This window comes from Manihot esculenta, chromosome 3, assembly GCF_001659605.2.
Source record: "Manihot esculenta cultivar AM560-2 chromosome 3, M.esculenta_v8, whole genome shotgun sequence".
In the NCBI taxonomy this organism is placed as follows: domain Eukaryota; kingdom Viridiplantae; phylum Streptophyta; class Magnoliopsida; order Malpighiales; family Euphorbiaceae; genus Manihot; species Manihot esculenta.
In genome coordinates, this window is record NC_035163.2 from 30,223,575 (window position 1) to 30,345,470 (window position 121,896).

At 33.9% G+C, this 121,896-nt stretch overlaps 14 protein-coding genes, 1 non-coding gene and 1 pseudogene across 23 annotated transcripts; 11 read left to right on the forward strand and 5 right to left on the reverse strand.

Annotated features, from left to right (window-relative positions):
• Positions 1–11,236: 11,236 nt before the first annotated feature.
• LOC110610728 (primary amine oxidase) lies at positions 11,237–13,944 on the forward strand. Its single transcript, XM_021750785.2, has 5 exons — positions 11,237–12,120; positions 12,232–12,616; positions 12,699–12,812; positions 12,907–13,445; positions 13,554–13,944. Exons 1-5 carry the CDS (start codon positions 11,342–11,344, stop codon positions 13,756–13,758), a joined length of 2,022 nt encoding a protein of 673 aa, XP_021606477.1. The 5' UTR covers positions 11,237–11,341; the 3' UTR covers positions 13,759–13,944.
• A 192-nt stretch (positions 13,945–14,136) lies between these two features.
• Positions 14,137–23,443, forward strand: LOC110610729 (annotated as a pseudogene).
• Positions 23,444–24,386: 943 nt separating this feature from the next.
• On the forward strand, positions 24,387–27,166 carry LOC110610980 (G-type lectin S-receptor-like serine/threonine-protein kinase LECRK3). Its single transcript, XM_021751065.2, has one exon. It carries the CDS (start codon positions 24,692–24,694, stop codon positions 27,056–27,058), a length of 2,367 nt encoding a protein of 788 aa, XP_021606757.1. The 5' UTR covers positions 24,387–24,691; the 3' UTR covers positions 27,059–27,166.
• A 2,354-nt stretch (positions 27,167–29,520) lies between these two features.
• LOC110611082 (G-type lectin S-receptor-like serine/threonine-protein kinase LECRK2) lies at positions 29,521–32,376 on the forward strand. Its single transcript, XM_021751194.2, has one exon. The coding sequence runs from the start codon at positions 29,621–29,623 to the stop codon at positions 31,979–31,981; it is 2,361 nt and encodes a 786-aa protein (XP_021606886.1). The 5' UTR covers positions 29,521–29,620; the 3' UTR covers positions 31,982–32,376.
• Positions 32,377–34,456: 2,080 nt separating this feature from the next.
• LOC110610844 lies at positions 34,457–36,129 on the forward strand. Its single transcript, XM_021750918.2, has 7 exons — positions 34,457–34,614; positions 34,696–34,761; positions 34,847–34,944; positions 35,057–35,094; positions 35,200–35,287; positions 35,381–35,590; positions 35,698–36,129. The coding sequence occupies exons 1-7, from the start codon at positions 34,575–34,577 to the stop codon at positions 35,941–35,943; spliced, it is 786 nt and encodes a 261-aa protein (XP_021606610.1). The 5' UTR covers positions 34,457–34,574; the 3' UTR covers positions 35,944–36,129.
• A 2,353-nt stretch (positions 36,130–38,482) lies between these two features.
• On the reverse strand, positions 38,483–38,597 carry LOC122723410. The gene has a single exon (XR_006350359.1). It is a non-coding gene; the product is annotated as a U5 spliceosomal RNA (small nuclear RNA).
• A 2,741-nt stretch (positions 38,598–41,338) lies between these two features.
• Positions 41,339–46,348, forward strand: LOC110612229 (vacuole membrane protein KMS1). 2 transcript variants are annotated; one of them, XM_021752949.2, is made up of 8 exons: positions 41,340–41,748; positions 42,820–43,031; positions 43,294–43,372; positions 43,792–44,091; positions 44,820–44,983; positions 45,221–45,337; positions 45,564–45,743; positions 45,898–46,348. In XM_021752949.2, exons 1-8 carry the CDS (start codon positions 41,688–41,690, stop codon positions 46,072–46,074), a joined length of 1,290 nt encoding a protein of 429 aa, XP_021608641.1. In that variant the 5' UTR covers positions 41,340–41,687; the 3' UTR covers positions 46,075–46,348. The 2 variants fall into 2 exon arrangements, with proteins under 2 accessions (XP_021608643.1, XP_021608641.1); XM_021752951.2 differs by lacking the exon at positions 45,221–45,337 and having other exon boundaries at positions 41,339–41,748.
• Positions 46,349–51,382: 5,034 nt separating this feature from the next.
• LOC110612420 (sugar transport protein 13) lies at positions 51,383–55,111 on the forward strand. The gene is made up of 5 exons (XM_021753202.2): positions 51,383–51,622; positions 51,960–52,282; positions 52,846–52,970; positions 53,784–54,075; positions 54,171–55,111. The coding sequence occupies exons 1-5, from the start codon at positions 51,487–51,489 to the stop codon at positions 54,882–54,884; spliced, it is 1,590 nt and encodes a 529-aa protein (XP_021608894.1). The 5' UTR covers positions 51,383–51,486; the 3' UTR covers positions 54,885–55,111.
• Positions 55,112–60,017: 4,906 nt separating this feature from the next.
• On the forward strand, positions 60,018–61,570 carry LOC110612423 (mavicyanin). The gene is made up of 2 exons (XM_021753204.1): positions 60,018–60,240; positions 61,083–61,570. The coding sequence occupies exons 1-2, from the start codon at positions 60,057–60,059 to the stop codon at positions 61,466–61,468; spliced, it is 570 nt and encodes a 189-aa protein (XP_021608896.1). The 5' UTR covers positions 60,018–60,056; the 3' UTR covers positions 61,469–61,570.
• A 67-nt stretch (positions 61,571–61,637) lies between these two features.
• Positions 61,638–63,941, reverse strand: LOC110612421 (sugar transport protein 8). The gene is made up of 3 exons (XM_021753203.2): positions 63,803–63,941; positions 62,918–63,237; positions 61,638–62,833 (listed from the first exon to the last, which is right to left on the reverse strand). Exons 1-3 carry the CDS (start codon positions 63,924–63,926, stop codon positions 61,796–61,798), a joined length of 1,482 nt encoding a protein of 493 aa, XP_021608895.1. The 5' UTR covers positions 63,927–63,941; the 3' UTR covers positions 61,638–61,795.
• Positions 63,942–66,469: 2,528 nt separating this feature from the next.
• LOC110611464 (long chain acyl-CoA synthetase 6, peroxisomal) lies at positions 66,470–77,506 on the reverse strand. 2 transcript variants are annotated; one of them, XM_021751830.2, is made up of 23 exons: positions 77,197–77,506; positions 75,565–75,625; positions 75,398–75,475; positions 75,188–75,259; positions 75,031–75,112; positions 74,762–74,867; positions 74,600–74,676; positions 73,494–73,538; positions 73,291–73,377; positions 72,352–72,441; positions 72,154–72,233; positions 71,971–72,064; positions 71,654–71,742; positions 71,477–71,565; positions 69,682–69,811; positions 69,460–69,578; positions 69,237–69,360; positions 69,068–69,154; positions 68,521–68,624; positions 68,335–68,420; positions 67,259–67,345; positions 67,074–67,160; positions 66,470–66,973 (listed from the first exon to the last, which is right to left on the reverse strand). In XM_021751830.2, exons 1-23 carry the CDS (start codon positions 77,318–77,320, stop codon positions 66,875–66,877), a joined length of 2,097 nt encoding a protein of 698 aa, XP_021607522.1. In that variant the 5' UTR covers positions 77,321–77,506; the 3' UTR covers positions 66,470–66,874. The 2 variants fall into 2 exon arrangements, with proteins under 2 accessions (XP_021607522.1, XP_021607523.1); XM_021751831.2 differs by lacking the exon at positions 77,197–77,506 and having other exon boundaries at positions 75,188–75,291; positions 75,565–75,629.
• Positions 77,507–83,155: 5,649 nt separating this feature from the next.
• On the reverse strand, positions 83,156–91,642 carry LOC110612176 (cyclin-T1-4). Of its 6 annotated transcripts, XR_006350245.1 has the most exons (8): positions 91,329–91,642; positions 90,010–90,565; positions 89,706–89,787; positions 89,133–89,312; positions 88,577–88,752; positions 84,243–84,602; positions 83,848–83,993; positions 83,156–83,446 (listed from the first exon to the last, which is right to left on the reverse strand). XR_006350245.1 is itself a non-coding variant. In XM_021752879.2 (7 exons), exons 2-7 carry the CDS (start codon positions 90,558–90,560, stop codon positions 83,415–83,417), a joined length of 1,167 nt encoding a protein of 388 aa, XP_021608571.1. In that variant the 5' UTR covers positions 90,561–90,565; positions 91,329–91,639; the 3' UTR covers positions 83,156–83,414. The 6 variants fall into 6 exon arrangements, 2 of the variants coding, with proteins under 2 accessions (XP_021608571.1, XP_021608572.1); XR_006350244.1 differs by having other exon boundaries at positions 83,848–84,602; XR_006350246.1 differs by having other exon boundaries at positions 83,848–88,099; positions 91,329–91,640.
• A 1,342-nt stretch (positions 91,643–92,984) lies between these two features.
• Positions 92,985–94,535, forward strand: LOC110612177 (probable membrane-associated kinase regulator 1). The gene has a single exon (XM_021752881.2). It carries the CDS (start codon positions 93,166–93,168, stop codon positions 94,195–94,197), a length of 1,032 nt encoding a protein of 343 aa, XP_021608573.1. The 5' UTR covers positions 92,985–93,165; the 3' UTR covers positions 94,198–94,535.
• Positions 94,536–99,678: 5,143 nt separating this feature from the next.
• Positions 99,679–100,838, forward strand: LOC110612196. Its single transcript, XM_021752902.2, has one exon. The coding sequence runs from the start codon at positions 99,921–99,923 to the stop codon at positions 100,635–100,637; it is 717 nt and encodes a 238-aa protein (XP_021608594.1). The 5' UTR covers positions 99,679–99,920; the 3' UTR covers positions 100,638–100,838.
• A 586-nt stretch (positions 100,839–101,424) lies between these two features.
• On the reverse strand, positions 101,425–104,827 carry LOC110610781 (probable LRR receptor-like serine/threonine-protein kinase At1g67720). The gene is made up of 9 exons (XM_021750855.2): positions 104,535–104,827; positions 103,912–104,458; positions 103,341–103,804; positions 103,100–103,235; positions 102,930–103,001; positions 102,782–102,850; positions 102,465–102,536; positions 102,024–102,095; positions 101,425–101,912 (listed from the first exon to the last, which is right to left on the reverse strand). Exons 1-9 carry the CDS (start codon positions 104,611–104,613, stop codon positions 101,870–101,872), a joined length of 1,554 nt encoding a protein of 517 aa, XP_021606547.1. The 5' UTR covers positions 104,614–104,827; the 3' UTR covers positions 101,425–101,869.
• Positions 104,828–109,548: 4,721 nt separating this feature from the next.
• Positions 109,549–116,062, forward strand: LOC110611798 (ARM REPEAT PROTEIN INTERACTING WITH ABF2). 2 transcript variants are annotated; one of them, XM_021752283.2, is made up of 19 exons: positions 109,555–110,100; positions 110,259–110,416; positions 110,976–111,148; positions 111,234–111,354; positions 111,437–111,511; positions 111,611–111,705; positions 111,897–111,972; positions 112,177–112,284; positions 112,629–112,757; positions 112,873–112,941; positions 113,145–113,204; positions 113,342–113,465; positions 113,600–113,739; positions 114,123–114,186; positions 114,307–114,386; positions 114,735–114,799; positions 114,879–114,996; positions 115,089–115,213; positions 115,520–116,062. In XM_021752283.2, exons 1-19 carry the CDS (start codon positions 109,848–109,850, stop codon positions 115,611–115,613), a joined length of 2,127 nt encoding a protein of 708 aa, XP_021607975.1. In that variant the 5' UTR covers positions 109,555–109,847; the 3' UTR covers positions 115,614–116,062. The 2 variants fall into 2 exon arrangements, 1 of the variants encoding a protein (XP_021607975.1); XR_006350277.1 differs by lacking the exon at positions 114,123–114,186 and having other exon boundaries at positions 109,549–110,100.
• Positions 116,063–121,896: the final 5,834 nt, after the last annotated feature.

A 121,896-nucleotide genomic window follows, 5' to 3' on the forward strand; every position in this document is an offset into this window, starting at 1 on the left:
TCTAGCCGACTTCCCGATCTATCCTGTACCTGCAACTCTGGGGATAAAGGGAGTGGGGTGAGCTACTAGAGCCCAGTGAGCAGAATAATAAAACATCAATTTAAATCATGCTTTCATGTATGCGCCATAACACAAACATTTCACAACAAGGATGAACTTGTCACCATTTAGCCCCTATCTTTCTTACTTATACATGCCGGGGGCGTAGAGCCGTAGCAGGCACACCCGGACTTCCATAATCAGTCATAGTGCCAGGGGCGTAGAGCCGTAGCAGGCACACCTGGACTCACATAGGCTATCATGACATAAAAGGGCTAATGGATCATTCAACATTCATCCACATCAACAACAAAGTATGCAATGCAACATATTCTTGAATTCTAATGCAATCAACCTGATATATCTCATGGCATTCATGATGCGTGAATCATGCTAAAACATTTCATTAATTTGCTTTAAAACTTAAAGTTTATTCCACTCACCTCTGGCTAGCTCTGAAGAGACTCTGAAGCAGCTGGCTCACTGCTGGGGGTCTCGGTTCCTCGGGTCCGAACCTACACAGGTGGACTCAAATGAGGGACCAAACATACTTGAATATGACTCTAAAATACTCCCCAAAAACCCCCTAAAACATCCTGAAAACCTCACATGAAAACATGCAAGAAATGGCTGAACAGGGCACTTTCGGCGGCAGGTTCGGCGGCCGAAAGTCCCTCTGCAGCCGAAAGTCATGCAGGTTCGGCGGCACTTTCGGCGGCCGAACCTCCCAGACAGAGACAAAACTTGAGTTTCGGGGGCAGGCTTCGGCAGCCGAAACTGCCTCCACAAGGGGGTTCGGCGGCCGAAAGTCACTTCGGCGGCCGAACCTGAGTTTCTGTCGAAGGACAGAAACTTGGCTCCCTTGTGTCCACAGCCTCCAAAACGCCTCAAAACATGCATAAACTTGTTTCTACACATGCATACACATCATACATCACACCTAGGGGTCTCAAACTATAATATACCCCAACTACAACACTTCACACAACACATTTCCAACATACATTGTTCAAAACACAACATAAACCCATAAACCTAACAACAAGCCTAAACATGCATTCTACCCCATCAACTTGTATAAAACTTTCATAAAACATAAAAGAAGCATAGATCGAAGCTTACCTCTTGAAGATCGAGAGGAAGAACGACCCTAGCTCGGAAAATGGAGGGATTTAGCTCCAAGACTTCCAAGCTCCAAACTTGCTTAAAAACACTCAAAAACCTTTGTGGAACCTTAAAACTCTAAGAAAATGGTGGGGGTTGAAGGAAGAACACAAGATTTGGGAGAGGGAGGTCGGAAGCTTGCTGCGGCTGAAAATGGGAGAAAACTCTCTCATTTCGGCTAAGTGCCCCTTTTATAGGTGGCTGGCCAGGCCACGTTCGGGGGCCGAAAGTGCCTCCGCATGCATGCAAGGTTCGGCGGCCGAACATGAGGTTCGGCGGCCGAACCTGGACTTCCCTCACTCATGCTTTCGGGCGCCTAAAGTCCCTCCGAAAGCATGCATGTTCGGCGGCCGAACTTCGAAGTTCGGCGGCCGGACCTGGGTTTTCCTCCAAAGATTTTTCATGCAAAAACTCATTTAATTTCTTACTTAAAAACATGAAATTCATGAAAACATTTCATAAAATCATAGTTTTACCCTTCTAGAGGTTTCCGACATCCGAGGTCCCACCGGACGGTAGGGATTCCGATACCGGAGTCTAGCCGGGTATTACATTCTCCCCCCCTTAAGAACATTCGTCCCCGAATGTTCCTCAACTAACATACAAAGCATGGCATCAATCATAACATACAACATAGCATACAATATATCATACATGCAACACATAGAACAACTAACACTCACCTCAAAACAGATGGGGGTATTGCTGGAGCATGGACTCCCGTGTCTCCCAGGTGCATTCTTCAATATTGTGGTGGTTCCAAAGGACTTTCACCATCGGGATTTCCTTGTTCCTCAGCTTTCTGATCTGAGTGTCTAGGATCCGCACTGGCTGTTCTACATAGGTGAGATCCTCATGGATCTCCATATCAGGCTCCCTAAGAACCTTTCCAGGATCCGACACGAACTTCCATAACAGAGAAACATGGAAAACCGGATGGATTCTCTCCATCGAAGCAGGCAAGTCTAGCTTGTACGACACATTACCGACCCTCTGAAGCACCTCAAAAGGACCGATGTACCGTGGAGCTAACTTACCCTTCTTCCCGAATCGAACCACTCCTTTCATAGGAGACACCTTGAGCAAAACCAAATCCCCCTCCTGAAACTCTAGCTGTCTTCTGCGGATATCTGCATAACTCTTCTGCCGACTTGCAGCAGTCTTGATCCTCTCTCTGATTATGGGTACCACCCTGCTGGTAAGCTCTACTAACTCCGGACCCGCAAGAGTCCTCTCCCCTACTTCCTCCCAGCAGATTGGTGATCTGCACTTCCTCCCGTACAAAGCTTCATATGGAGCCATCCCTATGCTAGCATGATAGCTGTTATTGTAGGCAAACTCCACCAAAGGTAGATGCTGCCTCCAAGAACCGCCAAAATCTAGCACACACATTCTGAGCATATCCTCTATTGTCTGGATGGTCCTCTCTGACTGTCCGTCTGTCTGTGGGTGGAAGGCAGTACTGAAGTCTAATCTGGTACCCATAGCGTTCTGCAGACTCCGCCAAAACCTGGAGGTGAACTGGGGCCCTCTATCTGACACTATAGATACCGGGACCCCATGCAGTCTGACAATCTCATCTACGTACACCTGCGCCAACTTGTCCACAGAGTAACCACTCCTGACAGGGATGAAGTGAGCAGATTTGGTGAGTCTGTCCACAATCACCCATATGGAGTCCAATCTGTTGGACGTCGCCGGTAACCCCACTACGAAGTCCATAGCTATATTCTCCCATTTCCACTCTGGAATCGGTAGTGGATTCAACATTCCAGCCGGCTTCTGATGCTCTAGTTTCACCCTCTGACACACATCGCAGGCTGACACGAACAGTGCCACGTCCTTCTTCATAGCTGGCCACCAATACACTCTCTTCAGATCCTGATACATCTTGGTGGCCCCAGGGTGAACACTATACCTGGTATTATGGGCTTCCCCCATAATATCTCCCTTCAGACCAATGTCATCTGGCACACATAATCTGTTCCCGTAGCGGAGGATCCCCTTATCATCAAACCTGAACTCATTACTCTGGCCTGACTGAACCGTTCTGGCTATCCTGACCAACTCTGGGTCCTCATGCTGTTTCTGAGCTACCTGCTCCAGAAACACGGGTGTCACTCTCATCTGAGCCACTAAGGCACCTGTGCCAGACAACTCCAACTGTAATCCCTCACTCATAAGTCTGTGGAACTCCTTCACCACCGGCCTCCTCTCTGCTGAAATGTGGGATAGACTGCCGAGTGATTTCCGGCTTAAGGCGTCTGCCACAACATTCGCCTTACCCGGATGGTACTGAATCTTGCAATCATAGTCACTCAACAGCTCTACCCATCTCCTCTGCCTCATGTTCAGTTCTCTCTGACTCAGGATGTACTGCAGGCTCTTATGATCTGTGAAGATCTCACACTTTACCCCATAAAGGTAATGCCTCCACATCTTGAGTGCAAAGATCACTGCTGCCATCTCTAGGTCATGTGTGGGGTAATTCAGCTCATGCTTCTTCAGCTGTCTAGAAGCATAAGCGATCACCCTCTCATTTTGCATTAGCACACAACCCAGTCCCACACGGGACGCATCACAATATACTGAGAAGTCATCATCACTTTTTGGCAGAGCTAACACCGGTGCTGAAGTCAACCTCCTCTTAAGCTCCTCAAAGCTTTCCTTACACTGATCGGTCCATATGAACTTCTGATTCTTCTTTGTCAATTTGGTCATAGGAGCAGCAATCTTTGAGAAGTCCTGAACGAACCTCCTGTAGTAACCTGCTAAACCCAGAAAACTCTTGATCTCGGTCACTGTGGTGGGTCTAGGCCAGTTAGCTACAGCCTCTACCTTCTTGGGGTCTACTTCAATACCCTGTTCTGACACAATGTGCCCCAAGAATGATATGCTCCTAAGCCAAAACTCACACTTGGAGAACTTGGCATACAAGCCATGCCCTCTCAAGGTCTGCAAAACTGTCCTCAGGTGATGGGCATGCTCCTCTGCATTTCTGGAATACACTAAGATATCATCTATGAAGACAATAACGAAGTGATCCAGATACTGACTGAATACTCTGTTCATGAGGTCCATGAATGCTGCAGGGGCGTTGGTCAGCCCAAACGGCATCACAAGGAACTCATAGTGCCCATACCTGGTCCTGAAAGCTGTCTTCGGTACATCTTCATTCCTTATCCTCAACTGATGGTACCCTGATCTCAGATCTATTTTGGAGAAACAACCTGCTCCTGCTAGCTGGTCGAATAGATCGTCGATCCTCGGCAAAGGGTACTTGTTCTTGGTAGTGACCTTGTTCAACTGTCTGTAGTCGATACAAAGTCTGAGGGATCCATCCTTCTTCCTCACAAACAAAACCGGAGCACCCCAAGGTGAAGTACTCGGTCGGATGAAACCCTTATCTACCAGCTCTTGCAACTGTTCCTTCAGTTCTTTCAATTCAGCTGGTGCCATCCTGTAGGGAGGGATAGAGATAGGTCTGGTACCAGGCATTAACTCAATCTCGAACTCTATCTCCCTAGCAGGTGGTAACCCTGGCAGCTCGTCTGGGAAAACATCTAAGAACTCACTCACCACAGGCACTGAGGCGGGCTCTCTGACATGACTATCTAACTCCCTCACATGAGCTAGAAACCCCTGACATCCCCTCCTAAGCAACCTACGAGCCTGAAGAGCTGAGATCAGACCTCTAGGTGTACCCCTCTTGTCTCCTCTGAAGACGACCTCTGACCCATCCTGATCTCTGAATCTGACTACCTTGTCTCTACAGTCCAAGGTAGCACCATGGGTCGATAACCAATCCATCCCTAGAATGACGTCAAAATCTGTCAAGTCTAGAACCACGAGGTCGGCGGAAAGGCATCTTCCCTCTATGAAAACTGGACTACATTGGCAGACTGCCTCTGCCACTGACGGGTCACACTTGGGTCCACTGACCCATAGGGGACACTCTAACCCAGAGACCATCAATCCTACCCTCTCCACGACTCTCGGAGCAATAAAAGAATGAGATGCACCCGGGTCCATTAAGGCATACACATCAGAACAACCAATGATGAGATTACCTGCCACCACGGTGTTGGATGTATTGGCCTCCTGCTGAGTCATAGTGAAGATCCGTGCCGGAGCTGATGGACCTTCACCTCTGTATCCTGCTGATGAAGAGGCTGACCCTCTCCCTCTGCCTCTGCCACTGGCCTGTGTTGCGGCTGGAGCTACTGGCTGCACCACACTGCCGGAGGCTGTCTGCTGAGACGGTGCTGCATAGGCTGCTCTAGGACAATCCCGAGCCAAATGACCCGCCTGTCCACATCTGAAACATGTGTTTGTCCCCGCCAGACATACTCCCTTGTGTGGTCTCCCACATCTCATACATGCTGTAACCTCTGCGCCAGAGCTTGAGCCACTGCCTAAACCCAGACCTGACTTGATCTTGTTCCAGAACTTATTCTTCTTAGATTTTCTGTGGCCTCTGTCCCACTTCTTACTGCCTGCAACTGCTGCACTCAGAGAAGAAGAGTCTAACCTTTCCCCACCTGGGGTCTTGGAACCAGAAGACTGTGCCACTGACTGTTTTACCTTCCCCTCAACGATGGCACAAGCCTCCATTCTCCTAGCCATATCCACTATGGCATGGAAACTCTCCCTCTCTGCTGACTGTATCAAAGAGGAATACCTGGAGTGCAGCCTCATAATATATCTACTTGACTTCTTTTGATCTGTGTCCAAATTCTGCCCAGCATATGGCAACAACTCCAGGAACCTGTCTGTGTACTCCTCCACACTCATCTGTTCAGTCTGCCTCAACTGTTCGAATTCTATTATCTTCTGCTCTCTAGAGCTCTCAGGGAAAGCCCATCCTGCAAACTCATTTGCAAACTCCTCCCAGGACATACTGTCCGCTCTCGGGTTCACATAGTTCTTAAACCAACCACGTGCCTTCTTGCACTCCAGTGTGAACCCAGCCATCTGAATGGCTCTACTGTCATCAGCCCCTATCTCATCTGTAATAGTCTTGACCCTGTTCAGATACTCAAATGGGTCATCACCTGCTCTGTACTGAGGAGCACCCAACTTCATGTAATCGGTCGTCTTGACCTTGCTCCCTCCAGATGAGGTAGGTTTGGGTACTTGTGTTTCCGGGACAGTAGGTACTGGTGGTGGTGGAGGTGCAACATCCCCTGGGGTAGGGTTTGCTGTACTGGTATAGGGAGGTGGAGGTGGGTACGTGGGGTACTGAGAGTATGGTGGGTAGTAAGGTGGGTATGGCATGTGTGGAGGATAAGGGCTAAAACTGGGGTAATCCGATGTACCTCCCATCGAATACCCTGGATGGTGTGAATAGGGTGGGTAGTGATGTGGCTGGACATAACTCGAGGCCTGAGGGCCTCCTTCTGATTCTCCCATGCCCTCTTCCGGCATGCTCACACCAAGACTGCCATCCCTCCTCTGATCTACTTCCATATCCTCAGACATTCCTCCCTGCACTGTTCCCCTTACTGATCTGCTTCTACCCAGATCCAAAGACCTTCTAGGGTCTCTAGCTATTCTGTCTCTGTTGGACCTACTGGACATTGCCCTAGGCAAAGCTGAAGGACGGGCATCAGCGCCCTCGTCCTGAGGTGGCACTCTAGTCAATCGTGCAGATCGACGAGTTCCTCTCATTCTATTTTCTGAAAAACAGCACATAGCATAAACAATCATTAGCATCATATGGTTCATGTGGGAACACATGAACCCTCATCACATACATAGCATCATATCATAGCATTTATGCACATGCGTATCATCATGGCATATCATATCATCATATAGACAGGACTCTACATCCTATCCTAGTGGACATGATTTTCCTAGTGTGCTTGACCTTCTAGAACATCTATGAGCCCGACACTCTAGGTCCGACCATATGAACCTAGGGCTCTGATACCACTCTGTAACGACCCGGAAATCCGACCCGTTACCGGCGCTAGGATCCAGATCGGCTTAAGGCCGCCGGGACCCGTAGCAAGCCTACATACCTCCTGTAAACCTGTGGAATCCCATACATAACAACATATACATGATCTGTAAAAATTTTTCTTTTCTCTTATCCAAGCAAACCTGTGCATGCACAAAATCATACATAAACCCCACACTGGAGTCCTCAACAAATACTCCAATGGGGTATCATCATCATACATATCAGCTTGGATAATCATGGTCATTAACATCATTACTCATTAAACACTCTGTACATAATGGGGATTCACACACCTCTAGGTCAAGCACTACTATAATCCTCAATACATCATCAAATCATTCATTACATTACATGGTCATAATTACATGGTCATAATTACTCATTACATCATATTCATGTCCACTACTATCTATTACAACATACATGACTTAACTTCACTCTAGCCGACTTCCCGATCTATCCTGTACCTGCAACTCTGGGGATAAAGGGAGTGGGGTGAGCTACTAGAGCCCAGTGAGCAGAATAATAAAACATCAATTTAAATCATGCTTTCATGTATGCGCCATAACACAAACATTTCACAACAAGGATGAACTTGTCACCATTTAGCCCCTATCTTTCTTACTTATACATGCCGGGGGCGTAGAGCCGTAGCAGGCACACCCGGACTTCCATAATCAGTCATAGTGCCAGGGGCGTAGAGCCGTAGCAGGCACACCTGGACTCACATAGGCTATCATGACATAAAAGGGCTAATGGATCATTCAACATTCATCCACATCAACAACAAAGTATGCAATGCAACATATTCGTGAATTCTAATGCAATCAACCTGATATATCTCATGGCATTCATGATGCATGAATCATGCTAAAACATTTCATTAATTTGCTTTAAAACTTAAAGTTTATTCCACTCACCTCTGGCTAGCTCTAAAGAGACTCTGAAGCAGCTGGCTCACTGCTGGGGGTCTCGGTTCCTCGGGTCCGAACCTACACAGGTGGACTCAAATGAGGGACCAAACATACCTGAATATGACTCTAAAATACTCCCCAAAAACCCCCTAAAACATCCTGAAAACCTCACATGAAAACATGCAAGAAATGGCTGAACAGGGCACTTTCGGCGGCAGGTTCGGCGGCCGAAAGTCCCTCTGCAGCCGAAAGTCATGCAGGTTCGGCGGCACTTTCGGCGGCCGAACCTCCCAGACAGAGACGAAACTTGAGTTTCGGGGGCAGGCTTCGGCAGCCGAAACTGCCTCCACAAGGGGGTTCGGCGGCCGAAAGTCACTTCGGCGGCCGAACCTGAGTTTCTGTCGAAGGACAGAAACTTGGCTCCCTTGTGTCCACAGCCTCCAAAACGCCTCAAAACATGCATAAACTTGTTTCTACACATGCATACACATCATACATCACACCTAGGGGTCTCAAACTATAATATACCCCAACTACAACACTTCACACAACATATTTCCAACATACATTGTTCAAAACACAACATAAACCCATAAACCTAACAACAAGCCTAAACATGCATTCTACCCCATCAACTTGTATAAAACTTTCATAAAACATAAAAGAAGCATAGATCGAAGCTTACCTCTTGAAGATCGAGAGGAAGAATGACCCTAGCTCGGAAAATGGAGGGATTTAGCTCCAAGACTTCCAAGCTCCAAACTTGCTTAAAAACACTCAAAAACCTTTGTGGAACCTTAAAACTCAAAGAAAATGGTGGGGGTTGAAGGAAGAACACAAGATTTGGGAGAGGGAGGTCGGAAGCTTGCTGCGGCTGAAAATGGGAGAAAACTCTCTCATTTCGGCTAAGTGCCCCTTTTATAGGTGGCTGGCCAGGCCACGTTCGGGGGCCGAAAGTGCCTCCGCATGCATGCAAGGTTCGGCGGCCGAACCTGGACTTCCCTCACTCATGCTTTCGGGCGCCTAAAGTCCCTCCGAAAGCATGCATGTTCGGCGGCCGAACTTCGAAGTTCGGCGGCCGGACCTGGGTTTTCCTCCAAAGATTTTTCATGCAAAAACTCATTTAATTTCTTACTTAAAAACATGAAATTCATGAAAACATTTCATAAAATCATAGTTTTACCCTTCTAGAGGTTTCCGACATCCGAGGTCCCACCGGACGGTAGGGATTCCGATACCGGAGTCTAGCCGGGTATTACAGATATATTAATCCCCAAAAGACGAAAGTGTAAATTCAAGATAGTCTTATGACCAAGAATCAAGAATAATTACTGGATAAAAACCTCTTATTACAAAAATGCCCAAGGCATTTTATGGTGCAAAGGCGAAAGTTCACTAGGCAACAGGCCTAAGAATTAATCCTATCTTGCAGAAATTCTATAAGGAAACTGGGCATTAAAATCTGCAAAATGAATATATTTCTGCTCCTGAATAGATATGCAAAATATGTGTTTTCATTGCAAAAGACTACAAGGGGATAAAAAGGACTTGGGCGAGTCTCTATTACATCATAATCTTCTAAAAATCTATTAGCAGAGACCCAATTGGTAGGGTTTTCTTCATCCTCTCGCTTGATCTCATCCTCCGGGAAGACATTGTTTGAAAGGTTGTATGATGGACTGTCTCCCCAACTACCTTTCTGGCCTGGCCTTCAGAATCAATTTTGCACAATCCATCCCCTCACCTTAAGGTCGTAACGCAGAAAAGGCATTATAGTCGGGCTGGTTGTAGTCCTCATATCTAAGTAGTATACTTGCACCTTCATGAAGATCCACTTTCAGCTGCCTTTCATAGACCATGATGATATCCTTCCCTTAGATCTGGTTATTCTCAAGAAAAAACAAAGTACCCCCACTCATGAATCTCGCAGACGATAGTCGCAAACATAAAGAAGAGAATGAAAGATTCTTATACAGTAGCACAGCTGGCCATGTTTTTAATATGGCTCAAAAAATGAGGCCACTATCATGACCAAAGGAAGACAAAACGACGCAAACGATAAAGGCCAATCAAATCATGCCACGAAACCAAAAAGACAAACTATTACCTTTGAATATGAAGAATCGAAGACCAACGGGGGAACCTTTAATGCTACATAACAATCACCGAAAGGAATACGCGAATTGTCACTACTAAATAGGTCTATGTGACAAGAATCTAGTAAGTGGAAAATGCGGTCCAGCCCAAAGGAAGGAAGATTCGGACATCCGAACACCCGTTGCATCGTCAAGACTCGTCATTTCCTCGATAGGGTAAGTCTTGGCATGAAATTACTATTAGCAAGCACAGCTCAACGTATCTTCATTACACCTGTAATTGCGAGATTGTCAACTTATTAGATATCGATATCCCTTATCAAGTAGTCGGTCACATCACTGCTGGATAATCAGAAATTACTGTATTTATATTCACCTTCTTACAATATAAAATAAAAAGAATTATAAAAGTAAAAATACGCTATTCTGAACACCACTTATGTTTTAATCAATTCAGTATATTTTTTTATTTTTTAATATATTGATTTGAACGTCGGAGTGATTGTCATAGACACTTATCACTACCTCATTTTCTCTCCTTTGCAGGTCTAGCCAATCAGATTATAGTTATGTTCTGCCAACGTCATTAATATAATCTCTACAACATCACTACTTCATTACTTATAGTAGGTCTATTTGTTTTTATTTTACTTTTCTAGTTGATATTGCAGAAGCCATGACTGTTAGGGAACGTTGAGTTGAGTTGGCTGAAGTAGCGAGACCTCCATTGAGTTATTGTGAAAATCTGACTCTTGACTATTGTGAATTCGGTTGCATCTACTTTCTTATTTTGGTAGTTTAATTGTGGATGTACAAAGTCATTGAGATTTCAATTACAAGTCATATCTTGGGTGAATTTACGGAATAGTAAGAACTAAACTTCCATAAGAAAGAACATCATGATTCAAGCAGGGACGATACACTTGCTGAAGAGTGTGCCGGCAAGCCAGAGACCAATCAGCTCAAACTTCATACTATTTCAATATTTTTATCATAAGAATCCAAAATGCAATCCTTTTCAACGACCATTTGGTTGCCCAACGAAATATATTATTGAATATGACTGAATACCCAGCATAAGCATGGATTAAAAACCTTCCTAATTCTTATGCCCATGGCTAAAACCTTCCTTCTTCACTGTCCTGATCCCACCCTATCCCATGTCCCCATTCTCCATAACTCTCTTCTTCCTTCTCTTCTCCACTTTATTCTTTATCCCCACACACCAACGCCAACACCCACACCCTCTGGACCCACTAACCCCAGAAGAGATCACGCAGGTCCAAGCCATTGTTCGAGATTCTTACCCCAACTCAACCCACGTGCTCACTTTTCAATACGTTGGCCTAGAGCAACTACCCAAATCCTCTGTCCTTTCATGGATTAGAAATCCTTCCATAGAAACCCTACATCGCCGGTCCTTCGTAATTGCCCGTATAGACCAAACTACTCATGAAATCATCGTCGACTTGTCACTTCATCAGGTCATTTCTGATCAAGTCTACGATGGTTATGGCTACCCTTTACTCACTTTCGAGGAGCAAAACGCAGCCAATCAATTGCCGTTTCAGTACTCGCCATTTTTGGAGTCCATTAACAAGAGAGGGCTTAAGATTGAAGAGGTCGTGTGTGGGAGTTTTACCGTCGGCTGGTTTGGGCAGAAAAAAAGGTCAAAGAGGATTGTTAAGGTGATGTGTTACTATTTAGATGGAACTGTTAATGTGTATATGAGGCCAATTGAGGGTATTTCTTTGACCGTCGATCTTGAAGACATGAAGATCACACACTTTAAAGATAGAATAACGGTTCCAATCCCAAAAGCGGATGGAACTGATTACAGAGGATCCAAGCAAACGCCGCCGTTTGGGCCGCATTTGAAGGGCATCACGGTGGTGCAACCTGATGGGCCAAGCTTCAAGATTGACGGACACAGGATACGGTAAGAGTGAGGAACCACATGCTTAATTTTTTTTTCCAAAAGGCTTTGTCTAACTTGCTATAAAGTGTAAACAAATTCTAAAATTTCCTCCTTTTTGTGACCAAAAACCAGGTGGGCCAACTGGGATTTTCATCTAAGTTTCGATACTCGAGCTGGTCCAGTTATATCTGTGGCATCTATATTTGATGTTGACAAGCAGAAGTTTCGTCAAGTCTTATATAAAGGGTTTGTATCAGAGGTGTACGTTCCATACATGGACCTAACAGAAGAATGGTATTTTAGGACTTTTTTTGATGCTGGTGAATATGGGTATGGTCTATCTGCAGTGCCACTTGAACCAATTACGGACTGCCCGGAAAATGCATATTTCATTGACGCTTACTTTGCTAGCCAAAATGGGATGCCTGTAAAGATGCCTAATATCTTTTGCATCTTTGAGAGGCTTTCTGGGGATATCATGTGGCGTCACACTGAGACTTTGATCCCAGGCAATATGGTAAATGAAGTTTTTACTGGGTCTTTTTTTTTTTTCTTGAAGTGCTGCTGCTTTGATTGAATGGATAGGAATGATTTTGCAGGTTCGGGAGGTCAGGCCAGATGTGAGCCTGGTGGTGAGGATGGTTTCAACTGTGGGCAACTATGACTATATAAATGATTGGGAATTTAAGCAGAGTGGCTCCATCAAAGTCACGGTAAATCTTTTCTATTGCTCAGCTAAATAAGAAATGAACCCAACAAAAGAAAAGAAAGTAGATATTTATACATTGTAATATGTTTTATTTATAGGTTGGGCTGACTGGTTTGCTAGAAGTAAGAGGATCAGTGTACACCCACAAAGACCAAATAGAGGAGGAAGTGTTTGGTACACTATTAGCAGAAAATACCTTGGGTCCACATCATGATCACTTCCTTACTTACCACCTCGATGTTGATGTGGATGGAGATGCAAACTCCTTTGTCAAATCTAGGATGCAAGTGACACCAGTGACTGATGACAAGTTGCATAGGAAGAGTTACTGGAGGGTTGTTAGTGAAACTGCTAAAACAGAGTCTGATGCCAGAATTAAGCTTGGCTTGGAGCAAGCTGACCTATTAGTAGTTAATCCAAATAAGAGGACTAGTATGGGGAATTTCATTGGCTATCGTTTGATCCCTGGATCATCCACAAGTCCCATCTCATCTCAGGATGACTACCCTCAGATTAGGGGTGCCTTCACTAACTATAATGTGTGGGTTACACCTTATAACAAGTCTGAAAAATGGGCAGGCGGGGTTTATGCAGATCAGAGCAGAGGGGATAATACCTTAGCTACATGGAGTCTCAGGTACTAATTCAAGTTGAATGCTCTCTGTTAATTTGAACAGTAATCATATATTTATTGAAAATAATTGTTGGGTTTGTTCTAATGGCGGAGTCTTGGTTGCTAATGCAGGAATAGGATAATAGAAAATAGGGACATTGTGCTGTGGTACACTGTGGGTTTTCATCATGTACCCTGCCAAGAAGATTTTCCAGTAATGCCAACAATAAGCAGTGGATTTGAGCTCCGGCCAACTAATTTTTTTGAAAAAAATCCGGTGCTTAAAGTCAAACCACCTCAACCTATTCAGTGGACGAACTGCTCTGCATGTAGATGATGGTTTTAATATAGCGGGGGTTTTGCTTGAAGTGCATACAAGATAATCTGCAGTGTTTCTCTTGCTAATTAATTTCTTACTCTTTCCTTCCATTTCTAATAGGACTCCATGAGTTGAAAATTTATTACCCTTTGGACTTCTGAATCTTGAGAGATGCTTGAATACATGAGATATTTTGTTTGAAACTCAAAGTCATCTGTACGCTTCATTTTTCAATTTGATTTGATAAACAAGATGCTTGATTCTACTCCAATATCTTGTTTTATTGTCGGTTCCGCAACTGATATTAAAACTTGAAGGATGTGGCTGGCTCTCAAGGAGCACAATATTTTAAGGGAAAACATGTTAGTGTCAGCAAGTTTTTCAGTTTATGCACAGTTTAAAGGCAAAGTAAATCGAATTATTCTTGCTTCCATTGCACGAAAAGGCGCTTGAAAAAGGATTGTATACGAAGTAAACCTGTCTGCTCTGGGGCATTCCCTGCTTAGCAATGAAAGTTGATCCAATAAATTAGAATATGCAATGCCTCTTTTTATATAGTGTTTTTCATAACTTATCTTTATGAGGCAGCATCCATGGCTATTCTCTCGTTCTTTCTTGTTTTTTTCCTAAAATGCTCCTTTGTAGCAAGCCTTTTTCACCCCCTAGACCCTCTTAGTCCAGATGAAATCAACCAAGTAAGGCTCGTTGTTGAAAAGTCTAATCTTGGCCAGTTTCCTAACTTAACCTTCCATCTTGTTGATGTTGAAGAACCAGACAAAGCAGAAGTTCTCAAGTATATTTCCTCATATAAACAGAATAAATCCACTCCTCCTCGTCGATCCAAGGTGGTTGTTCGAGCAGGGGGAGAGACTCATGAACTCGTTGTGGACTTGGCCACAGGCTCCCTCATGTCAAACGATGTCTATACTGGTCATGGGTACCCGCCTCTCACATTTAATGAGCTTTTCCAAGCCAGCAAACTTCCCTTGAAATACCCAAACTTCATTCACTCGATTCAGAGAAGGGGTTTAAATATATCCGAAGTTTCCTGCGTACCTTTCACCGTTGGTTGGTACGGAGAACACATTACAAAACGTGCACTTAGAGTTGCATGCTTCTATAGAGGAGGATCAGTTAATGTATTTGCAAGGCCTATAGAGGGAATCAGTATCCTAGTTGACGTCGATTCTATGCAAATCACTGCATACATCGACAGATTTAGAGCCCCTTTACCTAAAGCTGAAGGTACCGACTTTCGTTCCAGGGCAAAGCCTTATAATTCTATCATTTATAATGTATCCGACGGTGGATTCACCATTGATGGCCACAGGGTCAGATGGGCTAACTGGGATCTTCATGTAGCATTTGATGCTCGAGCAGGCATAGTTATATCAACGGCCTCCATATTTGATGCAAAAATGAAGAAATTTCGTCGAGTGCTGTATAGAGGTCATGTGTCGGAGACATTTGTTCCGTACATGGATCCTACCAGTGAATGGTATTATAGGACTTTTATGGACGTCGGAGAGTTCGGCTTTGGGCGAGCGGCTGACACCCTCCAGCCGCTGGTGGACTGCCCAGCCAATGCTGCTTATTTAGACGGGTACGAGGTCGGAGCAGATGGGCATGTACAGAAGATGTCTAATGTGATTTGCATTTTTGAGAGATATAATGGTGATGTGGCAATGAGACATACAGACATTAATGTTCCTGGAAAAGTGGTAAGGTGGCCCAGCTGTATATGAATTTTCTTATGAATTAAGTATGATTAGAGCACATTTTGCAGATACAAACTGGAGAATTAGAAATCAGTCTGGTGGTAAGAATGGTTGCTACTCTGGGAAACTATGACTATGTTCTTGATTGGGAGTTCAAGAAAAGTGGCTCCATCAAAATTGGGGTAAAGTTCTACATTTTTAATGTTGGGATTAATTTACTTAATAAAAATGTGAACCCTAATTTTTTTGTGTAAAAATATTTAAAAATTTTTAAATATGCTAAAGAAATTATGATCAAAGTAACCCTAACAGCAAAAAAAGCAGCTCAACATAGGAAGTGAATTGATAATAGCTTTTTTTACAGGTGGGCCTAACGGGCATATTGGAGATGAAAGCCACGTCATACACAAACAACAATCAAATAACTACAAATGTGTACGGTACGTTAGTAACAGAGAACGCCATCGCCGTTAACCATGATCACTACATCACATATTACCTTGATCTTGACGTTGACGGTAACAATAACTCATTCGTCAAAGCCAAACAACTAACAGAAAGAGTACCGGCGTTTCACGCCCAATCACCAAGGAGAAGTTATTGGACGGTCGTTAGAGAAACGATCAAAACTGAAGCTGAGGCGAGGATACAGCTGGGCTTGAAGCCGACTGAGCTATTGATGGTGAATCCGAATAAGAAGACTCAACTCGGAAATCAAGTGGGTTATCGGATAATTAACGGACAACCGGTGAATTCTCTTCTTTCTAGTGATGATTATCCCCAGATGAGGGCTGCTTATACTAAGTACCAATTGTGGGTAACTCCCTATAACAAGTCGGAGAGATGGGCCGGTGGGTTTTTCGCTGACCGGAGCCGTGGTGATGATGGGTTAGCAGTGTGGAGCCTCAGGTAATTTTTCAGGAATATCATTTCGGTTTCATTAATGGAAGAAAAAGACATGGAATGTTTCAACGTTGATTTGTGAAATGTGCAGGAATAGAGTAATTGAAAAGAGAGATATAGTGGTATGGTACACCGTAGGGTTCCACCATAATCCATGCCAAGAAGATTTCCCAGTGATGCCCACACTTCATGATGGATTTGAGCTTCGACCTACGAATTTTTTCGAAAGCAATCCATTACTTAATTAACAATGTATGAGATAGACAAGAACAAGCAAACTGTGTGGATTTGCTTGTCAACAAGTGATTTCAAATAACATGCTTGTGGGATAATCATCGATGCATCATTACGTTATTTGAATGGAATTGTGATGTTTTTTTTGTTTCTGAAACATTGTCTGCTGAAGTTAAGTTGATCTTCGTTTGAAAGTCAACATTGCACTTGGTAAAAATTAAATTTCATAATTTTTCATAGAAGAAGTATTTATTTTATGTCTCTGTATATACACAACGGTTGTAATTAATTATTAACTTATTTGAAATTAGATATAAGTTTAATTAAACTCTTATATTATCAATTTAAAATTTTGAATTAATTAAATTTGTGTATGATTATTTTTACTAAATAAATTCTCAATCTAATATAATATTTTTTTAATAATATAATATTATATTTTAATAATAAAAATATTTTTTATGTGATAAAATTTTATTTTTATAATTTTAAAAATTATTTATTATATTTATATATTTTTTTAAAATTTTATAATAATTAAAATACTAATAAATTTTTGATGTTTTAAATTATAAAAAATAATATTTTATTATTGAAAAAATATTATATTAAGTTAGAACCTATTTAATTTTTAATAAAAATAAAAAATTTAATTAGCCTAAAATTTTAAATTGACCTTATTACTCAACTTATTTGAACTTATTTTCATTTGAAATCTATCTTAATAGATGGTTATAGTACAATAGTTGTATATATAAAAAAAAAATTTATTTGTAAGATTAAAAAGAATAATTAATAAATATATTTTAATAATAAAATAAAAAATCATACACTTTTCAGATTTAAAAAAATTCTCTTTCTATTTTATAATTTTTTTTATTTTACTTTTATATAAATATTAAAAAAATAAATTTTTTTATTAACTTTCTAACATTTTCATCTTATTAAATTTTATTAAATATTAAGATATATTTTAAATATTTATTTTAAAAAATAATAATAATTAACGAAAAATTATTTTAATAAAATAAAATTAAATAGAATTATAATAATCAATTTATATATTAAAAAATAAGTGAATAATAATTTTAAAATAATAAAAAATAATAAAAATTATAAAATAGCGAAGTATTAAATTTTATTTATACGGTATACCCATTTAATTTTTTTATATTAAAAGCAAATCATGGATCAAGGATTAATATTGGAAGAAGGAGAGATAATTTATTTTAATTTATTACACTGCTTTTTTTTTTTTGGAATTGCATAGATATGCTAGGGTGTAATAGAATATTCTTGTTGATCTCATGTATTCTTTGACCAATATCATTACTATTTTATAGCATGTTTAAAAAAAAAATCTTATACTCCATTAATTCAGTTTTATTTATAACTTTCTAAAAATCGTCTCATTCATAATTGTGTCATTTTGAAAAAAAAATATTAATTACATTTTTCTAATTTTATATTTATCTCCATAAAACATAATAACTATTTTTATAATTTTATAAATCATGTCTTATTATATATTTTTTTTATTTCTTTTAATTGTTCTACGTTTTAGTGGTAGATTAACAAAAAGAAAAGTATTAAATATAAGTAACTAGGTGAGGTAAAGAATAAATTAATCAAATTTGAAGGTATTGTGCAAAAATCTTAAATGAGGTATGAAAGTATTTAAATAATCTAATTTGAAGTATATCATTACAATACACATTGTTCGAGAGGTAATTTTTACTACAAAATGATTATTTAATTTAATTACAGTCTTAAATAAAAAAATTATTATTTAATGTGATTGATAGATTATAATGCTGTGTGATATCCATAAATGTATAAAATAATCTCGAATACATGGAAAACATGGGTAATAGGAGGTAGAAATAAAAATACGATACTACTTTTTGTTTTTATCTATATTTTTGAAACTCTTTAAATTTTTTCAAATTTATCTCTAAAGCGTTAATTTCATTCGTTGACTTATTTTGAATTATAAAAACATTAAAAATTAAGTAAAAATATTAAATAATGACCAGACGGATATCCACCTTATAACCCGACATAAAATGCCTTATTTAGCGGGATTAACACTTAGATTATGATCCAATAGATACCTGCCTTGTGACTTTTTTTTGTCTCCACATATCTCTACCTCTCTAACTTTTGGTTTTGCTTTTGACTAGTCCTTTTGTCCTCTCTCAATACTTGGACTCCATCATTTAGCTTAATATACTTATGAGCTTTATTCATTAGCTGTTAGTACGTAACAGCTGGGTTCTTAATTTGAGAATCTATAAACTTTATGTTACGCGTTCCTTTTTTTAACGCTTTACATACTATCTTATGATTTCATTCTTCCACCTGTATTACTTCTGTATTAAAACGTGAGATAAAACTTCTTAAAAACTTGATCTCTCCTTGATGGATCTTCCACAAGTCAAATAAGAGTTTTTTAGAAAGTATACAAGTAATAAACATGGATAAAATAATATAGTTAATTGTATAAAGTCCTGAATTGTATCTGGGCTTAAATATTGGTACTATTTCTAAGCTAAACTTGTGAGTGTCAATGGAAACACTCGGCACAATACAAAGTCGTTAACATCTTAAAATTGCATTGTTATTCTAAAGATCGTCAGGTAACTCCTACGATCTGCTGTTTCATCGCATTGGTCCGAATTTGAAAGTTTGAACTTGGCAGAAAAAGTCTCTGCTACGATCTCTTTTGACAGGGGCGAGGTATCGTCCAGCTCATAATTTATCTCCTGTTTCTTCCAGTACCTTTATACGGCCCATATTAACTTCTAGTTGACGTTCTTTAAAGTCTCGTCGGACGACTCTTCATCCTCCAACTTAGTATTCCCTTTAGACTACGCTTCGATCGCTTTTATTAGAATCCTTAAGGTATCAATGAAGGCGTTCTCCCTTACTCTGGAAGCCATAAATGAGGCATCATCTTTAGTCTTATACTGCTCGATAGTAGCCTGCATCTTTTTAATGTATTTGAGCATTTGCTCGTTATTGAGATTTGCCTTGTTGACCATAGAGAATGTATTTTGTCCACTGCCAGGACCCAAACTGGCCCAAATAACTTTTGGACCTACCTTCCACTTGGTCCAAAATGGTTAACCCAAGTTATTTAGTAGTTTCGTACTAACTATTATATACAATTCAATTTTTTTCAAATCTTCCGATGTGGGACGGAACAGCTGCCGCAAATCTGCAAGCAGACAACTGACTGTTACATAAAGAAATGATAGCACTCTTATTGACCTCAACCTTAACATAAACTCATGAATTGTCAGTCATTTCGAGAAAGGAAAAAAAAGAAATATTTCTCTTTAAGAGAAAGGGAATAAGAGATCGGTTTTAATCTAAATGAACAAAGAGATTTCAATAGATAATCCCGACAATGGAACCAAATGATGTGGCTAAAATAGAGCTGTACTAGAATTAGTCAATCTATAAGAAAAAGAATGTGAGGTGGTTGGCATCTACGACAGCTATTTCGACGCCTCAATCAGTAAATTGAAGAGAAAGACGAGTGTAATATAATATTTTAAACTTAAAAAGTAGTTGTGTAAAAAATGTATACTTTGATCTCTTTCTTAAATTTTATACCGTAAGAAGATGGAGTTGGTTATCACATTTTTTGTAACTAACAGATATGGAATTTCGCGATTATAAGTATAATGAGAATTTGCTGGATTTCTTACGAAGTCTCGCCCTATAGTTAAAAGGGCGAGTTTTGATAAAAAGTCGAGACTTCTAGTATTTAGATCTTTTATCGCTAGTAAAATTTAGTATTATTTGATTACGACTCTTATTACGATCATGACCTACTTTAGATTATTATTGTGCTGTATCATTATTATTAAAAAAAAAATATCTATGTTTTAAATAGATTGACTTTAATTAACTTTTAATTAGATTATAAGTTTATGTGTTCGTAATTGGCTTTAATTTTTGAGGTGAATGGATATTTTATTGAAATTATTACAAACATTCAATAATGGGGTTGTGAAGTCTTCCGCTAAGTACCTGTCATGGGATATTTTCCAATTTAATATTTGGGATTTTGTCTGCTCTTGGCTCCTTTACATATCTCTCTTTGAAGATGATTGATGGCTGCCCAGCTGAATGGTTCAAGTGATTTGACTGGACTTCCTATCCAATATTAAAAGAATTAATGGTGAAACCAGCTCCAGATACAACATCTCTTTCTTTATTTATTTATTATTAGTGTTTCCTTCTTCCTTGGTATGACAATGGTTCCATTCAGGATCTATGTTTGGTCTCTTCTCTGTTTTGTCACTTCTGCTCAGATGACTTCAAACACAATCGCCCTGGGTTCCAGCATAACTGCTGGGACTAATTCTTCGTGGCTATCACCTTCTGGTGATTTTGCTTTCGGCTTCTTCCCTCTCCTCAATGGTCTCTTTCTTGTTGGTATTTGGTTTGATAAAATCCCACAAAGAACTCGAGCTTGGTCAGCCAATCGTGACGATCCAGCTAAAATTGGATCAACCATTAGCCTGAGGCCTAATGGCCAACTCGTGCTCAAACACTCAAATGGAACCGAGTACTTGATTTACAATGGAACATCCACTAGTTCTGCGTCGATGCAAGACAATGGCAATTTTGTCTTGTTAGATTCTTCTTCAAGAATCATCTGGCAAAGCTTTGATTTTCCTACAGACACCATTTTATTAGGCCAAGTTCTGGTCATGGGCCAGAAGCTCTACTCTAATGCAAATGGAACAGTGGATTACTCGACTGGAAGATACAAGTTGGAGGTTCAGATGGATGGCAATATTGTTATGTCTGCTTATAAGTTTGCTGATCCTGGTTACTGGTTCACTTTAACTGCTGGAAATCAAAATGTGAGCTTGATTTTCAACCAGAGTACTGCTCTTTTATACGTTTTAAATGGCACTTCAATCATATCCAGAATGACAGACACAGTGCCTTCTCCGATTGATGATTACTACCACCGAGTGACGATCAATGACTTTGGAAATCTCCAACAGTTTGTTTACCAAAAGAAGAATGGCAAAGAATGGAGAGTTGTGTGGGAGCCAGATTTTATTGCTGCTCAGCCTTGCACTGTGTATAATATTTGTGGGGTCTATGGCTTCTGCACTTCACCTGATAATAAAACTGTCAACTGTGATTGCTTGCCTGGATACTCACCTTGGGATCCTAATGTACCCTCAAAAGGCTGCTACCCAAATGTGGTGATGGATTTTTGTGCTCCTAATTCTTCGGCTTCAGATTTCACCATTGAAGTAATTGATAATGCTGATTTCCCAAATGGGCAATTTGCAGACATGGCAAGGATTGAACCAGCAGATTTTGATCAGTGCCAGCAGGAAATCACGGATGATTGTTTTGCCATGGCAGCTGTTTTGGTCGAATCTGTGTGTTACAAGAAGAGAATGCCTTTGTTGAATGCTAGAAGAAGCTCTCCTTCTACAGATAATATAGTGGCCTTTCTTAAAGTTCCGAAGGTAAATGACACAAATGAAAATCAAGACAACGACAGGGACAAATCTCCATCCAGATTTGCTCTGTTAGCTGGATTTCTGTTGTGTTCGATAATGGCTTTGCTCTTTGCAGCTATTGCCATTTACCATCACCCTCTAGCTCAGCCTTATCTAGGTCACAAACAGGTTCCAAGTCCAAAGCCTGTGGAAATAAATTTGAAGGCATTTTCCTACCAACAGTTGCGTGAAGCAACAAATGGTTTCAGAAATAAACTTGGGAAAGGAGCTTTTGGCACTGTCTACAGTGGGGTGTTAAATCTAGAGGATAAAAGAGTTGATGTTGCTGTAAAGCAGCTTGAGAAGATCATTGAACAAGGGGAAAAAGAATTCCTGACAGAAGTCCAAGTAATTGGTCTAACTCATCACAGGAATCTCGTCAGGCTGTTGGGTTTCTGTAATGAGCAGAATCATCGACTTTTGGTCTATGAGCTAATGAAGAATGGGACTTTGGCTAATTTTCTATTTGGTGAAGAAACAAAACCAAGTTGGGATAAAAGAGCAGAAATAGCACTTGGAATTGCAAGAGGCTTGTCATATTTGCATGAAGAGTGTGAAACGCAGATCATCCATTGCGACATAAAGCCACAGAATGTTCTTCTTGACAACAATTATACAGCCAAGATTTCAGATTTTGGCCTGGCAAAGCTCCTGATGAAAGACCAAACTCGAACTAGTACCAAAGTCCGAGGAACCATGGGATATATGGCTCCTGAATGGCTCAAGAATGCTCCTGTGACAACTAAAGTTGATGTCTACAGCTTCGGTGTGATGTTACTCGAGACTATTTTTTGCAGGAGGCATTTGGAGTTGCATCAACTTGATGAAGAAAGAGAAGGAGATGACATGATTCTAACAGATTGGGTTCTGTGTTCTGCAAGAACTGGTAACTTAAACGCCATTGTCAGCCATGATGTTTTACAGGATTTTAGTAGGTTTGAGAGAATGGTGATGGCAGGACTATGGTGCATATGTCCCAATCCAAGTCTCAGACCCTCAATGAAAAAGGTTATGCAAATGTTGGAAGGAACAATAGAAGTTGGTACTCCTCCTTTGATTGATGCTCAAGTGCTTTAAGATTATTGCAATTATCTTCTTTTTCATAAGTTTCAGGGTCATTGTAAGCGTGCAGTTTGCACCAGAAGCATGTACAAGGATTTAGGCTGTTGTTTCCATGATAAACACAGAAAGAAACAGAGTGAAACCTTTCCAGTACTTTTAACTTTTATTTGAAATTTAATTATGTTCGCAGATTTCATTGGTTAGATCATTGTATAATGGATTAATTATGTTTCTATGGTTTTTTTTTTAATTTCTGTATTTATTATAGATATTGATAGAAAGCTTGCCTGATCAAAGTCGTAGTGATTGGAATTTCAACGATGGCCTCAATTAAAATCAGCATTATATAAACAGAGCATAGCTGTAATTCATCATGTGATTCCTTGGTTGATTTTCAAGAATTCAGTTAAGTCTTGCCTACATTCGAGTAAATCGACCAATTTACAGATACCATATTATCTAAAATCATAAAAAAGTCCTATTTAAAAATGTAGTAGGATACACCAAAAATTATGATATATTAATTTCTTATTGATTGGTATATTCCTAAACATATCCCTTCCAATCTACCAAGGGGAAAAAAGAAAAAGAATTAGAGATGCAAACTGCAACAAATTATCACACCACCTATTTTTTTTTGTATAACCGTAAATATCCGACTGAGATTAAATATTTTTCATACTCATTCCAATTATACCGAGTAATACCACACAGCTTTTAACATAAACAAGGACATGTTTGGATGGTGTCAGTTCCGTGCTCACAGGACTGTTGACAACACCAAACACCATCTCTATCCTTCCTTAGGTCAACCACTATTTCGTGGGTATCGTAATTGCTTAAGCAACGGGCAGCATTATCCAATTGAATATTGACTAACTTCAGGTCTCCCTCTCCAGATGAGCACTTTCTATTCTGTTCTGCTATTACATCAATGTAACTACAATTCAAAGCCCTCCATTATTTGACCTTAGAATTCCATGTCTGCTGCTCATATTTTTCTATTAAAATTTAATAACGTGCCGGGCATAAAATTTCTGCCATTATTCCCGCCTGCTTTGAATCCTTGAGTGTGGAAAAAAATTCTGGCATGTATGCCAAGTCCATCGAATCATTTCTCATCAGTTATGACCTATTTGCAGGTTGTCCTTGCGTGAACGTGTTGGTTACTTTGGTTAATTAATTATCAGTTTGATTGTTGACTCTCTGTGGCCATACTGTTGAAGATATAATGGAATACGTCAAGGATAAAATAATGGCTCTACTAGCGCAAGTGGTAGGGAAGAGGACAGAAAGGTCAGCAAGAAATTGGCTTCGCCGCCATGGCTTCACCATCTAAACTTTGTTGATTGACTGCTCGATAGGAAATAATGGCTATCACATGGGCGATGGTTGGTCTTGTAGAATTTTTCTTCTTCTTTTCACTATGATCAAAGATTATTTTTTCCAACCCACATAAAGTTTTGGTAATTCCAAAAAAGAAAGTTAGAAATGATTGTCACGAAAGTTGTTGCTTATCTTCTGATACTAGCAATAAATTCCTGTGGATTACATGCCCAGATACTGCCAAATATAAGCTTAGGTTCCGGCATTACAGCCGGAACCAATGATTCTTGGCGATCCCTCTCCGGTGAATTTGCATTTGGGTTCTATCGTCTGCAGAACAATCTCTATCTTATGGGGATTTGGTTTGACAAAATCCCAGAAAGAACACTAGTCTGGTCAGCTAACCGTGATACTCCTGCAGAAGCCGGATCCATAATCCGTTTAACTTTCGCTGGTCAGCTTTTCCTGACGTATTCAAACGGTAGCGTTCAATCTGTATACAGTGGAGCAGCTGCGAGTTTAGGATTCATGCAAAACGATGGTAACTTTGTGCTGAGAAATGCCAATTCCAGAGTCATCTGGCAGAGCTTTGATTCGCCAACAGATACACTTTTACCCACTCAAATTCTAACTAATGGTGAAAAGCTCTATTCAAATGCAAAAGGAACTACTGATTACTCAACTGGAAACTTCATGTTGGAAATGCAATTTGATGGTAATTTGGTGCTTTCTGCTTATCACTTCTCTGATCCTGGATATTGGTACACTGGAACTCTAGTCAGCAATGACAGCTTGGTGTTTAACTCTAATGCTTCCCTTTACATTGTCAATAGCACAAATGACATTATCTACTCTTTGACTGCAAATTTCTCAGCTCCGGCGGGTGAGTACTATCACCGAGCAATGATTGATGATATGGGAAATTTCCAACAATATGTTTACCATAAATCAAACAGCAGTGGATGGATAAGTGTGTGGAAGGCTATCCATGAACCTTGCTTTGTAAATGCTGTATGCGGTGTCAATGGGATGTGTTCTTCTCCAGATAATGAAACAGTGACCTGCAATTGCATACCAGGTTACATTCCACTGGATCCTAATCATGTTTCAAAAGGGTGTCACCCTGAAACTGTGGTGAATTATTGTGCAGACCCTTCAATGAGAAATTTCACAATAGTGGCTATAAATGATACTGACTTCCCATTCGAGGGTTTTGCGGATTTGGATAGAGTATTGAATGTTGATGTGGAGGGATGCAAAGTGGCTCTCATGGATGATTGCTATAGCATTGCTGCTTCCTTGGTGGATTCTAGATGCAATAAGAAAAGAACGCCTCTGCTAAATGCAAGAAAAAGTGCTTCTACCAAGGGAATCACTGCACTTGTCAAGGTGCCAATGAAAGGACGCAATCCTGGAATTCAGGAAGGTGAGAAGAAAAATCATTTTAACTTTAGAGCTTTTCTGCAGATCAGTCTTATTGTTAGTGCGACTCTTGCTTTCGTTTCTGGAGCCACTGCCATCTACTATCATCCTGCTGCTCGAAAATTTATCAGAAGGAAGCACTCTTCTGATACGACAATAGGAATTAACTTCCGAGAATTCAAATACTCGGAACTGCATGAGGCCACAAATGGGTTTAGTAAGACCCTGGGAAGAGGATCCTCTGGTAAAGTTTACAGTGGGATTCTGAGGTTAAAGAATGTACAGATTGATATTGCAGTAAAGAAGCTGGACAAAGAGATTGATAAAAGTGAAGAGGAATTCATGACAGAACTCAAGATAATAGGCCGGACATACCACAGGAATTTGGTAAGACTATTGGGCTTTTGTGTTGAGAACAATCAACGGCTTCTAGTCTATGAGCTAATGGCCAATGGCACACTATCCAATCTTCTGTTCGAAGAAGAAGAAAGGCCAGGCTGGGATCTAAGGGCCGAAATGGTGCTTGGAATATCAAGAGGCTTGCTTTACTTGCATGAAGAATGCGAGACCCAGATAATCCACTGTGACGTAAAGCCTCAAAATGTTCTGCTTGACGCCAATTACAATGCCAAGATTGCAGATTTTGGCCTGTCTAAGCTACTGAACAAAGATCAGACTAGAACAGACACAAACGTAAGAGGGACAATGGGATATTTAGCACCTGAGTGGCTGAGGAATGCACCTGTGACATCCAAAGTAGATGTTTACAGTTTTGGGGTAATGTTACTTGAAATTTTATGCTGCAGAAGACACATTGAGTTAAATCGAGTTGAAGAAGAGAGCGAAGAGGATGATCTTGTTCTCTCGGATTGGGTTGTAAGTTGTATAATCAGAGGGAAGCTGGAGATAGTAGTAAGGCATGATCCTGAAGTGTTGCGTGATTTAAAGAGGTTTGAGAGAATGGCAATGGTGGGAATTTGGTGCATTCATCCAGAGCCAGTTCTTAGGCCTTCTATGAAGAAGGTCACACAAATGCTGGAAGGAACTTTGGAGGTTGGAATTCCTCCTATGCTTCATGATCAAATTTGCTTGAAGACTCATGATAGATAATTTAATATCTGGGGATTTATCAATTTATGTAACTTAGTTGTGATACTTGTGGTTTTTGTTATTAGAGTTGCTTATCTTTTAAAAAAAATAAATTGTATTTCTTCTTCACATTTTAAAGTTTCTGTGAACTAAAATTAAAGTTTCAAACTTGAGAGCAACTGAGCTCAAAGTGAGAATCATAAAGAGCAAAAGATGTTGGTTAACTTGTATTAAAATTAATACTTCAATTTGATCCTTGCAAGTTTTGTAAACTTTTAACCTCATTTTAATTAATAAAAAAATAAATGTGAACAAATTTTTTATTATAAAAAAATATAACGTAAAAAAAATAATATTTTCTATTCTAATTCTGTAATATTGTGTTTTTTAAAAATCATATTTAGAGCTGTAATTTTGTCAATGAAAGCATTAACTTATTATGAATCCTTAAGAACTTAAACCATTTTTGGCTATGAACTGTTTCTTTTTGTATTCCAAAAATGAAGAATTGTTTCTTTTTTATTCCTTTTGAACTTAATAATTTCCACACTACTTAAAAAACAAATTGAATAAAAGTTGAATAGTTGGTAGGGTGAAGCACGCAAGCAGCAGTTGGGCCTATATTTTATGGGCCAGGAAATGAAATCCCATAAGCCTGTTTACCTTAAAAGTTCAGAACTTGGCCTGTAAATTTACTATATTTGGTGCCATGCAACTCATTATCAAATTACATTTGTAATGGGGAGATATTGCCAACTGAAAGGAAAAACAAGAGGGAGAAGAGAATCATTTCAAAAACAAAAAGAGAGAAGGAAAGGCCACCCCTCAATTCAAACTAATTTAAATAACGTTTTTTAATTTACTTTTTATTTAATTAATATAATTAATTTAAATTATTTAATAATTTTATATTAATTATTATATAATCTCATTTTATATGGATAACTTTTTCCTTATAAATTCACTAACTCCATATAATTTTTTAACTTAAAATTATTTTAATATTAATTAAAACAGTACAAACTAAATAATGATTAATCCAAATATTTAATAATTTTATATTAACTATTATATATAATTCTCTTCTTCTATAATTTCTGGATGTTCTCGATGTGGGGTGTTTCACTGTCCGACTGAAATCGCCATGATATGATCTTTTATGCCATTGATACTCTTCGATGAAACTAGTTTTGATGAGTCTGATAAAGGTTGGGTATGTTTTTCTTTTACTGATGTTCTGCCTTCCTAACTTTTAAGGAGTGTAGCTATTTCTATTTGACTTCTGGCTGTGAGCTGTTATGTGTATCAGCGAACTTTCTATCTTTCACATGTATGGTCACCGGCGATTGATATCCTTCCTCGTTTGTATTTGTAGACTACGTTGAAGAAGATGGAGTGGTGGCTGTGTTCTGAAAGTCTCTTTGGGCTGAACTCTATATTCAGGCTCTTGGACTGAATTTTTTAGGCTTTGTTTTTCTGGACTAAATTAGCCTGATATCCAGGTGACCCATTAGGCTTTTAATGCAAATCAACTTTGCATGTTATGTTCCTTCTGATCCAATTTATTTGGAGCCAACCTGGCCCGTTTAATGTGGATGTTAAATACACAAAATAAAAGATTAAAAATTAAGGAAATTAAAAAATTAACTAAATTCAGATTCATTATATATTTAAGACATAACCAATTGAGTCTCACTATATAAATTTTAAGTAAAACTCATTTATTTGTAGGGTTGATTTATAATAAATGAAATTTAAATAAAAATTATTAATAAAAATTAAAAAAATTGATTTAGATATGCTCTCTTTTTTTTTTTCCTCATTTAAGTGCTCTCGAGTTTTTGTTCTACTATTTTAATTATGCTTTCAACATGTTGGTCTCGATTCAAAGTAATATATGTTTCTGTTAATTTTGGACCAACATAGTTTTGCAGTGGAAAATGGATCATTGAATCAGCACCATCTTCAATCCTAATATGCAAATTCAAACTTATAAAAAAAAAAAAATCGCCAACTTAGACCTACTCTTGTTAGTTTTCAAAGTTGTATTAGACTATTTTTATCGCAGTTTCAAATAGGATAGATGTTGGATTTTCTGAATATTTGAAAGTGATTAAATTTAAATAACTATTAATATTGCATTCATGGTTAATATCTCATAAATTTACTACTATACTTGGTGAATAACATTTGAATTTTAAACTAAATATGAAAAGGGTTAAAGTTACATATATATATATATATATATATATACATTATTCGATAATTCAGATTTGTGTCCACAAGCTGTAAAAGTGCTCCTTATCAGTATTTAAACTCAAAAGACCTGTACATCCCATCCCATCTCATCTCATCTCTTAGAGTTGAGCTCTGTTTTTTTTTTTTTTTAACTAATCTCCAAGTCCAAAAAAGCCAAACAAAATTTACATACGCAAGTAAAAATATCCATGTCCTGTAGATGGAGGAAGACCCTTCCTGTCACAGCGTGTGTTGACTGCATAGCAGCTGTGTGGAAATTGGAAACTTTTCTTCATATTAAAATAATCTCTTGTTTCTTTGCTGTGTCGCACTCTTCGATTAACAATGTCAGGTAATTTACTATTGACACTGTTGGGGTTATGCTTCTTGCTCAGCTGCAATGCTCAAAATCAGAGAAATATAACCCTGGGATCCAGCCTCACAGCAGGATCCAATTCCTCTTGGCTCTCACCCTCTGGCGATTTCGCCTTCGGCTTCTATTCTCTCACAAATGGCCTCTTCCTTGTTGGGATATGGTTTGCTAATATACCCAATAAAACACTACTTTGGTCTGCAAATCGGGATCTTCCACTGCCAACAGGATCGATCGTCGCTCTGTCAGAGGACGGCAGATTTTTGTTTACACACACCAATGGAACCATATTTACTATACACGATGGTGATGCCAGTTCAGGCTCCATGCAAGATGACGGCAATTTCGTCTTGATGAATTCAGGTTCAGAATTGATTTGGCAGAGCTTTGATCATCCAACAGACACAATTCTACCAGGCCAAAAACTCAACGAGGGTCAGTTCTTGTTTTCCAATGCCAACGGAACAGTGGATTTCTCAACCGGAAGATTCAGGCTGGCGATGCAACCCGATGGAAATCTGGTGCTTTCAGCTTTCCGATTAGGCGGTCCAGGTTATTGGTTCACTGGAGCTTTTGGAAACTCCAGTTTGGTCTTCAACGAGAGCAGTGCATTAATGTATATCGCTAATGAAACTGCGATTTTTTACCAGATGACGAAAGAGAGCGATTTACCGACTTCAATCAGTAGCTCTTACCACAGAGCAACCATAGATGATGGTGGAAATTTTCAGCAATATATCCATCCCAAAGTTCACGGAAGCCGATGGATAAGTGTGTGGAGAGCAATCACCCAGCCATGCACTGTGAACGGCGTATGCGGTGTGTATGGATACTGCACAACCGATAACAATCAAACACAAACAGTAACTTGTAGCTGCCTTAGTGGTTATTCTCTCTTGGACCCAGATATCCCCTCCAAAGGTTGCTTTCCTGACATCCCACCGGAACAGTGCAGCAACAACACTCGGTCGCAGGTGACGTACAAAATTGATCAGTTTGAAGACGCTGATATTCCAAATAATTTTGAGGCAGATTTGGCAGAGATAAGAGATATAGACCTTGCCAATTGTACCAAGGCAGTTCAGGATGATTGCTACTGCACGGCTGCTACATTCAATGCAACTGAATCTGTTTGTCGCAAGAAAAGGATTCCTTTCTTTACTGCGAGGAAGAGCAACCCTGCTACTAATGGGATGATAACCCTCATCAAGGTTCCTGTTGGGACTAATAATGTTCCAGAGGACGGAGAAAACGATTCACGTACTGTTATTATAGTTTGCCTTTCAGTAACCAGCGTGCTCGTCCTGTTCTTCGCAGCGTTTGCGCTCTACTACCACCCTATAACCAAAAGATTCAGATCGAGAAAACCTCTAACCGTTGCATACGCATCAGATTTTAACTTGAGAGCATTTACGTTCCAGGAGCTACATGAAGCGACAGATGGGTTCAGTAACAGGATTGGGAAAGGATCTTTTGGCACTGTTTACAGTGGGAGTGTTGGTTTCGAGGATAAACAAATTGATATCGCAGTAAAGCAGTTGGACAACGTGATTGAACAGGGTGAGAAGGAATTTTTGACAGAAGTGAAGGTAATTGGCCAAACCCATCACAAGCATTTGGTTAAGCTAGTGGGCTTCTGCAACGAGAAAAGCCATCGGCTTCTGGTTTATGAGTTGATGAAAAATGGGTCATTATCTGGTTTCTTATTTCGAGAAGAAGAGAAACCAAGCTGGAATCAAAGAGCAACCATAGTGCTTCAAATTGCGAGGGGTTTATTATATTTGCACGAGGAATGTGAGACTCAAATTATCCACTGCGACATTAAGCCACAAAATGTGCTACTTGATGAACATTACACACCCAAAATTGCAGACTTTGGCCTAGCAAAGCTACTAATGAAGGATCAAACAAGAACAAGCACCAACGTGAGGGGAACAATGGGTTACATGGCGCCAGAATGGCTGAAGCATGCGCCAATAACAGCGAAAGTAGATGTTTACAGTTATGGAGTGATGCTGCTGGAAATAATTTGCTGCCGAAGGCACATAGAGCTGAATAGAGTCGAAGAAGAGACAGAAGAGGATGACTTAGTGTTAACAGATTGGGTGCTGAATTGTGTTAGAACTGGGAGGCTAAACGTGGTGATTAATAATGAGGCAGAAGTAATGGAAGATTTCAAAAGGTTTGAGAGAATGGCAATGGTAGGATTATGGTGTGTTCATCCTGACCCTATCCTCCGACCAACCATGAAGAAGGTGACACAAATGTTGGAAGGCACAGCAGAAGTAGGAGTTCCACCACTTGCTCATGCTCTGTCAATATCTTACAAATAAAGAATAACAAAACTACAGCTTAATGTCCATGAGAATTTTTCCAGAACCTCTCAACCTTTGAGTTTGAGTTTCAAATTCCAACCAACTGTATCAGAAAAGCTAGAAATAATTGTCTTGATGTGGAATTTTGTTGCACCCCACTCGATTCAATAGATCTTCTTGCAATAGTACAGAAGTAAGCATAAGAAAAATATTCTAACGGTAGCCCAAAAACAACACAGAAGAAATGAGGACCCAGTGGACGTTGTCGTTTTGTGGTTTGTTTCGTACAAATCAAAAGGAGCTATTTTAACTGAGTTGGAGCTGTTAGAGCAAATTAAAAAGGGTAAAGGTTGGATGAAATCCATGTAAAGTTTTTCATTACACTTTTAATAATAAATTAGCTTTTAAATTTAATTTCAATCTAGTAAAATGGTCCTATTAAAAAAATATATATTAGTGTTAATTTACCATTAATTAAAGATTATATATTTTTTAATAAATTAAATAACACACCATGTCACATTAAGGCTCATAATAGTAATTTTTTCAATCATCACCCACACAAAAATCATACCCTGAGTTTAATCTCTTTGAGTATTTGATTTTGAACAAGTTGATTAAAAAAAAAAAAAAAACTTTCTCAAAGGGTACCGTTCCATGTCTACACTTTTGATTCTTCATCCTGATGCTAATATTACCTATGCTTGGACTCCACATAGTGGAGACTATAAGACGAGATCATTGATCGACACCTGTCAAGATTAAAGTAAGTATATAATTAATATTAATCAGGATTAAAATTTTAATTAATTCTGTATCAATAAACTAAATTGTTATGAACTAACCATGGGAGGTTATGTTTGTTTTGATGATGGTGGGGTTGAAAATTTGAGTGGGCGACGGGGATGGTGGTGGGCCTGCCCTCAAAGACAAAAAGCCCAAATGTATGCATATCATGGATCTAGCCCAAATAAATAGTGTCATACAAGAACCAAGTCATATATACAGGGTATTATTTTCTCTGTTATTTTAATTTTTTTTTTTAAAAAAAAATGGTCAATACTGCTATGGAGAAATTGATGCTAAAATATTACTAATATAACTAAAAATAATTTTAAAATACGAAGTATTTGAATAATAAAAATAAATAAATTATCTGATCTTAATAGCTTGTATAATGCGGACATAAATGTTTTTGGAATTTGGAAAACAACACAGATGCTCTGGAAATCCAACTCATGGAGATGAAGATTAGGATGTTTGTATGAGCAATAATTCATTTCCTAATATCAATTATTTGTAATTACTGGGTGCCCACAGCCCACCGTCAACTCATTCGCTGCCCATTACCTACTAAAAAACAATCACTAAGCCTCATCTGCTCCCCAATCCATCGTATGATTCATTGATACCAAATCCATTAAAAAACACACACACACAAAAAATTTAAGCCTCGTTAGGTATTAAAATTTTAAAAATTAAAATGATTTCATTATTTTAGTAAATTTGATTTTGGATAATTTTAATTTATATGAAATATTTTTTTTCAATAACAACTGCATTTAATAAATGAAAATGTTTTTTTTTTGTTTTTTTTTTTTTTAACTACTAAGTTAAAGGTCCACTCAATTGTTATGGCCATCAGGGCCCAATTCATTAAAAACACTCCACCAATGAAAATCTATAAGGTGCCTGCCTACTGCATTGTGCTTGCTTATCAAGCTTCCACACATATACTAATGGTGTTTTTCCTTTTTTTCTCTTTTTCTTTTTTATTATTGCCCATTGATATTATGCTAACATTTGCACCAACTTTAACTTTTCTTCTATTCAATTGAATATAAATCAATCACGCCATTTTTTAAATATACATATATGTATATTTATTCTAACTCGTCTACTCAATTGAGGTTGAGGCCAATGTTTTAATTCAATAATTTTTTTTCTGCAAATCCTTATTAAGAATGTTTGTATAACGATATCCAATTCAATTAAATACTAATAAAATAAATTTAAATAAATAAAATTTGTAATAAATTTAAATTTTATAAATAATTAAATGTTATCAAAAAATAACATATTTGAGTCAAAACATATGGACTAAAGATTTATTAGCATTTTAGAGCTATTGCTTTCTATCAGCAAATTTACCACGCGTTCCACATGCAATACATGGATCTTTATGTGTATTTGTCATATTATATTATGCCCGTATGACATGTGCTCCGATATTACCTCATACATAATGCCTGACTCTATTTTACTCAAATGCCCAGTTCATATGCGCTAATACCTAAACAGTAAGCGATTTTATAGCAAACCTGCAAGGGACAAATTCGTCCACTCACAACATTCATTTCTCCTTTTTTTTAAATTTACAGCTAAGGCGTGTGCGGCCGCTATCTACTCGGCCTTATGATTCGCTATCGGGTAAGGGATTTGGACTCTGACTCAGCAGCATCTTTTCCTCTCCTCTCCTCTCCTCACCTCACCTCAATTCCCTATAAATAATCCTCCTATTGTCTCCTTCAAACTCCCGGCCTGCCTTCCATTATTTACATAAACCACTCTCTTTGCAGAAACACATTACTTTTCGTCTTCATCCTTTGAAATGGATTGTTGCGGCTCTCCTTTTGATTGCCTTATCTTCGGTACTCTATTTAACCATTAAAATTAACGTACGTATTTTCTTTATTTCCTTTGTTTTGAATTGAATTTTCCTTTGCAAACAGATTTGGATGACACTCTGTACTCCTCCAAGTTGGGGATCGCTGAAGCTCTAAGGAAGAACATTGACGGTACATTAAGGCTTTTTTATAAGCTCTTAAATTTTGTAACTAAATGCAAAAACAAAGGTGATTTTTTCTTTCTATTTTTTTCCAGATTTTCTCGTTGAGAAATGTGGATTTGCAGAGAACAAAGCTTCAACTCTTCGAGTTGAACTATTTAAAACTTATGGCAGCTCTCTTGCTGGTTTGCGGGTAATTGGTCTTTAAAGCAACCAAAAAAAGAAAAAAAAATCAAAATGAATCGTCTACCTTTCTTACCTTGACCCCTTTTTTTCTGATTAATTTGTAAATTTATCTATTCCAGGCTTTAGGATATGATATCGACGCTGATGATTACCACAGGTGATTATCAAATCCTAATATCTTTATATTTTTAAATATTTTGCTTTCGCAATTGATTTCTCATATTAAAGCAATTAATTGATTTTTTTCTATTTCTACATCAAGTTTTGTGCACGGAAGATTGCCTTACGATTTGATTAAGCCGGACGGTCAATTGCGTAACCTTTTGTGCAGCATCCCCCAAAGAAAAATTGTGAGGAAAATCAAACGACTGAATTGGAATTTTCTAACTCTGCTTCCTTCAAGATTCACATTTTTTTAATACTGCTTCCTTATTCTCCTCCAGATTTTCACCAATTCGGATAGAGTTCACGCAATTAAGGTCCTGAAACGGTTAGGATTAGAAGACTGCTTCGATCAAATCATATGCTTTGAGACGATGAATCCAAATCTATCCAAATCGATGCGTCCTGATGAGTTCCCTGTTCTTCTTAAGCCTTCAATGGACGCCATGAAAATTGCTCTCCAAGCCGCCAATGTCGACCCTCGCCGCACGGTATGCCCGAAAAAAACACAAATGTTTCTCATTTCCCCTTGTTTGGATCATAAAGTCAAAACAGTACTAAAACGCGTCTGTTGTGTCGTTTATTGTGGCGTGAGCAGTTGTTCCTGGACGATAACGCGCGCAATGTAGCAGCAGGGAAAGCTATGGGGCTTCAAACTGTTCTGGTTGGAAAACCGATGAAGAGCAAAGAAGCAGATTATGTATTGGAGAATGTAAACAAACTGGCACAGGCAATTCCTGAAATTTGGGTGATCGGAGAGGACAATGCTAGTACTGCTCCAAGCATCAACCGCATCAGGAGTGAATTAGATTCCATACTTGCAACCACTCCCGTCGGAGCCTGACCACATCACATACGCAATCAACACCGACGATTTGTACATTTACCAAATTCCAAAATCCATGTGGGTATCATCAAAATGTGCATATGCATTGTTACGTATGTAAATGGTATGTCCATGTTAATAAAAAAATGTATCACTATGTCTATTCGAATGCAATCCATGGGATCAATACTTATTACATCAATAGATGTTCGTCGTCTTCTTTAAAGAAAATGAAAAGAGAATATAGCAATTAAAAAAAAAGAGGAGAATATGGGTTTGCAATTCGAGAATCTTCCAATCTGGGATTATTGAGGTAACTTAGGCAATTCACTCAGGCAGAAACCAAATTCCCGTTTGTCCACTAATATGCGATGTCACCTGAAAGGGAAGTCACGAGGTAACGATGTGCCCTCAGCTTGTCGTTTAAATATGAAATCATCTTTAGTTTATTAACAACTGGCTTTGGCTTTATCCTCTTTTTTGTTTCTAAAAAAAAATTATTATATATTCCATGAATACCATGTCTCAAGATTGTGTTGATATTCCCCAGCGATAATAATAACACAAAACATAAAAATGAAAAATCGTAAACATCATTCTACTCTTTAAATTTGGTATTTTTTTATGACATTTATGATTCGCTGGTGTTGGAAGTACTGCCAGTACAGAGGCGATTGTTTTTGCTCAATCCAAGAGCCTCTCCTATGATTCATTTTTAGTCATTCAGGCCTTGCAGGGATTAGTTTGTGGTAAAAGTATCAGGGTTGTATTCAAGACACCCTGCATTTAGCTTCATTAGTTTGTTCTTGCCATGCAATGTCTTTTAGTGATTCATTTTATGTGAATCCTTCAACTCAATGTAATCTTCTTAATCTCTTCTATGCCCATTTAGGGTACCATGAATATACATTTGAGAGAAAAATAAAATGATGAGCAGGATGTTGAAGTGTCAGGACCTGGATCCAAGGCGACCAACATTCCACATCCAATACTGCAAGAATTACCACTAAGCCATCAAATTTGGTTGTAAATATTATTTCCTATACTTGATTATTTTTTATAAAATAACTTCATATGTTGAATATATGACTAAAATGTTGGAATTTAGGCAATAGTTGGGGCTAAATTACAAATGGAATAAAGAAATTACGATGACAAAAATATTATTATTTTTAAATTACAACAATAAAATATTTTGTTTTAAAAATTACAGATTACTAATACATAGATTTTGACTAAATTACTGTAATTGAATCGCAATTTACCTTTAGTTTAATTAATTATTATTATTTTTTGTTTATTTATTTTGATTTTATTCAAAATTGAATTGACAGATTCTAAGTCTAAATTAATTTTAATATGTTATAATTAATGCAAGTAACTAATTTTCCTGTTTTATAATTTTTATTTTTTATCTTAAAATTATTATTATTTTTTTACATTATAATAATATTCCTTCATCTTTCCATCCAATAATTTTTTTTATTATCTCAAAATTATTATTCATTTTTATTTTTTACACAATAACAATATCATATAATATTTTTAAAAAAACAATAACATATAAATTCATTATTATAATCTTATTTAATTTTATATTATTTATAAAAAAAATTAAATATCTTTTAATATTTATTAAAATTAATTTTTTTAAATAAATATAATTAAAAATTAATAAAAATTATATATATATATATAATAAAATAAATAAAATTACGAGACAAAGCGAATATATAAATTAATATAAATCTATTAAATTTTATTTTATTTTCAATAAATTTTTTAGATCTTTTAATATTTAATAAAATTTAATATTTTAAAGATGATTATAATTAAAAGTTTAATAAAAAAATTTATTTTTTTAATATGTATAAAATAGTAAAATAAAAAATTATAAAACAAAGAACGTAATTATTTTTAAGATATTGGCGTTGTTAATAATATTAAATGAACCGTATACTCAAACCTAAATTAATATTTAAACAAGAAAAAGCATAATTATTTTTATAAATTTAATTATACTCACGTCACTCAGAGTTTAATATTATAGATTTGAAACGTTCAAGTTTTGACTCATCGAGTTACTTAAACTATTTGAGCTTTTAATTTGACATTTGATTTTTTAGTATTTTTTGAATTAAGCTGAATAAGTCATAGCAAAGCTCATTTACAATCACGAAAGAAATGGTCATCCCACTAACAACTCTAAGCAGCGAGTGTAGCATTATCATATAAACATATGATTAAACATGATTTGTTTATGTTGCTAATCTAAAATTTCTTATCTAAAAATTAAAATGAAATCAAATTAACGATAAACCAAGTAACTTGGTTCAAATGAGCCTCACGTTATTTAACTTCTCCAATGCGGAGAAATGACAAATTTCATTAGGAAAATGAAATCATCATCTTATATATTAGTTTTAGTTATCCAATTAATTATTGATTAAATTTATATATATGAACTACCATTTCACATATAACATTAAGTAACACAAAATTCATCTGTTCACTGAAGAACGGGACAAAAATATTGAACTGGCACTGGTGTGGGCCCACTCCCAAGGAAGAGGGCCCTCCAAAAATTGGCGTATGCCGCTATTTGCGGCGCGCACACGGTATTCTTTAGTAAAAGGCGAAAGAATAGTTCGCTTTGTGCTCACCGCGCGGCTGCGTGATTTTTATCTCAATTCACTCGTCATTTTATAACGCCCTTACTGATGTTTCACTTCTTTCTTACTCGATGTGGGACTCCAAAACCAAAATGCACTTTGACTTTGATGACATTCTGTACTCCTGCTCTCAGCTTTGCATTTGATTCGCCCTTGAAAATGAATTCCCTTAAGAGAACCCATTAAATAATGATGAGCTTCAATTCTTTCATTTTCTTGGATGTGGACTCTATCATCTGAATCATTATTTGTAATAATTTGGCTTCCAATTTCTCAAAGTAAAATGCTTCATACTTTCACCTGCTTCAAACATTTCCAAGGCTGATTTGTAGAATTGGGGTGTTGGAGAGAGCTTGCCAAATGGAGCATGTCTTCATGGGCCAAGGCTTCAACAGGGCCCATTAGGGTTGGCACAGCAAAATTGATGGATCTTTGGGGTTCCAAATTCTTACAAACACATCCATCCAAATTCAAATCTTTGAAGCCCATCCATTCCATTTATTCTTCTGTCAATTATTATCCAAAAAGATAGAACTATATTTATACATATAGTTGGAAATGCTGCTGAATTTATAGCGAGATTTAAAGATTGCATACTGCACTTTTGGCTCTTCCATATGAACACAATAAAATTCTTATCTCTGTGGGTTTTTTTCTTTTAAAGAAAATTTGAAATTAATAATGATAGTATTGCCAAGTGTTATGTCGCATTCCCCAGCAAACAGAAAATACCCATAGATGATAAAAACTTTGAAGTTTGAGCAGCCAATAGATAATATATCCCTGCTGCTCTCTGCAACTGCATGCTGATGGTCCCTGTTTTCCTCTCTCATGTTTTGGTCATTTATGTAATAAAATAATAAAACACATATGGTGTTTCTTGTGACGCATTATCCGCGCCACATGCCTCCTCCTCAGACATGATCGGTTAATTCAGTTGCCCCTCCTCTTGTATTATTTATTTATTTATTATCAAACCTTTCAAATATTTTATTTCACATAAATGACAACCCAAATGATTGAATAATTTTCGAATAATTTATTATTAACATCTGCATGTGCTCCTCACTTCATATTTCCCTGATTTTATGTTGTCAAATCTATCTACTCACCAAATGAAACTGAACAAATATTATGATAATAATAAATTATTTTTTTTCCTTCAATTAATATAAAATAATTACGATTATTATATATTCTTCATGTGATGGTGATTGTAATGATAATTAAGAATAGCATTGTAATAATTAATAATTATTGAGGGCAGCATGAGGATAGCTGATTGAGTTATGATAAGCATATAATTGAAGGATCCTGATTTTAGGAAAAAGGTCAAGTGTGTACCAGCTTAAATGCACCTTACATTATAGAATAATATCCTTTGCCATTAATTGATGTTGACGATTTGATTAATCAACAAATAATATTTCAAAGTAGACCTTTTCCTTTGCTTCTACTTCTTGACTTTGATGCTTGTTGCTGACCCTTAATTTGCTTTCGAATTTGCCCAATACTTTGGGAATTACATTAATTATTAAATCAAAGTTTTTTTACATTTAAATATATGTTTTAATTCCATAAATTTCAAAAAAAAAGTCAAAATATTAAATTTTTTTACACTCCTTTCAAATCAATGATTTCGTATCGATTTAATCTAAATTAATTATTTTTTTAATAATTTTTATTTTTAAAATGAAAAATTTATTTTCAAAGTAATTAAAATAAATTAAATAATTATCATATAAAAATATATGATTCTATTACAATTGAATTACTGAACATATCCAATGATTTGTTTAATAAAAAATGTGATTTTGTTGGTTCAATCAAATTAACATTTTATGGTTTTTATTTTTAATTATTTATTTATTCCAATTTATTTAGTAAATTAAATTAAAATAATTTTATTTTAAGTATTATATAAATATAAATTCATTAAGAGTACATTATTTATTTATTTATTTTTTTATTAATATTAATGTGTTATAAAATAGTAACTTTATTAATTTTATATGCAAAAAATTTATAAATATGTTTTTATTGGTTAAATCAAGAGTTAATATTCAATTCACTTATTTTAAAAGTAATTATTATTTTTAAAAATAATAAGTTTCAATTAGTTAAAAATTTAGTTGAATTTAATTAAAACTCTATTCTTATTTAGTAGTTTGATCGGATAAAAAACTAATATTTAGTGATTGATAAAATTAATTATGAAAATTAATATTTAACTAATAATTATTAAAATAATTAATATTTTTTCATCTCATAAATTTTATTTATTTTTTTAGTTTTTTTGAAATTTTTACTTATTTTCTTTTTATTTTATAATAATATGTAAATTAATTATTATAATTCTATTTAATTTTATTTATTTTTAATAAAATTTTTAATATTTAATAAAATTTAATATTTTAAAGTGGATATATTAAATTAATATATATAAAAAATAAAATACATAAAAATTTTAAAATGAAGAAATAAAATAATTATTATAACAGTTAACCATGATTAAACTGACGAAGAGTTTTGAATTATATCCCAATTAAAATAGAATAAAATAATTTCTTTAAAAAAATAATAAATTACTCTAAAAATAAGGGGGGCAATAAATTAATTTTAAATTTTAAATTTCGCAATAAAAAACATTATATGTCCTTATCCTGTCGCAGTATTTTATTTATTTATTTATTTTTGAAAAAAAAGAAATGCATCAGTATTTTACTATTTCCTTCAAATTATAAATGCAAGATCAAAGAAACCTTACGCGCTGCGCAGACGACTCCTCCTCCTCCTCATCTCTCACAGGAGAGGACGATAAAGCCTCTGCTGCGAGATCTCAACGCAAACTCCCCTCCCTCACGTTGTTTTCTGAAATTTCGCTTCTTTTTTCTTTGATATTTGGCTCCCCAATTTCTTCCCGAACCAGCAATTTTAACACACTAATGTTCGCTGCAAATCCTACCTATTAATTCATTGCATACCCTTGTTCTGATTCTCCCAGATAGAAATCTATCCAATATAGACCCATTTTGCAGTTGTTTCGGGAGATTGAAGAAAAGGGTAGAGATTTTTTTATTATAGTATGTTATGGTAATGGGTTCCGGCAAAGGAGCAACTTCTTCTCAAACAATGGAGATATCAATCGCAGGCAATTCCCTCATTTTTCAACTTTTCCATTCTATACGTACGCATATATGTTATAGTCGTTGTTAATTTGGTGCTTCTTGCATCAAAACCTTTCTTCTTTTAAGACAATTGGGAGGAGCCCAATGCCAGCTCCTTATTGTTTGAGCTCCTAATCTTGCTCGATTTGTTTTACGGAATCTACGTGTTAGGGCTGCAATCTGGGTGTTTTTTTTTTCTTTACTCACAATCGGATCTATGGTTTAATTTGAAAAAAAAAAGTTCTTTTATTTTCCTAGTTTGATTTTTGATATTTGAGATTTTTTTTCTACATGGATTGGCTTAAGGCATCCTCTTTTTTGTTTGTTGTATTCATCTGCAAATTTTTGCTATCAAGCTTGAGTTAGCTTGTTAAAAGCACTAAAATTTGAATCGTCACAAACAACAAATAGTCGTAAACATTAAAATGTAAATAACAAAAATTGTTAGAATGCAAGTGGGAAATAACATGCTAATCATATTGCATCATACTATATTCAATTGTGATTTTATAGTTGTGATACAAATGGTTTTATTGTCTGGTTGTTAGAGGTTGTTCTTTGGTTAAAGTTGATAGCTTGGGGATAGGCGTCAGATGTTTTAGGCGTTAATGGATTGCCACTTGCCAAGATAATCTAGACCATGTCGGCATGTGGTGGAATAGGGATTTCTAGTGGGCATGTAGCAGCTCTGTGGGCAACAAAAGTAAAAGCTTATAAGTATTGGAATCCGCCCGTCTTTCTTTCTCCACACGCGCAGAGTAGTGGGTGGAGCATGCTTGCATCTTATGTCCATTTATGTGATATTTCCTTTGAGAAGCAGAAATAGATGTGAACGGGTAGTTTTTCTGTTCTGGATAAGTTTAATTTCCTAACACTTCCATTGTGCTTTATAATGGATTATTCTTGTATAAAGTGTTGGAGGTGTTATCTCCCATTAATAAGAAATTGTTTGTTTAATTCAAGACAGTGAAAATAAGGAACACCACAAAGTGTCCAGATTTGAAGGAATGCAGTTCCTGATTTTTTACGCTTTTTTTTAAACAATTATTTTGCAGATCTTCATGAGAGGCATCAACAGGAACTCGAAAATCTGACAATGACAACACAGCCTTTCAAAACGTTGAAGTTTTTCATGCTGGCTATAATTCAGTATGTTAAGCGATCGGTAATTTATTTATTAGCAAAAGGTGGTTGGTTGATGCTTCTAAGCACTGTGGTGGCTGCACTTGGTATTCTTCTTGTGACCATTGATGGCCCTCATGAAAAGGTACTGTAGTAGCAGGCCTTTGCTGTGTTTATCTGAAAGCATAGCTTATACATCTCTGTATGTGTTTATCTCTTTATTTTTGTTTTAATATTATCATGGTTATTTAGGAGATTCAAACACAGAAATGTGTAAATCTTGTCACCACATGTGAAAAAATGTAGATAAGATTTTTTTTTTCTTTTCTTTTTTTAACATTTATCATCTTGTTTCTGACAAGATAGATATTTGGGAGTTGATGACTTCTTCTGACTTGTTTTTGCAGCATATTGAGGAACTTGGTCATTATATGCGGTTTGGACTGTGGTGGATTGCCCTTGGTGTTGCATCCTCAATTGGTCTTGGTAAGCAAATTTATATGAAAGAATGTCAAGAACCCTATGCTGGTAGAACTAACCTGGAATATATAATTATTAAAATTTGGAGGTAAATTTTGATTTGATGCCATAACTATGCTAGGTTTGATATCTGTAATGCTGAATGCTCAATGAGCAGAATATGATATGGTATGGATTCTTAACTATTTCTTTGTGTAAGAAAACCCTCAAATTGTTGACCCTTAAATGACTTGGCGCAAAGGACTGCTGTATCATGTGAAAATCTGGGAGTTGTAGACTAGGTTTTTTTTTCTTCTCATACTCTAAAAGATCATGCACTCAGATGCATTATCATGCTGTTATGATTCTATAGTCCTATCGCAAAACTAAGTTTCTATTGTTCCTGATCTGATCTCTCCCTCTCTCTTCTTCATACTAATTTCCAGGGTCTGGTTTGCACACGTTTGTTCTTTATCTGGGCCCTCATGTTGCCCTGTTCACAATAAAAGCAATGCAGTGTGGCCGAGTTGATCTAAAAACTGCAGTATATGATACGATACAGCTCAAAAGAGGTCCTTCGTGGCTTGACAAAGATTGCCATGAATTTGGAGAGGCAGTATTTCCAACATCTCATGGGCTGCGCGTTCCACTTAGCAGCATATTGCCGCAGGTCCAAATAGAAGCTGTTTTATGGGGATTGGGAACAGCACTTGGAGAGCTTCCTCCTTATTTTATCTCAAGAGCAGGTATGATTTTAGGTTGGTCTTTTTTTTCTCATGTAACTGCCAAATTATCCAATTAAGAATTTGTTCAAAGGAGTTCACACGTGTCATGTGAAGAGACACACTTATTTGCTTGATCTTGAGCCAATGGCCTTCATGCATAATTTGATGTTACACTAAGAGAAAGGATTTTCTGAAAGGGGTTTAAGGCTTTCTCATAATCCATGAAACCAAAATGCCATAGAATGAGTGCACTATCCATCAATAAATAGTGTTTGTATAGAAAAATTATTGTACCACACTATGGCACTGCCACATGTAGAACAGACCTTGCCAACAAAAGAATCAGTTTCTATTTCAAGTACTTCATGTGTCTCTGAAGGCTGAAGCTCTGTAAAATTGGAATGTTCTGGTCCCATATTACTGAATGAAGGTTGGTTTAAGAATGCATGTATTCTCATCATTATGTCAGTTTTCCCACTTGCTGATTAACAGTTGAATTGGTGGGATTTGTTACAAAAGAAACATAAGACAGATGCTTTTCCTTGTTTGCTTATCTGTCATTATTATTCAAGGATACCATGGTTCATTTTTGCCTGAATGAGTGCATATCTGTTTGTAAATTATGCAAGACGGAAGCTTCTTCCTTTTTCATCCATTTTACTTTTCAATTTCAAGTTTTTGGTAACAATGGAATCTATATGTCATGATAAATGAGTTCTATAATGTATTAATAGACTCATTTTGTGCAGCACGTATATCAGGTAGTAAATTGGATGCCATTGCCATGGAAGAATTGAATGCTTCCTCATCTGAAGATAATGGAATCTTAGCTACTCACCTTAATCAAATCAAGCGCTGGCTTCTGTCACATTCTCAACATTTGAACTTCTTCACAATTTTAGTACTTGCTTCGGTTAGTGTGACCTGCCAAACTATTTTTTCCAGTACTATTTCTCTAGCAAATTGATACAATTGGTTTTACCTTTGAATGATTTCTCTTTATTGCCTGCTCATATGCCCATTTCAAAAGCAATAAGCATTGCAAGACAGGCTATGTTAGATGAAAGGTTGACCTTGATTTGTCGTCCATTTGTGTTGTCTCCATTGTTTATAAATATGCTAGTCATTGATGAACTATAATATCTTTTAGGTGCCGAATCCCCTATTTGACCTCGCTGGAATTATGTGCGGACAATTTGGTATTTCATTTTGGAAGTTTTTTCTGGCAACTGTGATTGGGAAGGCAATTGTGAAAACTCATATACAGGTTTGTAATATCTCTAGGTTTTGGAACTTGGAGCATTCAATAGCTTAGATAAGTTTTCGGTGCTTTACTACATGGTAGCTGCAGTCCTTGAGGTCGCTGCGTGGACTAACTCTATTGCTTTAAACTTTTGGTTGCTTTGATGAAAGGTGTTTGATGCTTGGTTTTATTTTGAAGTGCCAATGTCTCTGAGCTTCTTAATGTTTTTTGTTTGATTGCTTTTCTGCAGACAATTTTTATCATCTCTGTCTGTAATAATCAACTGCTTGACTGGATAGAGAATGAGTTGATCTGGATGCTCAGCTTTATACCTGGTTTGGATTCTGTCCTGACCAACCTCATAGCCAAACTGCATGCAGTTAAGGAAAAATATATGTCACCTGCACCACCACTACACTCGAATAACAAGGTACTGACACTTAAGGATCTTCTGCATCCTCGTGTGAATCAGCAGTAGAATGGTCAAATTTCGTTTCGAACAAAAGCTTTTCTTGTATTCTGATTTTTCTTTCGTGTCCTCTTCTTAGTGTTTTATATATATTGATAGTTTGGTCTCCTTCCAGGTGAAAAAATGGGATTTCTCATTTGCTGCATTGTGGAACACCATTGTTTGGCTGATGCTCTTGAACTTCTTTTTCAAGATTGTGACTGCAACTGCACAGACGTATTTGAAAAAACAGCAGGAGAATGAGCTAGGTGAAATGAAAACTGATTCGTCATCTTCAACAAATTCAGATTAGAATCTGAGCAGAAGCACCCTGATCCGCAGACAACATTCCAAGTTGCTTCTTGTTTCTCCTGTGTAGATTAAGTGACTAGCTCTTTTATACGTCACCCTCAGGGCAAATTCCTGTTAGTAGCTTTGTATAGAAATAGGAACACTCCCAAGTCCCGCGTCAGTGTCACGTCCATTAGCTTAATTCTTACCCATTGTTAAGCAACTACTACTGCAATTGGGATTGGAACCACATTAGAATTCTTTGGTAAATGCAAAACTAGTTATTTGCTTATTCATCTTCCATGGGTTTCAGCAACTTTATTTTTATTTTTTCTTTACTTTGAGATTATCCACCACACAATTTTTTTATATTGGTCATCTTTATTTCTTGAATTTATTATCTTTTTCATCTCTGTCTATAACTCTCATCTCCCATGTAGGGCAGAAGAATAGATAATACTCTTAATTCAGAATCATCCTCAAAGTAATAAAAATAAGAGGGACAGTCCAGTCATCATTTATATTGAAATGTGTGCTCATCTGTCATATGCCATATGATTCTAAGGATCCGGCCTTAATATCCCTTCAAATTCTTATATTGAGTGGTCAAAGGGACAGTGCCTAGAAAACTTTGCATGCAAAGAATCATGGGCTTGGCCCATAAGCCACTATCAAGAAATATTAGATTTTATTAAAAAGATATATTTGATTTTAATACATGAGTATTAATTTAAATAATTTCGTAATTTTTATAAATAAATATTTAAATATAGTTAAACAATATGTGAAATGTTAAATTAAAAAAATATTTAAATATAGAACATTAGAAAATAGTTGGTAAAAAAAACTTACACATTTGAATTAGATTATTGACATGTGAAAAATATTTGGTTTATATATTTTTATAGTTAACTTTTTTAATTACACCAAAAAATTTGGAAAAAAAAAATCAAATAAGATAATCGAGTAAACTAAAAGCGTCATATTCACATGTTTTATATGAGGGATCACATGCCAAAATTAATTTTCAAATGGATAATATCTACAGCAATTTATGATTTGCATTTCCTTATGTCCTTTTATATATATATATTTTTTATTATATATAATAAAAAATTATTTAATAATAAACATCACGTTCAACACCGACATTTTAAATATTTATCAATACGTGGCAACAGTTGTTTTATTTTCAAGTATATTTAAAAATTAAAGCTACATTGGTAACATGCCATCATGCACATGTTATCGTCTTTAATTTAAAATAATTAATTAATTTATTATTAATCGAAGGAGAAAGATGCTAATAGCGACTAATATATATTGTTTTTGGTGGATTAATATAGTTAAATGATCTTTAAGAAATATTATTGCTGCTCACTCTTGTTTAAAAGATAATATTATTTTTATTTACATAAGCATAATTTTTATTTATGTACTTATTTTCAATTTTATTCGTTTTATATAAAATTTATAATTACCTTTTTAAAATGTATATTTGAATATAAAAAGAGATTTATTTTTTATAAATAATAAAATTTTATTTATGGATATAAATTTTTATATTTAAAAAATAAAAAATTAAATATTAATGCTACGTAACAATCACTTTATGTAAATTATGAACTGTATTATAGAATATAAAAATATGATAAATATAAAATATGGTCCATCCGAAAAAAAAAAATTAAAATATTTTATCATTTGTTTCATTATTAAGACTCGCTCTTTTTTTAATAGAGTAAGTATTGGTATGAAATTATTATTAATATAATCCAACCTATCTTTATTATATTTATTGACTAGTATCTTTTACCTAACAATCAGTTACATCACCACTAAATTATAGATAAATATTATATTTATTTTTATGTATAAGTAAAAGTACAATATTCTGCTGTATAAAAATTTTAAATAATTTATTACGTTCATTTTTTTTTTAGTATACTAACTTGAGTATTAGAGTGAATAACCACGGCCTCACATTGATTACAAGTCTAACAAATTTCAGTATAATTTGAATACGATCACATCATTAATCTAATATTTGTAATATCAAATACAAGTATTTACAAACAAACATCATTCTATAAGTTGTGTCATGATGAATACATAGCACGTACGATTAGGATGAAAAATCTGCTTCAGAGCAGAATTTGCAAAAAGTTGGAAAATAAGGGAAGGGTCTATCAATTCAATAATTACTTTATCTGCAAATATGTTTGTTTTCTTGCCTCCTTTTCCATTGAAGCTTCGAATACGGAATTGCATGAGTCGCTTTAATATTCTACCTTTACTTCAAAACTTTATCTCCACTTGTTTACAAATTAAAATTCCATCAAATTTAGAACAAAAAAAAAAAAAGATGGTGAACTTTTTTCTTTAAAAAAATGATCCAATATATTTTTTTTATTTAAATTACGTCTTTTAAACCTAAATTAATATTCTTTTCATAAAAAAACTTAAATTATTATTTTGCACGATTCCATAAATTAACTTGTTGTATTAATTAATTCAATGTATTAACAATTTTTAAATAATTAAGAAGTTTTTTTCTAATAAAATTAAGTTTGTTGTGCGTTTAGATTGTGGAGGGCCTGAAGATTCTTGTTGATAAGTGGCAAGTTGATTTCGATTTCCAACTCTTCGTTGACCATAACAAAGAGTACGGGGTGTAGAACCCAAACTTACGACTCAAAAAGAGTACGGCGGCGTTTAATTTTGAAATGTTAATCAATTTTAGAAATGTCAAAAATTGGTATCACGAAACTACTCATCCGCCAAAAATTAGAATGTGGAAAATTGACCTCAAATTGTCCCATGAGATCGTGAATTTCCTGATAACTACTACTGCCCCACTTAATTTATTTATTTAATTTTTTTGCTTTTTATAATTTAATTTTTTTTCCTTAAAATTTGAAATTATTCTATAATTAAGATTCAAATTCAAACTTTCCAACTAAAATGAGAAATATTTGCGTCATTTGTCTCCACTTATTTATGCATATTTCGCATCTTATGGATAAGATCATAAAACAAAGGCTTTACAGCATTCAAAAAAATCTCACCAAAATTACAATCTCCAGCAAATACAGGTGAAGACGCGTACGTAAAGGCTATGACATCAAAGTTCCCAGCTGGACCAATCAAATATGCACTTGTTTACGTTACATATAAATAAGGATGGCTTCAATTGTAAACCTCCAACATTGATTTTTCTTCTCAACCAATCCCACGTTTTTTTTATAAAAAACTTTATTATTATTTTTCTCCATAAATTGATTTATAAAGTCCAGGACCCAGATAGTATAACCTGTGAATGATGTAAAATTTAGTTTGCATTCAACCACTAGGGGCTCTTCAGTCAATACCCCCCGAAACTCCCTTGTTTTAGAATAGAGAGATCTTCTGCTGGAGAAAGACTGCCATAATATTATTATTTTAACATACTTCCAGAAACATAATTAACCAAAAAAAGTGAAAGTTAAATTTTATAAATTACTATATTTATAAATTAACCAAACAAGATTAGAGTACCAGAAGTTCCGATACCATTGTGATAAAATATAATACCATAAATTACTATGTCATATTTTTCAAAAAAAAAATATGGATTTAACAAAATATATAAAATGAAAGATAGTCAATTATCCATTATATACAAAGTATTGAATGGATTATACGATACAATTGTGATAAATTAGTGAAGAAAATAATGAAAATGAAAAAAAATAAAATAATAATTTAATAACAAAATACTTAAAATTTTTTAATAGAGTTAATAAAAATCTTTTTTATTTTTTTATACTAATTTAATTATTAATTAAATTGCATCCTACTATTACTTTTATCGTTAGTGTCTAAATGAATTGTCACACTACCACCACATTAATAAAATTCAGACCACAATTCATAAAAACTTAAAAAATTAGAGTGTAATTGTAAAATTTTTTAAAGTTTAAAGACGTTTTTTACCATTTTACTTAAAATTAAAAGTTATAATAATTAAAATATTTGATATTATTATTATTATATTTATTTTAATTTTATTAATGATTTGGATATACCAATTTACATTAATTAAATTCCGAATTAACTCATCTCATAAATTATTTTTTCTAAAATTCACTCTAATTATTATTTTAGTTAAAAATATACATAATTAATAATATAATTAAATTTTTTTTATATAAAAAAAGCTATTTAGAAAAAAAATATGTTATAAGAATAGAATTTAATTGGTCATTAAATTAATATATAGTACAATTGCAACTATATTATTAATTATATTTTTTTTTTAAAAAAAATTTCTTCATGTATGTTTTTAAACTGTAATAATATCCAAAAGAAGATTTTAAAAAATAGTTTTAAAAATAGATTAATTTAGAATTGAATTAATATAAAATAGTATAGCTAAATCATGGATAAACTAAAAAAATATAGTATAATAATAATATAAATATTTAATAATATAAATTTTAATTGTAGATGAAATGATAAAAAAATTTTAAATTTAAAAAAAATTATCAATTAAATCATAAATTTTTAAATTTTTATATATTATATTTTAAATTTTATTTACATGATGATAATGTGTCAGATTATATGGTAATTTTGTTAAAGAGAAATATAATAGTAAAGTGCGTTTATAATAAAATGTGTAGTTTAGAATTTAATTAATAATTAAATTAGTATAATATGTAATTATAAAAAATTTTAAAGATAGAATTTTTTTTGTAATTAAAATTTTTTTAATATGATTTACAATTGAGTTCTAAATAAATGAAGAAAAAGGTTTTTTTTTTTTTTTAAATGGGAAGAAAAAGGTTTAATGTGCCAATTAAAAATTAAAAGTCAGTTGTTATCGTTATTGTGAAATTATAGTTAAGAGCTTTGATTATTATCAATTGAATTAAATAATATATTTTTTATTATTGATCCTATAATTATCTTAACTTAATCACCAATTAATTTAATCCTTAAACAGGGAATATTGATATCAGGAAGCGCCACCATCGTATCAGTCACTTGTATATATTCAACAGAGTATCAATTTCATTTCACACCCAAAAATAAATTAATAAATAAAACAAATAAATTCAAAATCCATGCCTAAATACGAGCCTCAGAGTTGAGACTCAGAAGAGGCGTTGGTTGACTAGCCAGCCGTCGAGAAAGAAAAAGCGAACGAAAACAGAGTCTATAGCTGCCACGTGCAAGGATCTGAAGGTGGTGTCCCACCAACATCATCCATTTCGTAAATCCTACTGTGTCATTCAACTCCTTTCGCGTCTATATAAGCCCTCTGCTCCTCCTTGCACCTTGATATCATACAATCGTCTCCTCTTCTTCTTTCTTTGATTTTATCAACCACCACCACTGGTTCCTTAACACATTTTCTCTTCAGCTTTTGTTTCTTGTTGTCTACGTTATCATGCCTGCAGGAGGTTTCTCTGCAGCTCCTGCCGGAGGAGTGGAATTCGAGGCGAAGATTACGCCGATCGTCATCATTTCCTGCATAATGGCTGCCACCGGTGGCCTCATGTTTGGTTACGACGTCGGAGTTTCAGGTATTATTATTTTGCAAAAAGAAAAAAAGTTTTTTCTTCAAATTTATATATATTTTTTAAATGAGGGAGAGTAAAACAGGAAAAAAAAGGTAACTTGTCCTCCCGCTAAGATGGAGTTCGGCGAAGCCGGTAGTCTTCCTTGTTGTTTATAAAATTACTATATAATCCCTGATTTTAAGTACGTGACACGAAGGGTCCTTTTGGAAACTCAGTGTCCATAACTGTTGACGAGAGACTTTAATAAGCAAATTAACTGCAAATTTGCCTGTCGTTAATCAGCTGCAAATTAAGCAGAAATTATTTGAAGACTTGACGATATAAATTTGATATGATGCAGGGGGAGTTACATCGATGCCCGATTTCTTGAAAAAATTCTTCCCAACTGTGTATGACAAGACTCAGGATCCCACAATCAACAGCAACTACTGCAAGTATGATAATCAAGGCTTGCAATTATTCACCTCATCGCTGTACTTGGCTGGCTTAGTAGCAACTTTCTTTGCTTCCTATACCACGAGAAAGCTTGGCAGGAGGCCAACCATGTTGATTGCTGGGATTTTCTTCATTATTGGTGTGGTGCTTAATACTGCAGCTCAAGACCTTGCCATGCTCATCATTGGCAGGATTTTACTCGGCTGTGGAGTTGGTTTTGCTAATCAGGTTTGTTTATTTCGCAATTATATATAATTATATATGCTTAAAAAAATTTTTTTTGCATGTGATGGAGACCTCTTTTTTATTCTTTCCTTCCTCTGTTGGCTCATATGAAAAAGATTATTGGTTTGTATTTATCCAGAGAAAGTGGCTGTCAAAAACCCAGTTCCCGGTTGATTCTTTACGTCTTTGTTTTCGCTTTTAAGAATCATTTTCCTTTGAAAAAGTCTTTCATTTTTTTCCTTGAATGACGTGATGGCAAGTTGCTAAGCCTATGGACTGTAGACTCATTTGATTCCATCTTTCAGTCATTGCTTGTGTTTTAGACTTTTAGTGTTTTTTTTATATTATCATTTTGTCATTTATTGGACAAAATCAAAGAAATGGGAATTTGAGCGATTTGTTTTACTCAGTAAGATGTAGACAATCTTATATTGTAAATTTATACTGCATATGAAAATGAGATATAATTAATGCATGCATCATCTCACAGGCACGTGGTTGTTGAGCAAAGACAAATAAATATGTTCATTTGTTTATTTGATGATTAAAATTTCAATTTTGAACAGGCGGTGCCTCTATTTCTATCTGAGATAGCACCCACAAGAATCCGTGGAGGCCTAAACATACTCTTCCAGCTTAACGTCACCATCGGCATAGTTTTTGCTAACCTTGTCAATTACGGGACTGCAAAGTAAGCCCAGTTCTCTCCTACTACATTTATCTTATTTTTATCTGACGAAGGAACATGAATTCAAACCAGGAAACAAATAAAACAAGTAATAACATTAGAATAATCAATAAGCTGGTCTAGGGTGTCACACTGTCAGAATACACGCATCATCACTCGGTGGGGATTGTCAAAAAAGTGAACCTTTTTTTTTTTTTTTTCCCTTCATGTTCATCAAGTTTCTGCTGACAGTTCTGTTTTGCATATTTCTATTCACCCCTGCGTCACTATTGATAGTATATAAGTTGTGTATTTGATTCAGATACTTGAAAAAGTCAACAATTTGACTTCCTAGCCTACTAGTTAGACTAAAAAAAAAAAATCATTGGTGGATGATGATCGTTTTTAGACTAATGTTATATTATTATGACGATTACAAATGGGAAACTGCGACTATGAAAAGAGGTAGAGAATTCAAACCATAAAAATTAATTAACAGAAAACACGATATATCTATTTGACTATATGTCACTTAATAATTAATGCTTTTAGGATGTTTAAATATCGAAAAAGCTAGGGAAAAAAAAAGGAAAAATTATTGATACATCCGATTTTGTGAATCTTTTGATTACGTTATGGGATTTGCATAAATTTCCTAATAACGTTAATGAATGACTTGTTCTAAATCAAGAGATAACATTATATGCAAATTCAGGTGCATGATAGTAGGTTCTTTCCTCTAACCACATAATTTAATTAATATTTCTGTTTGAAAGGATCATGGTTAAATCTATGGCTTCTGATATTGTTGCTACTCCTGCTGTTGTGTATAAACAGAATTAAATCGGGATGGGGCTGGAGATTATCATTGGGATTGGCTGGCATTCCTGCACTTCTATTGACTTTCGGGTCTCTCCTGGTGTCAGAAACTCCTAACAGCCTCATTGAGCGTGGCCGTTTGGAAGAAGGAAAAGCCATTCTCAGAAAGATTCGGGGCACAGACAAGATTGAACCAGAGTTCCTGGAGCTTGTTGAGGCCAGCCGTATAGCAAAAGAAGTGAAACATCCCTTCAGGAATCTCATGAAGAGGAGGAACCGGCCCCAGCTGGTTATATCAGTAGCCTTGCAGGTCAGAATTTCTCAGTTCTCAACACATTCATTTAAATTGGATCATTGTTAAAGTAAACAAGGCTGATGATAATTTTACTTGAATGGTTGCAACAGATCTTCCAGCAGCTCACAGGCATCAATGCAATCATGTTCTACGCTCCTGTCTTGTTTGACACTCTAGGATTTGGCAGCGATGCTTCCCTATATTCAGCTGTTATAACAGGTGCAGTGAATGTTATTTCTACTGTTGTATCCATCTACTCGGTGGACAGAGTAGGACGTCGAGTGCTGTTATTGGAAGCTGGAGTCCAAATGTTTGTCTCTCAAGTAATAATAGCAATAATCCTAGGCATCAAGGTTAAAGACCATTCTGAAGACCTTCATCGTGGAATTGCAGTGTTAGTGGTTATTATGATTTGCACATTTGTTTCTGGATTTGCCTGGTCATGGGGACCTCTTGGATGGCTAATCCCCAGTGAAACATTCCCATTGGAGACCCGCTCAGCTGGTCAGAGTGTTACTGTTTGTGTGAACTTGCTCTTCACTTTTGCTATAGCACAGGCCTTTCTCTCCATGCTCTGCCATTTCAAATATGGCATCTTCTTGTTCTTCTCTAGCTGGGTCTTTGTCATGTCATTTTTCGTGTTTTTCCTCGTCCCGGAGACCAAAAATATACCCATTGAAGAGATGACGGAGAGAGTGTGGAAGCAGCATTGGCTCTGGAAGAGATTTATGGATGACAATGAGGAGGGAGCAATTGAAATTAATGGTCAGAAATCACAGAAAAAGGGGCATGCAAATGGTTTTGATCCTGTTACCCAGTTTTAAATTGGAGAGAGGATTTAACTGAGGTATAACTTACAGGAACACTGCTATACACATTAGAGTACGAATGGGAAAGGTTATATATTTTTTTTCAATACAATGTTGTCTAATTTATGATTTTGAAGGAATTCAAGAATGTCTTTTTCTCTACTGGGTGGCATCTGGTTGTAAAGTTCGAAGTGAGCAATCACTATTTTACAGCAATATACAGATTTATTTTTCATTTTTAATTTTGAAGGGCCAAATATTCATTTAAATAAAAGCATCAGGCCCAATCGGAGTATAAATCAGGAAATTTAAACCTAAAGGCCCTTACAGATGAGAATGACCTAAAAGATTCAAAAGAAACAAATAGTTTGTAATCACTAAAATGCAACAAACTGTATAGTTAAGCCCAAGCTGAAGAAGAAACCCACAAGAAACTCTAGTCAGGACATCAATAACAAGGCTCACCTGCTGCCATCGAATCTTCCTTACGAGCTGCTCATCCCAAAACATCAAAAAAGAATGCATCCGAGACCCAGGGTGACGGCAGGAACGTCCAGATCATGAAAATGCTAAGCAACGTCTTTTAAGAATCCGTCAAAGGCATACGTATTGAATTCTTTTGCATGTCGCTTATGCCTTAGTATCACCTTGCCTAGTGAGCAACCATTAGCAAATGCTTTAGTAAAATGTGAAAAAAAAGGTACAAAAATCCAAACAACAAAAGATTACTCAATCAGCCCAAATGGATAAACACACAAGGAGTTCAAAATTAGGAGAAATTATAAAGCGGAAGTATTCTATTATGTAATATTGCCTACATGATATAATAAATTAATAAAAATAAAACAATTAGCTAAATAAAATTTTAAAGAATAACTAGTTAGTAATTTTTTTAATAAAAAATATAATTATTTTTATATAAATATCACATTTCTATTTATTTATTATACTATATATATAAACATCCTACTTAATAGAATCGTTTCATTCAATAATTTTTTTAAACTTAACCGCACCATTTCCTTAGAGGAACCGTGGTCACATAACATATGCATCCTCGAAAACGAGGATGAAGAGATAAAAGAAAGGGACTATTTTTCTTATCTGGACGGGACATGGAAAGATTAATTCAATAATTAAGGAGAAAGGAGTGGTGCCACTATCTATACAGAGAGAGAAGAGAGGAGGATAAAATATAAAAAGGATAATTTATATATAGATTTGTGGAGATATTTACACAAATTAAAGATGTCCATATTAATTCTATATTATTTTAATGTTACAAAAATTTAATTTATATACAAAACCGTTACAATGTGAGGTAATAAAAATTTGAATACAATAAATTTGAATGGTATATAATAATTAGTATGAAACTACTAAATAATTTGAGTTAATTATTTTGGACCAAGTGAAAAATAGATCCAAAAGTTATTTAGACCAATTTGGACTGAACTGTTTCAATTGGTATCAGAGTTACCTGGTTAAACAAATTGTGCAGAGCTAGTGGACCTGCGAGGAAAGAGCTATCCGTGAGAGACGAGATGGAGCCGCCCGAAATACTAGCGAACTACAATACCCAAGAGTTCGGTCCTAATTTAGTAATTGTATCTGATTCAGTTGCGAGAAAAGGGTTACCCGTGAGAGACGAGGTAGAACCGCCCGAAATACTAGCGAATCACAGTACCCAAGGGTCCGGTCCCACTAGTTGGTAAACCCTAAACCCTATCTAAATAGCTAGTATGTCAGATACATCAGCAATACGACACATTCGAATAGTATATAATAGCTAGCATATTCAAATTGGCCCAGGATTAGAACAATAAGGTCGAAAAATGAGAGTACATATCTTTGTAAATATGGATGCTATTTATAGTGGAAAAACCGACTGTTATATATGGTTATAAAAATTTTGAGATAATATAATAAAATCATAACAGTTAGATTTAATCATAAATAAAATATTTAATGATCATAAAATCTTTAATGACCATAAAATCTTTAATAACTATAAAATCTTTAATTATCATAAAATCTTCAATCACCATAAAATCTTTTGAAATCTAAAGTAATTTTACAACAATTCCCCACATATTTCAAAATAATTTTCATTGCTGGATTTAGAAACTTAGTGTATATGTTTCGAATATGGTGTCTTCAATGACCATAAAATCTTTAATTACTATAAAATTTTCAACGATAATAAAATTTTTTGAAATCTAAACTAATTTTACAATAATTCACCTGAAATACTAGTGAACCACAAGCCGAATTCGAATTTACCACATCTTCTGGTAAATTCGAATTCTATATAATAACTAGCAAGTCTGCCACATCGGTAGAATACAACAAATCTGAATTGTATATAATAGCTAGCACATCCAAATTGACGAGGTGGAACCGTCCGAAATACTAGCGAACCACAAGCCGAATTCGGATTTATCACATCGGTAGAATACGATAAATTCGAATTATATATAATAGCTAGCACGTTTGCCACATCGGGAGAATACGACAAATCCAAATTGTATATAATAGCTAGCACATCTAAATTGACGACGTGGAGCCGCCCGAAATACTAGCAAACCACAATACCCAAAGGTCCGATCCTGATTTAGCAATTGTATCCAATTCAGTTGCGATGAGGACGTCGCAAATTTAACAGAGAAGAGTGTGACGTCCACTTGCTAGCTTGTAGATTCCGTCCCACATCGGTAGAATATGGCAAATTCGAATTGTATATAATATCCAGTAGGGGTGAGCATTTGGTCGGTTCGGTTTAACATCGAACCAAACTGAATAAACCAAATTTTAGTATTTATAAAAACCGAACCGAACTGATTTTGGTCGGAAACTAGATCAAATTGAACCGAACTGATTCGGTCCGATTCGATTCAGTTTAATCAGTTTAATAAATTTTTTATTTTTTACACTTTATTTTTAATATTTTAAAATTTAATTAAAATATTTTAATCTTAATATAATTTAATTTCTCTACATTATTGAAAATAACATATTATTATCACTAATCGGTTCGGTTTGATTTTTTTAATTTTTTTCTGATCAAAACCGAACCGAACCGAAATAACCAAAATTTTTAAAATTAAAAATCGAACGGAACCGAATTGAATAAAAAACCAAATTGAATTTTGAAATTAATTCGGTTCGGTCGATTTTTTCGGTTTGAACCAAATACTACTCATCCCTAATAGCTAGCACATCCAAATTGTATATAATAGTTAGCACGAAACTATTAAATAACTTAGATTAATTATTTTGGATCAAGTAAAAAATAGATCCAAAAATTATTTGAGCCAATTTGGACCGGATCATTTCATACCATATATCTAATATTGAGAAATCTAGTTTATAATAATTCTTATGTTTGAAAATCACAAATGAAAAACAAATAAATTTATTAATAGAAAACTATGTTCAAATGATATGCAACTTTCAATATTAAATGGTAATTAATCATAACAAATAGCATAATGTTGTGTTATTTAAGTTTGATTTTATTTAAATACATATTCATTCATTTGAATTTTAATATTTTACTAGGTTAAATAAGGATAAGAGAATAATAAGGATAGGAGAATAATAAAAGGAAAAAAAATTTAATTTGGACTTTATATTTTAAAATCAAAAGAATCGTGAGCGTCTCGCTTTATTAATTAGAATCATATTTTTTTAATTTTTAATATTGTAATTAGATTAAACTTTATTAATTAGAATCATATTCTTCTAATTTTTAATGATGTAATTGGATTAAATTTTAAGAGCGTTTTCTACATTTATTCAAAAACTAGAATAAATTACCGAATGTTTCTTAATTAGTTGAAAATTCAAAAAAGAATTAGATATCTGAAATCTCTTCCATATTTATAGTTATTTATTAATAATTAATTTAAAATTATTTTTTATATTTATAATCAACTAATAGAACTGAAATTAAAATTATTTTTTTAATTGAATAATTTTCATATTAATTTTTTTTAAATTTAATTATTTATTTTTCCGAATTAATTTTATTTATTTTTATTTATTTATATTCAAAATCTCCCCATTTATTTTATTTTTTAATTTATTTAATAAAATTAATTTATTTATCAATTTCACAATTGATTCTGTTCAAACACTATCACAAATTTTCTTTTAGAAAAATAAAAATTCATTTTTGTAACTTCGATGCCTATCATTATCTATAAGCAATTCAATCTATTTCAAATTTTCTTTTAGAAAAATAAAAATTTATTTTTGTAACTTCAATACCCATCATTATCTATAAGCAATTCAATCTATCTGTTCTTTTTGATTAATAATGCAAAAAAAAAAAAAAATTATTATGAGTTTAAAATATGCATATATAAATTTTCACTTATTTTATGAATAAATATAATAACATTATGTTCTAAAATTTACAATAAACCAAATCTATACCCTTGATTGAAATAAAAAATTTTAAAAATTAATTCAATTATTTTTATCAAATTTCTTATTTGAAATAAAAGCATTCATTTCATTTTTAACTTAAAAATTTTTATTTTTTTAAAAAAATAAAATCATACATAATTTTATAAGAATTATTTATTTATTTTTTGACAAAATAATCATTTTAAGGGGATAAAGAATTTTTTGGAGGAAAATATAAGCTGTAGACGAGATGTAATATATAACCTAATTGTATGGTTGTTTTCTATCTAATGGTCGCTTTTAAAATCAACCTTACAATTACATTTTATCTTCTAAAATTGACTATTCTTAACCGAGGGAAACTGGCTTCATTCGTTAGATACAATCAGACATTAACTAAATTAATTATATAATTATGGTTACCACTCATCACCATTCCCAACATTAATCTTTCCTTTCAAGTTTTTCAAACTATAGCCAAGCATCAATAATTTTCCTTTTGCTTAATTTAAAATTCTTTGAGTCAAGTCTACTGACATGGCAACAAATTGAATGCTTCACTATTTTATCTGATTAAATTATAATAAAATGGTTTCCTCAATTACTAATTAAAAAAAAAAAAAAGGTAGGGGGACAAAAGTCTCATTCCACTAAATTCAATGAACAATGATGTTTCAACGACCAAACCCATGTAAGTCCGGAAGATTTATAAACGCCGAAGTAAAACAAAAAAAATCTCCAGTCTCCACTTCTCTTTACCTCAACCAATCGGCAATGCAGTTCAGAACCATGGCTTTGGTGAAGAGAAGTGTGGTTTTGGTATTGATGATGCCATTGTTTCAGGTGATGAATGCAGCTATCTACAAGGTTGGGGACTCAGCTGGTTGGACCACTATTGGTAATATTGACTACAAACAATGGTCTGCTACTAAGACCTTTCAAGTTGGTGACATTATTGGTAATTTTTCTTATTCTTGAATCTTGACATTCTTAACTCCTAGTTTTGGATAACTTTTTTACTTCTTGTCGGGAATATGGTTTAATTCAGTTTCTTGTTCTTGTTTTGTTTAGATACTGTAGTTTTCTATTCCATCTCCCTCAAAACCCAGTAATTTCTTCATGTTCTCTTCGATCAACTTCTGGGTTTTGTGATTCTCGATCTAGCTAGTTTTGTTTGAGTTCAAAATTCTTAAGTACAAGATCTTAACACCCACTGGCTTATGCTTGTTCCAATTTTCATGTGCTTCTTTCCTCACAAGGCCTCAGAAAACAACTATTTCCCAGGTTGTCCCTTTGAGCCCTGGCTTGAGAATTCCGCAATGGAAAGTGAGGAGACAGCGTGGATGACACATGTCGTTATAAATATGACTCACATTTTAAGGTGTAGGCATTAGGTACCCACTTGTTAGGGTGGCATGATGATATGGTGGGCCACTGTGCACCACATATTGTCCCCACAGGCCACACTAGCTCTCCACCTGTTTTGGCATGCTTGAGTGAATCATAGCCTTGTGTGGAGGTTCCACATTGACATTCCACCAAACCGATAGGCAATAGCCTCGCAGAAATACAGTGTTAAAAGCTGCAACCATGTTGTTTTGTCGGCTTGGCCCTCTTTCTTTGGAGACATTTGATGAATGTACTATTTGTGATTGATACTTCAAATATATATAATAATTTTTCTTATTATACATATCTGTTAAAGCGTTTAATTTGGTTAGAATTTATTTGTAATAATTGAGGTTTCTGTGTCTAAAGCCTTCCACTTATTATATTTTTTTTTGGCTTAATTGTGATCAGTTTTTGAGTACAATTCTCAATTTCACAACGTGATGCGAGTAACACACGCCATGTACAGGGCATGCAATGCGTCAGCCCCTTTTGCAACTTATACCACAGGCAACGATTCAATCACCATAAAAACTCGTGGCCACCATTTCTTTTTCTGCGGTGTCCCTGGCCATTGCCAAGCTGGTCAGAAGGTTGACATTAACGTCCCTCACCATCAAGAAGTCATAGCTCCAACTCCTGCTTCTTCTTCTTCATCATCTTCTACGTTCTCTCCCGCAGTTCCTGCTGCCAGAATTCCAGGCCCCTCTACCAGCAATGCCATTTCATTCATGCCTTCGGATAATCTTGCTTTCGGTGTTGCTGTTCTGGCAACTCTTGGGTTCAGTTTTGCTTGATGGAAAAAGTAGTCGCTCAATAATTGTATTCAAATCTTGTTTATATGTATTGATCAGACCTGATAATGTATATTTTTATATATTCTCAGGTTGACTTGGTTATATTTTGTCAGGAATTATCATATCCGATTAACAAGATTGAAACTTGCAGAAGCAACGCAAATATTCATAAAAGCAAAGCATATTAACTTGCATATCTATCGACGAATATGAAATTACAAAAAAAAGAAAAAGAAAAAAGTAGATATTGTAAAGCACAGAATGTGTAAATTGTTTAGCTCTTCTAATAATGCTACTGCACAATAACCATCGTCGTCGTCATCCAAATCAATCCATGAATTTACTCCAGACTGGATGCTTCTTCCAGACATTTTCAGCCATGAGATCAATCGGTACATTCTTGGTCTCGGGCAACAGTTTCACGACGAACAACCCCATGATTATTATCCAGGCGGCGAAGAAGAAGAATATACCGGCTTTCATGTGACAAAGCATTGATAAGAAAGCCTGAGCTATGAGGAAAGTGAAGAGCATGTTTGAGCTAACTGCAAAAGCAAACCCAGCAGTTCTGGTCTCTAGAGGGAATGTTTCACTTGGTATCAACCAGCCCAGAGGACCCCATGACCATGCGAACGACATAACATACAAGCAAACGAGGCACACAACAATGATTGCCAGTGGTTTTGAAAGCGTTCCTGTAGCTGACAATTTCAATATTAAAATAAGCCCAATAGCAACCTGACTAATAAACATCTGGACACAGGCTTGAAGCAGCAATTTTCTCCTCCCAATCTTATCCACAGCATAAACCGAGACCAATGTACTAATCACATTGACTAACCCAGTGATCACAGAGGACAGAAGAGAAGCATCATTCTTGAATCCAACAGTTTGGAACAAAACAGGTGCGTAAAACATTATAGCATTGATTCCTGTAAACTGCTGAAACACTTGCATGAGAACTGCAATAACTAGCGGGGGGATACTGGATCGTTTCATGATGTTCTTAAATGGATTCTTAACTTCCCTGGCTATCTCACAGGCAGATTGAATTTGCTTGAACTCAGCATCAACATCGTCGACTCCTCTAATCTGCTTAAGTGCCTTTAATCCTTTGCCTTCTTTTCCATGCTCAATTAGGCTCGATGGAGTTTCAGGGATGATTAAGGAGCCTATAAATAGGACCAAGGCTGGAGTGCCTGCAAGCCCCAGGGAAATTCTCCATCCATTTGGGTGAGACTTTGAAGTGCCATAATTGACAAGATTTGCTATCAAGATTCCTATGGTGACAAATAGCTGGAACAGAATGTTCACAGCCCCACGATGCTGAACTGGTGCTATCTCTGACAGGAATAGAGGAACAGCCTGCAAAATTTTTCCAGGGATTATTGAATTAGATTTACTTGAAGAACTATATTTATATTAAATAAAAACCAGCAAGTACGTTACCTCATTTCCAAATCCTACACCACAACCAAGGAGAACCCTGCCAATAATGAGCATCCAAAGGTATTGAGCACCAGAGCTCAGGCCAGCCCCCGCCAAGAAAAATAACGATGCAACAAAAATTGTGGGCTTTCTACCAAATTTTTCGCACACACTGGAAGCAACGAAACTGGATAAAAGGGCAGCCAAATAGAGTGATGACGTGAAGAGCTGAAGATATTGATTGTCATATTTGCAATAATTGTCTTCAATAGCATGCTGTTTTCTCTCATAGACAGATGGAAAGAATTTTTTCAAAAAATCATCCATGGCTGTCACTCCACCTGACACCCACACAAAATCACCATACTAGATTAGGGTAGGAACTATTTCAGAGCAGAACATAACCCAGGAAAATAACCTAATACGAACTTTTAAGAATTTTCGATGTGCCATGCATATTTCATATCTGTATACGTGCCAGGGCCAACCTTTTGGGAAACAGTTTTTTAAAATAAGGTTGTTGGAGATTTTTGAAAATTTGTAAAAACTTGCAAATTTTTTTTTTAAAACCTCCAAATATATTTAGAAAATTTTATCATAAAGAAGAGTGTAAAGGATGTGGTGCTGTAACAAGTGGAGTATAAAATTTGAATGGTCTATTTATTTATTTAGAATAAATCAAATTGAACGTCCAGGATATTTTTTATTTTCCCCTAATATTACTAATAATACAAGAAAATTCACAGTAACAAACTAATATTTCAATATACAGAATGAAAAGTCATGTAGTCGTAGTATGCAACATCGATGAACAGAAAAATTCTTAGTAAAAATATGTTCAGAACATTTTAATTTCTATAGTATAAAAACAAAAGGAATTGAATTATTTTGAGTTGGAAGAAATACCTGAAATTCCAATATCATAACCGAACATTAAGCCACCAAAGGCTGCAAGAACCCAACAAAAAATCACATAAACAGTAATCTTCCATGGAAAATCCACAGGAACAACTCTCTCAATGTCGACCATCTTTCTCTTTTTTTCTTGGAAAAAAAAAATGTAGGTTATCGATTCTAGCTTCGTTTATATAGAGATATATTTATTGCTGTATCCGTTCCTATCCACAGGCATTAATTAAGTCCAACACTAGTCCTACACTATTCTGAATAGGATTATCCACTAATTTCGGATTTTGATTACCTTTCTTTACAAGAATTAAATTAATTAATATCTTTTTTTTTATTTTTTACTTTCATCCCCATAATTCTTGTGCAAATCCCATTGGAAATCGTAATATTGATGGCTTTCATAATGGAAATCCTTAATTAAATCGTATTTCACGAAGAATGTTAGTATTTTTGAAAAAATTACGAATACAGATTAAGTTCAAATTATATCTCCTATTCTCCTTGCTAAATAGTAATTAATTATAAGTGTAATTATTTTAATTATTTAATTTTGACTGAAATACAAATTAACTCAAAATTCTACTACCTCGAGTACTATTAGTTAAAATAAATAAACATCCGAATATTAATTTAATAATTATTTAGTTAATTCATATATAAATTTAACCATATAACTGTTGCATTCTTTTGTAAAAAGATATTTTCTTGTGGAATAATTTAATTAGTAAATATCTCATATATGGAATCAATAAATTTGTAAAAATTAATTGAATTGAAATTTTTTTCCTATAAATAATTTACTCAAACCATCGTATTTATTTTGCTTAGGTTAGTATGTTTTCCATATTTGAAACAAAACAAAGAAGGAAAGAAATACATGAATGGCAGAAAAGAGGTCGATTTTGGAAATTTGAGCCAGAATTTTCTGATGAAGAAAACATGGCATTTTCAGAAAATTAAAAAAGAAAATTTCTTTTTAGGAAGATATGTCTTCAATGAAATTAGAAAAGAAAAGGTGAAAACACCTCATATAAAGTTGGCCTAATTAACTTAAGCCACCTAAACAATTGACCGAAATTAAATGGTTAAATAAAATTATAAAAAAATTCTTAATTGCACTAGGGTTTTTTATACACCCAATTAATAAAAAATCAGTAATTAATATATTTATCGTAATTTCTTTTACATTTTTTGTAGTAGTTAGAGTGAAGATTTTTGTAGTAGTTAGTATAGAAAATGAATATTATATTTATAAGTATTAAATAATTTAAATTATTTAATTTAAATTACATATAAAATAAATTTATAAATTATTTAGATGAATTTCTGTAAAATATTCTGGAAGAACTTAAAAAATGCATCATTAATGGCAGTTCTGATTGTGTGGCCAGAGGTGGAAGCTTTGGGTCTCAGGGAAGAGTAACGTTGGTATTGGTTGATTCAGGTCCAATCGGCTAATGTTAATATAGAGACTATATAAAACACGCATACACACTTATAATAACTAGTCCAATTGAAATTTTTAAATTTTAGTATTTATCTAAATTCAATAATTTACTATTATAATAAAAAAATTTAAATTTTATAATTTTTTTAAAAATAATAATAGATATTTTATTTCATTTTTATTTATATTATAAGTATCTTCTACTCTAAATAAATATAATGAATCATAGATAAATTGAAAATAAATATTAAATTAATTAATTTTATAATTATTAATTATATAATTTATAAAATAATATATATTTAATGGTTGATATGTTAAAAAAATCAAAATTTTAAACGCATAAAATACATTAAAGATTAAAAAAAATTTAAGATAATAATTATTAAAATATTAATTAATTGTCAAATAAAATTAATTAAACTCAAAAAATTAACCATTTAAATCTAATAATATGATATAGTGATAATTATTTTAATATTTTTAATTAATATTAAATTTTATTATTTTAATAATCTTATCTCAAAAAAATTAATTTAAATATTATCAAAATTATTAATTTTTAATAATTATTCTACATAATTATTAAATAAAAAAATTTTAACATGAATTCATTTTAAATGATTTATTAATTTACAATTATTTAAATAATAAAATAGTTATCTATTTTAAAATTTAAAGCTAGACAATCTCATTATTTCCTGTCTCCCCATTTTTATAGTATAGATATCAGATAATATATTGATCAAAATTATCCAATAAAAAAACTTCTGCAAAATTGGTTGGCATTCCTATCCTACCAAGTCTTTCTGTTCGGGTACGCTATTCTTCAAGGCCTTCTGGTTAATATTCTTCCTTGATTGCTTCATGATAAAGTTGGAGTCTTGTACTCCGTTGGTCTCCCATCTGTTGCTTGTGCTCTTTATTTCTCATCTCCTTTACCCATTTCCAAAAAGAAAAATCTAATGACTTAATTCCGATCTAATCCGTAATATTATCTATTCATTCATTATTCATAGAAGATTACCAACGACATATCTTCCAATATCATTCATCAAACTTTAAAACAAAATTTACTTGTAATATCTCACATCTTTTGTTTTCACCCAAAAATCATGTTTTTTAATATGACATCATATATAATTTAATGGTAATTTATTTACTAATCAAAATAACATTTATCATACGCTTATAAAAAAAAAATACTGAAATGTCACTTTTTGGTTAATTTAATAATTTTTATAAAATAAATAATTCACTAGAATTTTTTTTTTTTTTTTCCTTTTTCCAAAGGTGAAAAGGCAGAAACAAGATAGCACGGTCAGGAGGCATGGCAATCGTCAACACATCATCTGCTCACTAGATGCCTTTTTTCTTTTTCTTTTTTTTAAATTTATTTTCGAGAAACAGAATTATGCATGTTTGTATAAACTATTCCAAAGAACGAGAAGGGGAGAAAAGCAGAAAACCCAATAGAGAGAATATCGCAGAATGCTCGGACAGCGAGCAAAATCTATGCCTTTTGCTATCCCACATCTGCAGATGTTAATCTTATTGTCATATAAAGGAGGTTGTAAAATTCTTGAACATGATTCTTTGTTTCTATGCCTCCCCTGTCAACTTCACAACTTCCCTTTAGGCGAAGGATCAGATGTAGCAAGTTCTGCGCACATTTTTGATATTGCGTTCTTGAAATATGCCTTTGCTTGAGGTCTCTTAATCTGAAAGTAAATGGATTCAATGAGAAGCTGCCATGTTAGTCTTTCTCGATTCATCTAACAGTTTTTATCACATTACAGGTTTATATAGATGAGTACTTGCCTTCATTGTTGGAGTGAGAAGACCATTTTCCATTGAAAATGGTTCCAGCACTAGAGTCACAGCTTTTGCAAATTCAAAACCTCGGAGCTGCCAGAAATTTAGCCAACCAATTGGAAGGGTTAGGGTGAAACTTCACCAACGCATGATTACAATAGATTGCCTTGTAATTTCATTCAGTGCATTACCTGAGCTTCTCTTCCAACAGCATCCATGTCTGCAAGAACAGCAGCCCTCGCTCTTGGATCATTGCATAGTTGTTCCAAATTTTCATACTACACTCAAATTGCCAGAAAATAATTAGTACATAGTTACATACAGGCATCTAGAAGTTCCCTAGATTCATCACCAACACATACGAATGTCACTTCAGAAGAGGGGGGAAAAACATCCATAGAAATAAATCACCCTCAGATAATGCTGAAAGGCAGATGAACTCAAAGATTTAGATTGTCACATCCATTCCTTCGAACAAAATAAAGATTTTAGACCAGGACTTGCTCATTAAAACAGATCGATCAAGTTTCTATGATCCTTTCTTATCGAATTCAGGTTGGATTTTAAAGCCTCAAGTGAGGAGAGGAAGAATGTAAGTAGAAATAGTAGAGTGCATGATCCACCAGAACATTTTATGTGCAAGTTCTGGTAAAGATGCATGAATCATTTTAAGTACTAGTGGTTTTACAGAAGGCATTAACTACTGATGCGTTAAAAAAGACTCGACATGTATTTATATTAAAGCATCAACCTGCATCTTTTTTCGATTAAGAACCAAGAAGCCCTTTAATGCAAAAATGTACAAGTGAAAAAGAAAAGCTCAAATTTTTAGTTTTCTTTTTGTTGAAGCAAGAATGGTAAAGAAGAAAGGATAAATTAACACAGAAATTTACGTGGTTGCACGACGAGTCTACATCCTCAAACATAAAATCTCAAAGGATTATATATTTATTAATTGGATTTTATATCTCAAAATGCAAATGCTTGACTATTCATAATAGAAGAACTAAAACATATATGGTATGATACCATAAACTATGAGATTCTACAACTAAATAGGAATATATCAAATTCTCCTAAATGCGATATATAGATGAAAGTTATTCTACTTATTTAGGAATACTAATCCTACATTAAATAGGAGTAACTTTCATAGCACTCTTTTTCATAAGAAAATGCACAATTTCAATGCAATAAGCCGGAAGTCAATTTGTCAACAATTCAAGATTTCCTATGAGATACAAATTTCTAAAAACAAATGTACTACCTTAATGTCTTCAGAAGCAGCCCATGCTTTCAAAACATCTGGATCCACCGAAACAATGGCTACCAGAGAGGAGTTCAGGCTGTCCCCTGCCAATATAAATATTTAGAATTAGCTGGCAGCTTAAATATATGTACAGAGAGAGAGAGAGAGAGAGAGAGAGCCACTATTAAAATTTCATCTGCCTACCATACACAAAGCACTGAGCAGCAAATTTGCATTTAGCATATACATTCTCAATTTTCTCTGGAGCTATGTACTCTCCTTGTGCCAGCTTAAAAATGTTCTTCTTTCTGTACCAACACAAGCATTTCTATTAAAAATGCTGAAAGCTACACGTGCTCCAAAATATGAGTGCCAAACTCCAACCAGAAAAACATTGGGTACATAAACACAAGTTTTTCAGTAAATTCATACTTCATTGGAAGGAGCAAAAGCTTCTAAGCATCCAAAATTAGCACAATTTGAAAATATTTGCCAACTTAGAACTACCTTCTGATTGAGTACATGGAAGCTAAAAGCCAGTCAATCTTGTCTTTTCAATAAGCAAAAAGTTAAATGGCTCAAATTATAGAGAGACGGTAAGTGATCTCAAGGCTGACTAACTACACATAATTAAAGTTTTATAGCAAGCTTAGTACAGTGCTTCTAATGTATATGGGAACCTATGGAATATGCCTTTGATTTATGATCAGAATCAATGCATCCAAGAACTATCTTAGAGGCATTATTTCACCTATCAATAATTTTCAGACGACCCCCAGGTAACCATAGTCCTATATCTCCAGTATGAAGCCATCCATCTGCATCAATTACTTCTCTCCTGCATGACAATATCTTGTTAAGAAATTTGCAGCATGACCAACTCAATACCAAAAAGACTAGACCACAGATAAAGTGAGTACGTCTGTGCTTCATCTTTATGATAGCCTTGGAAAACAATGGGACCCCTTACGCAGATTTCCCCACGAGGATAGGGCTGATCATCAGATGTGTAGTTCATTTCTGGAACATCTGCAAGCTTTATTTCTGAAAAAGAAAAATAAATTTAATAAACCTTATCCAGAAGAAAAGAACTCACAAGAACGACAACTTATTAGGTTCGTAACAGTACCCCACATAACTCACCGCAGGCTGGATTAGGAGAGCCAACATGGCCAATTAGGTTGTCACCCTCATCAATGGAACTTATAAGACAAGAGGTCTCAGTCATTCCATATCCTTCAACTACACGGCAACTAAAGCAGCTGCAAAGAGAAAGAAAAAACATACATTACCATAGATGAAGGGGGGGTGGGGATAGGGGAAGCCATCAAATAATGCTCAATATGCTAAAATAAAGCGACTTACATCTTCAAGAACTCCATGACATCAGGAGACAAGGGTGAAGCACCTGATCCCATGAAACGAACTCGCCCACCAAGTCTTTCCCTTATCTTATTGAAAACCAATCTGTCCCACATTGGAGATGGATTCTTGCCTGCAACAGTATTACACAGAGCCCAACTGATAAACATCTAAGCAACAAACAGAACCTCATTCAAAATCTAATGCTAAAACTTATACTGTTTTAAGTCTTATAGCTGAAGTTACTCATGGTACAACATGCACAAAACTTTGAAGTATTACACATGTCAGAGACGTTAGCTTATTTTAATGCCTCAAGATCAGTTAATGAAGCCTGCTGCTTATATAAATATACACACACATATATATACACATATATACATATATGGTGGAGTTTACACTTCATTGTTAGCAGTAGATACAGCTTCATCTACTGGTTCAAACTTTAGATTGAGAGATTCTTTACTACTGATTGATTTCCTCAACTAAGAGATGTGGAATCAAATCTTGTTTGTCCCCTTTTTGTTAATAAAAATGATGTTTCAACCCAAGGTAATGTTAGCATCAAGGTTTTACAACCCAGCCCATCCTTTAAACCGATGAAGACAAAGGGTTAAAAGTCTAAGGTTCAACCAGGTCTAACCAAGGTGTAAATGATATATAATTAAATAAAATTATAAAACTAATAATAATACTTTTTATCATTAATAATTTTATTACATTGTAAAAATAATTATTAAAATAAATTTAATTAAGTTTTAATATGTAAATATTTTTAAGAAAAATTTGAAGTGTTAAATAAATTTTAAATAATAATAAAATATTTAAATTAAAAATTTTACAATAAAAACTTATTCACACTAATGAAAAATAAATATTTATATTTAAGTTACGCAACATGATAAGTAGAAAAAAATTATATACTTCATATCATATAAAAGATAATAAAGTAAAGTAATCATTTAATTTAATATACTAACAAAATAAATTATAGAAATTATTAATTATTTAAACTGCAAGTGTGGCTAGTTAAAGTTTTTCATATTTCTTTGTAACATATAGATTTGCAACGAGAGAGCAGTGGTTGAAATAGTGATTGGCTCACCAAAGCACTGAATGGTGCTGAGTTTGAGTGGCAGTAGTTTTGAATGTTTTTCTTTTTTGCAAGAGTAACTGAATGGCTGAGTGAGCTGGACCGCCCATATGCCATTGGTTTTCGGTCTCTTGGCTACTCAGTTGTTCATAGTGGTTCAATTCAGTTTGTTGAAACCAGGTATAAGAGTTAAGTCAGACCAGATAAGATTCCGGTCCTCAGTTAAACTTGTCAGACCAGTTAGTCCAGGTTCAACCATCATTTTTAACACATTCAAGCCCAAACATAGCAAGAGTGCTACATCTATAAAACTTAAATGAACCCTCACCTACAAATTTGAACTCTTAGCCATCCAATTTTGAGATGCATACACATCCACATTAGATGTCTGCCTTACAGAGTCAACTTAATTATTTCAGGCACAAATAAAATTTATCTTCTTGGGCATAGATTCATCTAATGCTCTATTCTCAACCTTCAAAATCCACCCTTCATACAATGAAAGAGACATGACCTTGCCTTGCAAGATCAGCATTAAATTCATCAACTGTAATGCCTGTCTTCATAAGAGGTCTACATAGTATTTGTAGTATACCCTTCAAATTTTGTTGTCACCTACCAGAATCATATTGTACTTGGTGATAAATGAAAGTTCACAACAGGAAAAGCTTAAAGCAACAGGTCATATAAAATATTATTCTCTACCATTCAGAATTGCTTGCTTCTTAGCATTGTACGCAGCATTGAATAACCTTTCCTTTAATGCCCCAGATGTCTTTACAGCATTAGTAATACTGCAAACAAAGGTATTTGATTCCATTATAATGCAAAGATAGTAGTTGGAATTAAAAGGGATTCAGCAGTAAAAGTCAGTTACTTCACCTAGCATATATTCTATTATACAGCCGAGGAACACTGCAAAAGATAGTGGGTCTTAGAGCAGCCATATCATCCATTAGTTTCATATTATCCTGCATATATAGGTTACCATAAATATTTTGCTCTACAGAAATCAGAGTTTACCAGCTAATAGCACAAGAAATCATATCGTTGCAAAATGTGTTTGCATGGTTACTTAACTTGGATCAGAATGACTATGCAAATGTGATCTACTTCATCAAGGTGATCATTAAGCAAAACTTAATGCAAAGAACAATATCAAGGTGCGAAGAAAAGAGATGTTTAGTCAAATATCATACTCCCTGATAGAATCCAACAGCAGATCCATAATAAGCTGTTATGACCTGGTTTGCCCGTTCGTAAATGTGTGCTAAAGGCAGGTATGATATGTAACTGTCAAAATCACGTCATTCATCCCAGACAAGCAGTTAAGTTGGTATTCACTCATATATTTTGTAATAGATAAAGCTCGAGGTACTCACATATCTGATGGGTAAAATCTATTAGCAGTACTGGCCCCAGCAACACTTGCAATCAAGTTTCCATGGGTCAATGCAGCGCCCTTAGCAGAGTTTATCATAATAAAAATGTGTTACAGTTGCAACACTTGGTTAAACCAATCCAGAAATCTCTAGCTTCAAATCAGAAACTTGAAATTCATGAAGCACTCATATCCATACCTTTGGTGTACCCGTTGTACCACTTGTGTAGCAAATTGTAGCAACATCCTCAGGTTTTGGTGGGCAGAAGGGCTGAGGATTACTGCGGCCCTAAAAGACAGCCATTCATATGAGGAGGTAGTTAACTCAGTGTTAAAGAAAAACTAACAAACCTGCAATTTCACAACCATATCTTGGAAGCAACATAATAAATAATAAATAACAGTTGATTTACAAGGGTAACATGAATTCACCAAAATCCAGATGCAAAAAATTTGAACAGGTCCAGAAAAATTCATGACCAACTTTCAAAATGTCTAAACTGGAAGGTTTCGTCCATAGAGTTAGTGGCTATGGCTTATATTCCAAAAGGGCAAGTAGTTAAAATTCAATAAAATTGCTACATGGAAACGGATGTTACCACTATCATCACAGAGAAAATCAATCAAGATGGCAGCAGTTAAATTATACAGACAACATGGAAGTGCAGGGAAGACAAGATAAAATCATACAGGGTGATGCCTCCTCCAACTTTCAAATAAATTTCTGATAAATAGAAATCAATTATGCAGTATCTAATCTCAGTACAAGTTCTTCATGAATACTGAAGGAAAATAATCAGAATGACAACAAAAACTTCTGGAATAAATTGTTGGAATAAATAGAGTCAACTGCCCTAGGATCAGCTAAACATGTGCTCTAACCCATACTCCCACTTTCCTGTAATTTTTGGTAGGGCCTAACAGGTCAAGGTTCCTTGTATATACCCATCAAACAAGTTTCTTCAGAAAAAAAAAAAATACAAAGCGCTAAATGGGACCCCGGGAGAGAGAGAGAGAAGAGAAGAGAAATCACATACTCTGATATCAAAACAAACAAGTGTCTTAAAAAAAAACACCATTTTGTTCATGTCACTAAAAATAATCAAGGGAATCATGAAAGGAAGGGATGTGCAATTACCTGACCAAGTAGTTTTGAATACGTTATAACTTGAACTCCAGTTGATGATGGAAGAGATGGCATTTGATCATCCATCCCTCCAACAACCTGTTTAAGAGGAAAAGCAAATGAAAACACCAAACTCAGTATCTGTATAGAATATAAGCGGTCAGATTTACTTTCATTCTGTTTAAAGTCAAGAAAGATCAGGCGGGTTTTCTTACCACAATCAAACGTACAGTTGAAATTTCGGACAAGAAGCTCAGCAACTGCAAAATTCAAGTGATACAGTGAAACATAATGCAGGAGGAAACTCACAATCATTCATTTCATGAATGGAATACTTGGAAGTTCATACAACTAAATTAAAAAACATTAGGTTGTCATTCTTGTGCCTTAAAGTGAATAATACTAAGAGGTGAAAGGTTATAGCATACAAACTATATTTATGTGAACTTTGTAAGATCAAAACAAGAAGTATTGAGGCTCCCATACACAAAAATAAATAATTAAAGACCAAAAGGACAAAAAAAACAAGCAGAAGGGATACATCATTGACAATCAAACAACACTTAAAAGTTTGCTTCTTTTACTTTTTACCTTTAATCTTTTGCATCCAATAAGAGTCAAAGAAACCTGTTATCTTTGGTTTATATCCTCATTCCTTAAAGAGGAGGATTTTACCTCTAGATGATGAAGGCATCAAGAGTACATCATGAAAGGGAACATTGCGATAAGTATAGCAAAAAAAAGATGTAGTAAAACCTTTAATGTGATTCAACAAAAAGCCAAACTGTTTATTAATATTTCCATACTATTGAGTTGCATATTGTTCAGTTTGTTAATAGAACAAGACAAGTGCATTTTTCTTCCTCTCTTGGTTACATGTCTAGGCATGCACGCTATTCCTTTAAATTCATCTATACTCTTGTTGGCACTCAATCAAGTGGGGAAACTAATTATTGGCTTGCTATGCAAAAAATTTAACGACTCTTGATGTGAACTCAGTGTAAAAAGATACAAACGTCGAGTGGTTCCTAATCCAAAATGCACTCATAAAGCACAAAACAAATGACCATTTTCTCTAGAATGTCTATTGCACGTGCAACATGATCAAGGTTCCAAACCTCATTGAAAGTATTGTCATATTTTATTAACTCCAAAACCAAAAAATCTGCTAAGCAACTGAAATTGAAAACGTAAAATGAAGAGTAAATCTCCAGTTAATATTTTCAGAAGTAATTTTAATGCTCCAAAGTTTAGCACCCTCAGGGTTTGACATAAGATTATATCTTCAAGACTGCCAAAGAAGGGCATAATTTTAACTCACAGGGTTCAAAGTTTGGGGCACACAGAATATAGCGCGCACATCAGCATGATTTGTGATATACTTGACAGCATCTGGACCTGCAGAGACAACAAGAGTTTATTTTCAAGATCCAAAGAAGCCAGCAAAGATCAAACCAAAATTCAATTCTAATTGCTCACGGACCAAGAGTGTCATATAAAGGAACTGATATATAAGAGTACGCAGAGCAGGCATGATCAACAATGAGCCATTCTGGTCTGTTGATAAAATATATTCCAACACAAGATCCCTGTCACATTGAAACCATTAATAAACAGGTATCAGAAAGCACCAGCCAAAAACAGCTAGTTAGATATGTATAAGTAGTATCAAAATGTAGTTGAAAAGCTAAATCAACACTACCAAGGACAGAAGTAGCTTATTTTAGCACACATTTTCATTTGGATACTCACATTTGGTATTCCAAGATACATTAGGCCAGAACCCACAGCTGTCCGTGCAGTACTTGCTTCACCATATGTCATCCATTTATACCTAGGAAAAAATGAGTAAAGACAGATGAGGCAACCTCAAATTTATGAACTTAATTTAACTTCATATGAGACTTACTCTCCAACTGTTCCATCAACCCGTATACGTGTGCCTAGATATTTGTAATCCCGGAAAGCATCAACAGCATGCCTAGTCACACAGTTGGAGAAACCATCAAGCTCCTAAACAAATGCAACTAGTGCATTACATTTAACAGAGTCGTACAGATAGTTCAACTGGACCTTAAGAAACCTCCAGTATAAAGTTTAGAAAAGAAAGGATTCTTACACAAAATTATCATGTAATGTACCAATATCAGGATGATCAGGAAATCTGCTCATGAGCTTCAAAGGAGAACGGACAGACCTGCCAGGAAAAAATTTAAGGAAAATAAATAGCACCTAAGAAGTTCAGGCAAAATGGAGCTGAAGTCAATAATTCTGGTAAATGAATACCTGTATACATTCCATTTTCCATCCTGTAACTTCTCTGGAAGCACAACACTGTAACCCTGCTCTGCTCAGCATTGATTGTAGTAATGTATATATACAGAACAAACATCATGACAGGAAGCAAGTATATACACAAAGCAAAGCATGATTATGAACTTGATCAGATTAATATCAATAAGTGATGTTCTATTAGGAATATTTCATGTGACGTATTAGTTGTTTGATCATGGTCATCTATTTTTACATTGTTGTGCTATGCAAAGTATTTGGAAGAAGCTTTTTAAAATGTTGAAAGAAAATTTTGAAGTCATTGATGCATTTCAACTTCAGCAATTTAGGGATACTTTATGCAGTACGTTGAGAGTGGTTTCTGGTATTGGAATGGAAGAATGAACAGGTTTTAAAGATACATACTTTACAATAACACTGATCAGTGATAAGAAATATCTCATCGGCAATTTGGCATGGCAGTGTTCTTCTAGAGAGGCACCTAAACTAATATTCAATGGGATTGACAAGCCATTTATTCTCCTTTTAACATTTTTTTTCTCTAATTTTGTTACAGTGATAGGTTTCCTCTCAATTGTACTAGATTTCCTCTTTACAAATCCAACAAAGACCAGTATGCATGTCCCACAACCGCAGAAGTGAAAATCTAACACAGAACTTTTATCAAACGATTCAGCTGCCCCACGTCAAAAAGCCAAGGGAGTCAAGAAACCATATACACAATTAATGCTTTCAAGAAACACAGGCAATAAAAGGGAAGGAGAGGGGGAAATGCATGAAAACCCCTCTTTCTCTCAGTTTATTAAGAATCCTCGCACCTTTAGCTACTAGATGTCTAACACTCTGATCACTGGCATTCAGTCCCAAGAAAGAAAGAAACCGTTTTCATTGCTTTTCCATCTTTTGGAAGACCTAATTTAATAATCTATTTATTCCAAAACCTCTAAAGCATCAAACCCGTTTAATAACTTTCTAGATTCTTCATGGGACAAAGTAAAATAGGCGTCCTTGTACCCCTAGTTCCCAGACAACATGGTTTACATTAACCGTAGACATAAAACACATCCCTGCAACTTGACACAGAAGTACAGCAGGCATAAGGTTCTCAGGGTCCAAAACTAATCTTCAAACTCTCTCTACTCAAAATTTCTCTCGGAAATGGGAAACTTAAAACCAGAAATATCTAAATTATTATGCCAGTAAGAGATAACGTCAAAATGCCAAAGGGAACAACCAAAACCAGAAGCTACAATTATCAAAATAAAAATCCAAAACGAAAAGGGAAATAAAAAAATAAAGATAGGATGCAAGGAACACAAACTCCAAATTGGAGAATTCGATTCTATAGAAGAAATAGTGATCAGATCTTAATAATAATAATAATAAATGATGTACTTCAAACCAGAACCAAATAAATCATAAAAGTGAAGTACTATCGTTAAATAGTCACCTCCTTCAATCAATGAAATCAAAAGAGGGGGCAAAAAAGATAAAAACACATGTCAAACGAGAAACACAGAAACCACCATCAAAAAGTACAGATCTTTTACCCAAGCAAAAGGCATAGATATCCATAATATACATATTGAAAAAATACATATTGTATCTAGAATAAAGAGAGAGTACCAGAGAAGAACTCGCCGGCTGTGGGGTTGAAACGGAGCTGAGAAGGAGAGTCGCCGGCGGCAACAAGATGTGCATTAATGGCCTGCATGCGTCGTTCAGCTGAGTCCATACTAATTGGATGCATCAGTACCGTGATGTTGTTAGCAGAAGCTGCAGCAGCACGCTGATTCTCAAGCAAAATAATCAGTTTTCTCTTTGTTTCCCGGAAATCAAATAGCAGAGAACATTACTAACAATAATAATAAGACATAAAGGGATATAGAAGCAAAAAGGGGCACGCTTTTTTAGGATGATGATTGGATCGTCCACAGTGAACCATGCGGTTGAGATGATAATTAAAAATAATAATAAAAACCAAACAATTTTTTTTTATTTATTTTTAATTGTAATTCTGACTTTAAATCAAAGAAAGCAACTATGGGTACCGGTGAAAATCAGTCGACTTAAATTTAAATAAAATTTGAACTCATTTAATTTTATATAATTTAATTAATAATTAAAAAACACATTTTTATTAATAATTTGCATTTTAAACTGTATACACTTATAAGTATCTAAAATATTATTTTTAAATAAAAATATATACATTATATTTAATTAATTAATTACATTGTGTTGATTTTAATAATTAATTTTATATTATATGATAATTGAATATATTAATTTTTATCATTTCAATTTAATGAGATGGTAAATAATTTTTCGGCAGAATGAAGCACTTTTGTCCTGCGTTTGTGAATATAGACACAACTGTTTGTTTAAAAAAAGGAAATTTGAAATCTACAGCCACCGTAATAATGCGGACAAAAGGTGATTTAATGTGATTGTGTATTTGTTTTTTTTCTTTTTATTTGTATATTTATGTACAATAAATAAATTATTAAAAGATAAAATTTAGTCTTTATCATGCAAAGAGTTTGTATTAAAAGTGCAGAGTCAGTTATGCAGATACAAAGGATTCAAGCCCAAACCACCTACATAAAAAGGCAAACATGCAATTCAACCAATAGACGGCATCAAAGTAAAGAATAGGGAAACTGCAAATCCAGAACAAAACCCACCATGCAACTCGCCATTTCACTTTGATAGCAAGTGCATTAAATTATCTCAAGTTTTAATCTCTAATTTTATAAAAAAAATATATAATTTTATTATTATACTTTTATTTTATTTTTAATTTTTTTATTTAATCAAATTTAATATCTAGATATAATTTTAAAAAATAAAAAAATAAAGTGAAAAAAATTAAAATTATGAAAATACTTTGGTGCTTCTTTTAATTGCAGTCTTTTTTTTTTTTTCTTTGGTCTATAACTCAATTTGAAAATTTTGTATGAATTTAAAACAGTTATATTGATTATAGCTATTGTCAAAATAAAGAATGATGCTATTAATGTGACATCAACACTTTACTGATATAATAAATAAAATTTTAATAAAAATATTTAATTTTTTTTTATTTTTGAAATAGGGAGTTGGGGGAGTCGAACCTTAGATTTTTCAAGGCTACAGGATGCACTTTTCACCAGGCTAAGCCTTGGAGTGTCATTATAACTAAAATTTAAAAATTCATTTTAATTATAATAAGCCTTGTAATAAATTTATCTGATATAAATTTAAATTAGTTTAACTAATATATATATTAAAAGAAATTTGATGACAATGGTATTTGAAGATCGAAAAACAAAAGAAGGCTATTTGAAGATCAGAAAGCTGAGGAAGGTGAAATAAAAAAAAAAAAAAAAAAAAACTAAGTAAGGAGGCATTTGATAACATATAAAAAATAATATGACTGTTGAGATCGTGACACATGTATGTGTGAGTCGAAAGAGACGAATTAATATTTCCATTTGATCTGATCAAGTAAAAGAAAGATGATCTATAAAAGATAGAAGATCAAACCATTAGTTTTTCTAACTTTTTCAATATCTAGAATAAGCAGAGCAACCTCTTTAAAAATAAATACAAAGACCATCAATCTCAATGAAAGTTGTACATACTAAATACGACCTAACGAAATCGAAGCAAATCAACCGACTATCGCCTCCTTTAGCCCATTCTGAAATACTAAATGTATATCCAGCCACCGAATGCGCCTGCTAAAAGGTACAGCTCAACTAGTCGCCTGATATACCTACCGCACCACACTATTATCCAATTCGATGGGATGTAAAACAGAAAATTAGAACACAAATATCCAAAAAACCCACCTTGCTAAGGGGTGAGATTAGAGAGCTAAGAGAACAACTTTTTTATCTCTCAAACTCCGACAAATTGACTCTCCCTAAGGCAATAAGTTCTTTGAAAGTGGAAACTCTCTTTGATGCCAACTGAGAAACATTGCCGGATAGAGACTCTCTTCTTTAGGAGTTAAGGCTCACAAAGAGTTAATTTCACTCGCGTATACTCATATAAATATCCTCAAAACGAAGAGATTTTTTAAAGTTGTTTTATTATTACATTTACTTTTATTTTTTGTTTATATCAACAATTCAATCTGAACGTCATTCCAAGAGATCCCTAATTATTTTTTCTATCTTGCATATATCCTTATTTAATATCAAGTATAGAAAAATTCAATGCAATTAATCCTTAATCAATAGTTAATCTATTGAATCGAACCGCTGCTGAGTATTCACATCTGAACACCCTAAATCTCACCTTCATTAATCTTATTTAGTTAAGATAATTTAATTATAAAATTTCAAAGTTCTTCTAAAATTATGTCTGTTTTATTGATATATATTGTTTTACCCTCCAAAAGTTAAAATCATTTCTTCATCTGGTATAAGAGAAGTAATTTATTTTTATTACTCTAATTAATTTATTTTAAAAAAATAAAATTTTCAAAAATAACTAATTTTGAGCAAATGCAACGTGGAATTTGCAATCGCGAACCGGCCAATGTTGCTCGTTTCATTTCCATCCCACACAACAAACAGCCTGTCACTCTCATCGTGTACAAAATTGAAGTTGACGTGAGAATTAAGGTGAATTGCTATTAGATCATTGTGTTTTTAAGAATTTATTAATTAGTCTATATTTCTTGTTGGAAAGTGCAGAGCAAGTTTTATGTATGATTTATTCATATGTATATATTTCTTTATTAAAATTAAATATTTAAGCATTCAAGTATGTAAATAAATTAATTTTTTAATAAAAATTAAAATTAATATTATTAGCTTAGTTTTTTTTTTTCCTCAGATTGAGACGAGATAGAGGCTCCTCTCCAACTTTGCCTGCATAATATCAATGAGAATGATCAAGAAAAATTAGTCTAATGTGGGTGTAAGAGAACTAATAAATACAAATTATACATGATTTTACTTACTTTCAAATTATTTTTTTTTAAACTAACAAATTAAAATATCCCATTACAAACGGAAAAAAATTAATAAAAAAGTAATTAAATTAAATTATTATGAAAATTTTAATTTCAAACAGAGGAAAAGAAAACTGAGGAGAATAATTTTAAACAATTTTACATTTAAATTTATAATATAAACTGTATGCATGTCTTAACTTTTAAGATTAAATTTTGGATTTACAATTAAAACTTCATCTTACATTGAGTGTATAGTTGGTCAAACAACATTACTGGAAGATAAGTCTATGAAAAAGGGTGATAGGTTGTCATTAAGGAATTTGTTAAATCTTTTTAAGTTTTTATGAGTAATTTTCACTTAAAACTTAATTCACTTGTTTCATTGTAATCATTAAATTTTAATTTATTTCAGATAAATTATTAACATTTAAATAATTTATTTACAATAATCATTCAGATAAAATTTATTATTATAATCATTAAATTTTAATTTATTTTAGATAAATTATTAATATTTAAATAATTTATTTACAATAATCATTGAGATAAATTTTTAATAAATTTTTTGACCAAATATATATGTTACATGTTATATCTAGTTAAAAAAAAAAAATTTTTTTTTTACCATGTTAGATGCTATTAAACTCGGCATGACATATTTCTTTAATCCTTTGCAATCTCTTCAATTTAATAAAAATTCGTCCTCCTCCATTTTATCTGAATTTTAAAAAAGAAATTTTAGAAAGGAAATGAACTAAAAGTAGAGGGCCACAACTCCAGCAAAGCAATAAAACACACTTTATTTGAAGCAGTTCCATCCTCACCATCATTGGCCCATCTTCACTATCACTAGCTTTCTCTTCCGCCATCGTCGCAGTTGCAATTGCTTCTACTCTTACCGACTAGTCGCTGCCTACCACTTCATCATCATCGTCTTCAATCCCGATGGAGGACCTGATTGTGGGATCCACGAGGGATGATAGTAGCAAATCACATAGAATCATGACTGTTGATCGTCAAGGAGAGTACTCTGCCGTTTGCCAATGGATGGTCCACAACTTTCCTCATATTGAAGCACCAACTTCCTCCTCTATCTCTTTCGCCATCATTGCAACTACAGTTGTATATACTCTTTCTGCGAGCTTTCTCCCTAGGATGAGCACATAGACATTCTGTCCAGTCATGTGACCTTTCACGTATGCAACATCTCACCTTAAACTCATACATATAAAAGTAATCATAAGAGAAGGCATCTAGAGGCATACATATAAAAGTAATCATAAGAGAAGACATCTAGAAGCGAGTTTAGATTATTGCTCAACGATTTTGGCTTGTTTGATGGAAAGTAATGGTGTAGCACTGTTAAAAAGTCTGGAAATGAAAACTAGCATTTCCACAACTCCAGAAAGAGTAAAAATGACGTTTACTTGTCGAAAAATGAGAGATTTAAATGATCAAATTTAAATATGAAAAAACTCTCTAATCCTCATTTGAAAATAATCAAGAAATCTGACTGGATAATATTTCAATCAACGCGACTAAAGTGGTAAAATATTAAAAAATCTATCAAAAATTTATTTGAATGATTATTTTAAATAAATATTTAAATATTAATAATTTTTTTAAAATAAATTAAAATTTAATAATTATAATAAAATAATAATTTAAATTCAATGAACATAAATAAAAATTACCCAATTTTAGAATGACAAATTTCTATTCAAACGCTTCTCTTTATCCCTTGTTCCACCAACCAACAACCGCCCTTTTTTCCGTAAAGTTTAATTTGACTTTACAATTCAAACTGTTGCCGAGGAAAATACCCAAGTCAAATATTAATTAGAGCATTTAAAAATAATAAAAATAAGGTTTAGCATAAATCAATTATAAATCATTTTAACAAGGGAATAACTACTTTTTTTTCTGGCATCACTTTGAGAAAATAATTTTTGTTCGGTTTTTGTTTGGTAATAGAAAATTGATTAAAAAGCCAAATTTATCTCTAAATTAAATTAAAAAATTAAAAATACTAAATTTACTTTTAAAAATACCTAGTACCATTTTTTGTTAAATTTAACCCTAAATTATTATTAAAAAATTAATTACGCTCTATTTAATTGAAGGGCATTTTTAAATAAAAATAAAAATTAATATTTTTAACCCGGTAAATTTAACCTTTTTGCTAAAAAAAAAAAAAATTTGACCCTAAATTTGACTTTCGGGTCATCCCAGACTACCCAATTGCCATGTTGGGAGATCAATATGAATGTGTTATATTAGATCACTAATCTTTCTGTATCGTGAACTAAAATTCCACTTACGTTGAAGCAACTCAAATAATGCAAGAAACCTCAAATGCAGGCTCCACATCAAGCTTTTAATAACTAGCTGGCCCTTCTGATTCATACAAATGCTGGTTAAACTCTTTTTCTCGCTTGCTAGATTCACGAAGCAAACAATCTTTAACACCAAGACCATCCCTACCTGGATCTGCTTCCAAGCATCATTTTTGCAGGGCAATCCAATATTGCAGAGGGTATAAAGAGCTACCTTGGCAAAGGATTGGTGATCTCTCCACAAATCTACAGCACTCTCAATAATAACAAGAAAAATTAAAACCATGGACACCACCCAGAAATTAAAATATTCAGCCTCATTCCACTAGGACGACACTCTTACAGCTCACGAATCATATCCATTTAATGTTAATCAACAGCAAATTTTGACACACAGATACCTGAATATCCTCTCGTTTGCAAGCCTTTCACATTGCAAAACACTATCCATGATCATCTCTACAATACCAAAACATGTATATTCTGATTTCAATTTGTATCCACAAGGCCTAGAGTCTACCATCAGCCGACAAGCCTACCAAACTAGTAACATCTTATTAAAAGAGCTCCATCAACTGCTGTGCTACATCTGCATCAAACAGCTAAACATAATTAGCAATATGAATCAATGGACAAGCATAATAAAGCCTCGCCCTAACATAAAGTTAATTCAACGATGTTGAAGTCAAATTGTGAAATCTGAGTTGCCCAAATATTTTAACCAACAATTACCACTTCGTTAATCTTAGAAAGGGGTAAATAAAAGCTTCAGTAGTCCTGATAAGCAATTAATCAATTTCTAAACTTTCAAAACAACAACTACTAGGTCCTCAGTCCCAACTAATGAGTACAAGCCCCCAAATTTGTTAAATAAGTCAAGACTCAAAACTAGAACCTCCTATTACTACCAAATGGTTTGAACACAAAACTTTTATGAATTGTAAACATCTATATGCAAATTGAATGTAAATGATAATTATGCATAGTTACCTTGGATAATGGCCGGTGTGGTTTGAAACTCCTGCCAAATATTCTGGTGACAAGCCAGATCAAAATTTAAAAACCTGGCAGCGAGGTAAGCGGCACCAGCAGCAATATGATGAGGCTTAAACTGAAGCCACAGAGAGCTCCGAAGCCTACAAAAAAGAAAATAACAAAATTTTTTAGATAATGTGCCAAAACTACTGTTGTTCAGCAAATAATAGATGCACAAATAATCAAACCAACCAGCTTGGCCATATTAATATGAATAGGCAACATCATGTGCAACTTGGCATATATTCCCATGAAACCACATTAGCAGTAAGTACAAGAGATAAATATACAACAACAAAACCAAGCATTAGATTCAAAGTGAGAAAGAAAAGCAAGTCATTTTCTCTTACCAACCAAAAATGCAGCAACCCAGGAAGAATATTTTGCAAGAATCTGTGCAGTATTGCTGATAGAGTACCAAAACTATAGCAAACAAGTAATATTCATCTACATACACATCTACTCCCAGGCCCATTTCTGCTGCAGGGGCTTTTTAACTCCAGATACATATACAATTCTAGTAAGAACAAACAGAAACTAGGAGCACAATGCAAATAATTAACTTCTTAGACCAGTCATCTGCATCTTCTGCCAACAACTCGATCTGGAAAGCTCCGCCAAAACACATGCACTAATGCTTATGAAGCACACATGCAACCCCAAAATTACAAGATGCCACCACCCCAAATCCTCTAGCAGGCACAGATAAGCTACAACATTTATACTCGTGAGAATAAAAGCATGAGGTACAATTGATACAGAGTTTGAAGCTAGAATACACACACAAACACACACACACCCAATCCATGCCGAGTAGAGAATCTTTGGCTGAAATATGAAAAGGGTGAATTTCAACAATGGTTATTGAACTCATCATTATTTAACATAATTACTAAACTTTAATTTGCATCAACAAAATAACCAAACTACAATTTTGATCCCATAGGGTCAATGTTGTTACTTTCTCATAGAATTTCACCCAAATTGATTTCCATTGAAACAAAATCAAAGTTTAGTGTTTTTACCAATACAAATTGAATTCAATTACTAATAAAATTTACTGGTAAGTTCAATGATCAAGGACAAAATTGAACCATACAATATTAAAACCATACTTTCTTCTATTAAAATATTCAACCTGTCTCAAGAAAATTTGTAAACATTTTTTTTTTTAAAAAAAAGAGAGAATTGAATAGATGAAAGAGGCAACCAGGCATGAACGTCTGGGATATCTCACCCACTGCGACTGCAGAGAACAGTTGTGACATTTTTTTAATAACTTTGCTTCCCTCAATCTCCAAATATGTTCCATGGAAGTGTACAAACAAACCACATATAATCCAGGGAAGAGAGAAGGGGGGAGGGAGTGTTCTGAACATGAGACCTTCAAGATTTTGCCCTTTCGGCTGCCACCTTGAGGGCCCATGCTGGAGGTATTTAGAAAATATGCTCATGTTGAACTCTGAAAGATTGTCTCTCTTTTCCTTTTAGAAGTAGGGGGAAAAAGATATAGCAGCATCTATGGTTCAACTTTTCTTTTATTAACAGAATAGATAGCCCTATACATGACTACAATGAGCCAATCTTCGAGGCTCTTTTCTCACTGAACAAAGCAGCACATGAACCAGAGGCATTTGCAGTGAGTGTAATTGTGTTGTGAAATAAATTTTTTAGCTGGAATCCAGAGACATTTTTTACAAGCAGCCAGAACACCAGAAATCACTTCTCAAGGGAACATAATTTTAAGCATTACAAGAATCAGGCTTGACAACCTTCAGAAGTACATGGTGAAGGAATGAAACAAAAAGAAGCTAACAATAAGATCATTTTTTAGCCAGGAAAAATACATTTATTTAATTAACATATCATGGGCTTGTGCAATTTGTAATCTGCACAGAGACAATTATTATATAACATTCTTTATCTCAGTTAAAATTATCACTAGATGAGTCAAAGTGCAAGAAGAAAACAGCAAAAGGCATACTAAGCCTATCAAAGCAATAGGTACAGACACCAAACTGACACCTAACATGACTCCATGACAACTAGCCTGTATTTGAAAGAAAAATTGCTTTCTTTTTCATTTTGCGACCTCTTTCTTCACAAAAGAGGGATCAAGGAGAAGAACCTTTCCTCATCCGTTCACATTGCCAGCTTTTGGTTGAGATTAGTCAAAAGCATTTCAGGAATTTACAAGCTACAGAGAATGCATTTACATATAAAAACAACAATGTAAAACAATTTCTAGAACAGTGAGAAGCCATATTCTTTCCTTTGGCACCTTAATGCATTATGCCTAATTCAATTAATTCTATACTGGACCAAAGAAGAGAGAATGACAGACATTCAAAGTTTAATACAATGAGTCATCTATAGAGGTGTAATATTTGTAATCCTAAACCAAGAAATGAACTCTCAGAAATGATCACATCCTACAAACTCATCAGACAAGTAAATGAGGGAGATGTGTGGGGAGGATAAAACTACACATTTCTGTGGATAACATATGAACATGTGATCATGTTAGAATATCAGAAAAGCAAAGGTAGCAAAAAAAAAAATCAAATCAAATTAGTTACGGGAAAAAGGAAGGGAAAAAATTGGAGGTAACTTTTACCTTGCAAAATATGATTATGTCCTTATTAGTGGAGGTTGTTACCTATAATTTTTTTTCTTTTGTTTTCCCCCCTTTCAGTATCTCAATAAAAGAATTGCATGATAAGTTTTTTCTACGTATTGTGCCAGCCAAAGGGTGCACTCCTGTTCAGGCACCTGCCTGGCTGCCTTAGCTTGGCAGAGGCACTAGCAACCTGTGCACATTGGGCCTTAGCACACCTTTAAAAACTATACTTTCACTAGAGAATGCTTTTTTCTTCAAGAATATAATCTCTTGATTTTCATTTAATATGAAATGCATGTACTTTCAAAGGTGAAAATATTGAACAGGAAGTATAATAATGTCCTCTTTATATATATATATATATAACACAGAAGGTAAGTATCCTCTTTACTGAAAAGAAAGATAATAAGCATCCTCCAATTAAAAAAAACAACTTATATACTAGATTGCTGTTGAAGAGAAAAAGAAGTGACAGCAAGAGAAGTCAAGATACAAAATGATAAGAGATATGGAGAACATATTTCATGCATATAGCATAATATAATGTTATATGTATACATAAATTAAGGCTGAAAAAAGGTTTAAGTTAACAATAGACCATCTCTATCAAAACTTCCAGCAGTATTAGGAAGTCCATTTTAGGGATCGAGTAATACTGTTAATAGTGGTCTCCCAATTGGAAGGTCTTCACCATGTGACATAATCGATTCAAGTTTTAGCACCTACAAGTACTGGATAAAATATATGCTGTAAACAACTATTAGAAGTTAGAACCCTTCATGAATAGGCTATTTCGTAAATAGGTGGAGTTGTTTGTTCTATCCCCCATCCCTACATGGTTTTTGCTGACAAGATTATGACACTTTTAAATTATACCATCATAAATGACATGTTCCCGCTAAACTGTTAACACAAATACCATTTCAGAACATACACTGAACTCAAACTAGATTATACTATGCAACAGAAACCAATTGAAACTCATGTATCAAATGGAAATACCTTTAGACAAATGTCTGAAATCTTTTTTGATAAAAAAGTATTGTTCATTAATGAATTTGAGCTAGAAAGAAAAAACTAATTTTTGAAAAGCTCAAGAAATGCAAAAATGGATTACGTAAAAATCCAACATGGTTTCACGATAAACTATGCAACTAAAAACATTTTACATGAAAAACAACTAGCACCAATTATTTGAGGAAGCAAGTTACAAAAATCATTTAATGCAGGGGAAGACAACCATAGACAGTCTCTGGTTCAAGCCCAATCAGCAGAATTCCTCCCAATGTCTGAAGGGAGGACAATGGGAAAATCAACCAGGTTTCTCAAACTAGAAGTTTGTATTGAAGGACCTAGAGAATTTGTCCAAATAAGATATGAAAAATTGGAATTAAGTTAAACAGCAAAAGCAATTACGGAATTTCTGAGGCTATCTTTATAGCAGATAACCAGGTTGATGGGGGATATAGTCATGTTTATGTGATCCACATTATATCGGCAGTTCAACTTCAGAGGTTAAAACAAAAAAACTTTCCATGCACAGCATATCAATCCGCCAGATAATAAGCACGCAATCTTGCGTAGACCCTGCAATTATATGCCATGCCAAAAAAATCAATATCCCATACCAGAATTACTAGGCAAAGCAGTTGCTCAAAAGATGAAAATTACTGATGCAAGTACAACAAAGTTTGAACCAAAGAGAACAAGAAGACACCCAGTTTCCTCCTTGGTCCAACCACCCAAGTAACGTGAAACCTCAACAAATATTCTGACTAGTTGAGATTAAACACTCACCAGCCCAGATGTACATAGACAAATCACCATAGCTGCAACAACACTTCCTAAACACAAACTGTGACTTTACTAAATTACTCTCGAGAAATCCGCATATAAACATATCTAAAACAAGACCAAACAAAGTTGCTTCCTGAAGAAAGCACATCAGAATCATAGAAGATTAGTTAAGTTCAAGAGAGCTTGTTTATTTTGTCACTAAAACTAAATGATATACAAATTTCTAAGATTTAATCCAGAATACAACAATGGAATTTATAAACTCACCCTTCACTGACCAAGTTCAAGGCCAAGTTCACCAAAACAGTTTGTGAAAACCCTAATTTGTTAAGGACAGATGTAAGAGGAGCATATGGATGCTGCACATCAAGTTCAAAATTTAGAGTTGTCAGTATCATTTGCTCAGCTTCAATCACTCGCTCCCGATACTGCTCAAACCAATCCTGTTGGAAAAATTCATTTCACGTCAGCATGTCATTTTATTTTTTTAAGACAGCTCCAAATTTGAAGCATGAAGGTACATGAAACATCTAAAAAGATCTGAACAGCTCGTGCAAGTACATGTGCACCCTTAAATGATTGTTCTGAATCTGATATTTATAGCAATATAAAAGAAAGCCAATTTTAGAAGTCACAGGAGGCAAGGAATTTCCACATTTTGCAAAAATGGCATTCCATGAATATAAATTAAAAAAAAAATGGAACCAAAAACCTTTTATTTTTATCTCATAATTTTTATGAGGAGAACAAACAGAATCACTTCACATCTCTTTTAATTGGTTGGGGGAGTGAAGGATTATAAGAAAGGTAAGAAGGTACTCACAACAGGGAGAAGACATGACAAAAAAGTCATATCTTGCTTGTGAAAAATCTCACAAGATGCTCTCAGTACATTGTTCAAAGGGCGTGGCGACTCCTCAGACTTTGAAGCAAGAAAAATAGCAGCAGTAGCAATTAACTGCAACAGTGGCAGACCATTTGTGATGAGCATAACTGTGATAATCTGGAATATGCACCATAAGTCACAGCACACATCTTAAATAAATGTTTGTACCATGATATACAACATCTTCAATGATATCAAATAAGTTTTGAAAGATCAACCCAACCACAAAATTAAATGCAAGAAATACTGAATGAAATGAATTATTAGTTATATAATAAGTGAATGATGTCAAAATAAAAATAACTATAAATGATAATAGTTATGATTTAACCCTTTCTGACACAGAAGTCCCAAAGAGCTAATCCCACAATGCATTTCCAGAAAATTAGTACTTGGATAAATGCTGCAAACAAAACCTTATACCGACTGCTTGTGAAGTATCCTCATTCCTCGAAATAACTTCTATCAATCTAACAAAAAAAATTAAGCAGAAGGGAGTAGCGAACTCACAAATCTATCATGGCAAGCATGTGATCTTCGAACAAAGAAACGATGGCACAAAACCATGGCAGTACCAACAGTGGTTTGAGGCCTGGACACACAATTTGTTTATTAATAAATTTTGTATGAAGAAAAATTGAGAATATAACAAGGGAAAATTTTCTAGGAAGAAAAAATTTATAATATAACAAGGGAAATGAACTGCTGGATTTCTTAGAACCCATAACAAAAACATATGAACAAATTTGTTGGCACAAAAGAATTGAAAACATAGTAATCAATAAATGCACTCAACTCAAGATTAAGCACTTACAACTCAAGCCGCAGTCCAAGATTCTGAAGGAATGCACAGTAAGAATACCGCAAATGGGTTTCTCGTAGTGCATCAATACCATCTTTTCTTGATGGGGAGTGTCTCTCAATCTCATCCCTCGACATAAATACCGGTTCATCATCTTCCAATTTTGTGCGGTCACGTTTGCAGCTGGTAGACGTGGATGTCTCAGCATTTGATCTTGCAGGAGGGACAGAATTGTTGCAGGTTGAAGGAACAGTGGTTTCATAGCTGATGTGTTTCACAAAATGTCTCCCAACGTCTCCCCAAGTGCCAGCACTAAATTTTCTCCTTTTCAAGGATGGAGCACCACTAGGAATATTAACATAATTGTAAGCGTTGTTAATGTGGTCCCTGAAATTTCCAGGGAAGTCATGGAAATGGTTATAATTCCAGTTATGGTTGTAACTGTTGGTCCTATTTGTGTTCATACTTCGGTTCCTGTTATTGTAGTTGTTTCTATTGAAAGAGGACCAACGATCATCATGGAGAGTGCCACCTTGTGAATGGTAATTCCGAGCGAAAGACATTGTTGCTGAAAAATTACCCAAATATTGAAAAATGTCAACGAGATTAAAAGAAATATATATATATATTAGACTTATCCACCAAGATGAAAGTAGTATGCATAATGATGTGAGATACCATAAACCTGATATCTATGTTTCTTTCCAAAACTTATACAATTTCATCATTACACAAGTAGGACAATTACTTTTAGAAGGATGACCTTGACATTCACCAAATTAACCAGTTATATCTAAATTCATGTGTTTATTATATACACTTCAGCTGATTGCTCTAAGTCTCGATATAAATATTTAATCTAAGGGTTATTGAACTCATTTTCGTATGAGGTCGAGCACTCCGCTAATATAGATGTACCCATCAAATAAACAGCAAAATCTCAAAATTTCAAGTTTGGCTAATTAAAAATTCAGACAAAGCTGCACTCTTTTTTTATATTCCTAGCCTAACATCGACGCTCTAAGCATCAACAACTGGGGAAAAAAAGCAGCTCCAAAACAAACCAGCTTAACTCGTCGATAATAACAAATTTAAACGAAATTTAAACATAAGCAATCGAAGAATCTAATTAGCTCGGATCCTAAAAAAGCAGAAGTAAAATCCTTCAGCAACCAAACAAAACATACAATACAAACAGACTATTCGAATTTCAGTACAAACGGCAAATTTTCCGAAGAAAATCGACCACAAAAAGCAAACACTTATAATTGAAAAAAATAATAATATAAGCGATCCTATTATCAAATTAAAAAAAAAAAAAAGAAGATAACCTGATCAGTTATAAATTTAGATCTAAGCCCCGTGATTGAGATAATGAACAAAATTCAGATGAGAAAATTTTCCTTTTTTTGCCTTAGAACTGAGCGTGAAACTGATAAAAGATTGTTATAGGGGTTTAAAAGAAGAGAAAGCGTAAAGGGAGGTCAAAGAAACGAATAGAAGAGAGAGAGAGAGAGAGAGAGACGTGCGCGAATGAAGATAAATATTTGATCTTTTTTTTCCTATCCAAAATTTCGGTGGTTTCTTTTCTTCAGTTCGGTGAGTTTGGTTGGGTTGTTGTTGTTAGGGGTTTTTATTTAGCATCTATGATATAATTAATTCAAGGTCTTGATTTCAACTGGGTTTTGGTTTTACGAATCCGAAAATGGTTTTGGAGTTCCAACTTCCAACCACCACCGTGGCGTTTCAAACGTGCGCAGCTGTGCGTATCATGTGAAGTAGATTTGGATTAGGTCCAGCCCACACGGCCCACGATGTACCAGCAGTGGCCTATGTCTGTTGGGCCAGTTCATAAGCTCAGAGCATATTCCAAGGCAGCATCGCCATCGCGTCTCAAACAATTGACAAAGCCTGCAGGAGGTTCTTCAATGACATACACGCCCACCGGAAAAGGAGCAGCAGCGTTTGCCAACCAATCAGCCATTTATTAGCTTCTTTGAACACATGGTTGTTAGTAAGATTCCACTCAGGATCAAGAAAAAATGTGTGAGGTTAAGTGTGATGATAATGCGCTCAATTTTTGCAGAGAAGAGCTCCTCCGAAGAATGTAGACATTCTACTAGAAAACTCTATACAAAAAAATTTAATCTAATGGGTATCTTAGATAAATTATTAATTTTCTTTTAAATTAAGATTATTAATTAAAATTATTGGTTTAAAATGTGAGATGGAAATAGTATTTTTTTAATAAAATTATTGATTTATTATAATAAAATTGATTGGGTGGACACCTTAATTAACCCATGTTCTAGTTAACTTGTTAATATTAGGCCTGTGTTTGGAAAATGTGATTGCCCATAAATCATTGCTTCTCTTTCACGTGAGAGTAAGTGTACGATCTTCATTTTCGCTGCCTTCATTTAATAAGCATCAATTCCAGAGATTGATCTTCTTGCTGCTGAAAATTACAATAATCAATCCGCATTTATCTGATCACAACCCATGTTTTAATTTCAACGTATTTGAAGAATGATCTAGCAGAAGAAGAGTAAACAAAAATCCCATATAACTAGGTGAACAACTGCTGGGAGTCAGGCTACTAAACCCCAAAATAGTTTTCGTTGTCCCACAAGCAAATGTAATTAAAGAAAAATTATGACTATAAATAATCACCCCCAAATCCAGAGCCTAACTAAACAGCTGCAGAACAGGTCAAACTTGATTAATACAGCTGTGATATGAGTCAGCAGGTACTGTTGATGATGATTACTCGTTACACTAATTACTCAGTTATACATAGAGAGGATTTCTCAGTTCCCAACCCTCCCCACCTTTCACGTTAAGGGCACGTGACGCCAATGCATGCAATCACACAAACACAAGAGAGAGATGGGGAAAGAGACATGTGAGCCTTCGCAGGCTCCCACCTTACCCAGATCCAAAAATGGACCACAATTACTAGTGGGTGGTGGATGGTGGGTGGGGCTTGTTTTCCACTCGCCGCAGCAGAGAGTGAGGTCAAAGAAGTCTCCATCTCTATATCTTCGAATCATTATAAGAAGCATCCATCCTTCTCACTCAATTTTACTTCTCAAAAGTCATCATCATCATTCTCTCTCTCTACCCCTCTTTGCTGATTGTACAATGCAGATAATGTAGCAACCACAGATGGGGAAGAGAAGAGAGAAAGATTCAAGATCATCCCAAACTCTACCCTCGTCACCTTCTCACTCTTTCTCTTCTTCTTCCTCAGATTTTGAGTTCACCATCTCTTTGTCTCCTCGCAAATCTTCCACAGCTCTATGTCCAGCAGACGAGCTTTTCTACAAGGGTCAGCTCTTGCCTCTGCATCTCTCCCCCCGCATTTCCATGGTTCGTACACTCCTTTTAGCCTCTTCAAGCACATCTTCCTCTTCAGATACCACCACCACCGCCTCTCGTTACTCTACCGGCAGCTCCAATGACTCCACCTCCTCCTTCTGTAACGATCTTGTATTGCTCGGAGAGTGTGATTCTTCAAGACCCAGTTCTGTCACTGAAGACGATGAGTTCAAGCGGCTTAACAACACATATCCTCCTCATTTTCAAACCCATGTTCAGTTTAATCCTCAGATCAAGAAGAGCATTAAGTACTTCTCTCTATCGAAATTTTCTTCTGTGTTCAAGAAGGAGCCCAAGAACCGCGAAAACGATGCTGTGTCTGGTTCTTCAGTGAAAAGAATGAGCGCTACAGCAAAGGAGGTGATAAGGAAGTACTTGAAGAAAGTGAAGCCATTGTACGAGAAACTTTCCCAGAAACAACAGCAAAAAATGGGAGGTGTAAATCCAATGCCAACAGAACCAATAAGCAGCATCTCATTCTCCATAAAATCAGATAGACCTGATTACCACTCTGTAAGGAATGCAAGCAAAGAAAGCAACCGAGAATTTTCCCACTCTTTCTCTGGAAACCTGAGGTACCCAAGAAAAAGAAGCTGCGTTTCAAGCTGCCCATCGTCCATGAGGTCATCTCCCAGCCACTCTGGCGTGCTATATAGAAACGGGTTCATGGGTTCAGCCACAAGTAGTAGGGTCGGTGGAGGTATATGCTATGCAGATAATTCATCCATGGAGGAGTTGCAGACTGCTATCCAAGGTGCAATCGCTCATTGCAAGAACTCCATGATGCAAAGCAAGACTGTGATGAGTAATGAAATGTAATTAATTAAAGTTGAGATATTTAACTGAAGAAATTAAGCTAGCTAATTTCACTTTAATCTCTTCTAGTAACGTGCATGTGTTGGGTACATCAATTAATTACTTGTGTTTTTACAAGTTCGATAACTTCGTACGTACTCTTTAATTTATAATTCTGTTTCCAATATTTTAAGCTTCAGTTTTGTCATTTCTAGTTTGTCATGCATGTTTATATATGTAGAGAGAGAGAAAGAGAAAGAGATCCCTGGGCACTTTGATCTTGGTGACTCTGTAACTTTGTTTTGGAAATGGGAACCTACTGCCATTTTAGATTAAACAACTTTAATGATACTTTCTTCTTCATGTGAGTTCTGACTGGGGATATATTAATTGTGTTTGTACGTGACTTCATGATTTTAAAGATAAATCATTAAAATGATGTTCTGTTCAAATAGGTTAATTTTTTATAGATTTAGGTTAAAGGAAAATGCTAAACGCAATTGCTCATAATAACTACTCAAAGCAGAACTCTTAAATTTAAAAATTTACACTGAACTTGAACTATCTCATATATATCTTTCGGATTTTTCTTTTTTTTTTTTTTTGTGGACTGCAATTGTTGACATTAAAGAAAGGATAGCGGAGAACCATGGAGGAAACTTGGCATGGCATTGTTGTTTAGTAATGTTGTAAGCTTCTCTCCGACCAGTTGTGTCGGGTGACGAGAAATGAAGAACAGGACCAATCAAGGGAGAATATTGCGGAAAATTGTTTTAGAGAAGTGGGATCAACAGAAATGTTTCTGGATGTAATTGGTCTGAAGAGTGGGTGAGGGTCCACATTGGTATGAATTTTAATCAATCATATGGGTGAGGGTCCAGCATTAATTATAATCAATCAGAAGGCAGAGATATATAGTAGTACAAGGGAGCTTTTGGCCATTGAGATTTATGGCTATGACTTCCACATCTGCTTTCAGATGACCATCCTTTCGTTTCCCTTCATATGGTATCTATGCCCCTCACCCCAATCCTCAATGGGCCCCTGCATGCATTTCTAGCTACTCATCAGGAATTTAAATTATTGGATGCTTCCTTTAATTACCTCATGTATTTTCTTCTTCTTTTTTTTTTTTTAATTTAAAAAATAGCGATTCTCAATTCTTAGCCAGGGAGACTATGAGACACTATACAGATCCAATTGTTATCGATTAATTTTTAACAAAATCAATCAAATTATAGCGACAAAAATAAATCACCGTTGATTATGTTTAATAGCGACGGATATATGGGTCTGCATCGCTGAAGAATTTTAGCAATGGGTTTTCAGCAATGTCTACAATTCATTGCTTTTCTATAGCTGATTAGAAAACCATTTTCAGAGACAGATTATAATATGTCATTAAGCCCCGTTTATAAAAATACTAGGAATTAGAACAATAATGGAATTGCACATGCTCAATTGAATAATTCTTTGTTATGATGATATTTATGATATTCGAAATGTAATTCTTATTAAGATTATAATACGTGTATATTGATTCGAAAGAAAGTGAATTTGAATAAACTCAAATTATAATTATTTATTTATAATATGTGTATATAGATTCAATATATATAAATTTGGGATACAATTATTTATAATGAATTTATATAAAAAATAAGTGAAATTCACATATTTATATAAAAAGTCTATCATGAATCTAGATAAGAATTGCCCTTTTACAAAGATTCTTCTGGGGAAATAAATCATATTTTTTGATAGCTAAGTTTACTTGGAAGATCTAGTACACTATTTTCAAATAATGGCATTACTTCAGGTGTCTTCAGAAGTCCATTAAGCATCTCTTTAATTGATAAGCAAGAATTGTTTGCATTCAATTTGTTACTCAGATCACTACTCGAGTCTTTTTTTTTTATTTATTTATTGGAGCCTCTGATTTGTCTTTCCATTCCCAATCAGCATATTTATTTCATATTTTGCTCTTGTTTACAAATAAATAAAATTTAAGTAGAGTGTCTTGTATATTGGACACAACTGCATAAAAAAAATATTAACTTTTATAATGCCACAATAATAATTAAGCTAAGGCATATGTAGGTTTTAATCAATCCAAAGTGGAAATTGAGTCAAAATTTTACTACTTCTGGTCTAGCTAGAAGCTGGTGAAGAACCCACATATTGTTTAACACAATAATGGTTCATGTTCACAAAGCATGCAAATCCTAACATCATAACAATAGTAAACACATAATTAAGCATAATTGTCCAGAATTATTGAACTCTAGTTCAGAGAGTTGATCAGAGAATGGCTGCTGGAAGGTACTTGGGGTATTAGTTTTGTCTAAAGATGTTCCAAAAATGTCTCCTTAGGTTGGAGCTTGTATGGTTCATTGCATATGATAAAGCAAAACATGCGTAGAATCAGGCAATAATGTGCATAATTTAGTGCTAGTTTTGGTGTTTCATGATCCTAGCTGTGTGGTATAATACTATTGCATTTCTAGCTTCACGTACAATTAATAAAGCCTCAAAGCAGCAGCAGCAGCAGCGGCTGGTCACCTTTTTTCGGCCCCATTAGAAAATTAGATCATGTGAAGAATAGTGGTAGAGAATTAATGGTCAAATTCCTTGAGAACCCTGTTTGGATTTGTACCCTAATTAAGGACAATCGAATTATTTTTAATTAAATTTGTTTTGATATGAATTCCAATCAAGCATGTGCTTAATGAACCCTTTAAAGTTTTCTGGATGTTTCCACTAAATTAGAAAAAATTTTACTTTTCAAAATTTCGAACTCAAATTTTTAGTAAAAAATGTAAACAGTAGTGTCACGTTTTTATCAAAGCTAATAAATTTAGGCTTTAGTCGAAATGCAAAGTTGTACTGAGAGTTGAGAAATGTAGAAAAGCACAATAATGACATCTCTCAACAAATTCCATAAAATGTGCAAAACCATTCTTATCTTTTCCATTACATTATATCCAGGTTAGTTCCCTTAAAAGTAGGAATCATTATTCATCCCTAATTTAGGGCAACCATCGTTTTATGGTATTTTAATTTTATTGGCGTTGGATCGATTTATTAAAAAATAAAATATTTTAATTTTTTTATTCAAAACAATTTTTTTAAAATATAAGTACAAGTATGATATTCACAGTATAATGTATAGATTTTTCTTTTAAAATATATTTGTTGGCCAATTTTGAGAATTAAGAGAATATGTTTCTATAAAGATAACGTCTAGAAGCAAGGTGTTGCGTGGTGTTATCATTAACAGCTAGGCTTTGCATGAAAACAGCTAAAACCATGCATCAGTTTAATACAATGAGTTTGTGGTCTCCACATATGAGAGATATTTCCCACGTTAATTACAATGTTGCCCTTGTACAAACTTCTTATCCCACACCACAGTTCTCTGGTCCTTTCACAATTCTCCGTCTGTGTTGTCCTTGCTCTGCTCTCTTGTTGTTCCAAAGTAAGAAAATAGAGTTTTAAATCTCTTCTGGGAAAATGGTAACTCTTCATTTTTACCTTTGCTTTGGATTTTTACTGCAAGTTAATTTCTAATTTATAAAATTAAACTCTTTAAGTTTTTTATTTACAAAAATGTTAAGCAACTTGTTTCCACCATAAATATTATATTATTATTATTATAACTATTAATGTATATAATTTAACAACTCATATTTAAAAAAAATAAGCAATTTGATTAATATATTTTTAATTTTAATAAATAAAATATAAAAATATTTTTCTTAAATTTGAAAAAACTAATAATAAAATTTAACATATGAATATTTAACCACATCATAAAGAGCAAAGTTTTCTCTCATCTCTTGCTTTCACATTTATAAGGCTGTCAGGGTGGGTAAACCGAGAAAACTCTTGATGGTCTTTGCTTATATTTTATTAATTTCTTGAGATCGATAGGATCGAAAATTTGTAAAGGTTTATAAAAAAATTATACTAATTTTAGAGAGAAAAAATTAAAAAAAAAAACCTTTTGTGATGAAATTAATTATACAAAATTTCCCCCACAGCAAATGCACATGTATTTAATAATTTCTTTTTCCAAATTGAGTTTTTTTTTTAAGAAAAAAAAAAAGAGCACTTCCCATATAATTCCAAAAGTTAAAAGAAGAAATAATACAAGAAGAATAAACAAGGCTAATTTAGTTTTGCCTATCACATGTTTGGTTGATTGTCTAACTGGGTCTGTTAAAGCTTAAGCATAATTGTCTCCCTCAATAATAGAACAAGGAGAGCCAGGGCCACCACAATGCTTGAAATGATGTGCTACTCAATAATCAAATTTCATATAGCTTTCTATTATAACCAAAAGATTATTCCTATGTTTATTAGCTGTCTGGATTTAATTAGCCCTGTCCAAATCTTAATTGCAAGCTTTTTCAAGTATTCTCCATTATATATATTTCCTGTAACTTGTCCCATTGGTCAATAAAGCCCTCCATTTAAGGACAAAATTACATGTCGTACCTGCAAAGGCCAAACCCTTTTGAAGCCTAACTTGGTCATTTTGATGGTATAATATTTCTTTGATTCAGCTGTCACATGGCAAGAAATTACTCTCATGTGACCACATGCTAGGACTCTTTTCTTTTTCTTGTTTTAGAGTCAATCCTTGTGATCTTATCTTTGACTGATCCAATTTCTTCATAATCAATTGCTGATAACCTAAAGGAAGAAAAACCTTGTTTAAGTTTTCATTATGCATTGCCTGGTTGTGTGTGTCTCAATTTTTAGATTTCAGAATTTTTTTTGCTTCAAAATTTAAATTATGTTACTGTATGTATACAAAAAATTTTCCAATGAAAATCAACGCTTCAATTATTTTACCTTTCAATTGTATATTTATCATTTTTATGAGAGTATTTTGATTTAAACCAAATGAAGTAAATTAATTTAAAAATTAAGTTTAATTTTATATCTTTTTAGTTTAATTTGATTTTAATCAAAAAATATTTAGTAAAACTGAATCAAATAGATTAGTTAGTAATATTATGTCGTTCTAGGAAGATCATACCCTAATAAAAATTAAAATATTTCAATTAAATTTTAAAATATTAAAAATAAAAAATAAAAAATAAAATATTCTTAAAAATTTAATTAATCAATTAAACTGAACTAGACCGGTTTAATTCAGATTATTTTCTACTTTAATTTTATTTTATTTTTTGAATAAATACTAAATTTTAATTTCAATTCGATTTTAAACCGTTCACTCTTATTATTTACTCTTTAATTTTTAACTTGTAAAATAATTTAATTTTACAATTCAAGTATAATATTTACTAGTTCTTATAAGAATTGAGTTATTTGATAATTAAAAATGGAAAGAGTGATATGTAATTATTGGAGTTAGTAAATTGTTAATAATTAAAAAATTGTAGAGGTAAAACAAAAAAGTTATGGGAGTAAATTATGAGTTTAGGCAGAAAAGTAAAAATTTCCATGGTATCCATGTGATGTGATGTCCCCATATTGTAAACAGTCTCTGAGCTCAGTTGTTAGGGGTTCACCAGACCACAATCATTTTTATAATCTCACCGTCCAAAACAATTACTCTCCATAACAAAACAAAGGAAGCAGATTAAAAATGAACGTTGCACAATTAATTAAATCATCTTCTGCCCTTTATATATCACAAATCCCATGCATCTCTTCATACAAACCTCACCCATCTTCACAAACTCTCTCTCCTTCTTCTTGGCTGGACATACAAAATGGTCTCGCTGGAAACAGTTCAAGCGACCTCTAGATCCATTGATCAAACTTCGAGTCCTAGAATTTCTTTCTCTGCAGAATTTCTTGATGAAAACAACTTCATTTCCATTAGTCCAAACACTTTGCAGCCTGAAGAAGACCATGAAATGGAAAGAGAAAAGGCAAGAAATGCAGAATTTGAGTTCCTCTCAGGCAATATGAGTAGCCACGCCATTTTAACTGCAGACGAGCTCTTTTTTGAAGGGAAGTTACTTCCCTTCTGGCAAATGCAGCAATCTGAGAAACTCCATAAAATCAGCCTCAAAAGTAAAGAAACTATGGAAGTAGAAGAAGAAGAGGAGGTGAACAAGGAGGAGCCTAGAGTAAGTTGGTTTGTTGATGATGACCCATCTCCAAGGCCCCCAAAATGCACAGTTCTCTGGAAAGAATTGCTGAGGTTAAAGAAGCAACGTGCTTCTTCTCTCTCACCATCATCATCTTCCTCCTCAACATCATCTTCTTCTAGCTCCCTAGCCGATATCGTTACCACAGTAGAAGCCAAACAAGGCTCTGGAAACAGAGACAAGCAAGGGAAAAGGATGAAGAAAGGATTGGAGAGAACCAGATCAGCTACTATTAGGATAAGGCCAATGATAAATGTGCCCATTTGCAGCCCGGTGAAGAGCAGTCCTTTGCCACCTTTGTTTCCCCTTAAGAAGGGGAGATTAGAAAGATGAGGTGAGGAGAAAAGGTGGTAGCTCAAGCTTGTCTGCGTTCTGTAGGATTGTCTAATATGTTGAGCTTTCTTATCAGTTCTTTCATTTCAAGTCGACTTCAGACTCTTTTTTTTTTATAATTTTATTTCCCTACTTCTGTATCTAGATTATGTTAATTTCGATGAATCTTTTAAATTATAATGTAAATGATAACATTACATATGTTATTGACTATAATTTTAGCTGCTTTATTTTTGTATTTCAATACTAAGCCAAACAAAGCCTGAAAAAGCTTTAGTTATGACTTGTGGATCAGAAACATTAGGAAAGAGATGAGGGCACATGCAGTAGGCAGAGCCTGAGAATTGGGACGGCCCACATGCGATGATGGAATCTGATCAATGGTCTTAAACTGAAACTAAATGCACGTTTTCTAAGATGGGAGTATCATGTGGAGTACTTCTCACTGCCCATTATTGAATATCTATGAACTGTTATTGCCTTTCTTCCTACTTTCACAGTACACATGCCACTCTTTCTCGGTACTCACAGTTGAAAAGCAAATAAGGCTTGACAGTCCGTAAAATTATTAAGGAACAATGGAAGGAAATTGAGAAGATCTCATCTATGATATCAAAGATTCCTACAGACACTATAACAAAGAAACAAAAAATGATGATGACAATGATAATGAAGAAGAAGAAGAGCACATTTAGAAGGAAAAGAAAAGATTCCTCGTGACCTACAAACAATCAAAAGGTTTGCAGTTCACCGTTGTATAGAGAGTGCTACTGAATAATATAAGAAATTAAGCCGCTGCAAATGATCAAACCTTCCATTGTATATAAAATCTAGAAACATTTGTTTCCACATATTACATGATGAAAATAAAAGAAAAATACACCATAAAGAATGACCCGCATATGGACTTGTAATTTACATCCAAGGTTGAGGACATGATACAGTTATCCTGTGTTAAAAGAAATAGAAATAAAAAATTGATATTCATATGAATAAATACTTTTAAGCATACATCTGGGGATCCCTGAAGTGAATTATGGAGCTCGTATAAGGTCAAACCAGAGAAAGCTGATGCCGCAAATCTTCCAGCATAACAGAGAAAGCTTTCAGCAGCAGAATTTTCAAAGCTCTATGGATTTCTAAAAAACAATCAATGAGTGGAATCAGGTTTGGTGATAAATGCATCCTTGATTCCTTGTCACCTTTGCCTTGAGTGCAATGAGTTTGTTTGCTCAAGAAGGTGCTGGAGATGAAAACTGATTTCCAGGAGAGATCCTAAAAACAAATTCAATTTAGACATTCAGATTTAACAGGCAACTACTAATGCTTATCTTTTTGATAATAACTGACCATGCACATAATAAGAGTTCTGTATTCCAAGCTTACCTAAGGTCCAGCCCAGGTTTTCCAGTAAGGCTATTTGGAATATGACCAGTTAGATTATTGTTCTGTAAAAATCTGTCCAAGGCGAGAATTAAGTCAGGTACAGAGAATGAAATTAACTAAATTATCACATTAACATTCCACCAAAAAAGAATATATAAGGAGAAAAAGGCATGCAAAAACAGGAATGTGTAAATTTACAGTAGATAAATGTCCCTTAATTGGGCACCCCTGAATTTGTTTAATATACCCTAATTGACTTAACCATAAAATAAGCAATTAGTATGACAGTGACAAGCAGGAAACACCTAAAAGCATCCTGACCAAGCTGCCAACCATACTGACTACAATATGTATTTAATGGTAGCAGAGGCAAGTAAGCAATGGATAGAATGTCAAACAAAGGAAAAAAGAAGTCGGAATATTTTCTCATGTAAGACTTACAGTTCACGCAGGTTCTGAATACTTCCAAATGATGAAGGGATCTCTCCGGTGAATTGATTGTTTTCCAAGTGCCTTTAAAAGAAAAGCAACATCACATCAGAAGAACCAAACCGAAGTGCATATAAGTAGCATCCAAATAATTTATCCCCCGATATTTCAACAAATTAAAATAGAACGAACCAACACCACACTCTCCTCCGCCCCCAACAAAAAGACATGCCAAATACCCTATTGCCCTAAGATAATAAGAGTAATAGACTCAATTTGGAATCCATAATCCAATAGAAATGGTGTTACCGAAAAAGGGGGAATCTTACAATGTTTGCAGAAACTTTAATGAACCGATATCAGGAATTGAACCAGACAAATTGTTATTTCCAAGCCAGCTGTCAAAACAACAAATAATCAGTATACAAATTCCTATTCAGTTTCGTTTTATATACAAATTTAGTATTGACAACCTACATGTCCGTCAATGCAGTCATTCTGGCAATACCTGGTGACACTGATCCTGAAAGGCCCATGTTTGTCAGATTCCTGTAGAAGTGATGGAAAGAATAAGAAAATTGTTCGTGAAGCAATGATAACTATTGAAAAAAAATCTCTGTCATGAGTCATGACTAAGTTGGACTAACAATGCAATGACACGAATTCGGGGGCCCTCGGAGCATGTAATTCCAGACCATGAATACTGACGAGGCATACAAGGATCACCACTCCAGTCAACTGGAGGGTTACGGAGACTGCTTTTCAGTTTTTCCAAAGCGATTACTGTAACAAGAACACAAAACCCATTTAACCGGTACGTTCCTTGAGAATTTTAGATAAAGAAACATGTTGAAACTTAGAATAACATTTTAAATGTTGGACTCATACCATCTCTTGTACGAGTTATTCCTCCAAGCACCATGACCTCAAAAATCTCTCCCCCATTAATCAATGGAGGAGAACTAGAACCAGCAGAGGGAGTCAAAGTAACAGTAGTAAGCCCAACAAGAGGCCACTGCGTTGCAAAGACGGAAGAGCCTACATGTGTGACGGTAAAATTTTTGTAATATGTTATCCCATTTATGCTGACATTAAACTCTCTTGAAGGCACGGCAGATGAATTACGATCATCTGCGAAGTATAAAGCAATGTAGTAAATGGAGTTCCGAAGGGGAGCCAGAGGCCATCTCAACTCCAGGGGACCAGATTGACTTGTCGTCAACTCCGTTTCAAATACCTTCGAGGGAGGAAGATTCCATATACCGGAAATTGATAGATTATTGTTTTTCGATATGGTGGGATCTTTTTCTCCAAATGGCTCCCAAAACCGATCAAATCGATCATCAGGGTATCTGACAAAAACCAAAGAATTTGTTTATGTTAAGAATAAGAATACAAACCATGACTTGTTCAATACCCAATTTTCTATTACGATAGAGAAGCTAATTTTAGAACTCACCGAATTACGGATCCATTGTATCCAAAACTGTGTCTGGCAACCAAGCTGAGGCCATATCGCTTAAAATCTGTGGAATTATACAACGAATCCCCCAAAATCACAAACTCCAAAGCAGAAATAAACGGGTCCGAATGCGTGTAAGAATTTGCCCCGATACACAAACTCATAGTCTTCCCCTGAGCCAGAAAAACCCCTTCATAGTATGACGACATGCCGTTGGTGTAATCTTTCGTCGTATTCACCACGCTCCAGAAAGTTCCGTCCACAATCTGATCGAATACTGGGGGTTCAGCATCACCGTTGATCCCTCCATAGAAGTACGTAGTCCTAATCAAGTATTTGGCACCGCGGAAAACCGGAACCACGTAGCAGAACTTTTCATGAAGATTGTTCTTCAGAGGGAATGATTGGACGGTGGAGAGGATAGGAGCCAGGACAGGCATTGAAAGCTTCTTGGGAGTGCCTCTGGAAATGAAACCGGCATCCGGAAGCCATCGACGACCCGCGATTATGGAAGAAGCGGTGGTGCCGCAATTAATTAAAATACCTGCAAAACCCACATAAATTTTTTCAAAAAACAGTTTCTTTACAGAGAAAACTGAAAACAAAACATCAATTATTACCTCTAGGAGGAGGGAATTGAGAAACGGAGAAGGAGAGAAGAGAAAAGATTATAATGAGGAAGAAAGAAAGAAATGACATGGTCAAAAAATTGGCACGTAATGGATACAGGGCAGAAAACAAGAAAGAAAGTGAAAAAGGAATGAGCTCGGAGGTGTTTGTTCGGAGAGTTGAGAGGCGGTAGCGGGTGGGAAAGCGCTTGAATGGGTCTTTGAGAGAGTGTTGCAAGAAAGGAATAGGGAGTGAGGGGTTAGGGAAGACGGAAGGAATTTTAGGGACGCGGGAAAGGAGATGGAATTGGAAAGGGCCAGGTCAAACAGCAAGGCGGCAGTTAGCGTCCGTTTGGTTGAGTTGGATTACGTGGGTTAGGTAGAAGTTAATTAGGAAATTATGCACTTTTTTTTAGTAAGTTATATATATATATATATTTGAATTTGAACAAGTTCTTTCCTTAAAAAAAAAAAAATTATAACTATTTTTCCTTTTATAAGGTAATATTTATATATATTAAATATAAGGAAAATTCAATTTGCAAACTTGTATATTTTAAGATTTCTATAAACTTTCGCCATGAAATTTGATCCGTAAATTGTTGTTTATTCAAATTAGATGCTGTAATAATATTACTTGAATCAATATTTACTTGTTAATCATAATGTAATTTCTCATTAACGGCCGTTTTTTCCTGTTATTTTGTTTCTCATCATATTTCCTTTGTTTTGATTATATTAACTTATTATCTTATAATAAAAGAAACAAATAACTTTTTACTATTTCTCAACAAAAACAAACTTCAAGCAATCTAAAATCGTGACTTTCTTATATTTTATGAAAAATATCTAATTATGTTATATTGTTTTAACAAAATAATTAATATCACGTTAAAAATGTTAATCATTAAGAAATTCCTATATATATAAAAAAAAAGGAAATTCCCATGATAAGGTTGGGTAGTTAAATTAGCAATCAAAACTATTATACAGGTGGGTGGAATTTTCTTCTCAGATTTAAAATTTTCTACCTCAGCTATATTAGAAAAATATTTATTTAGATTATGGTTGTGTAATTATATAATGGGTGAATATAAAATTTTATATATTTAAATAAATTTTAAATTTGATCTAAATAAAAATTATCATATTTAGTTGGACACAGTCAAATGTATTTGTTCAAAATTCATGATGTAGTATTTAATAAATAGTAAGTGGAGTGGATAATATAATAAACTTGGATAGTGACATTAGAGGCAGACCTCTAGAGGGTCTCCACTACTCTCATTATCTTTAGAGATATCGTTAGTTTAAAATGAAAATAAAAAAAGAAAAATAAAAAACATATAAATAAATATAGTTAGTTTATATAATTAAAACAAGCATATAAATAAATTTAATAAATAATTTAGATAATTTAGATATAACTATGAGTTATATATTTTTAGTTACTGCATTCAATTAAATTAGACTTTTAATTTTTTAATTTAAAGAAGAAATATAATTATTATGTGACATCAAACTTCATACCTCAATTTGTAAACTGGTGTTGCTATCACGTGCTCTAGTCCAATGTGTTGGGTGGTTGCTTTACTTGCTTCATATTATGTGATGCCCACACGTCGGACATGATTACCACGTCATGTTCACGATTGACCGGTTCTTTTCTGTTGGACAATACACATGAAATGATATAAAAATATTTTATTTAAAAATAATTTAATTAATCACCAAAGAGAATACAAGATTAGCCCTCGCACCCGCAAGCGTTATAAAATTCAAGAAAATTAAGGGCAACATAAAAATCTTAAATTAGATGGACCATCTTGAGGATTCTATGACAAAACTAAAAAAAAATAACGAAGCCGCATAGATAAATGGATTTTCTGGCAAGAAGGTTAAAAGATACAATCTTAAATATGAAAAGTTAGTTGATGATAATATATAAAATATAAGTTCTATCACAATTGAGATATATGTATATTCTCATCATTAATTTTCTATTTAAGCATGAGTTGAACACCGACCTGTTCATTCAAAATTATAGACGGAAAGAATTTTCAAATTCTTTTAATTTATTCTAATTCTTTAATTTCAACCTCCTTAAACTATGTCTTTCCTTTAGTCTCCATACATAATTTTAAATGTGCATATTATAATAAATCTGATATAATAAATGTTAAAAATGACATGACTTAAACCAATTAAGTATTAAATGAACCAATTACATATCATAAATGAATCATATAATAAAAAGTATTTTTATTTATTTTAAAATGATAAGTCTAAAATATACCTTATACATAAATAAATATAAATACTCTTTTACTCTGAAAAAAAAAAAAATTCATTTTATTTTCTTTAATCTCTTAATTTATTATGCAACAAATATGAAAAACACACCCAACTCCATTACTGTTCTCATTTACTTTTTAAAATGATTACTCACCTTAACTTTTCAAAACCAATCTAAGTGTCACTACCTTATGAATCCCAAATCTCATAGCTCATTAATAGCAAAGGTTAATAGCGAAGGGTGAAGGTAGCAGAGCTCAATAGTCTCTTATTTGCATATTTCGAGATACTATTTATAAAAAATACCTCTTATTATATTAATCTTGTCACACCATTTGAAGGGATAAAAAACTGATAGACAAATTGAATTTGGACACTCCATGATTTGTAAAAGCTATACAACAAATTAAACTAAACAAAGCATATCACATATGAAGCAAGCAATCCATACAATAAAAGGTATGGCAAACAAATAAATTCTCTAAAAAACCACTATTATTGAAAAAAAAATCAACAAAATTTATTTACATTCAAGTTTGAGAAATGTGCATGATGTAGCAGGTGACTTTAGAAAGAAGAAAAAGAGTTTAAAGGTAAGACATATCACTTTTAAAGATAAAAGAGAATAATAATAAAAAATGTGAGTATGATAAATAAAATAATTAAAATAAAAATCTTACGAACAGACAATTAAAATTAAAAATTATAACTAAATAGATATTGCATATTTAATAATTTTAAGATTATACAACGATCCCTCAATTTACTTTTTTTTTCTATATTAGCAGAATGCGTTTTCAACTTACTGAGAGTTTATCTTTTCAAATTGAGTTGAGAATAAATAGTTATTCAGGCATATTTAATTTGTTGTTTAAAGTGTTAGATAATGGGGAGGAGAACTTTGAAAAAAAGTGTTTAATTGTTTGCTTGAGATGAAGCAGTCCTCGAAAAGTGTTGGCGATGGTTCCTTCTTCCTTGCAGCTTAGATAATAGATAATGCATGTGACCGAGTCATACAGCCAGCTTGCTTTGATGGCCATCCATCTACCATACCATCGGAGGCCTAAGTAGGGACGGAAACAGTTATGATATTCGTAAAAATAATATAAATTTAATTTATATTAGTGGTATTTAAATTTATATTAGTGATATTTAAATTTATTTTAAATTTAGTTAAAAAATAATTTAAATTATCATTTCAAATACGATTATTATTATACCAGTAAAATTTAAATTCGTTTAGTTTTATGTATTTTAATTAATAATTTATATACAAAATATTTTCATTTAAAAAATTTAATATTTTTAAAAAATATTTAAATTTTAATTTGTAAATAAAAAAATATATAAAAATTTATAAGTATTATTATAAAATATATTTTTTATATTAAATTAATTATTTATATAAATAAATTTTCATTTAAAAAATCTAATATTTTTAAAAAATATATAAATTTAAAATTTTAAATAAAAAAATATATAAATTTATAAATATTATTATAAAATATATTTTTACATTAAATTAATTATTTACATAACCGGTTTGAATAGTAATTTGACAGTTATTATTTTTTAAATTTAAATTTATCTTAAATCCAATTATAGCTATCTAAATCTATTTTATTATGATTCAATCGAATCGAATACTTAAAAATATTTGATCCGTTACTATTTATTTAATGAAATTTACCATTCAAAAAAAATAACTTAAATAAAATATGATTTTACACTTTTATATAATTTTAATTACATAATACTTTTTATTAATTTAATATGTAGTAAAATCTTTAAATAATCTAAAAATATTTCCATTTAATCAATTTTAATTAATAAAAAATAAATTCACATCTTAGTATTATTGTTTTATGATTTTCCATGTATGTATAATGTAATAATTACTATAATATATCTATTATATATTTTACTTAATTAAATGTTTTTGTATTTTAATAATATTTATTAAAAAAATATTTCTCGATAGTTGCAAATCACTTAAAACTTTATATCGATATAAAGAGAATTTAAAAATTACATGATTAATATGAAGCAATAGAGTTTTTTTGATCTGTTGAAGAAGAAAGGAGAATGTGAAAAGGGAATAAAAAAAGATTATATTTTTAAAATAAGGATAATTTTAAAAATAAAAATTTAAAATATTGATTAACAGGTAATAAATTAGATCATTTATGATTAATGAAAATAAATTATTGAGATGTTTTAATATATAATTTATAAAATGCACTACTGTAATTGTCCCATAATATTATTAGGAAAAGTGCAAAAAGGTTATAGTATGGTATTTAATTGCATTCGCTCCTCTCCCAAGTCCCAACATAAAGCGCAAGTGGATTCTCAATTTCCATGCCATCCACTCAAATAAGCCATGGCGTGGACACTTTAGCACATTTCAAAATATTTAATTCTGCTAATAAATTTTTTAAAATAATTTTATTCAATATTTTTCAATATATTATTCACTTATATTATTTTGTTAGAATTTAAATAATTAATATTATTAAATTATTTTTTCAACTTAATAAATTCTCCTTAAGCTAACAAATAATTTATAATTTAAAAAAAATCAAAATTTGATATAAATGAAGAAGAAAAATTATAGAGAAAGTAATTTTAAATTGTTATAATTAATATATAATAATGTAACTTTTTAAATATTATTTATTTTTTTTTTTTTCAAAAAGACCCTTCACCGGCGGGATTGCGAGTTCTGACGTTCTAGCCAATGGAAAGCAGGTGCATTGGTTCAGTTTTCAACCTTCCAGAACCGGAAAATAACGTGGCCCGTTTAAATCCGACACATTCAATTTCCCCACCGGTAAAGAAAACAGAAGAATAGAAAAAGGAACGAGAGGAAATCACAAAAGTTACACAAAGCTTGCTAAAAAAATTTTCCTTATAATTCCCAAAATGCCCTTGATCTATGGATCTCTCAATCTATTCGAATTCCTTTTCCTTTCTGTTTAGCCTCTATTTCTGTCGGTCCATCTCATTCTCCGTGCGTTACTGTTCTTGATGGAGCCTCAGAGGAGCCAACAAGATCAGGGTCTCCCGGAGAGGAAGGGACAGAAGCGCAAATTGGAGGAAGAAATCGAAGAGGAGCAACGAGAGATCTCGCCGGCGGCCACCTTTGGCGATGCGCGCCAAGCTCTTTTACATGAGGTTGCTGCGCAGGTAAATATCCTTAACTCGACCTTCTCTTGGAACGAGGCCGATCGGGCAGCTGTCAAACGAGCCACTCACGTCCTTGCAGAGTTCGCTAAAAACGGTAATTCCTCCCCCTATCTTGTTCCTCTCTTTCATTTTTTTAGTCCACGGATTCTACTTTCGGTTCTGAAGTCAAGATCTCTCTTTATGCTAAGTGTTCTTTTGCATGGTTGCTTGCAAATTGAGGAAGTGTTTTGTTCGTTGATCGTTGTTTTTCAGAGGAATTGGTGAACGTAATTGTTGAAGGAGGCGCAGTTCCAGCTCTAGTAAAGCATCTTCAAGCGCCCCAGTCAGGTGAAGCTGACCGTAATTCAAAGCCGTTTGAGCACGAGGTGGAGAAGGGGAGTGCTTTCGCGCTAGGACTGCTTGCTGTGAAGGTTACTATTTATATGTTCTTTTCGTGCCTACTTTTGTATTTTTACGCCTAGATACTCGTTTCATAGCATCTTAGTTTCGAGGTTCAGTTTCTGTCCAGCGAAGTTCAAGTATTATAGGAAGATGCTTCCTGTTCAACAGTGAGTCAGTTATGCTACGGTGTTATCCATCTGTAAATTATAGTCCAGTTAAATTTTGCAGAAAGGAAATTTTCATATTTGCATGAAATCGATGTTTTAGGGGTAACTGTATTTTTTAGATGTGACAAGAAATCTTTTATGCATTGCAGAGAATGGAACAGTTGTTTTATTGTATGAAGTATCTGGTTTCCAGTAATCTGCGATCATTTCTTTGTTTTTAAATTTGCAAGAATATTTCATGAATAATACACACCTAAAACAGTGACACTGCTATTCCAAAAATAAAGCTAAGAAAGGCAATCGAAGGTTGAATATCAAACATAATTTTGTTGAGAAATACTCTAAACTTGATCTGATTTAAAATCTGCTTTTCCCCCATCCCTGAATATTATTATTTTTTTTCCATCTTGACTTTCAACAGCCGGAGCATCAGCAACTCATAGTTGACGCAGGGGCACTGTCACTTCTTGTGGACTTATTGAAGAGGCATAAGGATGGTTCTATTTCTCGGGCAGTGAATAGTGTAATTAGAAGGGCAGCTGATGCTATCACCAATTTAGCTCATGAGAACAGTAGCATTAAGACTCGTGTTAGGTTTGCTCATTTTAGTGGTAATTTTATTTGAATTTCTGAATTTGGCACTATGTTCTTCTTATTTTCAGTGTCATTGGGTATGCAGGATGGAAGGTGGAATTCCTCCTCTAGTTGAGTTGCTTGAATTCACTGATACAAAGGTGCAAAGAGCAGCTGCTGGGGCACTACGAACCCTGGCTTTTAAGAATGATGAGAATAAAAAGCAGGTGATAAATATGGTCTTGGAGGTTGGGCCTATAAGGTTGGCTTTAATATTAGTAAAATGATAGAAACTCTTTGATTTTGCAGATTGTTGAATGTAATGCTCTTCCCACCCTCATTCTAATGCTACGATCTGAGGATGCTGCTATACACTATGAAGCAGTATGCCATGCAACATTAGTTTTAAATTTTGTATTGATGTCGACTTCTATTTTTGCACTTGACATTACCATCGTCATGAAAAAATTTTGATTCTCACAGGTTGGTGTGATTGGAAATCTGGTGCATTCATCCCCAAACATAAAAAAAGAAGTCCTTGCTGCTGGTGCTTTGCAACCTGTTATTGGCTTACTTAGGTTTGTCTAAATCTTGTGTTCTAGGCACCCTTGAGCTACCTCTCTACTTGTTTTGGCAGCATGCGAAGATTGTCATTCTTTGAAATTCATTGATATTTTGTTTTTCTAAACTACTTATCTTCCTTTGCTTGAGTGAAGATTTTCTAAGAAAAATTAATTCTCTGTAATTTATCATGATTTCTTGGAAATAGCTCCTGCTGTTCTGAGAGCCAGAGAGAGGCTGCTTTATTACTCGGACAATTTGCTGCAACAGATTCGGATTGCAAGGTATGCTCGACCTTTTAAGCTAATTCATGAGAAGATTGGAAAGGCAGAAAAGCATTTTCTAGTTTCAAAGTTTTTGTTTCCAGCTGTCCATTTAGAATATAAACAAGAAAGTCAAGTTTTTTACTTTGATGGATGACTTGAGACTCAATCCTTCCTCCAAAAAAAAAGGGAAAGCATTTTGTTAAAAATGTGAATTCTTTTTAGGTTCACATTGTTCAAAGGGGTGCAGTTCAACCTTTGATAGAGATGCTTCAGTCCCCTGATTTGCAGCTGAGGGAAATGTCAGCATTTGCACTGGGGAGGTTGGCACAGGTTACCATTTCTTTCTTTCTGGTTCATACTTAATTTACATTAAATTTAGATTTCCTAATGACATTGTGAAATGGGTGTTGCCTTCATACCAGTGAATAGTTAGTTATTAGCTCTAAGGTTTTTAGTGGTTAGAAAAGATAATACATTTTGAAAAGGAAAAATTTTAATAAATATAAAATTTTGTATTTTAAGCATTAGATAGGAATTCAAATGTATTTTTAACAATTTAGCTTCAATGTAGCGTTTACACATGCATTTCAGCACTTCCTCACTAACTTGACCAATTGAATTGAATTCTGATTAGATGGTTCTTTTGGCTTTTGATTTTATTTTTTTTATCGCAGGATTCGCATAATCAAGCTGGTATAGCTCATAATGGTGGTTTGGTGCCATTACTGAAGCTTTTGGATTCAAAAAATGGATCTCTTCAACATAATGCTGCATTTGCGCTATATGGTCTTGCAGATAACGAGGTGTGCTGTAGGTTATGAATTCTTATGAACTTTAGGACCAAAATCCCAGAATAATTTTGCAAGTGAGCCTGTCTAACTTCATACGATCTTATGTTCTCTCATTTTTTTCATATAGGATAACATGTCCGATTTTATTAGGGTGGGAGGTGTCCAGAAGCTGCAGGATGGAGAGTTTATTGTTCAAGTATGTTCATTAATCATTTCATTGGTTAGCAGAGCTGTTATTATTAGTCTCTTTTATATGCCTATGCTGCTGATTGTATATTTGCTTTCACTACATGGTAGCTTGAAATCACAAATTCATGTAGGAACCGAAATGTTTACCAGTTCATTGCTCTTCTTGCTGACCTACCGTGATTAATATGCAATTAACAATCACGCCTGCAGGCAACAAAAGATTGTGTCTCAAAGACTTTGAAGAGATTAGAGGAAAAGATTCATGGACGAGTAACCCCTCACTCTCTCATTTTATTATCTCTTGCAATATCTAGTTTACGGAAAGCATAATTTTTTTTTTCTTTTTTCCCCCTTTGAATTTAATATCCAACCCTTTAAATTTGTAACTTATATATTTATTCTTGTAGGTTTTAAACCATTTATTATATCTAATGCGTGTAGCAGAGAAGGCTGTCCAACGACGTGTTGCTTTAGCTCTTGCGCATCTTTGTTCCCCAGATGATCAGAGAACGATATTCATTGATAACAATGGCATGTCACATTCTTTGTAATGATGCCAGTTTTAACTTTACAACCGAGAAAAAACAATTATTAGTTTGGAAAAGTGTTTGTTGACTTCAGATGATCATGCCGGTATGAGAATGCTGATAATTTATCTAATGCAGGATTGGAGTTACTTCTCGGGCTTCTTGGCTCTACAAACCTGAAGCAACAGATTGATGGAGCTGTAGCTCTCTACAAGTTGGCAAATAAAGCTATGGCTCTCTCTCCTGTGGATGCAGCTCCCCCTTCTCCAACACCACAGGTGGTTTGCTGTCTAAAACCACTTGGACTTAATCTATTCAGTTGCTTATGACGTGACATCCTAAACTTGAGCTGAATGTATTTGAGGTTGTTGGCCGATATAATGGAAGAACACAAATATTTATTATAAAAGGTTTTTGGTTTAACAATTTATTATTTTGTTATCACTTGAACTTGTTTCCTGTTCTTGTGTCTTGAGTGTAGATTTTGATGGATGAAAATATCAAAGAAACAAAATGGTTGTGGGGTTGGTGTGTAACAATTTGTTATTTATCATTTTTACTTGTCCTTTGCTTTAACTTTCAAAATATGAAAGGATGTAATTTTAAAATTTTAATTTGCATCTGGAATTTCATGCCTATGATAATCTGTCTTTTTCTGCAGGTATATTTAGGGGAGCAGTATGTAAACAATGCTACATTATCTGATGTAACCTTTTTGGTCGAAGGTTGTAAATAAAAAGTTTTAGATGGTTACCTTCTGTGGAATTCTTATTTTGCAGATCCTGCTAGTATTTTGGATTTTTTGTCATGAATTCTTACAAAAGCACATTATTTGTGTGCTGTAGGTAGAAGGTTCTATGCCCATAGAATTTGCCTACTTGCTTCTTCAGATGCATTTCGTGCGATGTTTGATGGAGGTTACCGGGTAAGTTTGTGCTTCAGTCATGGTTTAGTTTACATTCATCAAACATCTTCCCTTGGGCCTTTATTTAAGAGTTCAGGCCCAAAGAGTGAAACAGAAGGTTGCTTTTTTTTTTGTCTGCCAAAGTACTCTGCAAAGTGAATTCATTCGACTGGATAATATATTGAATTTGGTTCAGATAATTACAGAGATCATTATTCATCTTGTTATTGTAAACCCAGAGTGGTCTTCTTGATGGATTTGTAGTTTAAGCAAGACTTATGCACAAGTAGGGGGTGAGGAGAAAGATTGTTGGGATGACATCATATGTGACACTTACATTTTATTAATTGTTCTTGGCATTTGTCACAGGAGAAGGATGCAAGGGACATTGAAATTCCAAACATTAGATGGGAGGTTTTTGAGTTGATGATGAGGTTTGATAAATTGCATAGTCCTTAGTTTCTTGAAGAAGTCTCTCCAAATTGATTATTTAGTGGGTTTTGTTTTCTACAGATTCATATACACAGGATCAATAGATATTTCATTAGATATTGCACAAGATCTCCTGAGGGCCGCTGATCAATATCTTTTGGAGGGCCTTAAGCGACTCTGTGAATATACCATAGCACAGGTGAGCTATAAAGGCTTATTTAAGTATGTACTTGAAAATGCATAACTGGCTATTGTTAAATATGGTTACTGTTTTTTGTCCAACTCTCTCAGGATATATCACTGGAAAATGTTGCAAGCATGTATGAACTTTCAGAATCTTTCCATGCTATTTCACTGAGGCACACATGCATTTTGTTTATCTTGGAGCAGTTTGATAAATTGAATGCTAAGCCCAGGTACATGCCCCTCTCAATCTGCCATTTTCCTGTTCCCTTAGAACCTTTGGATGTGAATAAATATTTCAAAAATTCAGGTAGTACCTTAAGTGTAAACAGTTCTCTAATATACTTGCACATATTTATGTGTAGAAAATGGCAAATTTTAGGATAATCAATCAATCATTTCACATTGTAATTGCTAAATGCTTCTTGCTTCCCTACGTGATATGTATGTTTGGAAAATGTTAGTTTTTCCTTCGGTGGAATGAGAAATATATAATTTGTTTTCTTGGTGGAAATTTATATTGCATGCTGGAATTGCAGGCATTCCCATTTGATCCAGCGTATTGTACCTGAGATTCGGAATTACTTTGCCAAAGCACTTACCAAAGCTAACCCACATAATTTGCGGCTGTAGATTGCTGGTCTTTGATTCTCGATGTCTAACTAGATAACATTGTACAGAGAGTGGTAGATGTTCTAATTGATGTCGAGCCATTTGAAAGTCCTAATAGGTTGGTTAATATGGCTCCATAATCTTCCCTGGTACCAGATTGCTACTAAATGTGTATGCAACTGTAACATTGTTTCCATTTTCTTGGATGTTGATGGGCTATGTTCTTCACCAACATTATTGTTGTTGCATGTACTGATGCATTTTGTAACTCTTTAATGAGTTGACGTTTGGTGAGAGAGCAAGAGTTGATTCCCTGAAAATTTGGGGCAGAGCTTCAGGTTTGTAATGCTCCCTCTCAAGGACTTCGGTGGCTTAATATGTTATAGCGCTTTAGACATTGCTCTTTATGTGAAGAGACTAGGAAGTTGCAATAAAAATATATATGTGTATATCATTGATCCTTTTTCAAATTGTAAATTTTCTGCAGGCGCTGTTGCATGATCTTTTTCATTTACGAACATGGAAATTGTTAATCAGACTGTCATTGTGTATTGATTACCACTTGTGTAGGTCGGGTCAAAAGGGACAGCAATTAATTGTTTGTTTTCACATTTTCTGTTGATGCTATTTTGACACAAACGTGACCTGGCCGCTGGTCTAAGCCAGTTTGCCTTAATCACCCGTTCTGGTTTAATTGGGTTAGGTAGAATCGGGCAGAAGGTTCATTTGGTCTTATTTTTTATTCGGTTTGATTCATCCAATTTAAGTCTGATTTTGATCAAATCTAGCCACATATGTTTTTTGAACTTTTTTTTTTTTTGAAAAAGGGAAACGAGATTCTTTGGTCTGAATCAGATTGGTTTATAACGTTCTTCATTTTCATTTCACTTGTGTTTATAAGCCTGATGGGAGAATCTTCCTTTTGTTTTGTCATTTTCATCAATTATCCCATTAAAAAAGATGGAATTTTTAGTTGTAGAACGAATTTCGTGTTGTCTCCCGTTGTCCTTTTTCGATTCTAATGTTTAATTTTTTGGTTTTTGAATATAAAATGCATATTAGCAATATGTCTCATATTTTAATTTCCTTTCATAAGATGTTTTATTGAAATCAATCTTTATGGAGTATTAAATGTGTATTATTAAATTAAACTATTAGTTTTTTTTTTCTTTTTTCTGAAAGAATATAAATACGTTGATATGCATATATCAATTTAAAGCTGTATATTTGTGAAGTTAAAAATTGTCTTGGATATCATAAGAACTGGTTCAATTTAATAGAACATTTGAACATTGATCTGAAGTTTTTATGATAATGAGGAATGCCAAGTAGAATGTAAGAAGAAAAATAGCCAGGTGTTGTAAGCCTTTTATTTGGGGCTTTTTGCATTTTCATGTTAAAAAAAAAAAAAATTTCTCAAATCTCAGTAAGAACAAATTTTTTTCCCAAATCAGGGTGAAAATTAACTTAGAATTTACCGCACACTTAAAATATAGTAAGAAAAAATAAATTTTATAAAAAATTACATTACCGCACTTTTGCAGTGCGGTAATGTAAGAAAAATTATTTAAAAAAAAAATTCATTGAAGTGCGGTAATGGATTTGAAGTTTAAATTTTAATTTTTATTTAATTAATTATTATATTATATTTTTATTAATTTAATTTATTTAATTATATATTAAATTTATATAAATATAATTATAAAAATTATATTAATATTAATTATTTTAAGTTATTTATTATTTTAAGTTATTTATAATATAATATTATATTTATTTTATTAATTATATAATTTAATTAATTATCTATTAAATTTATATAAATATAATTATAAAAATTATATTAATATTAATTTTAATTATTTTAAATTATTTATAATATAATATTATATTTATTTTATTAATTATGATATTATCAGATTTAGAGAAGGGTTTCAGTATGTATGGATAAGCTTGCTAGAGAGGGAGGCGCCTATCCCTTTATTTTTTTTCCTTTTATCCCCTAATGACTTGTAGTGACCTTTTTAATACAGTACCACCTGTCCTATTATACTGGTCCATGCGTATGGATGTTTCAGAGGTCCTCTTCATGTCAGACGGCCATTTAATTTTTTTCGGTACACAAGTGGGCAGGACTGCGAAGTGACTGGGCCTGTTATTTTTCCTCTTGTCATATCACCGAATCGAGTAAGAGCTTGTTGGGCTTGGGCTTCTGGATGACCCGGCCTATCATTCATGTTGAAATTTAGTCTGAATCTACCGGACAGGTCTGCTGAGAGGCGTTCTGAACTTGAAATCTGATATGCTCTTATGGGCCTTAACTCGGCCCAAAGAGTACGAGACTCGACGGTTATCAAATTATATAATTTAATTAATTATATATTAAATTTATATAAATATAGTTATAAAATTATATTAATATTATTATAAATATTAATTATTTTAATTTATTTATAATATAACATTATATTTTTTATATTTATCATTTTATTTTATTATTTTTATTTTTATAAAATTTCTAAACAATTATAACGCTAACACCACCTACAAAAAAAAACTTCAGACTTTTTACTATTTCAAAATAAAAAAATTATTCTAAAATCTATTATTATTTCAAAAATTAAATATTTATAAATTAATTGTAATAAAAATAATAATTAATTATATTATATTATAAATAAATTAAAATAATTAATATTTATAATAATATTAATATAGTTTTATAATTATATTAATTAATATAAATTTAATATATAATTAATTAAATTATATAATTAATAAAATAAATATAATATTATATTATAAATAATTTAAAATAATAAATAATTTAAAATAATTAATATTAATATAATTTTTATAATTATATTTATATAAATTTAATATATAATTAAATAAATTAAATTAATAAAATAAAATATAATAATTAATTAAATAAAAATTAAAATTTAAACTTCAACTGCATTACGGCACTGCGGTAATGAATTTTTTTTTAAATTAATTTTTTTTATATTACCGCACAATGAAATGCGATAATGTAATTTTTTATAAAAGTTATTTTTTTTACTGCACTCTAAGAGTGCGGTAGGCTCTACCGCACTCTAAGAGTGCGGTAGGCTCTACCGCAGTTTAAAAGTGCGGTAGAGTCAACTTTCACTTTGATTTTAGAAAAAAAAAATTTCAGACCAAGATTTGAGAAATTTTTTTTTTTAATTTGAAAATACAAAAAGCCCTTGTATTTGAGTACGAAATAGTTGCATCTTTGTGATTACATGTTACGAGAACATTTAGGTGCCGGATTTTGAATCCTAGAAGCCAACTTATGTTGGAAAATGGTAGAAAAAGATAGAGAAAATAAATAAAAAATGAGCAGAATATTGCTTGAGGCGTGATAATAATCACTGTCCTTAAGGATATATGTTTAATTACCCAGAAATAGAGAAGAAACAATAGAGAGAAAAGAGAAGTATTTAATTTTTTGTGTGTATTCCATAACACATAAATGCACTCCTATTTATAGTGCTTATGGTTATTCAAATCCACAATATCAGATAAAATATTATTCAATTAAGATAAAGATTTAAGATATCCACAAAATCAAATAAAAAATCTGGTTGGTTTAGTTAGGATAAAGATTAAGATAATTTAAAGTGGAAAAAATCTTTTTAACCAACTTAAAATCTGCAACTTATTTCAAAATATTTTTATGATTCTTTTGAAATAATTTGTTAAATATCCAACAATCCCCCACTTATTTCAAAAGAATTGAAACATAAATTTAAGTAAAATATTTTCTGGGTATAGTACAATGTATTAATTTTGGTGTCTTTTGGACTATGAACCAAAATTTGATTAAGTGAAAGATAATTTACTGAATATTTGGTGAAGTTTAAACTTCTATGAACCAAACAATTCTTAGTGTAAATTAAACTTTTCAACAATCACAATGTACTTTTATAATTCTGCTGTTTGACGCGGTGTTGCGCTAATAAGCCATGCGCATGCCTGGAAGTTCATAAGAGCTCTAGAAATTTGCCTTCAATTTCATAGGACCGCTCCACTCTCATATAGGTCATTCCATCAAGTGTATACTGCAGATTATACACCACCTATAAAGGATATGGAAATAATTAAGAGTTTTAACTCAACCTCACTTTCTTTGCAGTTTTAGCACTAACACCATAGGTAGGACTTTATAAAGTGCTGAAATCAACTAATGATTTGTTATTACCCATATGAACCTATTTCATGGGATCGCCAATCATATAGGTTGGGTTACCATCATTGTTGACTTCCTCCAACAGGCTGTAGTCCCATACCCCTCGATGTTTCGTTTATTAATTTCTTTCCCAAGGGTTTAGTCAGAGGATCGGCCAAATTCACTTCTGACTTCACATAATCAATAGATATAACTCCATCTTTTAGCAGCTGCTTTACCACATTATGTCTCAACCGAATGTGTCTATTTTTACCATTAAAGGTTTTATTTTTTGCAATAGCTATTGCAGCTTGGCAATCACAATGAATAGACACAGAAGGTGTTGGTTTCATTCCTAATGGAATGCCTGCCAAGAAGTTTTTCAACCACTCGGCCTCATTACCAATCAAATCTAGAGCAATAAACTCTGATTCCATGGTTGATCTAGCAATAACAGTTTATTTTGCTGATTTCCACGATATTGCTCCACCACCTAGGGTGAAAATATAACCACTAGTGGATTTGATCTCATCTGAATCTGAAATCCAATTTGCATCGCTATACCCTTCTAGCACAGCGGGAAATCCACTATATAGAATACCATAATTTATGGTACCTCTCAAATATTTCATTAAAGTTACCAAAGCATTCCAATGATCATGGTTAGGACTTTGAGTGTACCTGCTCAGTCTACACACTGCATAAGCTATATCTGGTCGAGTAAAATTCATCAAATGAATTAAACTTCCAATAATTTGAGCATATTTAGACTGGGATATAGCATCTCCAACATTTTTCTTTAACTGACTGTTAGCATCAAATGGAGTGTTTACAGGTTTCACATCAAAATTCTCAAATTTCTTTAGAAGTTTTTCAACATAATTTTCTTGAGTCAACATTAACCCATGATCATTTCGTACAATTTTCACACCCAAAATTACTTTAGCTTCCCCCATGTCTTTCATTTCAAATTTAGAAGATAAAAATTGTTTTGTTTCTTGAACTATATCAAGACATGAACCGAAAATGAGCATATCATCCACATATAAGCATATAATTACACAATCATTTCCAATAAGTTTTGTATACACACATTTATCAACCTCAATAGAAGAAAAACCATTACTTAACAAAACTTGGTCAAATTTTTCATGCCACTGTTTTGGTGCTTGTTTTAAACCATATAAAGATTTAAGCAATTTACAAACTTTATTTTCTTGACCTAAAACAACACAACCTTCTGGTTGTACCATATAGATCTCTTCTTCCAAATCACCATTTAAAAATGCAGTTTTTACATCTATCTGATGGATATAAAGTTTGTAAATAGAAGCCAAAGCAATTAAAATTCTAATTGAAGAAATTCTAGTAACAGGAGCATATGTATCAAAATAGTCAATATTTTGTTTTTGAGTAAAACCTTTTGCAACAAGTCTAGCTTTGTATTTATCAATTGAACCGTTTGCAACCAATTGGTTTTGCTCCACGTGGTAGATCAACAAGTTCCCAAGTATTATTTTTTAAAATAGAATCAATTTCAACTTTAATAGCTTCTTTCCAAAATAATGCTTTAGAAGAAGAAATTGCATCTGAAAAAGTTAAAGGATCATCTTCCAAAAGATAAACATAAAAATCATTTCCAAATGATTTTTCTTTCCTTTGTCTTTTTGATCTTCTTAACTCTTCAATTTCACTTTCATTTATATTTTCACTAACAGATGCATTAGAAATAACTTTATTTCTTAGAGGAAAAATATTTTCAAAAAACTCAGCATTTTTAGTTTCAATAATAGTGTTACAATCCAAAACATCACTTTTGAGCACAAGAAATCTATATGCAGCACTACAATTAGCATAACCAATAAATAAACAATCAGAAGTTTTTGGTTTATAATCATATTTCTTTTCATACCTTTTGTTTTGGTAGTGTGGCTTGTCTTGAATGAGGTTGGCGTTGGCAGCGATCTCTTTTCCTTTAGCTTTCTTGATCTCTTTCTTGTTTGTATCTTCTATGATGATATGAGTAATAAGCTCAGAAAGGGACAGCTGCTTATGTTTATGCTTGAGTTGCTGCTTGTAGTCGTTCCACGAAGTCGGTAATTTTTCAAT

Coding starts and splice junctions, on each gene's coding strand:
- LOC110610728 (XM_021750785.2), top strand. CDS start 11,342: ATGTCCCCATTCTCCATAACTCTCTTCTTCCTTCTCTTCTCCACTTTA. Junction 12,121..12,231: donor ATTGACGGACACAGGATACG/GTAAGAGTGAGG, acceptor ACCAAAAACCAG/GTGGGCCAACTGGGATTTTC. Junction 12,617..12,698: donor CTTTGATCCCAGGCAATATG/GTAAATGAAGTT, acceptor ATGATTTTGCAG/GTTCGGGAGGTCAGGCCAGA.
- LOC110610980 (XM_021751065.2), top strand. CDS start 24,692: ATGATTGTCACGAAAGTTGTTGCTTATCTTCTGATACTAGCAATAAAT.
- LOC110611082 (XM_021751194.2), top strand. CDS start 29,621: ATGTCAGGTAATTTACTATTGACACTGTTGGGGTTATGCTTCTTGCTC.
- LOC110610844 (XM_021750918.2), top strand. CDS start 34,575: ATGGATTGTTGCGGCTCTCCTTTTGATTGCCTTATCTTCG. Junction 34,615..34,695: donor TTTTGATTGCCTTATCTTCG/GTACTCTATTTA, acceptor CTTTGCAAACAG/ATTTGGATGACACTCTGTAC. Junction 35,288..35,380: donor GCATCCCCCAAAGAAAAATT/GTGAGGAAAATC, acceptor ATTCTCCTCCAG/ATTTTCACCAATTCGGATAG.
- LOC110612229 (XM_021752949.2), top strand. CDS start 41,688: ATGGTAATGGGTTCCGGCAAAGGAGCAACTTCTTCTCAAACAATGGAG. Junction 43,032..43,293: donor TTGATGGCCCTCATGAAAAG/GTACTGTAGTAG, acceptor TTGTTTTTGCAG/CATATTGAGGAACTTGGTCA. Junction 45,744..45,897: donor CACTACACTCGAATAACAAG/GTACTGACACTT, acceptor GTCTCCTTCCAG/GTGAAAAAATGGGATTTCTC.
- LOC110612420 (XM_021753202.2), top strand. CDS start 51,487: ATGCCTGCAGGAGGTTTCTCTGCAGCTCCTGCCGGAGGAGTGGAATTC. Junction 51,623..51,959: donor TTACGACGTCGGAGTTTCAG/GTATTATTATTT, acceptor GATATGATGCAG/GGGGAGTTACATCGATGCCC. Junction 52,283..52,845: donor GAGTTGGTTTTGCTAATCAG/GTTTGTTTATTT, acceptor AATTTTGAACAG/GCGGTGCCTCTATTTCTATC.
- LOC110612423 (XM_021753204.1), top strand. CDS start 60,057: ATGCAGTTCAGAACCATGGCTTTGGTGAAGAGAAGTGTGGTTTTGGTA. Junction 60,241..61,082: donor TCAAGTTGGTGACATTATTG/GTAATTTTTCTT, acceptor AATTGTGATCAG/TTTTTGAGTACAATTCTCAA.
- LOC110612421 (XM_021753203.2), bottom strand. CDS start 63,926: ATGGTCGACATTGAGAGAGTTGTTCCTGTGGATTTTCCATGGAAGATT. Junction 63,238..63,802: donor TTATGATATTGGAATTTCAG/GTATTTCTTCCA, acceptor TGTGGGTGTCAG/GTGGAGTGACAGCCATGGAT. Junction 62,834..62,917: donor GTGTAGGATTTGGAAATGAG/GTAACGTACTTG, acceptor AAAATTTTGCAG/GCTGTTCCTCTATTCCTGTC.
- LOC110611464 (XM_021751830.2), bottom strand. CDS start 77,320: ATGCATCCAATTAGTATGGACTCAGCTGAACGACGCATGCAGGCCATT. Junction 73,539..74,599: donor TGCCCCAAACTTTGAACCCT/GTGAGTTAAAAT, acceptor TGAATTTTGCAG/TTGCTGAGCTTCTTGTCCGA. Junction 69,812..71,476: donor GAAGCAAGCAATTCTGAATG/GTAGAGAATAAT, acceptor ATACTGTTGCAG/GCAAGAATCCATCTCCAATG.
- LOC110612176 (XM_021752879.2), bottom strand. CDS start 90,560: ATGTCTTTCGCTCGGAATTACCATTCACAAGGTGGCACTCTCCATGAT. Junction 88,753..89,132: donor TGTCATGTCTTCTCCCTGTT/GTGAGTACCTTC, acceptor TTTTTCCAACAG/GATTGGTTTGAGCAGTATCG. Junction 83,994..88,576: donor TTGAACTTGGTCAGTGAAGG/GTGAGTTTATAA, acceptor TCTTTTTTGTAG/GCTTCGGAGCTCTCTGTGGC.
- LOC110612177 (XM_021752881.2), top strand. CDS start 93,166: ATGGGGAAGAGAAGAGAGAAAGATTCAAGATCATCCCAAACTCTACCC.
- LOC110612196 (XM_021752902.2), top strand. CDS start 99,921: ATGGTCTCGCTGGAAACAGTTCAAGCGACCTCTAGATCCATTGATCAA.
- LOC110610781 (XM_021750855.2), bottom strand. CDS start 104,613: ATGTCATTTCTTTCTTTCTTCCTCATTATAATCTTTTCTCTTCTCTCC. Junction 103,002..103,099: donor CGAATTCGTGTCATTGCATT/GTTAGTCCAACT, acceptor TCACTTCTACAG/GAATCTGACAAACATGGGCC. Junction 102,096..102,464: donor ATTCAGAACCTGCGTGAACT/GTAAGTCTTACA, acceptor CGCCTTGGACAG/ATTTTTACAGAACAATAATC.
- LOC110611798 (XM_021752283.2), top strand. CDS start 109,848: ATGGAGCCTCAGAGGAGCCAACAAGATCAGGGTCTCCCGGAGAGGAAG. Junction 111,973..112,176: donor CAACAGATTCGGATTGCAAG/GTATGCTCGACC, acceptor AATTCTTTTTAG/GTTCACATTGTTCAAAGGGG. Junction 113,740..114,122: donor CCCCTTCTCCAACACCACAG/GTGGTTTGCTGT, acceptor CTTTTTCTGCAG/GTATATTTAGGGGAGCAGTA.